This window comes from Gavia stellata, chromosome Z (assembly GCF_030936135.1).
Source record: "Gavia stellata isolate bGavSte3 chromosome Z, bGavSte3.hap2, whole genome shotgun sequence".
Taxonomy (NCBI): domain Eukaryota; kingdom Metazoa; phylum Chordata; class Aves; order Gaviiformes; family Gaviidae; genus Gavia; species Gavia stellata.
Window position 1 is genome coordinate 69,681,302 of NC_082637.1, and position 144,179 is coordinate 69,825,480.

At 38.4% G+C, this 144,179-nt stretch overlaps 1 protein-coding gene across 1 annotated transcript; it reads right to left on the minus strand.

The window, feature by feature from the left end:
• Window positions 1–5,078: 5,078 nt before the first annotated feature.
• Window positions 5,079–117,238, minus strand: PRR16 (proline rich 16). The gene is made up of 2 exons (XM_059834268.1): window positions 117,077–117,238; window positions 5,079–5,840 (listed from the first exon to the last, which is right to left on the minus strand). The coding sequence occupies exons 1-2, from the start codon at window positions 117,236–117,238 to the stop codon at window positions 5,079–5,081; spliced, it is 924 nt and encodes a 307-aa protein (XP_059690251.1).
• Window positions 117,239–144,179: the final 26,941 nt, after the last annotated feature.

Here is a 144,179-nt window from a genome sequence, read left to right on the forward strand (position 1 = left end):
TTCTGGAGTAAATGGAAGCATCTTTCAAATACAGGTGAATTTTGCTGTTTCCAGCATGAACAGAATGGCCTGGCTGTATTATTTCTGATTCTGCCTGTACTATACCCACTTCTCCCACTGTGCTAGACTCATTTCACAAGCATATATATTAAATAAATAAAAGAACATAAGCCTCTGTTTCTTACAGATACAGAAAGGCTCATACTGGCTTGTAACCCGAAATAGAAGAAGGAAAGCAAGCAAAATAAAAATCACTTTAGCTGTTCATTTTTTGATACTGATTCATCTGGACTGGTTTAACCACACAGTATGAGGAAGCTGGTCCACACAGATACAGCTTAAACCTAGAAGTTGTCTCCAGTCAATTTCCTTTATACATTTATTCAGTACAGAGAGATGTACTGCTGTCCAATGTGAAAGAAGTGCATTTTTATCTGTAACTATTACTACATGGTAGCATAAGTGCCCTTCTTCACATGTGTCTTGTTATACACTGTTGAGAAATAACTGCTATAGTTTTCCCATAAGAGTAAATACATGATATTGTGAGAATCAGTGAGGTTTTTCTTTCGCTTTGTATTATCTTCAATGAATCAAAATTTTCTAGTATCAAATGTTTGCAAATCTAACATCTACCAAAGTAGATGTCACTGTGGAAAGTTTTTCACAAAAAAAGGAAGAAACTGGAACATACAGACATTCAGCTTTTTATGGAGTACCGGAATGACTCTGCATCCAATCCTTTTGCAGTGGGTGTGAGGAAAGTACACTGGTTTTGTTTAAAAAGTCAGCTTCCACTGGCGTTGGCCATCGTTCACCTTAGTGACTGCTGAATATAATGTTTTGTCTCCCATGGCTCTGAAGCCCAAAATTAATATTATAAAGTTGAACCATATAATCATATTGAAATTGTGAAACTGAAGGAAAACAGTAATCCATTAAAATTACAGTATGTTAGTTACTCTCTGATGACAGAAGATAATGTAATTTGTAGCTCCAGTACACAAGTATCACTGTATTTGCAAAAAATTAAAAACAAAATATTCTGTAGGCATCAGAGATTTATACAAAAAGATATTATCACGATGTTCTGTTTTTCACTTGCTAATTTATCCAGGAAGGAGACTGATAATGCATTAATAACTTTTACTTAGCAGAATCAACATTGAATTGGAAAGGAAATAAACACTTCTATGAAAAATTCTGTCCGTGACTGGCTTTTTTCTTGCTCTTTTATGCCTAAAGTGATTCAAGGTTAAGTTTAAAGTAATGATAATAACCCTACTTAAAGAAAAACAAACTCTGAGACTGATGTAGTCATCGTCATGCAAGCACTGCTGAAGAATACATTCAAACGTATTTATTCAAATTTCCTTTTTTTTTCATAACTTACCTTTTATTTTTCCCTTCTTACATAATTTTTTTTTTTTTCTGTCATTGCTTGCAAGATTGCAAAAGAAGTCAGTCAAAAGATCAGGCAAACCACATAAAGGGACAGATCTGAGATTGGAAAACTCTTAGAAAAATATGATTTCTTATTACGAAAATAATTTACAACCAACAGTGAAGCAGACTATGCTTAGTTCCTTAAAGAGTCTTAGTATATACATCAAATATTTCAGGACGAAAGAAAGCAAACCTTCTCTTGAGGAGAAGATACAGCAATTTCTGGAGCTCTGCTATTTATCTTCCCCAAGCAAGGCACCAGAATGGTTCTGGTCTTACTCATTGTTCGAAGCACTGCTGTTGGCTGGCTATAGGGTGCAATTTATGTTCTACTTCTTGTACTGGATCATACCTGACGTTTTTTCTCATCTATCTATAAAAAACATTTTCACACCACAAAAGGTATATAGTTCTGCAATAACAAAAAGGTTCTAGTTCCTCTTGGTCATACCTGCATGAGACAGTCTCACCTTATTTTTATAACCTGACAGGAGAATTATTATCTCAACAATAAGAAAACTCTGCCTCAAAACTTCCAAAGATTCAGCATCACAAAAGACTGAGAACCTAAATACAGCCATGGTCCCACCTGCTTACACCACTGAAATAATGCAGCCCAGCTGATGGATACAGTGCACAGTGCAATTTCTTAATAAAACCCTCCAATCACCTAGTAAATGGGGATTTTGCCATACATGAACAAATGTGAAAAATCAGAGAACAGCAGCAGTCTTGCATAGGTTGACAAGAACAGGGGCCACTCTCCTGCAGCAGGATACCTGGTCAAGTCCATTCATCCCAGCAGCCTCAGTCTCAGCTAACATGAGAGCTCTTTGACCAACATGAGGTAGCCAGATGTCAAATCATTTAAGATCAGTAATGACAGTTAACTTGAACATGCTCCCCAGAGCTATTCCAAGACGGACTACTACAGATACCCTGTCAAAATTAAGACTGAGGGAGAGACTTGCTCTCTTGGGCTTTTCATCACAAAACAGGCCAGTGAGATAAAATCCCTGCTAGTTTTTCGCATTTAAAAATCATCATTGTGTAACTGCTACTAAAGAAAGCTGAGGCTGAACTGCAGTTTGTATGCACTGTGCTGCAGTGTGCTGAGCCGTAACACCAGCACTGCCACTGCTGCTTCAGTTATGAACTGCACGGTCTGTGGTAATAGATTCAGAAACACTAGGCTGCAGCATGTAACTATTGCATATATATATGTGGTATATATCACACATTGCCCTACAAAATACAATGTGGTTATTCAAGAGGTGACAAGTATTGTTCAGATTAAGAATTCTAAACATTGTGCTTACCACGGTTTATCATAGCTATTTCTTCTACTGCATGCCTTTGCACATACCTCACTTAAAAGAGCTTTATGCAGCTCTGAACCTGATGCTTTCACTATTATTACTAGTTTGAACAGTGGATAAGTATTTTGCTTCTACATACACACACCCACTCTGAAAAAGCATGGATCACAGCGTGTTTACAAACCAGGAATGAGAAATGCTGCCTCTGTAAAAATATGTGCCCAATATTCATGCCTACTTTAAGAGTAAATCAGACGAGTGATGTAGCAACCATAGCATAGTTTTATCTCCACATGTAAAATTACTGTTCATGGTATCACTGAAAAGAAACCCATAATTAGAACATGGAAACAGACATCTGAGGAGGTCCAGAGGGCATACACAACTCCTTCTGGTAATTAAAGAATTCACACTGTACTCTGCTTCAAAACCGATAATCAAGTTATCTGAAGGAAGTTACAAGAGCTATAGTCTACTTCACTTACTTCACGTAACATTTTAAATAAAACATTGATTTAATAACAAAATAGGAGGATGAAGATTCGGATTTTTTTCTTGTTTTTATGAACAATGGACAATGTGATGAAAGGCGTAAGAACTCCAGAAGACAAGAGAGAAAGAACGGTGACTTTTACTAGGTGATAAAAAGATCCACAATCTCTTTGAAGATTCTTACCTTATGTCCTTAAAAAGGGTTGTTATTGGATTTTACTCTCCTAGTATTCCCTACTTACAAAGCATCTATACGCTAGCTTTTATTAATCAATGCCTTTATTACAAATTAAGCCATTTTCATTGCTTATTTCCATGATGCTTTAGACCCTAAATGTGTATTTGCACAAAATACAAACTTTGTTTACTGAAAAGGTTTTCAAAGGGTAGTTATCCGTTAGAATTTCTGTTATGACTATTATTATTATTTTGGTTTAAATACTATAAATGTACTACAATTTGTGTACGGGAAACTACTTGAAGATTGGTTTTCAGTTTAATACTTATTACTGCATGTAAATGGAAATTTTATATCAAAAATCTGTTTTGTCTGTTTGGCCATAAAGTTATGTTTTACATTTCAGCTGAGAAAAGCATATTACTTTTATATAGCATCTGCTGTTGGGCCATTTGAGATTAATTTGACACAACTTTTGTAAATAACTGATTTATTATCAGATTTTCTTCACTGATTGGATGTTTTTTAACTCTAGGTCCCAACAATTCTCTTTGTGAGAATAAAAGAATGTTCTTTAATAAAATAATTGAAAACACTGAGGACTTATTTTCAACTGGTAAGAATATTAATTGGGTTCACCGTCAAAATGTGATAACATGTAAAATATCATGCTTTGCATGTTATGCTTCGTAATTGCACAGAGCTTTTCAACTTCAAAGCTCTTTACATGACTTAAGTGGATGTCCATAAAGGCCTAAGGCAAAATTTTCTTTGCCTTCAAAAAGAGATTTGCACCAGACAAAAGTTTTGTGAAAAACACAGGACTGCACTTTGCTGTTTTAATCAACCGCCATCGCATGTGAGATAAAATATTACCACCGTTTTGTAGATAGAGCAGTGGAAATAGGGGCAAACTGAACGGGGACTATCCCTGCTCACCTGAAAACTCCGTACTTCACCTTGGCTGTGGCACATTGAGGAAGTGAGAAACAAAATGCGAGATAATTCAGTTTTCCAAAGCCATGTCAACATACCTTTCAGTTATTTCTTTACTTGCCCACCAAATATCAAGCTGCCTGAAAGTCTGATGATTACCTCCTATTGCACCGCTCCACACACAATGCCTTCGCTCAAGCAGTCAGGCAGAGAAAAATGCATTTGCTAGAATTCAGTCAAAAGCTGTTACCTGGTACTCCACTTTGCTTCGTCAAATGACATTTTAAAAGGTACTTGCTAGAAACAGGAAGTTTCCCAAAACCCAGGAGCAATCGTTAATTCCCTCATGTCAGATAGACTGAAATCTATCACAAAATGCCACTCAGTGTTCAAAGTTCAGTTCAGACTGAACTTTCTTTACATTGTCTTAAACCACGCTACATATAGGAAACTGCAATAGATGTTTACAACCTATGAGCTAAAACATGAGTATTTTTTCAGCATCCTTTGCCATAATGACGTTTTTAGCTAAGTACAGGTAAGATCAACAAGCATTCCTCTTTGTACTTACCATGTGATTGATATGCCACTTCACTGGACTCAGGGAGTAATACATTGGGTCTTTTTATTGCTCAAGTGGAAAGTGCTCATTACCTATTTATGTTTATATATAGGAAAAAACAAAAAGTTGTTTCAAGTGGCATACATCACACTGTTGTAGTAGTTGATTTCCTCAGGATGGTCTTCTGGGGTTTTGGTGCAGTTTGTGGAGGCACAGTCGCAGGTCTTGGAGGAGGAAAGCTATTACTGGGACTTATCCCCAACCCTCCATTTTCCAGAGGAAATGGAGGCAGTGGAGGTGGTGGAGGCGGCAGAGGAGGGCACTGGTGTGGCAGCTTTCCCACAACACGGGCAGCAGGCTCACTGTGCAAGTGCACCTCCCTATTTTTAATGTTATACCGAACATCACAGTCAGGGCAATAGCCGTGGTACTGCACTTTTTCACTAAATCGTACCCGTTCCCTTGCTCCCGACTGAGGACACTGCTCTCTCTCAGGTCTGTGCATCAGAGGCTGCATTGCAACTTTCTCCAAATTATTGTTCGGTATACAGCATATATCTCCGTTTGGGATGCGGCTGGGCCCAACTGGCAAGCCCCCATTTCGCAGCAGGGTACCGTTAGTCTTGACAGGGTTGGCCAAAGGAGGCAGCCGTGGAGGCTCGTCGCACCTGACGGGCGTCAGTCGTGGTGGAGGTGGAGGTGGATTTGGCTTCCGCAGCACAGTGAGGATAGCGGAGGGGTGCGCAGGTGGCTTGATGAGCGGTGCGCTGGCCCGCACCTTGACTTTCTCCAAGCTGGAAGCTGTTGTGCTGCTGGAGCTGCTGTTGAGCGTGTCTGTTTTGGAACTATCTGTCATCTCATCCTCCAGCTGCAGGTCAGACGTCAGCGTGTCAATCTGGTCAACCACCTGCACAACAGCCAGAGTGGAAATGGTGAGAAAAGCTTGCCCCAGTGAAGGCACAGAAAAACAAAAGCACTCTCCACTATCATGTTTGTCCTTCCCAGAACTGAAACATCCAATTTTTTTTGACCATTATTTCTTTTTTCTTGCCAATGTAATATAGTAGTAATAATAATAATAAAATTATTATTATTATTATTATTATTATTATTATTATTATTATTATTATTATTATTATTATTATTATTATTATTATTATTATTTGCTAGTTTGCTAGCTCATCACCTGAATACAAAAGAAATATAACTTGAAACACTCTGGAATGAAATTCCGTTTCTTTCCCTCTAGGGTTTACTTGGCAATATCATTGTAAGTGAACTCTAATCCTTCAATACTATGCTTTGCCTTACAGTGCAGGAGGAGACTGAATTATTTAATTTTAGCTTCTACATGACAGCTTCTGAATCGAAATCTGCAGAGTATCTTTTAGCTCTGACCTTTCACACAGTCTAGATTTAAATATGCATCTCTGTATAGGTGCTATCACACACCTACAACCATGAGTTTGGTACAGCCTTTCCTGACAATTTTTTAACATAAATAAGGTACTGAGAAGCAACTGCCTTCTTGTATTAGACTGCATTATCTCCCTTTAGGAATATTTTCCTTAAAAACTGAGATCCTCTGAAGCAATCCTGAAATAGCATTTGCTGCAAAAGAGAGGAAAAGTAGATTGGTTTCCAAAGTTAAAAGCATTTATTAACTCATGCACTTTCATTCCAAGATTTCCTCTACCTCCCATATTTCTGTTTGTAGTTTCTACAATTTAAGATCTCTTCTAGTCTTCCAGCCTCCTTTTTCTACTCAGTTTTTTATAGGACATGCAACTGATGGTGCCTTTACTAGTTAGCAGAAATTTGTCATATAACAACTAAAAGTCCTTCCTGAAAACTGCATTTGACTCAGTACCTAGTTGAACAACTGTAGTTATAATCTACAGGTAACTACAACACACACCACAGGAAGTAAGCACACATTTAAAAACTGATCTTTATCCTTTACATCCTCACAGGATATATATAAAGTAATCAGTAGCTGAAATGTTATTAGCTAACTTTGGTGGATGAATAAAAATCTTGTGCCATTGCTTGGGGTCCTTATGGGAGATCTGTAATGTTCTGGAGGGAGAGCTGGAGGGGGCACCTGAGTATATCTGAAATGAAACTAGATGCCTTCAGTTGTGCCATTGAATCAATCCTTCTTACCCCTTTGAGACTTTCACTTCTACTTGCTGCTTTCAATAATTTGATCCTAATATGATTGATTTCAAAGTAAACTTATTTTTGAGGCGTATAAGCCATATGTTAGCTGAAAAAAAAAGTGAAAGTGGTTTCTGAAAGCAGTGACTCTTTATTTGGTCAAACCAGTAACTCACTTATGTGCCCAGTGGTAAATAGTGAATAATGAAAGCAAAAACACCATAGAATGAAAGAGCACTTCAGCGTCCACTGTGCTTACTAAGCTAAGAGTTGTGTAATATAAAACTGATAAAAATTCATATGCAACAATTCAGTTCAGTGCATTCCTTCTCCTAAAACCAGCAAACATACAGAGAACTATGATTCAGAAAGAGAGCTTTCAAACATTATTTGAAAAAAACTTATAATACTTTTTCTCTCCAAGACCAGAACAACTACTCATTTATTTACTATTCAAAGCCCAATACCATGTTGCGTTTCAGTTTCTATTTTAGCATTTTGATTTTTCTCCAACAAAGAATAAAGAAAAATTATCCCTTAAAAGACAGACATTAACTCCCCCAAATAATCAGGATTTAAAATATTAGCCTAGAAGTTGAAAGGTACAGCTGAACTCTGGTAACTGTCAGATCCCAAACATCTCCTCTAGGGTACAGCATATGACTACTCTTGGAAATTTCAGAATAAAGGCATAAAAACCACACCTGTACTAAGACAATGCAAAATTCATAGCAAGAAACACAGTTTAGAGGAGAAAGAACTCACATTATCACCTTACTTTACGTATGCAAACCAAGGCAGAGAGAACTTCTCAAAATGAAACAGTGAATCTAAAGGAACAAGGAAAAGACAGTCATGTTCTGGGCACTAAGCCTGAAATTCAAGCACCCCTCTGCAAGCTTAGTATGTATTGTGTAAATATTAGGGTCTGCCTACATATGGCTAAATATATTATTGAATCCTCTCATGGAATCCAATATGTAATCTTTTAATAAACTATAACAGCTACTGAATGGACTGATGCAACATAAACCAAAGAAACTCCTTGGCAAGCAAAGAAACAAAAAAAGAGCCAATAAACAGCTGCCGGCAAGAGAGAAAGGAAAGATATCCATAAGGATGCTCAACACAGAAGCAATGGATAGTTTGTACATGTGACATCGCATTGGCCTATATTACAGTATTAGATAATACTAAGTGATAATATTTGGTTGCTTCACATTGCTTAATAAGAGCTATATTAAAATGCCAAGAACAAAAATGGGTTTCTTTTGCAATTGGCTTATTCCAACAAAACCTAATTTTTCTTTTCCTCTATTTTCTACCATGATAGTCCCCTCAAAGGGTACTTACAATCATACAGGACCTTAGAAACCAATATCACACATGTGAGGAAAAGGACAGCCACAGAATGCTGATGTGGTTATTGCACAATTAGCTATGAATAAATCTCATGGAGATTATCCAAATAATATATTAAAACTTCCTTACCTTAATAAAATTAACTCACAATTTCCAATATCAAATTCACAATAAAGAAGACAATAAAACAACAAAAATGCATTTTCATGTTATTTTAAGACACACACAAAATTTTAATAATTTCTTTGTATTTTTTTCTGCAGAACCAGTTACAAATGATGGCTTCTTTGCTTTAGGCCTTGTGTGCAACAAAGATCATCCCTGTTCCACATTGTACAAAATAAATGTACACCATGCAATGTAATTCTAGAGAAACAAAACCTAGTGTTTATTATTTTGAGACGGATACATTAAAGGTGATATTACACTGGTGTTGTGAGGGTATAGCTGTAATTATGCAGCACACATGTGTCATAAAATGGCAGACCCTGTTAATGAGAAAATTTGCATCCATTCAATCTGTCCAACAGTGCAAAAATTTTCTCAAGAGTAAAAGGAAAGTCTGTTATGAAATGTCCTTGAATTTAAATGACTACGGAGTTTATCTGTTGCCCTCTGCGCAAACGTGTAGTTCACATTGGAATTTTTTTGTCACCTACCCATTTGTAAAACATAAAACCAGCACAAAATGTCTCTGACATAACAACAGTTTATCTGTCCAGATTCATTCCCACCACAAGTTGTGATTCCGTTTACTGTTGTTTTCTTCTGCTTTTTTTGTCCCAGAAGGAAAAATTCAAGTAAGATGAAAAAGTAACAGAGAACTGATGACTCACACAGTGAAACTGATGTAGTTAAAAAAAAAAAAAAAGAAAAAAAGTGTGTTGAAAAAAACAGCCTCCATTTCACAATGCACTTCCTATAAAGGTAAGAGAGAGAACATTTAGAAACAAAAAAGCTGCTCTAGTTGTGCAGAATCTGTCCATTTTTCAGTTTTGGAACAAAACAGGACTTGATTCACATGTACAAGCATGGGGGAGACATCCTTTTATAGCCTGATGAGCTCCTTAGCCATTAACTGGATTTGAGCTCTGCAGAGATGCCCATTTCTCCCCTGCCAGTGATATCCTGAGGCTTCAAGCACTGTAGGATCTGGTGTGACACTCCTGAATGAACCAGGACATCAGCTGATTCCTATCTCCTTTATAGGTTGTTACCAGACAACAATATTAGGTCCCCAACAGGGATGGAGTCAGATTTCTCTAGATGACCCCAAGAAATTAATCAAAGTCTGTTAACACATGTATAGACACAAAATATTTTATCCTGAAATCCAAATCGTTCAACAAGTCAAATCTCTGCTTATAGCAACACTTTATCCTTACAAATATGTGTGGACCTTTAGGAGGGGGTTTTTTTGTTGTTGTTTTTTTTTATTTTGACAACAACTGGGTATTTTTACCACACAATGAGCAGAAAAACCTATTGTTTGGATAGAGTAGATTTAATATAGATATTATGTTTATCCTTTACCTCCAGTTTAATGATTGAAAATTATTTTGTATTTTCTTGTCCTTTTAATTTTTTATGTAGACACTCAAGCCTTTCTTTCCAGTAATGCTTAAACGAGACAGAAGATCAACAACAGTGTCTGTAAAACATGTACATAAGAATTTATAATCACCATTTATAATCAGCAATCAACTAACATGAATTAAATCTCATCTCTACCTAAACTCAAAAGAGCTGGGGCAATTTTAAAAACCAACACCAGCTAACACCAATTTACCAAATACAAAAAAAATTAAATCAACAAAACTAGAATTAGAGTTATGAGTCATAATTCTTTCGCTTTTTCTTGTTATTTTAAATTTTTATGTAGACACTCAAGATTTTTGATAGATTTGGGGAAAAAAAAATAATTATGAACATTCCAATTAGGAAACAGTCAAGCGCTCAAATGCACCAGTGATCCTAAATTATTTAACACAGAGGGGCCAACTAACTCACCTTCTAAGCTGCCTCCTTGTTGAGTACCTAACTACAAGAACAGCTTCAAGGAAAAAAATCAGTGTTGTATGACTGTAGGAAGACCACAGATGTTTGCTCAAGCAAATGCGTACTACTGTTGTTGAGTTCTTGCTTGTCAATGCACTAACTTTTAATACTTTTAAATAAATTTTTTAAACTTTTCTTTTTTGAAGTCTCTGTTTCAAAAGGTATCTAAAATAATAACTTCAGTATTAAAAGAGTATTGCAATATATAATTGAAAAGATGGTAGGATGTAATCAGGGGTACTTTCCTCATACCAGCAAAATCCAAATCTTTGGAGAATGCCATAGGTGCTTGAGGTGTTTTACAGACAAGCAAAATCACACATATCTCTGTTTCAAAAGCTTTCAGGTTTGGATTAGACACAGAAAACTAAAGAATGAGAATAAAATGAAGTCAAAAGGAAAATTATAGATCTGGTTAAATCTGAAATTTGTGCTTAATTTTGTTAGACAATTTTAATGTTAATTTTCTGCTAAATAAATGCTATGAATAGTATCCACCAAAGAAGTACAAATGAAAACAACAACAAAAAAATTATTAGAAGCTCATCAAAGAGGACATGTGGAAGTGAAAACTCCACACTCCAGAAAGGACACAAATGAGATAAAGTACCTGTGCAAGAGCTGACAAACAGCCATCAGAAAGAAGAAAACCAAACATGAAGTAATCAAGGTTTGCTTCATGTTGACAACTTGCCAGATAGTAGTTACTAAGAGCAGGCAATGAGGCAAGATCACTAGATTTTAAGATGGGAGTGCAAAATAAAACAGTGACTGCACTCTGGATATACCTGAGCAATACAGCACAGAAGTTGAAGAAGCCAAAATTAATCAGTGGATGAATATTGTAAACATGATTCCTGAGAGCAAAAGAATAGCGTAAAGAAAGCTAGAAAAGAAAAGGCAGCCATCTAAGAGCACATCTCACAAGAAGCTAACAAAACATTTGAGCTAATGGCGAAAGTTCTAGCAGCATTTGTGAGGAAGACTGCACACAGAAGTTTATACACATAACTTTTAAATTTATACAATATGTAAGATCTATAGTAACATTACATGAGTTTTTATTCCCACTTCACTAAGACTAAACATGAATACGATTTTTGTGACATTTGTAAGATAGAACCATAAGTAAACTGAGACTAAAGATTACTATTTGGAGACAACTTCCCACCCTGTTGCCTCTGGAGAGCACAGCATATTAAACTGTGAGAGATAATGTAAAGCTCCTTGCTGTAGACAGAGGTAAGATAGAGTTATGTACTACTGAAAAAAAACCTTGCCAATGTGCATTTAGACTCATAAAAATTCTGTGCTGCAGCCACCAGTGCATGGAGAATGAATTGGTACTGTCAAAGTAAGGAGGTCAAAAGGACATAAATATTACCCACCCCCAATAAAAAAGAAAAAAATTTTGAAAAATAAAGGAAGACATTGAAGTTGCAAACCATTTGCAATGCAAAGATACCCTACAATTAACCCCATCCCTCAATGTTATCAAATTTTTATATTAAATTTCTTAAAAATATAGAGCTAGCATAAAGCATTGCTTTTCCACTGAGGTCAAACTGCAGTCCCTGATTAAACTGAGAATCTTGTCCAAGAAAACATCTTGTGATTATCAAAATCAGCCTATGCTGGCCTAGTATTTCAATTGTTTGAGTTGCACTTAAAAGTTTTGTTTGTTTTTTACGTTCTCTGCTAAGGCACTTTTGTGGGTGAATATCCTAACTTGATTAGACCAATACTCAAAACTCTGTATTTCTTACTGGATACCAGGACCTCATTATAAGAATCGAACTTGGCAATAATAAGACTAAAACATGACACAGAAAGTAACAGTTTATTTTACTTCTTAATTGTATCCCTAAACTTTTCTGCAAAGAGTATCTACAATTAGTCAGAAACACTTTTTCAGTGCTTCTCTTTTGTGATTATGTGATGCACATCCACAAATGCATATGTAACCTATTGAGAGTTTTATTACCTCCTTATAATAAATGTTTCACCGGGCTTGATTTTCCTCCTGTTTAAAGGCAGCAGGAAACAAGACAATAAGGTACTGATGTTCAGTGAATATATAAACCACTAACTGCACTCAATCCACCACAATTGTACTTTTTTTCCAGTTCTTGAATAAAGCAGCAAATTGCTTTTCAGAAAGAAAAGTAATATACTCTTAAAGATTCATAAACTTTTAAGTTCACAGAACTTCAAAATTACAATTTCTCCTAAGATGTCCAGCCATTTTCACTGTTTCATATGTTCCTCGAAGCTTCACACGGGTTTATGAGTAAGATTTCTTTTTTAAAATTACTTGCTTCTGTACAGACTTTTTAAAAATTACTTGCTTCTGTACAGTACCTCTCAAAAAAGCTGCATAAGCAAAATGGAAATGGTACTTAGCTGAGATATTACTTCTGAGATGGAATAGTTATAACCCATATATTACTGTTTAGTACTACACCACAGCAGTGTGCAGCTATGAGATTTGATTTAACAGTTTGCTGGAAGTTTTCTAGAAAATGGACAGTTACAGACAGATACTGATCTTGATTTTAAATAAACAGAAATCAAGTCAGGTAATAAGACTAGCAAAAGTTTTTGCTTTCTTACTTTGAACTAAAAATATTACTGGGGAAAGGAATAAAGATAATAATTACAAATAAGTGCAATCAACAAGTCTTAATTTCATTATTTTTGAAGCAATTCCAAAAACTTGCAAAGTTTAACATGGATAAATTTTGCACTGTATGTGCAAAAATTAGCTACATGACAAGCTAGAAGAAGAAACATGTAATTAACAATAAAACAGCAATTGGCTCTATCACAGTGAAGCTACTCTTGCTTTTAAGTAAGGAACGGGCAAACATGCTATGTCAGTAGCTCTAATATTTTATGATTGCATCTCTAATCCTACAAGAAATTGTTTGCTTGCTGTAATTACTACAGGAAGCTTTAAGACAAGCTGTCAAACTGTTTACCTTCCCATCATCTTAGCTCATTATTTCCTGTGGAGTTACTAGTCCTTTGTTGACAAAAATGAATGTTCAATATAACTAAGGACACAATTAAGCTTTTTCCCCACCAAGTCTTTCCCGTAAATCCTGAACCACCACAGAGCTATCAACAAACAAAAGGGAGGTCCCTATTAACCGTGAGAGAGCCAGTATTTCACTCTAGAGTTTAAGTTGCATAACATCAGAGTAAGACCCTGTTCTCAGGTGCTTATATTCCAGCTTCAGTCATCCACAGCCGTATCTTTTGCATTTGCCGCAGCTAACTTCTCTACACTGCCCCCTGACACATCCCCAGTGAATACAGCTTCCAGGTCAAGGACAAATGGAACCAAATTTAGACTAGAACCCTGTTTATAAAGTTGTTTAAGCCAAAAAATGGCAATAGAAACCAAAAGAAGAGCTGTACTAGGAGAGACAACTGGTCTGCTTAGTACAATATTGTGAAAAATTACAAAAAGCAGGTGCCCAGGCAAGAACACAGTAATAGGAAAGTCATACAGAAATGTTTCTGTAGAATCTTATCCTAGTCTCAAACAATTTCTAACTCCAGGACTTCTTAACAGATTTTGCATTAAGTGGATCTTGACATTTATCTACCATGAACATGCCTATTTCTGCTTGAACCCATGTAAGTTTTTAGCATCTACAATATCCTGCAGTTTCCCACCTTTATTATGCAGATGTGCCACCTGCTCCTCTTTCTGCTTGAGAAAAAGCACAGAAGCTTTTATAGACAAAGTGCTTCAGGGACTTGCATAATACTTAAGCTGTAGCGGTTTTGCAAAACCACAGTTATGCAAGCCCTCTCAGTGTTGGAATTTGTTTTTTGTTTTTTTAAATCAAATGCATGATAATTGTCTGTAGAACAAAGAGTAATAACTTACACAAGGAAACAAAGACTCAACTAGCTGGCTACACCAGCAATCCTGCACAAACAGTAAGTTATAATAAAAGCTTTACAGTGTATCCAGCAGCATCTTTGTATCTGAAACTATATTAACAAATAATCATGTCTGTTTATGCTAAAATTTTCTAGCATAGCACTAGGGATCAATCTGGTATTTGCGCTAATTTACACTTCCAGGCAGATTAAAATTTCAGCTTTCAGCAAATGACTCTTACAGTAGCATCTCAGACAACTCAGTCAGCCACCCTGCAGCATCAGCAAAGGGCAAGGTTAGCGTGATACCTGTCAGTGTTAGCATACCTGAAAGATCAACAACCATCCTAGCAAACTTAACACACATCCCAACTCAACAAATAACATAAAAAACCCCACATGCAGTTGTTGTTGCCTCCAGAAGGTTTTTGCTAAAGAACACGCTAGTAACTTCAGCAAACTAGTATCACCTTTTCGTGTACATTATACAGTTAGTGATTCAACCTTACCCTCTGTATGCGGGTGAGGCGCTTAGGGACATGGTTTAGTGGTGAACTTAGCAGGGTTAGGTTTATGGTTGGACTTGATGATCTTAAAGGTCTTTTCCAACCTAAACAATTCTATGATTCTACGAATTCAGAAATACATAGTTTTCAATGACAGGCTTTACTAAACCGTACTCTGACATTTGGAAGTAGACTGAACACGAAGTTAGGCTGGATGTAAACGTATAAATGGAAATTTAAGAATATGCTGGACTCTTGGGAATCTAACAAGGCCATGAAAGCTCAGTATCATCATCCTGACTTAGCAATTCAGGGAAAGAAAACTGGGAAGCCCATATCCAAAATCTTAAAAGAAAAAGGCTTCTTTTCCATGAAGGAATAAAAAAAGAAATAGAAAAGGCAGTAAGCTGCTCTCTGTGTTCCCCGTTAAGAATTTAACATAGCCATGGTAATTCCTCTGTGTACCCTTTTGGATGAGGTTTGCTAGGGAAGCTGCTTGGAAGATCAGAGAGAGAGAGAGAGAGAGAGAGAGAGAAAGGCAGGTATGTGGCAGGTATTCATAGCATGAAGAATAGTACAATTATAGTTCCTGTCACACACAAAAGAACTCTGATAAAATTATGATCAACAAATGGAAACCCTGAGAAAATTAAGTAAAAAATAAACAATCAAACAAAAAATCCCTTTCTGGAAAAGCAAGTTCAAAGAATATTTGTAACAAAAAAATAGCTGTTCTAAAATATTAACTGAAATAAGTCAGCATTCCTTATGAATGGTAACAGAATTTCACACTTCCAGTGAAATACATTCTTTCACATTTGGCAACATAGGAAAGTAATTAATTTCACAAAAGTAAAGGGGATTAAATCTATTTTTATGTCACATCTAGAGACACAGAGAGATGACACTTGTCTTAACTCTGGTAAGGGAGTGCAGTAATTGCACACGTAGCTCACTACCCTGACTGAAAGACAAACTGCAACTAAGACTCAACACTAAAAAAGAAATCTCACCCTTGAGTTATCAGCCATGCCTTTCCTTTGCTCCCCTCTCTTGCCCATAATGATGCGGTCACCAATAGTGTGTAAGCATAGTGAATCAATTCACATATTTGAAATAACATGTAGGACGCCTATCTCTATGGGCAGCAGTGTTAACTGAGAGTTGCTCAAGAACAGATTCCAAGAGCAGCAAGTGAATCTGGCACAGTTTGTTCTGAACATTGACAAAAGACTCACAACTAGAAAAAAGGGCTTTTAAGTACTGGAGAAATGAATGAGGACTACATAATAAAATATAAAAATTTCATATGACTCAAAAAGAAAACTGCAACTTAATGGAATATCAGCAATTTTCCCTTTACTGTTATACTGATGTCAGGTTTTTTTGTTTGTTTTTTTTTTTGTACTCTTCAAGGTTAGTTTTGACAATGTACATATAGCCTGTGTGATTATTTAAGCTCATGAAAGTAATGGAACAATTCTCATTTTCTTTTCAGGGACATGGAAATCTACTTTTTATCGAATTTCTGATATAAGACTATTATAAGGCGAGCGTACAACTACCTTATTATTTGGTTTTCATACAGTTTCTCCTAAATTTATGGAATTATAAATTACATTTTTGGAAACACAAAGATTGCAGACCTCTTTTTATGCTATTAGATAAGAAAAGAAAAAACACTGAAAAGGATGAAGCTGGACATGGTGAATATGCACTTGATCAACTATTTCTGTATACATAATTTTTTAATTCATTGGCACAAATCAGGAAATGTAAAAGAAAATTGCTAATCGGCATTCAGTTCTTAAATGCATACGTAAATACAAGTAAAAAGGCTTCCCTGTAAAAAACTTAAGAGAATTAATGTGGAACCCTTGTGTACGTGTTTCAGTAATACTCTCTGAGAGTGGAATTCTTTTGTTTAATATAAAAAGGGCAGAGAATACCAGAGCTGTAAGACTTCGGTGTGTCGTCTGAATCAATTGTATCTTTCTAAATCAACATTTTAGAAGCTGCAGCTTACTACTGCTTTTCTCTCTCAAAACAGGTAACAAAATTGAAAATGACTGCATGCTGACTAATGTCTCATTATTTCTAGTGTATTCTAAATAAAAGTGTTGTAAAACAGATGAAAATGGAGTACCATAAAATGTTGGAGATTTTAGTCCCTACATAATAACCATTGCTATAAACATCGGTTCATAATGACTACAAATATGGTGATTTGCCTAATCATACATCAGATCAATTTAAATGAATGCTAAATATTTGTCTAAGCTCTTAACTATTAATGTGAACAGCAGGTAGAAGTTCCATAAAGTATACGCATCCCCAAACTATTAACGTTCACCATGGAGATTGAAAGTTCCCCTGTAGGATTAGAAAAAAATGTTCCACTAATCACAGAAATAGTTTCCTAGGTACACGCTTGAGATACATTAATAACATCTATTGTGAAAAAAACCCAAACCTTATAACATTATAGCTCTGAAATAGAATTTAAAATATTTAGCACACCCAAAAGAATTTTCTGAGAAGTTGGTAAACAACTCTATTGCAATTCTTTTGTGTTAACTCCAGTCTTAAGCACTAGTTATACTGCTCTGATTTTAAATAAACCACCTGACTAGGCAGCATATTAATCAGCATGCGTCCTTTTCCTCTGACAGTATACAGTGACTCCAGAAATAAATGTTTAACATCCTTTTGTTCTAAAAACAAAAAGAGGTTCCCCAAGAACAGCCAATATATCTTTTGGGAGACCACATGTTGGGCTGGTGGATTTTTTGATTGAAAGGATTTTATTAGTGAAATACTACACTGAGTCTAGAGGTCCTCCATATTTTAATGTTTCAGCACCGTTTCTGTTACAGCTCCAACACCACATTTAAGCCCAAATGAAATCTGCAATGAATTTACATTAATCTGGAAATACTAACTCTGAGTCTGTTGGACACTTACTAGAATACGGTTTCAACAGAGCTCAACAGAACTGGAGGATTTAGCTTTGTAGACACATTTCAAACCAGTCCTTTTTGCCTTCAAAACATGACCCAAAATTGCACAATCCATTAAGTTTCATTCTAATTAAAAGTTTGAACAAATCCAAAGTTCAAGCAAATTTTAGATGAAGTGACAGCAACGTCTGCTTTTTATGGTGAAAAAATACTAAAGCAGTAGTATTTTATTTCAGATATAACTGCAGTACTGTTTCTGTTGATATGGTTTCATCGAAAGAAAGCTTCTGTTTATGTAATAGGTTGAACTATCTGCCTGGATAAAAATAAAGTTATCAATAATGATGCTCATTATTAAAAAGTTGTGTAACTCCTTCAGCTGAGAGGTCTTAAAATGGGTAAACTGCCTTCTCCTCCTTGCTCTCCTGGTGAGCTGCTGGCCACATCTGGAAGTAACTTGCTGTAGACATTGTTCCAAGAATGAGAGAAAAAGATGTTGTAATATTGACCCTACTGAAGGCTTCCTGGCACCCAGTTAGACTTTTTCCATCTGGATGTACTGGGCAGAATACATAACAGGAGATAGCCCATGGTGAGCTTACACTACTAATAAATAATAGTCATGAAACAGCCAAACCCTCCTACTGGAGAGAGTAAATGCTATGAATCATGTAGGTTTGAAATGAATACTTGGTTGCCTTTTAATTATTAGTGGCTCCAAGTTACATGACTTCTGCTCACACTGCATCAAAACATTTTTAAGGAATTTAATTAAAAGTCACAGAATATTCTATCTTAATATTTATGGATAACATTTTTTTCAGATTCCTTTAAATAAAACGCTACATGTGCACAAGGGGAATATAAAAATAAGGAGTTTTATCTCATCTTTTGTTCTATATACATTACACATTTCAAAATGCTGTAAAAGTTTATTGAGTCTCAGCTCTCCATGACTTTGACCAGAACCAAATTTTTGATTCAATATCCTAATTATCTGAAGAAAGCTAATAACAATATAATCTAGTCAAAACTTTTGTTCCCTTAGGCAGATACATCCCTTCAAGTCATTAGTACAATTTATACGTATTTTAAACAGTGAATAAGAGCAAATTGTAGCTAAGGATTTTTTTTAATAAATTATATAATTAAATTATTTAGCAATAATTACAGCATTCACATTGACATAGTATGAACATTGCCAAGACAGCTATTTAAAAAAATTCAAAGTAAATAATGTAATCTAATGTTACACGTTTACGAAGATGTTCACTTACTTTATAGTTAAAGCTGAATTTAATCCAAATCACTTATTTGAGAGCTTGAAAAAAGCCTTCTATCTGCCTTCCAGTCAAAAAAACCTAACAAATATCATAAATCAAGGATGCATGGGGAGCAAGGGTGAAGGAGCAGAGTCTACAGCTCATATTTGCAATGCGATACACACTCTATTTGCTAAGCCTTAAAAATGCTTATCTAACATCTTTAAGGTGTCTTTAACATTTAGGAAGTCTTCCATTTCAAATCTAGTATTTCTATTATTAATTGCCCTAACAGAAAAAAAAAATCAGGAAATCTGTAGCTTGGATACTTCCAGCACTTTTGGAGGAGGTAATTGTTTCAGAGTGTGCCAAAACACAATACTGTGGATGTTTTTTCAAGCAATGACTAATACATTTTTGTCCTTATAAGATCATTAGCTCATGTTTTTGGCAGTATTACCTGCTGTTCCGATTCTATTTCTAGTTAAATATCAGGTAGGTTATAACATAAGAAAACAGAAAGTTTTTCTTTGTTTTTGCACAATCTGCAAAGAAGCTGGACCTGTTATGCCTGTAATGTACTTAAACTTCCAGCACTACTGAACTGTTGAAAGAGAATTTGGCCATCTCACATGGTATGTGGTGGTGTACCCAGTACCACGACATCGTATTTTTACTGCTTGTGGTCCAGTCCCTCTCCAGTGTATTCAGTTCAGATGCCTCTGCACAGGTTTTCCTTGGGTGTAGTTACTTTTGCTATTTTTAATGCAAGAGAGGTGCACGGAAGTATTAATTGAAGGCTGAAGGTGAAATTCAAGAGGTCTGTTTACCTCAGTAAATGAATAGTTGCATTACAGCAGGAAACTGCAGCAGTAGACTACATTGATGCAAAGAGTAGAAAACCATTTCCAAACAGATTTGCAAAACACAGTGGATTGCGGGTTAAGGAGCAAACCCCTGCCTTGGTCACGCAGGGTAGTGAACTGCAGTCAAGATTCAGCACAGCTACTCCAAATTTCCAGCCAAAGATAAAGTCAAGATTATTCACTCCTTGAAATGAATTTGTTGATACTTAGCCTTTGAAGCTTTGTTCTGGTTTTCAGCTTCCCTGCGAAGCATCTTCAGTTGAAAAATTTCTTTCAGTAGCATGTAGATAAAAAAGCTAAAGTTATGTTAAAAGTTATGTATATTAATAATTACTTCTGTAGTGACTATGATAATACACGGAAAATCTGAGCCAAATCTCATGGAGAGAAAAGAAAAAGAGCAGTTTTCTATGTTTGCTGGACCTTCCTTTCACATTGTCTTCTGGAATTTATAAGACATGAATACTTCTTCCTCTCTCTTTTTTTTTTTTAAGTATATAATAGGCAAGCAGCACAACTTCTGCTCAGGTTAATTACGCAATCCCTCAAGTACTAAATCATTTCTTTGATTGCCACCCACATTACTAATCCACTTTGAAGAGTCCTCACATCCTGTCCTTGTAATTCCCAATCCCTTTCTGATAATTGCAGTACTTGTGGCAGCAGGAATGAAATGTTTTGCACCTATTATGTTGAAGTGGTCCTCAGATGTAAAGAGTGCAATTTTTCCAGTGCTGCTGGCAGGATGCACAGAGAAGCACTAGGAAGAGAGATCAAGTGCCTGCTTCTGCTTCTATCCTGTGGCGGTCATCTTGGTTTGCTTTATTTCAAATAAAATGCAGTCCTACTATTCAACAGAACATGGCTGGCAAGAAGAAAAGATGTTATGTACAACAAACCTTTGGTATATGCATTAACATTTTACCATAAATCTCATCTGCTATTGCTGTATACAACATAATCAGATAGCACTGAACAAATAATCATTTTGTTTCCTGGGCTATGAGTGAAAAAAAAATTATATAGGTAAGCTTTATAGCTATAATTCATATTTTAATACTGAGACCTAGAATTTTAGAGCCAAGACTTGCCCTTTTAGAGAAGCAAATATAAGCTGCAAATGTAGATACTTGGGCTTCAGACTCATAAAACAGGCCTGTATACTAAGGTAAAGAGTATATATGTCTAATACAAGAAAGTGCTGCAAACTCTGTCAAAAATATCATCTGTACTTGAAAAACAAAGCAATTCTGAAATGCCTAAAGAAAAAGCAAGTTCTCCAAATTATTTTAAAGTTTTAAAGGAAAATTATTGAAAGCCCTATGGAATTGCATTTAGTTTTTTAAAAGGCATAACAGAGGTTATTAGTTTTAGTCAAAACAATTGCATATATTTAAGTTAAAAGGGTAAGATCTGATACATTAGGCAGCTTGAAAAGAGAGAACCCTCTATTCACAGCTAGGTAGGTTGTATCTTTCCAGTAGAAGTTTAAATGTTTCTTTTGGGCTAGATAAAACATACTAAAAATGAGAATTCAGGGATGAGGATAATTTAACATTAAATAATATTTAATTTATATTACTTTTTAGAGACTAAAATTTTGTACATTTAAATTACTACTAGTTAATGATTGGTGCGACATTAGTACTATGTACTAAATACTGCTATTTAATACCTGTGTCTGATTTCATCATGTATTTCTGTGCAGCATGACTGTGACACACACCAACTACCTTCTTGACAGAAAGTACTAGAGAAAAAGTCAGGAGATAAAAAAACACAACTTGAATGTACAAACAAGGATCATAGTTATTCCTACTATTTTTAACATCAACAGTTAAGACAAAAGCAGCTCTGCAAAACATCACGAACATTGCTAAGTGTTTGTTTCCCCCAACTTTTCTCACTTCTTTCATACACATTCTTATAAAAGTATTGTTGAATGTATATATGTAATATTATATGCATATTTTACACCTGCTATCAAATATTTATAATACTCCTCATTAACTTGGTGATCACTGTGTTTTGTTTGTTCTTTTCACTAGGTTAGTAACATATAAAGGCTCCATTACATTTTTAGCCTAATAATTATGATAGTGGCCTTTTTGCACATATAAAACCATTACAAAAAAAGGTGTCCACTGATGATTCCTCTTCCCGTGATTATAGCAGGCAGTTTTGTTGCTCTTGATTTTACCTCCTTAAGTATTTTTAAGGTCAAAAATTTTCCCCTCCTCCAGATCAAGAGGTGTAAAAACAACATAATGATATTGCAAAAAACCAACGCCATTAAGTCACTGAACACACCCCTATACAATCACAGGTATTGCAGCAGAAGGAATAATTCGTAACATATTTTTAACCTCTTTTCCTTATTCAAATAATACGTAATCTACAGATTATCTTAAAAGAGATCACAGGAGATAGATGGGTGCCCAATGGTTTCTGATTTCTAGCTTTGCTATTGATGTAACTGTTGTGATAACTGAGAAAAGGAGCTTCACCTTTATGTGATGCTAGTTTTCTCCTTACTCTTTATCTCTCATCCATTTAGACTGTACACTCTGGAAAAAGAGTTACGTTTCTCTTGTGCACAATCCTCCCCACAAAATGTGTGCTACTTGTTACTATTATTATTCAACACCATTTCAGAGCAGAACATTGTTAGCTAATTCTGTTGGCTAATTTTGTTGGCTAATAGGTTCTCTCTACCACAGAATAAATAAAACACTTATAGTCAAGTTTCAAGTGTAGATGTTTCAAAATTCAAATTATGTCTTTCATTAACATTTCCTTGCAATGTATGCACTAGAACATTTATTGAAAAAAACCACTCAAAATTCACTTCATCTAACTATATATTGTGGAAATTATGTTTTAGATATCACCTATTCTAAGTAGTTGTGGAAATTACGTATTTTCATGAGCAAGGTTTAAGTATGTGGCATATTAGGCTACCTAACACTAAGTGTCCCCACAGCAATTCTGAACATGTGCAATCACTAACCACTAAGCTGTGTTCCCACAGACACTGATCAGTATACTCATAGCACTACTTGGGGTCTTAGATATTGCTCCCATTCAAATGCTACTCATATCTGCCTCATCTCTCAAGAAGTGATTTAAAACACTTGTCCCAGAAACCAAATTTCAAGAAGAAAGCAATACCACTTACTTTTTTTTTAAAAGAAATCCAAAGTAAATACACACATTAAATGAAAGACAGCTGAAATACTCCCATGCGTGAATTGAGTCGAAGTTCACACAGGAAGAGAGTCTATAAAACCTGTTACAAAAGATGGGTATGGGGTGAGAAGCAGCTACGTGAAGTAACAGAAAAGCATCAGAGTGTCCTGTCTTAGTTGAGCCATGTTAACTTTGGTATTGGAAGACAAAACTTTCTTATCAAGTTTCAGAAGAATTTCAGGTTTCAGCTTTCATAGGATTATCTATCCCAAAATCACCATGCTTTGATGAAAGAGGACAGCAAAGTATCAGATTGCAGAAGTCCACATCACTACACTTTTCATATTTTCTATTGATCTCCCAGGCTACTTCTGCTTCGTTACCATCTGGCTTCGTGCTCCATGTTTCCATGCAGTACAAGCAAGTTATAAAGCAAGTTAATAAAGGGATACACAATTTGCGTCAAAATCACCCTGACTTTCAGAAGCTATCATGTCTCTATACCCACTTAATTGTCCAATTGCAAGGTTACCTAAATTGTACACTATGAATTCTCTGGCCTTGCTTGTTCCTAGATCTCAGAAGACTGTGAACACTGTCTGGTATCCGTAACTGTTAATAAACCAGGAGTAAAAAAAACATAAATATGTCTTGACATAAAATTGTTCACAAATTGTCCATCAAGTAAGCGTTTCCTTACATGTTAACCAACACAATTTCACCCATCTGAGCATGCACAGCTCTTCTCAGACATCATTCAGCTTCTGGCACTGAGTTCTAAGATGCACTGAGACCCATGAACTCATTAGTTACACAGCACACAGATGATGCAGCTCTAACTTAATTAGCTGGTTTTAAGTCATTATAAAAAATACTAGTTTTTCCTCATAAAGGACTATCAGAATTTGTAATGAGCATTTTTTCCAATGAACAAAAATAAACACCAATATGGTGTCTCAATGACTAGCAGAAACAATGATATGCTGCACAAACATGCATTCATTTCCAAGTGGATATTACATCAAATGTTATAAAAAAATACACATATGTTGCATCCATATGTACAGTCACAGCCGAAAGGTAATGAAGCAAAGCAAGCATAAAAATTGCTCAGCTTATTCATAAGCTTTCATTGTGTGGGCTGCCTTATGCACAGGTATATAAAGAATTCAAAATTTCTAGCACCTCTGACATACAAAAATTTAAACCCAGAACCAGGATAGTTTAAGGTACCATAAAAGAAAAATGCTGGAGTGCTACTTCCAAAACAAGAAAAAAATTTACTGTATGTATTAAAAATAAATACAAAAAAGAAATTGAAAACTGGGTGCCAAGAAGCATTAGCTGTGGGATTTTTCACTTAGAACTTTAAGTAGATCAGTTTCACTATGAAAACAGGAAAAAATTAAATTTACAACTTTGAGAAGGAAGTGATTGAAAAAAAAGAGATGGAGAGTGTCCTACTGATGGAGTCACTACTTCAGGGACATCTAATAACATGACACTAATGTATACACCAGTCTGTGACTAAAAAATGACAGTGCGCAGATCTAGGTAGTCATGATAGCATCAAATAAGCAATGAGTGTTAAGACAGATTTTTTAGGTTTTTTTCCTCTTTTTTTTTAATAATAAAAGTGATTGAGGTAAGCAGTAAGGATGTTTCTTCTCTAGTGAGGCAGACAATACTCAGGTCTTTCAGAAGCTTAGCAAGGACAAAGCACAGTTATGTTCAGACTATCTAATTGCCATTTATAAGGTTCCTAGAATTATTAGGATAAATGGAGTTAATAGGCAGAATAGAGTCCTGACAGCTAAAAGATTGACTCTTTTAAGCATTGCAATGGTAGTATGATTTCTGTAAAAAAGTACACCCACATTACAGATAATGAAATAAGGACTTAGTTCCCTTCTTAATTAAATCAACGTGTTTCTATTCGCTGACATCAGATTCTGATTCCAGATAAAACTAGGATCCTCACAACCAGTAAGCATAATCTGAAATGGTAGCACTGTTATCTAAAAAAGGAGAAGTAGAATAAAGGAAACATCATGATGATATAAAGGAGACAGTAACAAGGGGAATCCATGGGCCGAGATGTGGAGATATGCAACATGTTCATTCATGCTGACAGTTTTTACTGATGGAGTGGAAGAGAGAACTGCAGAGCATTAGAATCCGTATTTTTTCTCACTGGGCTGTAGTAAAGGGTGAACCCTAATTGGAAAAAAAACCCAATAATACAGCTCTTTCCATTGCTACTAACTGCAGTAGAGTTACCTTTAATCCTTCTCCCTAAGGACAGAGTTTAGATAAGAGAAGCCATGAACATATAAATAAGCTGTGGGAATTAATCTTCTGAACAATACATATTTAGAGGCAGGCTGCAATTATTTGCTGTATTCATAATAAACCAGGAGAGTTTACTGAAAGCTGTACATTAGACTTTAATTTAAAAAAACCCTCAGCTTAGCTAGACACCCAAGTGCATCTCACTCTCAGATTAATGTGCTCACTTACAAAAAGAAGCAAGCAGTAATGTCTTTATAGGACCAGCTCATGGCTGGAACAAAGCACTCTGGCTTTCAAACACACAGGTCCTTTACTAAGTAAGAAAAAAAAAAAAAAAGAAAAAGGATTTTTGGTTTTACTTCTTTCCAGCTTTCTGACCAGTTCAACTCCTTTATACATCTACTTCCTTCTCTCAATAAAATAAAAACTTTGAAAAAGAAAGAAGAAAAAAAGCAGATTGACTGATCCAAATTCTTTACAAAACCAGACACTATGCTCCAACTTTTCATTTTACGCATTCTACCAAAAGAGGAGGTGAAAATTAATTCTTGTGATCTCAGAAGTCAGGGGAGAAGTAATTTCTTTTCATTATGAAAAATGAAGACACAGCTGTCTTCAATCCATGAGCTATGAAATATTTTGATCAAAGAAGCAACATCCAATGAAAATCAAATTAAATTATATTTTCTGTTGACTCACACTGCCTTGTCAAATCTTTTGAAATCCATTATTTGCAGCTATTGCAACTGTCCATTACACTGTCCACTTCTATCACACTATTTTTAATCCTCCACCTTGTTTTCATTAAACATGTGAACAAAATTAAACAGATTTCAAGATCTCAGTATCTGACACCTTTCACACACCTATTTGCTCTTCAGATCTTTCACTGTTATCTCTTGCCAAAAAACTTTCCTGCAGTCATGGGTCCAGTACAAAATATTTAACATTTGAGCCAAAGCAAAAGTAAAACCATGTTAGTTCAAACCATAACTAACATTTACACTGGTCAACTTTTAAAGCAGCTGTAGCTAAACTGAATTAAAAAACCCTTCATTTACATGCAGTAATAAAAGAAAATTAATTCTTTTTCCATTGAACTCCAGTTCTGATCACTGGCTCAAGCTACTATGTTCATGTTCATAAAATCTGAACACTGAGATTTGCTAATTGCTACAGTTGCCAAGACGTCAGTATTCCAGATTGCACCACTGTGAGATGGATACCAAAGTAACCGCACTGATAATATTAAACTAGCCATTAAAATTTTCATATTCAATAGTACCATGCATGTGCAACATCCACGCAGCAAGTGAAAGTGTAAGAACTCAGATTTCTCAAAGCTCAGTAATCCTTAGTAGCACCCAACTCTAAGAAGAAATATGCTGACTGTCCTAACACTGCTCCATGCTTCACAGCTACACAAGTCATGACCTTCAAAGTAGTGAGTGTATCACTGAATGATAGATAATATTCGTGCTTTCTAATAGACGGTAAGAAGAATATGCAAGAATGCATCTTTGCATGAAAGAGTGTAACATATCTGTTTGTCTTGGATGTCTGATACCTAGAAACACTGAAATATGCAGAATGATTGAAGGGAGAAAACTGTCATAAAGTGATCACAGCCATCTGAAAATAATGATGATACACAAATCAGCTAGTTAACCATATATCCATATAATCTCTTTCTCACTTTTGCTAGTGGATTACCAACAAGATGGTAGAATGAAGACTTTGAAGAGCAAAACTTCTACAAGACATGTTAATCTTTAAATATAACTTAACAATCCTGAGGATTTTAGGAATTCATTACTGTTAGAAATGGAAAAAACTGTTCACCACCTGAATGTAAAGTGACTGTGACACACATTGTGCAGCCCTCACAGACCAAAACCTCCACCTTACCTTATTCACTGCTCTTGTACCAGCACTACATAGGTCTGTCATGTTGCACCACGGAGACGGTGCAACAACCATGCCAGAGCACTCTCCCTGTGCTGCCTACCCTTTGGCCAACGGTGTAACGTCAGGTATCATGTTTCAGACCAGCTGCATGCTATGAAGTTTTGCTGGCCTAAACACATTAGCTAAACCTTGAGGACCAGTCTCCCCCTCCCTGAGCTCTTCTACCAGCAAAGCCATTGATCAAGCAGCACCGTGCCAGCGAAAGGGAGCTCTTCTTGCATTGTGGTCTCTGCTGCACAGGGTGCGCGACCATGCCTGTGGAAAAGCCTCCTCCATTGCCCTGTGCTGTGACTGCACTAGAAAAGCCTCTGCTGCCATCAAGACACCAGGCATAGAGAATTTACCGTAGCTTTGGAGCAACTTCAGATATCAAAAAGTCACTCCCATGAAATGAAATGTGAGTACGCAAAATCTCCAGTCTCCAGGATTCATGCTGGATCAGCAAGAGTAACATAACGCTTGCAGACTTTTGCACCTGACCCTGGAAGCCCCAGCTCTGGCCACCATTCTGCAGTTGCCATTAGTTCTCCTGAGATAGCCGGGAGGTGGAACTGATAGCCCTTACCAACTGGTACCCTACTGAGGAACAACACTGCAGCTTCTCTTGCATCGTTGGTCTATCAGTTTGGGGATAGGGCAGTGAATAAAAAGTTACTTTGTCCCCTACAACCCCATAGCTCAAGCCCAGGATTTGTTCTGAGGGAGGATTCTGTGAACGTGATTTTTACTGACTTCTGAATCTTAACCTGAAGAAAAGAATTTGGCTGCCTTGAATGACAGAACTGTTTATTTATAAAAATATGGTCAGTACTGAAAAATAATGTCTCCAAATCTTATTTTTTTGAATGCCCTAAAAATTACATTGTATCAAAATATAGGTATATAGATTTGATGAATAGTCATCAAAGAGTTTGAACAATAACAATTTATTGTGTTTAACGTACAAAATGACTTTTCTTACTTTCCTGAAAAGAAAAGTAGATGCATTTCCGTTATCTTGGTTTACTGGGTTCAAATACAACATTGTTTCTGATTTCTCTTCATCAGATATATTTGCACTACGTAATATTTCTGATATTAATTTTTTGACTGACCCCACAAAATGTCTCTTCTTTCTTGTAATTGCTTGTAATTCTTCCCACTGCTGCATAACTTTGTTTTTCAAGTTTATACCAAGTTTAATGAGAATATGGTGTGGTGGGAGTGATACTATGTTACAGAAAGCAAGCTAGTAAATACATTTTAGGGAGATTTTCTATAGATAGAAAAGACGGCTCTAGACAGCTGGCTGGGCTATGTAAAAAGTTTTATGTAACACATTACTTGGATTATTTTTATTCACCTTCAAGGAGTGAGTAACTGCCCATGAAGAAGTCACAGAATTATGCAAGTTCACACATCAGTGAAAATATTTTTTTTGTCAACGCAAGTGTTTGACTAGGTACTTTTCTTAGAGAATGAGAGAAAAATGATCAATAGACTATTGTACTTCTACTCCTAGAAATGATGGCCTAGTACTATACTGGAAAATATTATGATCTGCGTTTATTTCTCTGCAAAGCTTGTTATGCATCAGAGAAGATTTACATAAACAAGACTAAATAGTGCCTGGAATGGCGATTACCATTTCCTTTGAGGAGGAGGTATAGCCAAACATGAGTTAACTTTTTAATACACTTCATTGGTGAAATGGCATTTCTGAGGTGACTGAAAATGAAAGTGATTGTCCAGGCAATTCACAAGGAGCATCAGGGTGCTGGCACAAGGCTCAAAGCCTGTTTCACCAAAAAGGTCCCATGGCTAAGGAAGTGTTGACTGGTTGTGCATGTCCAGGAATATGGTCGAGTCCCAGCAATTTTAACTGCTTTCAAATTCAGCAATAGTGGGACTAAGCCATTTAGAGTATTTCATCCTTACTGAATGAACTGCCTCATCTCAAAAACATCAACCTGTACCATATTTCTCCTGTGTATGACAAATGCACTTTGTCTCAAAACAGGCTTGTTTTTCAATTTATATGCCTATTATCTATATATAGTTTATTATGAACATTCACACAGACATACATATATAAACACATCAATGACTGTGTTAATTTCATGCAAGTACTCGCAAAATAATAGTCTACAGAAGTATAAAATGGATGTAATTATGCCAATTAACAAACAATGAAACATAAGGAAAAATTTAGTTGGTGGTAGTGGTGGGGAACATATGGTCCCCCCAAAATTATTTTACTTCTTTAATGAAAAATAAAACAAAACCTCTTTTGAAGATGCACACTCTTTTCAGAATATAGTACACATATAAAGTGCTTGATGAGGCAGCATATTATATCATTTGAGATCACCTAAATTGTTTTTAGAAATTAATAGCTCCTGAGAAGTCTTTAAATATTAAAGCACCAAGTGGATCTAAGAATCCCCTTACATAAGGCACCCCAGGTCTGATTCCCAGATCTCATCTCTAAGGACCCAAGCAGCTGGACGAGCCCAAGGAAAGAATCAGCAGATTTGGAGAGAACAAGGTGGTGAGGGGGATATTGAAGTTGTTGGAGCAGCAGCTACTCCTGGAAGGACACCCAGGCATTCACACGCGCTACCTCTCCCACCTGCAGAGGTTCCCCAAGCATATGCCAATGAAGACACCACCATAAACCTAAATAATAACCAGAAAAGAAAAAATCCCATTGTGCCTTTCAAATCTTAACAGAAAGGGAGGGAGTGAGGTGGGAGGAATCAGGTACTGTGAAGAGATGAGAGGAATGTGGACAGTCACAGCCCAGGAAACAGGAAAACGGTAATGGAAGTCCCGTGCTCTGGGGAAGAGCTAACAAAATTAGAAAGCTTTCTGTGTGCCTCTATGTGCATCTCATCATACAGAAAACATTAAAAACGTATCCAGTGAGGTCAGCCAAGGGGAATGTTTGTAAAAAGCACCGTGGATTGCAGGATTTAAAAAATAAGCTTGACAAAGTATTAACAAGATTTTATGCAGTAAAATTTTATGCAGGAACACCATAAATGACTCAATAAGTCTAATCTCCATAGGCTGAGGTCAGAGTTCAGTGTTGATTATTATATGACTGCTTTTATTGTAATAGCATAAATTACTGCAATTCCATGTTTAGATCAGTACACTGAATTCACAAACAGGCATTTATTAATTCATAAATACTTGTGATTATAAATGACCTATTTAATCATGAAAGTTTATGAAAAGAAATCCAGTGAGTTCATCTCTAGAAATACTAAGAATATCAGTACATACATTTTCCTATAAACACTCACCTTGCAAATCCAGAATAAAATCTCTTTGTTGCTCAGAATCAGTGGTAGATTATTGCCCACCATGAGAAAGACAACTCAGACTAATCTTTTATTTACTCCTGGTGTTCCTTATTGCCACTTGCCAGCTAGAATGACAGGCTGCAACACCAATTTGTTAGAAAATAGCTAAGGTTTACACTAAGACAGACCTCCACACAAAACTGCTTAGCGTGGTGTGGAAGGTCTTCCTGGCAGAAACTTGCTGAGGGTGGAATCTTCCTTTATAACTTGTCTTCTGTTTTTTTTCTTCCTTTTTTTTATTTTTATGTTTTACCCCTAGGAACATTCAACAGTGCCTGGAATCTTCCCAGAACAGATAAAGAAAAAGATAACTAAAACTTCAACAGTTATGTGATAAAAGGCACCACACTGCTTCTTTCTTCCGTAAGAGTTAAAAATCAGAATCAGATCCTCCACAACTTTTTGTTTTGAGATGAATAAGCTCATTATTGCAGTAGCTATTTTCCAAATAAACTCTAATCGTACATGTTACAGAGAACATTAAACTCCCTGAATGCTTCAGTATGACTGCACCAAGCTGAAATGCATACATTTACCCCTTTTCTCCTTTTCTTTCTTCTCCCTCCTCTGTCACCGAAGAGGAAATGTTAGAAATCCAGCAGGGAGGCTCCCAGCACAGGACGAGCAAATCCCCAAATCGAGTGAGCTAACCAGGTAAGAAGTTTAGCTTCAACAAGAATTTAGTTACCGGCAGCCCGAAGCCAGTGAATAAACCCAAAATGTACTGCATTTGGACTGATGTGCTCAGTTCTGGCCCCTCATCCCACAGTGGAACTAGAAAAGGTAGCTAACAGGGCAACAAAGGCAATGAAATGGCTTTTGCACAGAAAAAAAATAAAAACTCTAAATAGACTAAGATTCTTCAGCTGGGAAGAGCGACAGCTGAAGGAAGATATAATCAAATCATAAACTGCTATTCACCAACACCTTAGTATGAGTGAGTAATCTTTTTCCTATTCATCGCTACCAAGGTAAAGATTAGTCACTCACTCTCATAATGCAGAATATAAGGAGCACTAAATGAAATTATCAAGATGCAATTTCAAGACACAGCATAGCTGGAATTCTTGTCTTAGCTAAAATCAGTCATTCTTTTACATTTCTTACAATCTTCTTCAGTTCAGAAAATTCTTTAAGAAAGTTGGACTAGAACCTGAATGTTTTAAATAGATCATATGTTCTCTTCCAGTAAATGTTTTTTAGGGAAAAAAAAAGACACATACAATATTATGATTTAAGGAAACTGTTAGGTTTCCCTCTTCACTTCTAATCATGCACCATCCCTTGCCTCTTCCACCAAAAAGGAAGAACCATGAGTTACTGAATAAAGCTGGGTGTTTGGGGTAATTAAGGACATATAATTAAGGACATATAAGCCAATGCTTGATCTAAGAATAGGACAGTCACACTCCCCTATGTGAATAAATGTAAAAACATGTAACAGGAGGGATTAATGAAACATGAGAGGGAACATAGCTGCAGATAACTAAGATGAATTGCAGACGAGTATCTTTTCCAGATTGCCAATATCCTTTTGGCATTTTCCACAGAAAGAAAAAATAAACTGCATTGTCAAGAGATAAGACAATGTTAGGACACTTACTGATTTAACTATGTGTCCAGCAGACCCTATCACCAACTCTCCTTGAGTACATGCAGCCCAGAGACACATGTCCATCAGGATAAACAGAAGAACATGTTTGGCTATACATTTCAGATATTAAAATTGAAGAATCAAATATATTGCATGAAATTAAAAAGTACCACCTGATATTCTACTTTTGTTCAGACATGATGAGATACAAGCAGCTCATCATGATAAAGTTATGTACGATTTCAGTTCATCTGCAGTACTAGCACATTCAGAACAACATTTTGTTACATAAATACTCAAAAAAAAGTGTTGTTCAGATGCAAGAAGAGCACTATTTATAGTACATTTGCTTTATTTATTGTCACATTCATTCACGTAAATTAAGACACGTCTTAAGGGAATACAATTACTCTGGGTTAATAGAGAGAGGTAAACATATGCTTTTATTTTTCACACACTTTTGATTGGCTGCCTTCAGAATAAGTGACTTCCTAGCACAAAACATACTAATTTTCTTACTTTTGTTTTTCTTTAATGGAAAGGAGGAAATGGAAAGAATAACATAGTGAAAGAAGTGTTTTACTTAAAAATCAAGCAAGTTGTTAAATACTGAATACCAAAATTTAAGATATACCTACTTGTACCTGCTCCTTTCAGAAGGTATTTGCTAATTTACTTAAATCCCTATGCACTTTCCTTTGAAGTTTCTAATTTTTCATGCCTCTCAGGGAAGACTTTAAATACAAAAACGGGCTTCAGAACAACTGAACACTGGAAATCTAAAACCAACGCACTGTGCTCATTGCACTCGGACAGCTCTTTCTTAATGAAGCGAAATATTTAAAAATAAAATGTCCTGTTGAATGAAGACAAATCAGTCCAATCTGAGACCCTTTAACTCTGCATAGTATATCCTTTGCCTGAAATTCAAACAAACTTCTGACAACAACAATCCAGAGATTATTTTATGCAGTGTTGTCCTCTGCTCCAAGGCAATGCAAACACAGAACCCTCTACTGCTGAAAACTCTCATGTCTGTGGATATCATATTTAGACAAAGCCACCCCATCATACTAATCTTAAAGCATCAGCTATTTACCTGTTTCTTTCAAAGCAATACAAAATTACTTTTTCTTCTTCCATAAAGCAACTAAAACAATACCTGCAAGTGCATTAACCACCAGTGCTTTTATGAGGGTAGGCAAAAGCAGTGTGCCTGTTCCCTTGAAGATTTGATTCCAAGAAACAATGAACTGGCACTATTCCCTTAGTAATAATAGTATTTTTGATGGAGCTCATGCAAGTAAAGCAATAAGGAAGAGGCCTTAAAAATTTTAGCTTTGCTTGAAACTAGTGTCAGTGCATAACAGTTGAAATGAGGAAAAAAAAATTTACTTAGAAATATTGAAAGGCAACATTATACTATGGACGATTTTAAAAAGAAAATACAGGAGGGGATCATATACAAAATCCATTTTTGAATGTTCACCCTTGGTGATTATGTATTTCCTGTGTCTAAAAATATACACCAAAATACAGTATGTATAACCCTTGGGATTTCAGTTCACATGCAAAAGCCATACACACCAAGCTCCGGAAGTGTTACTGAAAATACGTTCTTGCATATATATTGCATAAGATAGTTGCAGAAATCCATGTGGTTTCCCATTTAACCAATAGTAACTACAAATCAGAGCCGGTTTCAGCTGTGCAAGAGAAGGTTGATAAGTCAGCAGCATCTTCTGCCATCTCAAACTTATGAACCACAGTGGATTTACTGGATTTAACACTGCACCTGCCACATTGGAACTTAAAGAACAGTTTTAGAGAAGAGTAAAATTTTATCATAACTCTTTCCTTGTTAGGATTTGTGACAGAAAGGATGTCAGTGCTCTAATTGCCTATTTTCTAATGCCTCTAAATTAAAAAAGTAAAAATAGCAAAGCTGCATAGGAATGATGAGGTGCCTAGGGAAGATCAAGGGAGCATCTATCCCAGTTTACTCCTCTGTATTTTTCATTGGGGGCATTTTTAAATGCTGAGGGTGTATAGTTTGAGGATACAAGGACTAAGGAACAATTTACAGAGATCATAACTTGGCCTGAGATCATGCGGTGAGACTTCTGAAGCACTACTAGAAAACTGCTATTTTATAAAACTTGATGAAACACAAGTTGATGACATGAAGAGATAAAGACATTGTAAACATCAAGTACATTTAATTTTCTCTCTCAGGTGTCTTCTACACTTTTGCTGAAAGGGCAATAATTTCCTAGACTTCATCTTACAGCTGGTGAGTTTCAAGCTACCCTTTCCACAGAACAGCAGTTCTATAAACACAATTTCTGTACTTCTTCTACTTCCCCTTTATGCAGCAGAGGGGAAGAAAAGTGTTTCTCCTGAAACTTTATCTATGTACGTTTGGCAAGAGGAAAAAAAGAAAATTAGTGATCTTGATTACCATTTACTTTTACCCTGAATTCACATCTGCTAAGCCAAAAGATTATTTTTACAACTGTGTATTATGCCTTTTCTTGCCTAACTTGTTCTGAATTAGTAAACATTTTGCAAACTAGCTTTTAAGAAAAAAAAATATATTCATCTCCATTCTAAATGCCATAATTGAGTAATACTGGCTTCTGGGAAACTTCTCCATGGAAGAAAGAAAGAACAGAGTGCCTTGGCCCCAATGTACAGAATTATCCCTAAAGATGATTCAGATTACCAGGCAATCAAATAAAAACCATTCAGATTTTCACTATGAACTCCCTCTGCCTCTCATATGGAAGAAGTAACCTTGAAATACTGCATTTTGATGTTTCTTTAACCGGTACTTTCCTTCACATTTGGGAAACATACAATGAGTATCACCAATACCCAAATTATGCCTGAAAGCAAATACCACAACAGCTTGATGAAAAGAAACACAGCATTTAGTATACTTGGAGGCTGATGTTTTGACCATTGTGCTCTGTAGTAGGAAAAAAGTGACATGTTCAATAATAGGAAGAGCACTGAAGAACTCAAACAAATAGAACAGGTAAGTTCAAACAGTACAATCTTTTCTTAGATAGACTGACTGAATTTATGAGCATCTTCCTCCTTACTCACATCATGTTGATTGTAAGATAACAAATGTGATGTCTGCACAGCTGAAACCTCCCAAGAAAGAGCTGGTCTTTCCCTATTGTCCTAGTTTGCCTGAAGCATTGCTTTCCTTACACCATTGTGTAAGAAGGCAAGACTTATTTATATATTTTTTTAAATCTTTTAAAAAGAATGTACTTGAACTCAGGTTTCCAAAATAATACTGATTGGAAAGTAGGCTAAAGAGCCTCTCAGGAGTGCAGTCTCTTCTCAGAGCTGTCTGTGCATTCAGAAATGTGATATCCACATAAAGGACTATCAGACTACACAGGAGTGCAAAAATTGATAGTTGGAATTTCGAGTATATTGAACACTACAACTGAACTACAAAAGCCAAGAATTCTTAGCTTACTTTGGACTCAACAATCTTTATATGCCATTGTAAAATTACCCAATTAATTTCTCATGCATGGAAATAAAATGCTCCATGAATCTCTTTACTGAAAAGGCATTTCTAATTTAAAAATTTCTACTGATGTTAGCGAGCACATATATTTACAAATGGGAGCTGATAGCAATTATCATTCTTGATATGATTTATTTTTTGGCATTATGTATTATTTGACCTCTACAGAGAGGTCAACTATTCCAGTTTCTAGAATTAAAGGCATGAACTTCTCATCAAATAACATTAAAGAACTTTAATTTCGCCTCATAGCTGCAGGCTACCCTAACAAATGGATTTAGAAGAGTAGAACCTAGTTTCAGTCAGATGCCATAGGAAAATAGGCTGTAATATAAATTCAGATTATTTACTATTTGCTGATGTTTAATTTTACATGAATGGGGAAACTCATTTTCAAGCCATAGTAGATCTCCCCTCAGCTCATAGCCACCGGGCTTCTGTAGTGCGGTGGAATAACTGACATTTCCTTCTGAGAAATGAGTCTTTAAATTTGAAAACCTCCTTGGCCTGAACAGTAGCCAACATTGTGACCAACGGTGCTTCTAGTTGCATAGAAAATGACTAAAATTAGATATAAAGAAGAAATTCTCTACTATGTTCACTATTGGAACAGGTTGCCCAGAGAAGCTGTGGATGCCCCAACCCTGGAAGTGTTCAAGGCCAGGTTGGACAGGCCTTTGAGCAACCTGGACTAGTGGAAGGTGTCCCTGCTCATGGCAGGGGGGGCTTGGAATTAGATGGTCTTTAAGGTCCCTTCCAACCCAAACCATTCTATGATTCTATGAAAATATAGCAGCTTTTTGTGAAATCTGTGAAATTGCAGTCGAAGACAAAAAAAACCCAAGAACCGATGCATCTAACCAGGTGCACAGACTGACAAATGGAGAAAGTCCCATGCAGTCAAAAATCAAGTGTAAAAGGATGGGAGAACACTTGAAATTTCAGTTGCAGGGTCTTAAACACATCCTTCACCTTTCTTCAAACTAGTATGAAATACCACTATTGGTCCCAGCCTCCTAGGAGGCAAAGACAACAGGGAAGTCTTATCTTCAGAGAACCTGTAGGAGCTGTGCACTGGTGGACCATCTGTGCCACAGAGGAAGTCAGCAGCCTGGACAGCATCAGAGGTGACAAGAAAGAGATGGAAAAGAGAATGAGAAAAGCCACTCCAAGCCCCTGTGGCTTCACAGGCCTGAGGCACCAAAGGAGGAGCAGGCAAAGTCCGAGATTATCCAGGTGGGAGTCCCATGAGAAAGGGGGCCTGGAAGGTCATGACTTCTGGCGCCAGGTGGCTAAGCGACTGGAAAACAGCTTTGCAGAAAAGGACTTGGGGATCTTGGTGGACACCAAGCTGACCATGACCACGACCAAGCAGTGTGCCCTTACAGCAAAGAAAGCCAGCAGCCTCCTGGGAGGTGATCCTTCCCCTCTACACAGCACTGGTGAGATACATCTGGAGTTTAGGCCCCAGTGCTGGGCTCCCACCACAAGACAGTGGGTCTTGTCATGGGTTTTGGTCTGTCTTGCTTAACTGTTGTTGCAAAGGATTCACACCAACATGGTAGGAGATGCAGCTTCGTTGAAGAGTAACTTGGCAAATGATGAAATTCTAAGTGTTTCAGCTGTAAGACTGGAAGATTGTTAAAAAATAATTCTGTTAAATGCTTTATTCTTCTAAATCAAGTTTTAGTACTATTATTAACAGTTAATGCTCGAGAAGCAATGCTGGTAAATGTAAGTGTTCCCATGTAAGTTTGAATTGATGGTACTGTGCTGCAATACTGCTAGAAGCAACATGTCGCATGGCATTATATGTACATCCTTCCTTTACATACATTGCAGTAGGGTGGAAGTGACCTAGACTCAGTGTGCCATTGCACACATGATGCTAACTAGCTCTGATACTTACAAGAGGGGAGCTGAGTAAAGACAGCAGGGGACAAGCCTAAGTTACATTTATACTATAGTGAGAAGAGATGGAGTTACCAGCAGAAAGGCTAGCAAAGTTAAGGCATGGGCTGGCTGAGTCTTGCTACAGAAACAAATCAGACAAATATGACATTATGGCAGTCGATTCCTCTCTAAACGATTGAGAGGAAAACACTGACAGTATTTTGTACAAATACACAATACCTGAAAGAACTTTAATCCCATAACAAAAAAGGATGAATCTCACCTAATTTTATTCAAATGTCACTTTTCTAGACATTCACTGTTGTCTGCCATTGGAGGCAGGTTCTTGAGCTGCATATAGCCTTACCCAGCACAGCTGATACATATCAATGCAGAATGCATCAAATTTGGATAGAATTTGAGTTACAGTTTTGGATAAAAATGCACTCATTGCCAGATCACCATAACAAGAACCCACCTCCACCCTTCCACTATGTATCACACCTGTAGATTCAAAAGGTGTTTCAAGCTAATCTGAAAGTCATCTTAGGAGTGCGGAAGTACTCAGCATCTGAAGTGAATCATAAATCTAATCATTCTTTAACCAACCAAAACTGACAGAATTCATCCTGATAAACTGGAAGGAGTTCTTTGTTTTTGCAGATTTACACTGCCTAGAAAGTTTTCAAGATTGGACCATACATTTCTTGGACCTAACACAATTTCTGACTTTGTTTCCTTATTTTTTAAATGATTCATCTTCATTACAAAAAACCTCTAGTTTCATTTAAGACCACTATGCAGAATCCAAGAGACAATCAACCTATAGAAGGGTCCAGAAATGCCAGAAGGGGTCTAAATTCTGTCATGGGCACAAATCTGACTCCAACATTCCTTTCCACCCGATACTGTACACAGCAACTGGAGATGAGACAGATATCTCTTTTTCTAATTTTACTTATTTGTCTTCTGTGGTCTGGCACAGAAACATAATGTAACCTCTAGGTATAATTAAGCATTAATACAAAGGCCATAAATTATCTCTCAGCCCTGTGGATTGAAAGTCCTTGTATATGTTCAGAACTAAAGAGAAAAAATCTCTGGGAATCTGGGAGTGTAAGTGTAGACTCATAATTTAATACGATTAAAACATCTTCAACTGTGAGCTTGTACTGCTAGTCCTCAAAATGATCATATTCTCTCAATATTGAAATGTAATTCTTTACTATTTTATTTCAACAGCATAGGAACTCCCACATGCCTGGAATATATCCACAAGTTTTTAACACATGACCAATATCCTTATTAGCAGATAATATAAAAATATCTTTCAGACATACTCTCTTCCTTTGAGTACAGTCTAATTTTGTCCTTATTAGGAAGCATTCAACTGGCTTTCTACGATTTTTTTTTTGAAAGACTATCTTAACAACTCTAACGGAAAATCAACAGCCATAGAAAAAAATCCATTCTGTTTCAGAGTTATTAGTCCAGTTTAATAAAAAAATTGTTACCTTTTTTTTTAAAGAGAAAAGAGAAGGAACATGGATTCTACAGGCTGAATTAAAAAGCCTCACCAAGGCTATTTCCTCATGAATAATTTAAAAGGGCCTGTCAATCACAGAACCTATAAGCAGGTTTAGTCCCTAAGTATACTACTAAAATTTTATTAGAAGTTGTCCAACTACCTTTGTTAAATATCCTTGATACGGATCAATACAAAATAAATTCTAAGTAAACTAACTTTTATTTTAAAGTTACTACTTTTTTGAGGTCGTTTACAACATTCCTTAGATGGTTTTCATTCTAATAAATGAGTTTTTAAAAATCTGTAAGTAGCCCCTGCCTTCTGGGCCTCTGCTCTAGTGTCTCACCATCTTTGCTGTAAAATTTCTTTTCCTAACAATTGGTCACAATTTCTCTTCTTGCAGTTTTTTCCTGTTGTCCCTGATCCTTTTGTTATGCACATCTGAGAAGAGTCTGGCTCCACTTTCTTCAAAACCTCCCATTAAGTAGTAGAAGACACCAGGCACGTGCTGCCCGCCCTTAGCCTGCTCCTCTGCAGGACAAAGAAGCAAGTTCCCCTAGTCCTTCCTCACACCCCGTGCAATCAGCTGGAAAGCCTTCTGGGGTCTGTCCAGACTGTCAGTCTCTTTCTCATATTGGGGCACCCAAAACCAGACAAAGGAAGCCCAGATGTGCTCTGACACACACTGTAGCACTACTAAGCACTTCTAGCTTCAACACTACTGTTTGATGCTGTTGAAAAATCAGCTTCTCTTCAGACAGCTGGCTATGATTGGAACCCAGCATTAAGTTTAAAAAAACAATTACAACTGATATATGTATTACCAGGAGTAATTTGATAGAGTGAGAGAGGAGACTGGGAATGACGCCAGCAGTTGATTTTGAGAAAAATAAATCATGCATATAAAGGAGTGAGAAATACAAAGACTCTTCCTCAAGCACGCCTGCCAAACCGAATTTATCAAAGTAACATTTGTCAAGGAAAAAGAGAAGAACAACAGTAAACACCAAGTGCAGGTGAACCAATGTGATTTACAGAGGCAGTCAGCTTTAGCCTCCCTCAAGTGCAAGAGATGTGATTGCGAGAGCAGAATTCCTGCGGTTTCAAATTGCTTTTGGGAGCAGAGACCTCAGAGAACGCTGCTGACTGAACAGAAGACCTTTAGACATATTATGAAGCCAAGAAGCATTTCAAATGCTCAGCAGCTTTCATGGTTCTACTAGATATTGTTTGTAACGTGTGTTGCCAGCATTTGGGATATATGATTGAAATGCTGCATAACTAAGCAACAATCATTTAATTGTCACCTGCTGAGTACCTTAGAGCACATCACAGTATCGTAACAACAGGTGGAGTTTATGTGATGTTTTAATACATACTGCAGCTTGCAAAGACATACGGTGAGGTTCACCTATACAACAAATAATCTCAAGAGCAAAGAATGAACTTTCTCTGCATAGACAGATTACTGTTTTGAGTTGTTTTAAGGGCAGCAGAGTCACAAAAGGATTTCACAGAGAGAAATTGCTGGACACATCCGTACACTGGTACACTGTTCATGATTTTTTAATAATATTATTTGGTTATGTTTCATTTTTCAAAAGTGTTTCTTGGGTTTTGTTTGTTTTTATAATAGTATGATTTTCTGGGTTCAGTACGTTCTGGAGATTTTCAGAAACTATACTATTAACAATTCACATCAATAAAGTATTGAGTATTTAAAAAAATATCTTGCTGAGACACTGGTTCATGTTCTCTAATTTAGAGTAAAATTTCTTTGTCTGAGAAGTTGATACTTATTATTGGAATTTCAAAGTACAGTTTTGTACTGTCATAGACAAAGCACAGCAATACCTCTCTGTTCTTCTTTTTGCACTTAAAAAAAGTTCTTGAGGACAGAAACAAATCTTTTATTTTAAGAAACCACAGACTGCTAGATGCAGTAATCTTTAATTTTTAAACATTTAGTGTTGATCAGTTACAATCTTAAACAATTAGCACTGTTGACATACAAAACCAGAAAAAGTCAGTGGAAAAGTATTTTCCTTATATTTCAAATTAAGATTGCATGTGTATCACTGACAGCTCCTCCATTTATGAGCTTTGTGATTTTTCAAAAAAATAAAAGGGATACTTCTGCTTCTCATTTCACTGCCTGTATGTCTTTCACTTTAATACACTTAATATTTACAGTTAAAAAAAAGTATTAGTGTTCATGGTTCAAATAATACATAGCTTTGAATAGATCAGCTTCAATATACCCCCTGAGAGTTAGTCTGAGTTTCTTTTTGCTGATTGTCAGACACATTTTATAAAGTCTCTAGCCATTTATATTCCCAGAAAAAAAGATAGTTTGAAACAGAGCATATGGTTTTCAGTCAGATTCTAGTAATAAAGTTTCACAGGATGCCCATACACAGCACAAAATTGGGTAATTTCAGTAAGATGCAGAATGTAGCAGGTCAGCAACAAAAATATAAGTGTTCAAAATAAGAATTTTTACATATAAAACTCAAGGAAATACTGCAATATAAAATGACTCTGAATGGGGTAGGATACAAAATTCTGAGTTTTCAACTGAGATATACTTCTTCCTTTATACTTTCCCCTAGAAATACGCTCTATCCTTTCTTTCTTTAGCCAGAGCCTCTCACAAAAGGTCAGGTTCTCCCATGCCAATGTGATTCTCTGATTCAGTATCTTCTGTCCTGAAAAGTATATGCTTCAATTTCATTTGATATAAGCCAAAATGTGAAATGCAGCCTTCCAAAACTCTTCAGCTTTTCATGGCAACTAGAATATTATCCCATTTTAACCTTTGATAGTCTCCCTTGGTAGATGCTGATTTTGGGGCAGAAAGTTTATGACTGTCTTAGCATCTTCATGTTTTGGCACCTCTGATTTATCACTTTCTATCATTCCCAATTTACTGATATTGAGACACTCAAGAAAAAAGACTTATGTCATAAACATATAAAACCTGCAGGATAGACTCTTAAAATTTATTTCAGCGATATTGAGGGATCTGGTATTTCAACTAAATTCTCTTAAACCTTAACCAAGCAATCCCTAATTTGGAGAACTCTCACAGTTAACCCTACCACTCAGAACAGTCTGTACACAACAGTACTTAAGTTTAAATTACATTTAAAGATGTTTAGGAAAACAGTTACACATATTCTCAGATCTCACAGCATTTAAGTAGCTAATTTTTATTTAATATTTGGTTTCCAAAGCTTTATAACCAAATTCTGTCACATTTATCTTAAACTTTGCATAATTAACAATGACAGAAAAATGGTAAGAGAATACACAGGAATTCCTGAGGAAAGGTAAGAGTTACCAGTCTTTAACTTCAGAGGCACTATTTGGTTTTATAACAAGACTAGCAAGGCTTTTTATTACCTGAACTTAGACAAGGAACCATTAAATGCTATTCCTGTCCGCTTTCCTTGAAATAAATTGCATATTTATAGCCAGCATCTCAGAAAACTAAAAATTATTTATCTAATCATGCAGAAAATGTTAGCTTCAGTATTATTCTGCTTTTTTTAAACAGTCTTCAGCATTGTCCCCATATTAATATTTTAAGAAAGTATTTATAAATAGAATAAACCCTTTTAAAATAAGTTTGTTGTGTTCTGATTCTGTTTCCTGTTTTTATTGAAGAAAACCATGAGTGAAAACAGCAAACCCCTTAACACTGGTGCCTTAAAAGCACTGAGAAGTCAGAACAAAGGAGTTCAGTACAGATTTCCCCTTCACTAAATCCATGATGACTATTTCCAGTTACCTTTCTGCCCTTAATATGTTTGGAAATGTTAGGATTATTTACTTCATCACCTTCCCAGGGATCAAGGTGATGCAGACTGGCCTGTAGTTCCCCATAGGATAAGAGAAAACGGCCTCAAATTGCACCAGGGCAGATTTAGATTGGATATCAGGAAAAATTTCTTCACCGGAAGGGTTATCAAGCACTGGAACGGGCTGCCCAGGGAAGTGATTGAGTCACCATCCCTGGCGGTATTTAACAGATGTGTAGATGAGGCGCTTAGGGACATGGTTTAGTGGTGGACTTGCCAGTGTTAGGTTTATGGTTGGAGTTGATCTTAAAGGTCTTTTCCAACCTAAATGATTCTATGAACCTATGATTCTATGTATTTGGACAAAAGACGACAATTGTCTTGCTGTATAATTGTCTAACTTGTCTGGGGAGATGAAGAGTCAATTCACAGGACATCAACCAACCTAAAGAATACAGACACATCAAAACCCAGGGTTCTGGGTTAGACTTTTTCAGATACGAGAGGTGTGAGTTTTATTTTTAAGCGGTACCAACTGTCTTGTGTAAGTACGTCTGCCCCATTTACACTTGGGATAAAACATGACGCCTTTAGAGCAGTCTGGTTATCTGATTCTCATCTGTAGGTAAAGAAGAAACACGTGTCTTGCTCTTCCTTCATCCCCTAGCCCATGGTGATAAACTTTTTCCCATAATATCTGTTAATTGATCCACTGTTACACTGTAAATACAGTTTTAATATACCATTGAATGCAAAGTTGTCCTATAATAAAAGAGCTCCTCACAGTTCAGACACGACCAATTTTACTGAAAGCATGGCTGTATCCATTTGACAAAGAAAAGTCTGGTCTTCTCAATTAAAAAAAATGAGAGAATCAATCATAGGGTTAGAGATACAGTAGGAGGAAAACAATTCAGAACTTCTGTATGTTGCAGATGGTGAAATAAGATTCAAGTTTCAAGTAGAAACCCTGGTTATGAAGGATAGATAGAAAAAAAACCAAACCAAACATCCTGATAGTTTGTAATCAGCATCAAGAAAACAAATTAAATTTATTGCTTAAGAAAGTTACAATTTCAAGCATACGCATGCATATAAAAAATGGGAAACAGTATTCTATGAAGCACTGCTTTTGTTCGTGTGATACCATCATCTACTCTGAAGTTCAGGGACCCTTACAACAAAGGTGTTTTTGCTATTTTATACCAAATGAACTTATCATAATAAGCATACAAGATTTCCCAGCTACTCAACAGGAATTTCCTGCTCATTCTTATGCCACCTCTAATCTTTTTTTTCCAAGGCCTGTGGTTCTCCTTCCCCACAGAGTCATAACAGCATCTATATATTTCAGTCTATAAAGAGAAACTAAACTTAAAATTACACAAAACACACTTAAGATTGCTTCCACTAGAGACCTAGTAATTTAATTTTGTTTTAACACACTTGTGAAGACTGCAGCTGAAAATAAGTTGCAAAAAAACCCCACAAGTAAGATTATGATGCTGAAAGTCACCATGAATGGAGACATACACATAAACCCATCATCAATACTTTTAATCCCTCTCAGGTATTAAAAAGATAGGGCACCTTAGGATTAGAAAATGTAGGGCTAATATGAGTATGACACTTGAGGGTTTGCTTATGACTGCAAGGCTTTCTGTGTGCCATCTGCACACAGTACAAAAAGACTCCTGTTGCAGGACATAACTCCTCTCAAAATCCTAGAAATACTGATCACATATTAAACTTTTCAACACGGCAGGAAACACTTCTGCTCTCGATCCATTTTCTCTAAAGAGGAGTGCCCATAATGATCCCACTCGGACTCATTTGCTGTTTCAGAAAAACTAAAGAGTAAAAACAAAGAAATTCCACGAAGTTCTAAGGTTAAGTTTCAATTTGTAAGAATGGAAACAGTGTGACAACATAGTATGTAAATGCAACCTTCACCTACATTTTTGTAGCATTAAGACTCCCAACTTTCTTACACCTAAGGTCCAGCAGACATGGACCAGTCACCAGATCTATGATTTCGTCTGCACAACTACCAGCTCTTTCTGAATCTTGTCCTAAAGCTAGCTTGAAAGCTAGTGACCCACTCCCCATGCTCTGGGGTCCTGCCTTCAAGCATTTCTAGTTTCTCTGTTCTTTACTCTGCTTTTGTCTTGGTGCCCTGCTTTTGAGCCAATACTAATAAGTTCTTTAGATCTACTTCTTTTTATATCAAGTATTTGGGGAGGGTGCTTCCTGTTTAGTAAAAACATAACTTTGGTGATGCATATCTCCTCTGTCTATCGCTTTTGAAGCTGGGTTGCAAGCCGGAAAACGGCAGAGAGAGTTTTTGAGCCCTTCTCTCATTACCCTACCTCCATCAAGTTTTTCAACTGCTCACAGTTGGCTTTCATACTAATTTAAAAGATCTCCTGACTGCTAAGAATTCTTTAATACTGTTATACAGCAAATTAGTCATCATATGAAATATGCATTGCATATGCTTTGTATTGTCACTCTGTAGCCTTGTGACTACAGTATCACCATTGCTAGTAATAGATTTCATACTGACTCTGAAAGGCCTCAGGACTTGTCAGGCTTTGTCTGAGTATGTCTTGGCTTGCGTAGAGATTTGTTTTAGCTGGTTTAGCTGTAAAAGCCTAGATGCCTACTGTTAGTTTTGTTTTACCTTTAATTATCTTTCCATAATCACATGGTATAACCGTAATTTTTATATAGCTAGTAGTAGTAAGAAGCAGTTAGACTGCATAGAATTAAACACTTATGACCCTGCCGTAATGATGTCACGTGAAAAAAAAAAAAAAACCCACGCTGTGACAACAGCAGCCTTAAAGGCGGGGACACAGGATGAAGATGCAGTGCAGAGGAGTATGGGCACTATATGTTAAGAGGGGGCAGAGGATGACAATGGAGATACTATGGCTATAAGCAACTCCTTAGCCATCAGGTAAAGGCACTGAAAACCTGGGAACTGGGAAAAGCATTTTTCTTAGGGACAGAAAAAAGAACAACTACCCAACATATAGAAAACCCCCCACATACATCAAATGCCGATGTAAAGTGAAGTTACAGACAAATGAAAATGAGCCTGCTGTAAAGTGTGGTGGAAGCCCCCCTCAGACTCTGGATGGAGGAAGAAGATGCCAAGAGCACTATGCTTCCCTCTGCAAAGAGAAGGAAAAAAACCCTGTGCTATCAAGACCATACCCCTCCTGGCACATGACAAGCATGCTGACTGCTTGCTTATACCATCACCACCCACCCAAAACTGAAGCCAACCACCTTAGGGACCACCCAACCTGTGGTGATAGAAGTTGAGCATAATACCAAGGAAAGGGACAGACAGGAGGAAAGGTGTCTATAAGAATTTTAATAGTACTGTTAAGGACATATGTCAATTGTGGTGGCCTGCTACAGACCTCAAAGTTCATTTCTCCTACTACACTGCACACTCAGTTTTGTTGATTTTGAATGGGTTAACTGCAAAGACAACTGTTTTTGAAGAGTTTCTGTGAAGTCATTCCCTTGATATCTGGTTCCAAAATCTTTAAACTGGGTAATAACTTTACACTGTTTCTGAAAGATGTAAATTTGTTAGATTTTAAATACAACTGGCAGCTGGACTGGTAAGTTACCACATAAAATTTAACCACAATTCAGGTTCTCAGATGCAAAGGCTAGAGCGGACACACTACTGCTCTTCGTCAATCTTGCTAAAACTCTCCCCAAATTGTTGCATTGTGTGGGCAACAAAAGAGGGCCTGACTGAAAATTAATTTTGAGGCTGTCAATCACAATACTAAATGCTAGCTTGTCAACGCCAAGTTTAAGGCTGTATTTTGTAAAAGGTTTTCACTAATCATCTGACAGCTGCACAACAAAGGAAAGGCCCTTCGCTAGCTAAGAATTGCCCTGCAGTTACAACCTAAACATAAATGTGATCCTTCAGAAAGGAAAAGATTATGCAAAAAAGCATGGTCTGGCATACTGGCACTGGGATATTTGCCTATTAGAAATACATCTAAAAGATGGCAGAGTAAATCCTTGCTGGAAAAAGTAGCAAGACGTACCCTTTTATTACTGTATAAGACATAGTAAGAATCATTAACAATCAAGGGACTCACCCAGAATGGCTACTACCCAGCCAAAGTCTATACAGCCATACAAAATAAGTACTCCAATGAACAACCAGCAATTCAGTCCCATCAATACACTAGGTAATGGAAATAATAATACCAACAGATTATCTGAGGACACATACCGCACCAACTGATGGGTCCAAAGCTGTTGGGAAACACAGAAAAGCAGTAACAGTTGAAGTAGGGTCTCCCTACGTCACCACACAAATCTGGCAGTGATTGCGCCTTTTGAACACTGGTTTCCATCTGTGCATTGCAAATGTCTCTTGACATTTCGTCAAGAGTTTGCAGATAGTACCTACCTACGTACAAAGCAAGCAAACTTACCTTCAGTATACTACTACAGGCAGTCTAAGCCAGCTTTCTCTTTAATAAGCAAAGAATAGTCCTAGTGAAAAGGGTGGGAGTATCCTCTGGAGAGTCAAAATAGGTCATTTTCTTCCCTGTGTACATCTTGGGCTATAATTCAGAGAAGTCTTTGGGCAGGCTCCTGCAGCTAGGAATAATGTCTGTGAACATGAGCCAGTACGACCGCTGCCAGCCTTGAAATCAGGCATATGAAACTGGGCAGGGGCTAAAAGATGGTGCAATAAGTATTATTCTTCATCAGCACAGCTGCAAGAGACCAGGCATGCGCAGGAAAGCATGAGGCACATGCAGGCACATGAGGCACAAAGAGACATAGAGGTGAGGCTTGTCACCAAGAGCAGAACAACCTGTCCATACGGAATTCCAGAATTTATGGGGACACAAAAACTGTTACAAAATATGCTCCACCTCCCCAGCACCAGGGAGAACTGAAGCTAAACATTTTTATCACTATTGATTAAGGAGCTGGTCAAAACTGCACTTAAGTGTAAGGAAAATGAAAAATCCCATCATCTCTCCTTCAGGGCATTCTTCCCTGCAGTTCCTGCTGCAACTGCAGCTCACATGGATGTACTCAATGCAGCTTTACTTTAAGCTTTACTTTAAGTTACTAACAACATCTCCATGGTAACATGCAGCTCAGCCTTTACAAACCATCTCCATGGTTAATGAAACTATTACATAAAACTTGGGTGTGTTTTGCACCTGCACTGCTCTCTGAGCTGGTATGGCAATGCTGCTTGCGGAACCCAAACTAAAGCTAGTGCAAGCCAAGAAGCATTTTAGACATTTACTAGAATAAAACCAGGAGAATTTAGATGATGGCACATTTTAAACCATAAGGAAACAACTTGTCAGCATATTTTTGCCCTTTTTTTGGGGAGGAGGGAGGGGAGTGATTCCATGCAGCTCTGCTGTCCTGTGAAACTGCTGAGGCTGCAGATACAAGCTGTGGGAGTGAATGAAGTCTTGCCCCACTGTGTGTTTTCCCACTGCTTGCAGACTCTATCAGGGATCAATCCAAGATAGGTGTATGCCTTCAAGTTATTCAAACTGGCATTTTCAACTAAAACTTCTTTCCGCTGTATCATAAATGCAGTAACCAGATGCTGCAGATGTGGTAGCCTTACATGCTACCAGGTCATCCAGTTCCCTGCTGCACCTCCTGCCCCTTGGGCATCTGCAAGCTCTCCTAACCTTCCTCTTACGCTCTGAGACATCACACAACAGAAACCACTGCCTGGCCCCCAGCTTCATCTGGAGAATAAGGTCACAGAAAAAGCAAGAAGCTATAATGCTTCACTGTCCTGGAAGCTTTGCCACACTCAGAGGACAAAAGATGTATTTTTCCAGATACAGACACGCTGTAACTGTAGTTCCTCTCTCATTGTGTCATTTGCTTAATACACATTCTTCTCACATGAGCCAACACATCAGTCTCCTGTATCAGCTGGAAAAAGTGTGAGTGCTGTGCCTTGGATAAGCATCTAAATGCAATACTAATAAATAACAATGTTTTATGATATTTCACATAGACAAAGACCCTCTTGTAAAAAAAAAAAAAAAGCTATTTTATTTGTATGTAACAAGCAGCTTAATCATAATTTCCAAAATCACTTTAGAACATAGTATTTTCCAAATAAGAATTGTAAGAGAGATACTGGAAATATCACTTGAAAAAGACTGGTTTGGCTCCCCTCAGAAGAGTGTGCGTGCTGCAGATGCACAAAAATCTCCACTTTAAAGATGGTACACATACCTGAATGACTAGAGGGTCACAGAAAACATATATAGTTTCTAAGGAGAAGCTACTTGTGGAATTTTTTTTTTTATGCTGAAGAGCTACATTTCTTGCCTTCTTGTCTAGCAAAGGCAGTACAATTTGCTTCAAACCGTCATGAGATTAATTCAGTCTTCCGCAATTTCTTAAGGAAATTTACTTTAAGCATTATTACCACTCATGTCTTCTCTGAATTATGGCTACTTTTTTTTTAAAGTAATACGACAGAACCTACACTGAAAGAACTGACATTTGAAAGCAATCAGTACAGTCACAGCTTGTCAGTTAGCTGGTCATTAGAAAATCATTAATCTGAAATTATTTTAGCTTTCACATTTCACCTGTACATGGAAAACTATGATTTTGGAGGGAAAAAGCCCAAAATATTAGTTATTTAATACATGACAAGTTGACTGCACTGTAGGTAAGTACAACTTAAGAATCTGATTAATCTCTTTAAAGAAAGTTTGGAGAATATAAAAAAGAGGATGAAAACAATGTTTAAAATTGAACTGTCTGCCTAGCTAAACCTAGTCATCTTTTTTTTTTGGTAGGAAGGCAGGCATGCTTATTGTTTTATACAATAAACAGTACTCATTAATTAATCTGCAAGATTTGTTGTCAATAATAGTGCTTGGTTTCAGAGCTGAATGAAATTTGGAGTTTCCCCTTTTTCTGAAAGCAAAATTGCCAAAAAGTTTTCAGTCCATCTCAGAAAAGCTACAGTTTCTTCTAGTTTCTTGGAAACCAATTTATGTATTTTTGTAAGACTATCAAGCTATTTTAGTTCAATGGTTCAAACACGAGACAGACTAGAGGCATGAAGCTGAAAAACTGGAGCCAGACCTCTTAACTACTTGGCTGAGAGCCTAGAAACTCTTCAGGTTAACTGTAGGCTTTTTTGTCTGATCCTAACAGTCCACAGGCTAAGAATGCAAACTGCTACAACAGAGGGTATCAGGCAGCTCTTACTCGGGTACCATCACTGACATCAAGTTGCTAAACGTGCTGGTGCCAGCTTCCACTTCGTGTTAAAATAACTTCTGATGCATTACATACCAATTTGGACACAAGGATATACTGGTTGTACAGAAAAAACTATTTTCCATCTGGAAAACCTACGGTCTACATCTATGGTTATATTTTCAACTCAAGGATGAAACAGTTGCATATAAACTGAGTATTTTAACAATCAACTGGATCCTAACTCTAAAAGATCAATTGGTCATGAACCTTCAGATTTGTGCATCTGAATATACATGGAATCATGCAGTTGCATACATGACTTCTCTACAGGCGTAAGGACTCTAAGGAGTTTCATGCCTGGCCTGTAATTTCTTACTCTGCTTTGGTTTTTGGGTTTCTTTTCATCCTTGACACAAAACATCAGTAATTTCACCTTCAAAAAATTCTCAGCATGAATTGAACTGACAAAATACAGAATATAAAAGCTGGCTTGGTAAGTAGTAGTTACTGTCAAAAATGGTGGACAACCATACATAGTGCACAATTTATTTCTGCTGAGAGAAGTCTGACCCCGGTGTCTTGCCTCTCATGAATTATAACTTAATCTTTTGTGACTAGAAATAAATAATATAGCAACATATAGCTGTCTACTGCACTTTGCTGTATTTTCTTTTGTTCCTCGTCTGTAAGGCTGCCACTTCAAACATGCTGTTAGTAGCCAACAAGTGGCAGTAAACAGGAAGCTGAGGAACATGGAAGAATGAAGAACTGTATTTCCTAGCAGGATTATGTGAATCCTGGATCACGGTAGGTAAGAGTGTTCAATCTGCTGAGTTGGTTGAAACTTACAGTATGGTCAGGGCAGTGTTTTATAGCATGCTGGAAACTTGCTACCTGGGTAATTCAGGTAGCATGACTGTAACAGTATATTAGCATGTCTGGAAATTGATAAAGAAGGATAGAGCACGTTCAAGAAGGAAAGCAGGAAGCAAGAAGGAAAAGCAACCATGCATCACCTCACACTACCCAAATCTCTGGACAGAAGAGAAGAAAAAGAGCACCGTCCAGCAGTGACTTGCAGTCAGCCCAGCAAGTGGGGAGATGTCACAGAAAAGGCTTTTCTTGAGCCACAGACAGAACCATCTGGACTGTGGGATTTGGTTTTAATCATTTAATGATATCTTTTAAAAAAGAATATGGCAGTGCGTCCAGCATATTCCTGGAAATTTCAGAGTGAAAATAAAAGCTAGAATTGCTTTGCTAGATGTAACTCTGAATAAAAGGGAGGAGCTGGTCAAAACATAAATGGCAGCTCACACAACGGGGAACATGTTATTCTTAGGAAAAGAAATAACCCCATCTGAGAAACCTGACTGAACTTTGAAACTACATCTGTTTAGAGCAGGAGGCTATGACCGCCACAGGCCTTTCAGACCTTAAATTAAGGTCTGAAACTAAGTTTCGTTGGGGGTTTTCTCAGGTTTTTTTGTTTGTTTGTTTGTTTGGGGGTTTGGGGTTTTTTGGGGGGGAGGGTGGGGAGTTAAGCATAATCATCTTCAGTGAACGAACTTCTATAAACTCAAAGAATTGATAAGCAAGATACCATGGGAAGAACAGATTAAGAAAAAAATATTCTTGATTTCTTAAACAATGTAAAAGGTACAAGAACAATCTATCCCAATGCCAGGAAACAAATTATAAAGGGAAATCAAATGGACTAGAACATGATTCCTGTATTCAGCTGAAACTCAAAAAAAACCCTGTTAAAATGTAAACAACAGATCAAATTATTATAGATAAATATGAAAGCTATAGCAATAGAGCTGTATGCATAAAATCACACCGGCCAAAGATGTAAAAAAAAAAAAAAAAATTAAAAAATCCACAACTGCCATGTAGGATACAGTAAATAGAATGCAAAAATAATTCCTGGAGAACACTAACATATAGAAGACCAAGGAAATAGTTTATCTACTAGTCAATAGCAAAAAGAAATCTGAAACGTCACCCTGAGAAGGCTAACATGCTTCATTCTTAATACATGTAATTAAACAAACAAAAAACCCCAAGGAGTAAGAATCCAATTTAGACCAGCTGGAGAGTCTGGAGTCTACTTAGCTAAACTACAGGTTTTCAAGTTACCTGGGCCTGATGAAAATCATTCTATAACATTTAAGGAATTGCCTGCACTAATGACATGGTCCTTTAATACTGTTTTGAAAACTTGTGATCCAAGACGTACAAAAAGAATACCTATCTTTAAAAATGTACAGAACAACAATCCAAGGAATTAATGAAAACCCTTCAGTTCCTAAAAAACTACTAGAAAAAACAGTCAAACCAACTACTTGTAAACACAGACAAAACAACAGGGAGATGAGTAATAGCAATGCTGGCTTGTGAAGAACAAATCATGTCAAAACAAATGTAATTTGCTTCTGTGACAGGGTACCAGGTATAATGGATGGGAAAGACACAAGGATGCAGTAACTCTTGGCTTTTTCCTCATGTGTCATCCTCCTAAGCTAGTTAGGAAAACACAGTTTGCAACAGATACAGCTAAGTTTTATTACTTCCCCCCCCCCCATGTGCCTATTTGGGACTAGACTAATAAAGGAACTAAAAACTAAACTTTTCATTAACTAAGGAGGAGGGATACTAGGATATCTCAGATAATGTCTATTGCATGACACTGTGCAAATACACCCAGTGGTACAGAATTTGTGCATGATCTTTTCCTAAATAATGCATCAAGGTCACGAATACCAACTTAATGCTGATCCTGCAAGCCCCCGAGTTATGCCTATGCTCTTCTCCCCATTTTTCTAGGAGGTCTTCAATGCAGGCCTCCCGTTTCAGAGGCTGGAGCCCAAAGTAAGAGGTGTAAGACATGAAGGTTTCTCCACGTCAGAAATACAACCACAATCCTAGTGCCTTACAAAATCCTTCCCATTGACCCCTGCTGCCCCACAAGCTGAAGTCAAGGATAAGCGTGAATACCAGACAGACCTGGGAGAATGATCCTTGCCCCCTGCCACTGCTCCCAAAGCATGCTGCCAAACTGAAGCTTGCCTGCAGGTATTTGCAGACTCCAGACCATCTTGTACAGGGATCCCACTACACCACCTGCAAAACTCACCGGAACACAGTACCAAAATAGCACAACCAATGGGTCATTGTCAAACTGGAAAAATTGACCAGGTATGTGGCTTAGGTCTGCTGCCATTCAACATTTTTACTAACAACTTAGAAAAAGAAAGGGTTTCCTTTTTAAATCTGCAGACACTGGCAACTTGGTTATTTTGTAGGAGAGGATTAGAATTCAAATCACAAGCTTGAGACATGATCTGAGATAGGATGCGAGCCAACTATGAGCTGCTTCTAGATAATAATATTATCAGCTGGACAAATACAAGATGGGGAAGAACTAGCTAAATCTGAAGAAAGGATCTTGGATCCACAGCAAATCATGTATTAGTCATCAGAGAAGTTTTTTACAAAACAACCAACCAACCCACAATCAGAAAGACTCAAACCTCTCCAGAATCTCCAACATAGCAGAAAGAAGTTACAACAAAAAGTGTCTCCACTAACAATGCAAAAGAATTCAAAGCTACAGCAACTCAATGGATTCAACTTTTTTTAAAATTCTTTCCCAGTTTCTAATGCTAGCCAGGTTACAAATGCCTATGAAAAGCCATGTCACCAGTTCCTGAAGTAATGAAGCTCCACCTTCATAGGGTACCTGCCACAAGCACCCACCCCCCCAAAAAAAAATTGCCTGCAGCAATTATAATAAATTGAAGTGGACAGGAAATTTAGTAAGAAGATAAATATTTGTATTTCATGGAAGATGTCACCGGAGCAAACCCAGGACTGAATGTAGTGGTGAGCTACTAGAAAATTTATGCAGGAATATGGTGCCTCTTTATCTACGAAAAGTAAGTATTTTTTTCTAAATTTCTTTTTCCACAGTAAGATACAGAAGATGCATCTGGCAATCTCCAGATATTTACAGAAACATTAACCTCAGTTACCTCATAGCCTAACCAACTTTTAGATGCAATAAGCTTTCATCAATGCTTAAATATATTACAGCATTAAATAATACAAGAAATTTTGACATACAGCCGTGCTGTATCAGAGAAAGATTTTTCTCTGCTGTATATTCACTATTTTTGATACATAATAAGTTATACTAACTAAAATATTTCCCTAGGATACTGTGATATTCTGTCTTTTGCTGAGATTACCCTACCCTGGCAGACAGATTAAAGAGTTAAGACAATTTCTGTATTAATCCTCAGAAATTCTTGTTTCCTGAAATCACCTCAGACACTTAAATCCTGTTGCAAATTTCAACCAAGAGAAACATTAACATTTTATCTTATGTGACCTGGTTAAGTGCAGATTTACATTGTCTATATGTAGAGGGCTTTAGAAGATTCGCTGAAAAAAAATAATTTCAAAACAATCCAGGAGACTCTTGGTAAATTCAGAGACCGTAAGAGATGGAGCACCAGATGTGAAGCAGGACAGATCGGTAGAAAGAGCTTACTTAGAGGGTCACAGGATGTACAGGTTCACAGCAGGACAGCTGAAAGGGTCCGCAATGAAAAGACGGAAGTGTGCTGCACAGACTGAAACAGTGAAAAAAAACCTATTTTTCATTTGGCTGACTTTGTTTTAATTTGAAACAGAAGAGGACAGGAGCCTCCCTTCTAGCATGGGAGTGCCATGAGCTGCTGTGTAGCTGGCATACACCCACAGTGTCAAAAAACACTGCCTCAGTCATATTATATTCAGCTCAGACAAGGGTTTAGCAGGCATAGAGAAGATTTTTTGCCACCAAGTAGCGTCAGAGCTATCAAACTTAAAAACTAAAACCATGCTTACTTAAACAACTTTAAAAAGTCATATGTGATTATTTTTTCTAACTCCCATGCAATCAATAACTACATGCTGTCTCAAATGATTGTGTTTAATGTGGAGCACTATTCTTCATTTGTGTCTTTTCTTGATTTGTGACCTTTTTTGAATTAACAAGATGGGAAAAACACATGGAAACTTAATAAAAAGAGACTTGATCCTTTCACAGACTGCAGTCAGCTCCCATCATTCAGCTATATAAATCTGCTAAAGAAAGCATTTTTTATCAGTGAAAAATAAAACAAGCACAGGTTGGGAGGGGTCAAAATGAAGCATCTACTGAGATACATCCTTCTGGTGTGGCTGTCTGCATACTACATACTATGTTAAAAGATTTAAAAACACCTACAGCTAACAGTAGTCTAACATAGCAACAAGGAAGGAAAAAACTGCTATTCCATCTTAGAAAAAAAATACGGCACTTCTGCCACCGCAGTAAAAATTCAAAAGTGGGATGAGTGTCAGGATACGACCTAATTCAGAAGAACATCTCTTGCATTTCATTGCCTCTGAAAGGTGCATGACTGACAGATCCAGAAACAATATTGTATTTCTGCCCAATAAAAGTTTGACACAGACAGAAGATGTGCCCTAGAAATTTCACTGCCAATGTACTTCAGTCCTTACCTATGGAGGAGAGGCCAATTCAGTCTTTAATCTGCAATTCTTTGTTATCTTCATTACAATTGCCAGAAGGGGAACAAATTTGTACAAAAAAGGACCACATTCTCAGATATGGCCACCTGTCCACAACAAATCAGACAAAAATCATTAGGGCTGTTTCACTAAAGAACCAGATAACAATTTCCAATCAGTATTAATCTAGATGTCATCCAAACTACCAATCCTTTACACTTAATGATCAGTCACTAAACCCAGTAAAATTATCTCTACCTCATCAGCTTCTTTATGCCTTTCTGTGGCATGCTTTTCTTTTTTCTTTTCTACAACTCTCTTTCCTACCAGTCTTGCATACTCCTAGTGAAGTACACTGAAAAATAGAAAAAGAGATCAGAACATTCAAGAACAGTTTTCCGAAGTTGCTGCAAAATGTCCCTGCAAAGAAAACTGGAGTGAGCACGTGCTCTATACATCAAAGTAGTAGAGAAAAAGTGATCATCTTAAAATGCAGCAGAGGACTCCATTAAGAAAACCTTTGTAACGGCAAGGACAATGGAACACCAGATCAAATCAACTGGGAATTTTGTGTAATCTACATCATTTGCGATATTCATAGAAAGCATGATTTTGATCAGCCTTAGAGCATAGAAAGGGAAAAGGGTCATCTATCAAGTTCCTTTTTGATTTCAGGATTAGAAAGCTCAATTATTTAATCACTTGGGCAGAATGGATCTGAGAAAATCAGTTTACAGTAGCAAAAAGTTATTTTTTTAAAAAAACAACACAAAAAGCCTACAATTTTGCATCTTACTATTTGTGCTAATCATTTTAACATTTTGTGGGTGTTTGTGTGTACTGCAAATGTTGTAACAAGTGTATCTCAAACTTGAGCATATCTACTTTTGGTAAATACAGCTTGACATTGATCAATATGCAGTCTTGCAACATCTTAAAGGTACTAAGAATAAGGACTAAGAAAAAGAAGCACAGTAATAGATACTTATCTTTAACAATACAAAAAGAAATGCTTTGCTGTTTCAATGATCCTTAAATATCAACAGACATGCAACTCACTGGAGCCTTGTAGATTACTATCACGTATCACCACTTGAGCCAAAATTCTAAAGCTTTCTGCAGTTTTATTCTTTCAGGCACTAATGCATAAGAAATGCAATAGTCTAGGTAGATGGATAGGTAGATAGCTGTAATCTTGTCTACTCCTAGCACTAGCGTAGTGCAGATTAGTCTCAACCATTTGTTCTGTAATCCTGCAGATTAAAATGGGACACATCTCCTGATCTACTGGTGTTCCACCTACTCTCCCCCCCAAAATTTCCAATAAACCTACCCTGATGCCCCAGTACCATTTGGGGTTTTTGCACTGAACACTGCTTAGCACCCGACAGCAAGCTGCTTCTCCACCAAACAGCACAATCTGGCCTCTAGCTCAATGACCAAGGGACACTGGTGATTTAAACAACGTCTCATCAGAGGCCGGTCAGCTATCTGCGCTAAGAAATTTTACATCAAGTATGAACGTAAGCAGTCAGTATTGAAAATATCTGCAATAACTGTGAGGTAACACCACATGGAGGCTAAAGCCTGCTGTGGTTTCCCTTGGCTGCAGCCTTTCCATTTTTTCCTCCTTTCACTGTGTTCCAAAATAAAACCTCCCACCAGCAGAAAGCAATTATCATTGTTATTTTTAGATACCACCTCCCATACACTTCCTGACATTTTCTATAACAAAGTGATGCCTCTGCTGTTTATGAAAGGAAGCACTCGCACTAGGAAGGAGTTGGACATCCGACCAGTACAGAAGCAAGATTAAAACACACGCAGAATCAAAAGCATTTTCTCCTGACCGGGTCAGCTGCCCTATCCTGTCAGTTGATTGTTGCAATCACTAGTTCAACGTACCTAAATCTCCTGAATAGTTACACAAGGAGCTTAACTATTCAGGTCTGCAGTTTCTTCTGTGTTGCAGCAGCTTCCTATCTAAACTGTGTAGCAGTGCAGAGCACAGAGATCCTGAGGCTCCTTGCACACATACAAGCCGTACTTCTTCACACGACATGACAAAAGCTGAGATCAAGGCTCACACTTCAGCAACAATCAGATGAACACAAATAAATTGTTTCCAGACCTCATACAGCATCCATGGTGCACTTGGGTCTCTACATCTGTGACATCTTTAGTGGCTATATCCTTACTCATTGAAGTTGCATCTATACCACATCTGCGAAGATGAATGCTTGCATCATAGGCAGAACATATTGAGACACAATAAAATGTAAAAAAACCTTTAAAATTACAGTCAAAAATCACAAACAGTGGAATGTCTTTAGATGGGCATACCACCAAATAGAAAAGAGATCAGTGAATTTTCTAAAGAAAAATTGAGACGTTTATGGCCAGTATCAAATTCATCGTAAAAATAACTGAGCCGCCTTTTCAAACCATAGTCTGTGAAGGCATTTTTTCCTTTCCATCATCAGTCAAATGACAGATAATACCAACAGTCTTTGAAGAGAACCACGTTAATCAAAATGTTAATCAAAAGCACCAGAGAACAATAAAAGTGAATCATGATATCATGCATACAGAGAGAAATAAAGATTAGTGCATATAAATCTCCCCCCTGCTCTTATGTCAAACTGAGAATCTCAAATTATTTCATTTTGAAGGTAGAAATCAAATATTAAGCATCTTCCATCTTCCATCTTCCATTTTCTACCTAGGAAAACAGAAGCCTAAATTCTAAATGTTTCCCCTGTAAGCTTTCCTGTAATAGCATTTGACTTGTCTTGACTATCGGTGTTCATTTGAGCAAAATATGAAGCATTTTTAATTCATCATCTTTAAACCTTATTCAATACAGACCACTAGGATGCCCATAGATGTTTAAGGGCTTACTGATCAGGGACAATTTGCTCAATCAGCTTGAAGGGAGGCAGTGACAGACAGCAGTTTTCCCTCCTGTGCTAAAAATAAAGAGCCAAACCTCTCGTCTCCCAACTTGAGAAAGCAGCTTTTCTCTTCAGCTTTCTTCCCTTTTCAGCCAAGCCTCCTTCAACTGTTTCAATCTCCTTTAGCCAGTTTAGCAGGAAGAGTAAATATGTCTGCTGGTATAGATAACTAACCTGGGCATCTATACAATTCCAGCTAAAGCCACACCTCAGACACATGCCTTCACTATATGCATTTTTTCCTAGATATTTGACTTTTAGAACTAGGAAGGGCTTTAACAAAGCACCAGCAAATGCCTTGACACTGACATTCTCCTTTCCCTTTAATATTTATTCTTCATAATTTATATTCTTAAGTACTCTGCACCCAAACACACAGACTGGAACCTGTCAAGAAGGGATACAAAAAACCCACAGTTTTTAAAAATGGCTGTGAAATGTGGGTAAGATCACTTATTCCACAGGTGGTGCCTGTTATCACACTCCAGCAGTTGATGAAGATTAGACATTTCCTCCCTTCGTTAGCATTATGAAAGTTGCTAGCTTGGTTTCTAGGATTGGGGGGCCGGGTGGAGGGGGGGCCGGGGGCGGGTAGGAAAAGGATTAAATATGGTTTTTGTATTAAATTTAGACTTCCCAGCAAATGCAAAAAGAAATACCCATTTCAGTGATCTTGCATTATAAAGAAAATTAAGGTTTCCAAGAGAAAGGGAGTGTCTCAGAGAAAACATGTAAGAGAACAAGAGAGACCTTTGTGAATAGTGTTAAACAAATGATGGAAATGCTTTAGTTTCACTTGTCGTGACGTTAACATTCCATATACGAAGCAGATGGCCTGAATTTCCAGCACAGACTTAATTCACCTATAGATATTGGTCATTTGCTGGCAAAAGTGACATCTCTAAGGATAAAATCAAAACTAAATAGGATACACTAGCAAAAATGTAAAAAACAGCCCAAGAAAACATATTTCTAATTTGCTGATCCAATTTATGATTTACATTAGTATCATCTCCTCCATGTCATTATTTCTGACTGCCCTTTGTTGATGTCCTGTTTTGGCATCTGTTCACAGAAGAAATATATTTTGCCTCAGTTCTTCTCAAACCAATCCCTGCTGCCTGTGACCACCTGATCAAGCTGCAGTTCAGCTGATTCTCTGCTCAAGATGCAGGATCGGCTTGGGTTTGGCCAACAACTCACATACCGGTTTTATCCATATTTCACTCCCATATGGGAAAGAGACCCTGAATGAGTGAGGGCTCCCATAATTTTTTAAGATCTTTTCAACACTGTTATATAGAACACCTTGTTCTGCTATATAGAAAGGGCAGTTCCCAATTTTAATAGAAAACTGCATTGTATACCTACAGGAGGAATAAGTACTTACTCACATTGTTAGATTTCTCCCACATACGCTTTTCCAATTTAATACTGAAGTTTTCACACAATACCAAATCCTTACTCATTTTCTAGTTAGGTTGTTTAGAAAAATCTGATCACCATCTTACAAATGTCTTGTAGTTTACTGTAATTTCAACAGGAATTTTTCATAGAAATGATCTGAAATAGATCTGAAATGATCTGAAACAGACCAAATTACCGTATCTTTTCAATTAAGATTAGAATTATATCTATCCCTGAGTCTCTAACTAGCTGAAGAATCAGACAAGACATTCTGTTTGCTAGCCTCCATTCAACATTCATAATTCATTAACAAAATACAATGCACTAATTTCTTTTTGAAAAACACTTAAACTTCTACATAGATATATCTATACCTGTAGAAGAATAACATGAAGAAATTAGCTCAGTTATTAGCAATGAATGCCTTGTTACTGCAGCTGAATTCCTACCAGTTGTCTCCCAAACTAATCACAGTTCTTAAAATATAGCAAGCAAATGGCTTGGCTGTGATATCGGTGTATCATTTTTAAAATTTCAAATTATTTTCAACCAGAAAATATGTAAAGTTAATCTTTTATTCCACAATATTTCTTATAAAAAAACCTTTGATTTGCAGGCTCTTAGGAACAGGAGTAATAGACTAGTAGAATCAAATAGATTGGTTGGTTTACTTTAATGCCCTCTGTTCTTGTACTAAAAAACAGAATTGCCTTGAGAAAGCAGCAATTAAAATATCTATATTAAATTCATGGAAATCAGGTAAAGATGCAAAGATACAATATGGTGACATTTCTTTAAATGTTCATTGCATTTGTTCACTGACAAGAGCAAAATACTCATTCATTTATTCTAACAAAAAACTTTCTCCACTCTCACTTAGTTCTTTCCTTAAAACAGTAGTTCATGCTTTAACCATTTAAAAATAACAATTTTACACATTTTATGAGGAATTCACAGACTCACAGAATCATTAAGGTTAGAAAAGACCTGTAAGATCATCAAGTCCAACCACCAACCCAACACCACCATGCCCACTAAACCATGAACTGAAGTGCCACATCTACACATTTTTTGAACACCTCCAGTAACGGTGACTCCACCACCTCCCTGGGCAGCCTATTCCAATGTTTGACTTGTTGCAATTCAAGTTTGCAAAACCAAATCAAGGTGGTTTGTTTGTTTGCTTTAGAACATCTACATCACAGAATCACTAAGGTTGGAAAAGACCTGTAAGATCATCAAGTCGTCACTAGTCCTAAATGCTATCAACAAAGTTAGCTATCTCTCAAAGAAAATTCCCCTTTCTTCAGTAAATCAGAGTGATAGCTTCATTCCGCTGGTGTATTTGTCCTCAATAAATACAAAGTAAGTTTCACCACCTCTGTTCCCTTTAGGTGCCTCTCAACAGGATTTTTTCCCTTCAAATGATAATGATCTTACATAGCACTTACACTGACTTTCAGTCAGCCCTCCCTGAAGCTGGAAAGATGTGTCTGTCCTTTGTCCACATCTGCTAGAGCTGATTAACTGATTGTCAGTATCAGCAATTTCGCAGAGCGAAACAACTGCCCGAGACCCTACCCCATCATAGCAAACTCCCAACAAACTCTCTATAGAACAAAGCCTGTTACAATGTTAGCTCTCACGTGCTGACAGTCCATTTTCCAGCTTCTTGTCCACCAGCTGAGAGAATGGAAAAAAACAGCCTGCCCCACTGCTGAAAACAGAGCAGGACTGCCTGGTACCCCCATGGTCTCTGCTGTGCGAGATCTCCAAGTGAGTCACCAGGACACATACAGTTATCATATAACATGGGTTCTTTAAGTCTTGCAATCTATTTAATTTATGATGCAGAAACATGTACTTTCTAATTTTAGAAAAAAAAAAATGCTTATTTTAGACTGATCTTGCTTGAGATAAGTTTCAATTTGACCAAAAGGAGTCAGATCCTAACTTCAGTGGCAACCCTACTTAGTGAGTTTCATCCTCTTCCCAAGTTTCATTAGGATGGAAACTTACTTATGGGCCTTCAAGCCAGTTCTGCAGACTCAAGTGCAAGAAAATAATTTGAAACCTGCCTCCCACAAACTATGTTTCCTCCTTGCCAGCAGTGCTTTGTGTCCATAAGGCCATGGCCTGTTGTTACACAAGAAAGAACAGGTCATCTTTCCCATTGCCTCTGCAGCACAAATAATACTAAGAGAAGCCTAACAGGAGAAGGGTATTCATCACTACTGAGATTCACATCTGCAGACTAAGATAAGGTTCTACGACTACCTAGGTTGCACACTGAGGATGTCGAGCTTTTGGAAGAAGTGCAGTACCTCTATGCCTTGCTGCAGCTATGAATTTCAGAGCCCATATCCTGGGAATAATTCTGGTTTTGTTTTGGAGATGTTTTATATCCTACATACATCAAGATTCTTGAAATCAGGAAATGAATGAGTTTGTGTTCAGTGTTCATGCATTTCATTTCCGCTAACTTCCTTTTAATTATGCCCATCACCTATCTGCGGGCAACGACCAATCTGAAAGTGCAATCTATATGGGTATAAAGAGCAACCAGCTGACACAGTATTACATTACATGCTCCACATCTTCTGCCAGTGATATTTGCCAGTCAAGAAACCCTTAAATCATCAACTTTCTTGTTTCTGAGAAGTGTGACATCTGTTAGAGCATCTGTTCATACTAGGGCTCTATCAGCTAAGCATGTGGAAGCTGAAAAGGTTCTCAAAGCAATTTATGTTGCTTTACATTTTCTCCTGGGCAATGGGTCAGTTTTCCTATCCAAAACCAAATTCTCTATGGCGAAATGAAGTTCTTGATCAGGGAAGAAGGGGTTGAGTTAAATTACTTTAGACTTTTAGATCTGCTTTCCCAGTCCCTTGTATATTATGTGGACACAGTAACTTTTTTACAATTCCACTAGACTCTGAGTTGAAGAGGATTTGAATTCCTGGCCTCTAAGGATGTATTTCTCAGCTCTTGCACTCAAATACCTGGTGCTGTTATTCATTTCTGGGAGCCCCATAGAGGGGAAAATTCAATGAGCCTGTCTGCCATTCAGAGCAGAATTTGCAGCATTCAGAGGAGTTTGTCTATTTCATGGGAAGGAGACAGTTAAGAGCAGAACATGTGAAATCTAGCTAAATCCTGTCTTTGCAACAGAGCTGTCTTACCTAGGTCATCAAAAACCCACGAACAGCAGCCTAATGACTTCACTGAGCTTCAGATCAGTCACCTGACCTTTGTTCCTCCAACACCAAAATACAGGTATGTATTTCATACTACAGAAGTTGCTGGGGAAATAGGTAAACTGTTAAGTACTTTCTTTCCGGTAGAGTGGTGAGAGAAGTAGCAATTTAAGTTACTAATTTATTATTGTGTTCAGCAATACAAATCATCTTAACACCACTCAGGGATTTTCATGAGAAAAATTTGGAAGTTTAACAATATTCTGTCAGTTCAGATACTCATAAAGGAATTGGAAGATGCTGATTCTTTTTCCTTCCCCGACACATATGCTCAAGGGCCAGAGCAGGCTGTCCCATGCATGTAGGTGTCCTTTCCACAGGTAACAGCTCCAGGAGCAGCATGCACCCTGTTCCCACTCCACCGGGGAACTAAAACACAGCCAACATGCTCACCATGACCTCAAAACCCAGAAGTATTCCTGAATCACACTGTTTAAGCATACATGTACATGCTGATCCAGATGCTGATCTAGATGATGATCCACAGCAAAACTCATGCTCAACCAGCTAGAGACAACAACGTCTACACCACACCTGAAGACTCACGGATGTTTTTTTCAGACACTGAAGCTATTGAGATGCCCAGGTACTACAACGTCACGTAAAACCCCAGAATCAGCAGATACCCATAAAACATGTAAACCACAGTTTTGCCTTTCATGGCTTCAGATGGTGGTATATAAAACACTGAAATGCCTACCTCCAACTCATCATTTATATCAAACAGCTTCCTACTTTCCCATAACCACTGAATATATATTACAGAGGTTTAGTCAAAACCTCCCACCACATCTTCTCTAAATCTTTGTATCTACTATACCAAAGTATTTCTCAGGCTTTGCTGTCTGCGACAGATGCTCTTCAGATTTCAGTCATGAAGTTTCTTGTATTATAAGGATCACAAAACTTTGCTCAAAGTACCTGATAAAGATAAGCCCATAAACAGAGATCAATCTGATTTTTTCCAAGTGTTTTTTTTTCCTTTAAACTGTCCAAGGAGCTCAAGTCTTAAGATTGACATGGTCCCAACATTGCCCTAAAAAACACATGTATGCTAATGCAAGCCTGAAATTTTCAAATATCTCAGCAACTATGCCCTACTGTATCACTTAGTGCAATCAGTATTTTAAATATGTTTTGAATTTTGTATCTGCAGAAGATGATGTGCACAAATGGCAGCACTTAGGTTTTTTTTCCAACCAGCACCAATAATCAGTTACATAGATGTTGATGCATTATCTAACTTCACAGTGCAATCTGCTAATTACAGGAGTAAATGCTATGGTTTACATTTAAACTATGTGCCTTCAACACCTAGCTTCTCCAAAGTTATAGGGATTACAAATACTAAAAAAAATTAAACTTTCACACAGCCCTTCCCTCATTTTGTTGTACTTAGGTACTGCAAGTTGGAGATAATCGTAATAGGTGTTTGCTAATTATTTTTCTTATTCTGTTAATCAATATAAAAGCTTTTATTTCTTGTAAAATAAAATACATTTCTTAATACATCATACACATTTATAGAATCATTTTAAAATACCTAACACATTATTTATCTGGGGATTTTTTCAGTTACTTACAAGGGCTTTACTTACAGACAATATTTTTTCAATGGTCCTGTAAAACTTCTTCCCCCATGAAGACTAAACACATACTTAGCAGAAACTGCCAAAATAAAATCTATCTCCAGACCACTAACATGATGGTTCAGCTACTAAGTTTCTTCATACCAATGTGCACAAAATCTTAGGGATCCTTAAAACACAGATTACTGGCATAATGGACTACACCAGCTTGTGGCAATTCCTACTAATGTTGCTTTAATCAGGATTACCAACACAGGAAAGCATCAGAGCTTCAAAATACCCATTAAGTTCTATTTTGTAAATGAAACATTTTCATAAATGGTAATACTGCAATGTGATATGAACACATTTTACGCATCACTGTCCCCCTCCAAACTGAGTATAGATGATCCATATGAACAACTATTTCTACAAATATGTATATTAAATAATTTTAAGATACAATATGCTTCTTTGTTTTTACTTAAAGCAGTTACAAACATCAAAATTACCTGAAAATTACTCAAGAGCAGCCTTCTCCAGTTTACAGAAAATAATTTAGATACCTTTTACTGCATAAAAAAAAGGCAATACTTCACTTTAAACTTCATAATTAATTCAAAAAAATATGGAAATACTGAAACAGAATTGAATATCAAAATGGACCATGGAAATACTGAAACTAGTTTATAAATGTGTAACTCAGCTGTGCATTGCCTTTGAACAAATGACAAGCAGATCAGACACACCAATCTGCATTTAACTATTGTTACATTTTCTACAGTACCTGGGAATACTAAGACAAGATGAGATAGGTGACTGCATTACATACAGAATTATATTAAAATACACATTTGTGTGTCTTCAATGTGAATTAAAGTAAAATACAGAATAGTGCACAACTTTGATCTTAGCATCACTAAAAGAAACAACAAAAGGTAGTTTGGAATGGTGGTTCTGGCAGCCTAAATTTAGAAATATCCTCTGCATGCTAAATTGTTCAAAATTTTAATTTTACCTTTGGAAACTAAATCAAAACTAGTGAATCTGTCATAGTTGTAAAGCCTGTATACAAGAGAAAAAAAATTGAAACATTACATTTGCCAATACTCTAATACTACATTTCAATTTTTTACTTTTAAGTCTTGCATTTAATCTACCCTTCGAATCCAACTCCACCAAGGGTTCTCTTATCTGTTTAATTAATGACTCTACAAAACTTTGAATGTAGAACAATTTAATGTAAGTAATGAGCGTTATCATCCCCCTAACACTAAAGAAAAGTTAGTCAGCTTCCATCAGAATAAACATCCCAACAATTTAAATATATTACTGTCTAATATTCAGATGGAAGATCTTAATATTCAGAAGAAACACCACAACAAACAAAAAGACTTAAAGATTCAGATGAACAACAAAAACAGCACAGGCTATCAGAGAATCACAGAACCATTAAGGTTGGAAAAGACCTGTAAGATCATCAAGTCCAACCATCAACCCAACACCACCATGCCCATTAAACCATGTCCCACAATGCCATGTCCACACGTTCCCTGAACACCACCAGGGATGGTGACTCCACCACCTTCCTGGGCAGCCTGTTCCGGCGTTTCACCACTCTCTCAGTAAAGAAATTTTTCCTAATATCCAGCCTAAACCTCCCCTGGCACAACTTGAGGCCATTTCCTCTTGTCCTGTCACTCATCACCTGGGAGAAGAGACCAACACCCACCTCTCTGCAACCCCCTTTCAGGTAACTGTAGAGAGCGATGAGGTCTCCCCTCAGCCTCCTCTTCTCCAGGCTGAACAACCCCAGTTCCCTCAGCCGCTCCTCATCAGACTTGTGCTCCAGACCCCTCACCAGCTTCGTCGCCCTTCTCTGGACACGCTCCAGCACCTCCATGTCCTTCTTGTAGTGACAGGTGACAGGCCCAAAACCAAACACAGTATTCCAGGTGCAGCGTCACCAGCGCTGAGTACAGGGGCACGATCACCTCCCTGCTCCTGCTGGCCACACTATTTCTGATACAGGCCAGGATGCCGTTGGCCTTCTTGGCCACCTGGGCACACTGCTGGCTCATCTTCAGCCGGCTGTCAATCAACACCCCCAGGTCCTTTTCTGCGGGGCAGCTTTCCAGCCACTCTTCCCCAAGCCTGTAGCGTTGCCTGGGGTTGTTGTGGCCAAAGTGCAGGACCTGTCACTTAGTCTTGTTGAACCTCATACAATTGGCCTCGGTCCATCGATCCAGCCTGTCCAGATCCCTCTGCAGAGCCTTCCGACCCTCAAGCAGATCAACACTCCTGCCCAACTTGGTGGCGTCTGCAAACTTACTGAGGGAACACTCGATCCCCTCATCCAGATCATTGATAAAGGTATTAAACAAGACCAGTCCCAAAACTGAGCCCTGGGGGACTCCGCTTGTGACCGGCCGCCAACTGGATTTAACTCCATTCACCACGACACTCTGGGCTCGGCCGCCCAGCCAGTTTTTTAGTCAGCGAAGAGTGCACTTGTCTAAGGCACGATTCACCAGCTTCTCCAGGAGAATACTGTGGGAGACAGTGTCGAAGGCTTTACTAAAGTCCAGGTAGACAACATCCACAGCCTTTCCCTCACCCACTAGGCGGGTCACCTCGTCATAGGAGGAGATCAGGTTGGTCAAGCAGGACCTGCCTTTCATGAACCCGTGCTGGCTGGGCCTGATCCCTTGGTTGTCCTGCACATGCCCTGGGAGCACCCTCAGGATGAACCTCTGAATAATCTTCCCTGGCACCGAGGTCAGGCTGACAGGCCTGTAGTTCCCCGGATCCTCCTTCCGACCCTTCCTGTAGATGGGCGTCACGTTGGCAAGCCTCCAGTCATCTGGGACCTCCCCTGTTAACCAGGACTGTTGATAAATGATGGAGAGTGGCTTGGCAAGCTCCTCTGCCAGCCTCCTCAGTACCCTTGGGTGGATGCCATCAGGCCCCATAGACTTGTGAGTGTCCAGGTGGCACAGCAGGTTGTTAACTGCTTCCTCCTGGATCATGGCGAGTTTATTTTGCTCTCCATCCTTGTCTTCCAGCTCAGGGAACTGAATACCCTGAGGATACCTGGTGTGGCTGTTAAAGACTGAGGCAAAGAAGGCATTAAGTACCTCAGCCTTTTCCTCATCCTTCGTAACAATGCTCCCCGCCGCATCCAGTAAAGGATGGAGATTCTCCTTGTCTCTCTTTTTGTTGTTAATGTATTTATAGAAGCATTTTTTGTTATCCCTTACGACCGTGGCCAGATTGAGCTCTAGCTGGGCTTTTACCTTTCTAATTCCCTCTCTGCATGACCTAACCAGATCCTTGTACTCTTCTTCAGTTGCCTGCCCCTTCTTCCAAAGATGATAAAACTCTCCTTTTTTTCCTGAGTCCCAGCAAAACCTCCTTTTTCAGCCAGGCTGGTTGTCTTCCCCGCCGACTCTTCTTACAGCACATGGGGACTGCCTGCTCCTGTGCCTTTAAGATTTCCTTCTTGAAGAAGGTCCAGCCTTCCTGGGCCCCTTTGCCCTTCAGGACCGTCTCCCAAGGGACCCTCTCAACCAGTGTCCTGAACAGGCCAAAGTCGACCCTCTGGGAGTCCATCGTAGTGGTTTTGCTGACCCCCCCCTCCTTACTTCACCAAGAATTGAGAACTCTATCATTTCATGGTCGCTAAGCCCAAGACGGCCTCCGACCACTACTTCTCCCACCAGTCCTTCTCTGTTCGTAAACAGCAGGTCAAGTGGGGCATCTCCCCGGTAGGCTCACTTACCAGCTGTCTTAGCATTTTTATTACTAGCTTTTGAAGCACAGAAGTAATAACTTCTTAACTGGCTCTTTCGGGTTTCATAGTTTACTGAAATATTTTATTCAGTGACTCTTGGCACTAGACAAGAGTGTTAAAAAAACAGGTAGGTTTGGCCCATCAGCAGGTCTGGCTCCCTATCAGATCACCGCTACAGCAACGCCGCATGTTTCTTCTACTTTTTTTTTGTCACTAAGCTCTCTGACACTGGTACTGTAACTTTTCTGACTTATCAGCTGTAAATCAGAGCACACAAAGCAGAAATCACATTTTTCTGCTTTAAAAACAAGCAAACAAACAAAAACCCCAGTTACAGAAAGCAGAGGAGGCTGAATAATCACAAAAAGGAAAAATTGAAGAGAAGTTGCACAAATGACTGCTTTCCACACTATTTATCTGACGTTTTCTAAAATAAGAACTAAAGCTGAGATATTTATATCAGGCCAAAAATGCCCCCAACCCATAACAATCACAGATTTCTCAGGTTTGGAAGGTTTTTGGTTCTTTTTTTTGGTTGGTTACAAATTCTGTAAGCAGCCAAATTCAATAACAACTTCATTCATATTTTCACAGCATCAGGGAAATGCCATTTTCTTTTATATAAAGGCATATAAATACTCGCATGATAGAAAAGGTGATATGCAGTTCTCAACATCTGAGATTCAACAAAAGGCATCCCTTTGACTACTAGTGAACTACTACCCTTTCACTACTAGTGAATGATAGTTTACTCTAGATGAGAGGCTAGCTCCTGATAGAGAAGCACTGGTTTGTCAGGAGTCATAACAGGTACACAAAAAGGTTAGCTCAGATGCTGTGGATACTGCCCAGGTAATCGGCTGGAAAGTTGCAAGACTGTCAAATCTGAGTTCTTTTTCTTTTGATACTTTCAATAATTCAAGCTGTGGGGAAGCTTTCTAGTGACACTGTCCCAAAACTCCAATAGACTTCGGAGACTTTTATGGAAACAATGATCTTGAATAAGGGTGTTGTATTTAGGATACGTGATTTTCACTATGATAATTTTTCTTATCAGCTAGAGGTAATGCTGTGCTGGTAAATAATGTACAACATCTATTGCTTAAACCCAGTGCTTTGCGAAGTTGAAATATAAATCTTCCACCTCCAGGAAAGACTATTCTTCAGCAATGGCTTGGATATGAAGCTTGAACCAGTGGATAGTGAAGGCCAGCTACATCTTGGGATGTAGGAACAGAAGGATGGCCAGTAATTCAAAGGATGGGATTTTCCCACTTCTACTCAGCACTCATTAGACCACATTTAGATACTGTGTCCAGTTCGGGGCCTCCCACCATGAGGAAAACATCAATAAAACACCACAAGCTCAGTAGAGGGCCACCAACATGGTCGTGGCTAGAGCACTCACCCTGTGAGGAGAGGCTGGAGGACCAGGGCGGTCCAGCCTTAAGAAGAGGTAGCTCCAGGGGCACCTAACAGCAGTCCCCAGTGCCTACAAGTGGCCATTAGGGACCCAAGCTCTTCTCAGTGAGGCATGGCAGGAGAGCGAGGGACATGAAAGGCTAGGAGTGGCTGTAAAGAAACCTTTCCCTGGGAAGACAGGTGAGCAGTGGCACCTGCTACGCGGAGGCTATGCATGCTCCCTCCCTCCCTGAGCAGCCTGGTCAGACCCCATGGCTGATCCTTGCTGCAAGGGCAGCACCTTGCACCCAGAACCTCCTGAGCTCCTTCCCCATAGATTATCCCAGGACCCTGCAAAAGGCAGCCAGACAGGTCTGCAGGTGAGAAGCAGAGGCACTTGGGCACAGCGAGAGGCTGCAGAGCAGGGAGAGGCACCACCCAGAGCAGCTTCAGGGACTTCACAGGTTTTAAAAACATGCACGAGCCCAGAAGTGGATTCCCTGACAAGTCTAGCAAATGGCCAACATGAAACGCTTAGCTCAGCATTGGCATAATGGTTAAAACCTACATTTGTGCTTTGACTGTTGGTAAAATATACAAAAAAGATTTAATGTTTATAACACGACCGTTCTACAGAGCATTGCGCTTGCCACACTTGATCGTACTATTTTACCTGATACTCTGCTCTCAGACACATTTTGAAGAACTTCAGACAAAAAGATGAGGAAAATCCTGTCTTTAGAACACCTCAACTTTTCAGAGCACCCCACAGTCTTCAGTTATGACATCAATCATAGGAACTGATAAACCTAATTGTTTTAAACTTCAGCAACTAGTCGCACGGGTTAATACTGAAAATAAAATACCCATCTGTAAACCACTTCTCAGTGATCCACTGCAGCAGAAGCTGTTACAGACCAGGAGCAGAGATAAATAATTCTATTGTATAATTTCACTTCTTTATACAATGGAAGAAAAAGGAGCCATTCATTTTCATAAGTACTTACAATTTGAATGCTTTACCCAAATCCTGATTACTTTTTTTCATTTATTTGTAATCTTCACTTTCATATGCGGTAAATCTCACCATGCACTAGCCATTCTAATCTATCTTAACTAATCCTATTAAGTCAGTTATTTTTTCCCTTTGAAAAGGAGCCTAAAATTGGACACGGTGTTCCAAATGAATGATTTCTAACATATCACTTTCACATTTTTTCGTTTCAAACCTCCTCTTAACACATCTAAGAGTCCTCCTTGCATCGTCAACTCCTGCTGCTAGATGTAGTTAATGCTCAGATCAAGCTGTGATGTTTTCACTGCAGGAAACAGTGACCCTGTAAGTATTGCAATTATATCATCAGTATCATCACAGAGAATGATGCATGCATAGAAGTGGATGTCAATGCAGAAAGAAATGCCCTTGCTGAATACATTTAATGCATTAAGTCCACATAATAATAGCCTGGTTTTGGTAACAGAAATACTGTTTTTTGTTATTGTTGCCGGACTATACTTTTCATTTACAATATAGGCCACATAGACAACCACGAGGAACTGGGACATGACAGGCTAGGACTGGCTGTAAGAAAACCTTTCCCCAGGAGGACAGGAAAGTGGTGGCACAGGCTGCCCAGGGGCTGTGCAACCTTGGGGGTTCTCTGGATCCAACAGGAGGAAACCCCTAGCAGCTTGGTCTGACCCTATGACTGACCCTGCTACGAGGAGCTCCTTGCACCAGGCACCTCCCAAGCTTCTTCCCCAATAGAGTTGTCCTGTATTTGTGACTCCTATTTCAGTGCTAGCAAGAAGGAAAAACTTCCTTGACATCTTTTCATGCCTTCAGCAGTAGAAGGAACAACTACACCAATGACTCCCTTACAAATAATGAATTTCTGCTGTATACCGTGACATCCAAGTTGTTTTTATTTTACCCATTTAATAAAAATTTACCACTGTGACACTGAAGTACCATTCCAGTTTACAAAATAGTGTGCCACCTCTAAAAGCATGACCCCATCATTTTAAGTTTAAAGAAAAAAAATAAAATTCAGATGCATTTTATGATTACATGAAGAAATTTGTCTAGGCTGAAGATTTCTCCTGTGATACTCAACTGAGGTTTATAACTAATTAGAGATTCCACTGCCTCAAGAATCTCTGCACCGCATTCCATTTTGCAATACAATGTGCTAATGTCAAGGAAGACCCAACTGTATGCTGTTGCTCTCTTCAAATCAGGTCTACTTACATACACTTCAGATTACATGTAGTATGTCACAACATGCTTCAAAAATAAAACAAAAAAAAGTCTTACAATACTATTGACTTGGTCTTGAGGTAATTTATAAAAAGCCTTTGCAGAGGTGTGGAAAAGGAAAAACATACAAATCTAGAGGGGATTCTACAGAAAAGACTGATCTATTTTCATCAAGTATTGCACCAAAAATATCTTCAGAAAGGCTGTTGGCTAGATACAACTCATCAAGTATTAAAAAGAACAGAATACAGTAGTTAGAGAGGAAACATACAAGTAATTTGAATTATGATTACCCCTGGCTTGATGTTAATTATTTATCATAGAAACATCAGCATAACATTTTGCTTTTTTTATAGAATCATAGAATCATTTAGTTTGGAAAAGACCTTTAAGATCATCAAGTCCAATCATCAGCTTAACACTACCAAGTCCACCAGTACAACATGGCCTTAAGCGCCTCATCCACACATAACTTCTAAAAACCTCCAGGGCTGGTGACTCTACCACTTCCCTGGGCAGCCTGTCCCAGTGCTTGGTAAGCCTTACATTGAAGAAGTTTTTCCTGATACCCAATCTAAACCTCCCCTGGTGCAACTTGGGGCCATTTCCTCTATCACTTGTCACTTGGGAGAAAAGACCAACACCCACCTCACCACAACCCCCTTTCAGGTAACTGTAGAGAGCGATGAGGTCTCCCCTCAGCCTCCTCTTCTCCAGGCTGAACAACCCCAGTTCCCTCAGCCGCTCCTCATCAGACTTGTGCTCCAGACCCCTCACCAGCTTCGTCGCCCTTCTCTGGACACGCTCCAGCACCTCAGTGTCCTTCTTGTAGTGAGGGGCCCCAAACTGAACACAGGATTCGAGGTGCGGCCTCACCAGAGCCGAGTACAGGGGCACGATCACCTCCCTACTCCTGCTGCCCACACTGTTTCTGATACAGGCCAGGATGCCGTTGGCCTTCTTGGCCACCTGGGCACACTGCTGGCTCATCTTCAGCCGGCTGTCGACCAACACCCCCAGGTCCTTTTCTGCGGGGCAGCTTTCCAGCCACTCTTCCCCAAGCCTGTAGCGTTGCATGGGGTTGTTGTGGCCACAGTGCAGGACCTGTCACTTAGTCTTGTTGAACCTCATACAATTGGCCTCGGCCCATCAATCCAGCCTGTCCAGATCCCTCTGCAGAGCCTTCCGACCCTCAAGCAGATCAACACTCCCTCCCAACTTGGTGAAAACTTACTGAGGGAGCACTCAATCCCTTCATCCAGATCATCGATAAAGATATTAAACAAAACTGGCCCCAAAACTGAGCCCTGGGGGACACCACTGGGACCAGCCACCAAGTGGATTTAACTCCATTCACCACAACTCTCTGGGCTCGGCCATCCAGCCAGTTTTTTACCCAGCAAAGAGTGCACCTCTCTAAGGCACGATTCACCAGCTTCTCCAGGAGAATACTGCGGGAGACAGTGTCGAAGGCTTTACTAAAGTCCAGGTAGACAACATCCACAGCCTTTCCCTCACCCACTAGGCGGGTCACCTCGTCATAGGAGGAGATCAGGTTGGTCAAGCAGGACCTGCCCTTCATGAACCCATGCTGGCTGGGCCTGATCCCTTGGTTGTCCTGTGCATGCTGCCTGACAGCTGTCAAGATGATCTGCTCCATAACAAGACATGTAAACATTAGCTTTCGAAGTGTATGCCTTTCTGCCTGTATTTACAGCAAACCTTCCACTCACTATTGTCAAATATAAATAGAACTTATATTACGCTTTGTGGAGCAGAAAAATAAGGGGAGTTGCAGTGGTGTGCTGTTAATTCTCAAAACATTTCAGTTTTGAATACCTTCTTTTATATCCAGTTTAAGCACAGACAGTTGACAGCAACCTTCTGCCTTTCACCTAAACCAAAATAAGTATTTTAAAAATTCCATCCTTCTTGTTAACTTTTGTTTTGGGTTTTTTTTAAGCAAGTGCAAAGCAACTGACAGAGCAAGCACTTTATTCACTCTTCTGAGACATTTGCAAGAACGCACATGACAGAAATTCCCTGACTGATCCAAATCTGAGAAGCCAAAGGTTTATAATCATGCAATGCATTCTACTACAGTTATGCATTAGTATCATTTTTCTTTTATAATTATTTCATGTTAGTATTTTGAACCTCACACCCTGTGCATACAGCCCATAAGATGCATAAATATAGTCTCCTTTTCTTCGTGGGTTTTAGGTGCTTAGCTAGTGCACAGTCAACTTACTTAATTTTATGCATCAATAGAATTAGTAATAAATTATTTGCACAAGTTTCTGACAAAACCAAGAAAACTAACAAGCTGTGGAAATACAATTACTTCAGGCAGAACTTAGTGCCTTATGCATATGTGTGCACATATATGAAATGATACAAAGATTTTACCGGAATAAATTTTATTCAGATTATTTTATACAAATAAAAAAATTATCAATGACTAACACAGGCCAAGCATTTATCTAATTGTTTAGTTCGTATAACATCTCTGAGACAAAGTCTTGTAAATCTGTACTAATGGATTTGTAAGTCAATACCATGTCTATGTATCTGGGGTAGTTATACTAACTATATTTTCCATACACATTACATGCGCAATTCTATGCACTGGGGCTTGGTTTATGGTTACTTTTAGGTAATAAATGCAATCCATACTTTGTTGTATTTAGAGTAAATATGGAAAAATAATTAATGATAGAATTCAGGAACTCTAAATCTGGTAAATGAGGAATGTCTGCTCTGCAAGCTACAGCTGTAAGTCTATCTGCTGTGCTAGGTTGTGTGACTGCTGTGCTACTGTGTGTGCCACCACTGCTGTCCCTGATACAAACAGATATATCTGCAAGTGGACAAGAACTTCCTTCTGCTGAAAATCCACCTTTTAATAAACCTATTGAACACAAGCCATTAAAGTAAGAGAATCACTTCAAGATGTGAAAAGAGATCTGATTCACTTCCTGAATAAATTGGGGGGGGATTTATTTTAATATTCATCTACATTGATACTTGTCTTGGCAAAGGTATCATGTAGAGCAAAGGTGAAATTGAGTAGTATCTATTGTAAGAATTATTTTAGTAAATCATAATCGAAACAAAACCCTGGGTAAAGCAGGTCATCTAAATCCTTACTATATTTTTCAGGCTAGCCTGACATGACCCACTTTCTGTCCCTAAATCAATCTCATGCTCAGGCTGTGGCATGGGTAATCCACTCAGATATCTGCCTCAGCATACCAAAAGGTATAAAGGGAACCATCTGGGGAAAGACAAGTTGTCAAATACAGATTTAAACTAAGATAAGTGATGTAAGGGTTAAAGGAAATCAGATTATAAACAAGAAGGTCAGTAGCAAAACCAGTATCTGCTGAAGACAAAGAATAAGTGAGGAAGTTGCAAAATACTATACCTGCTCATTTTTAAATTCTTTGTCTTCTACCACTACTAAGTGGAATAATGCTCACAATGTGGATCTTTATGAAACAGCAAACTAACTCTCAGGAAGATGACTCAACAGGAAGGAAATACATTGTGGAAGACTTGTCTAAAAAGATGGTACAGGTAGGTGTGAAATCACCAACACAGCATGTTTTTATTTCATTTTCTTTTGCCACAAAGAGAGAGCCTGGAGCAAGCATCATACAGCCATGCCTGAATTAGGGTGCACTCCCACCAGATGCATTGTTTTCTCAACACCTACCCAACTCAGTGGGTTGAGTGCTTTCAGTCTCAGTACTATGCTTTAGTGGAGTACAGAGAATGCAAGATACAGTTATCTTGTACCAAATACTGCAACATTTTGCTTAAATAAGCAGTGTCAAGGAGATCCATCCCACAGATCTGCTACATCTTGTTTGGAAAATTCCCGGAAGGCTCAGAAGCAAGCCAACAAGACACGCTAAGTGGTGCAGCATCACGTAACTATACCTGCTTCGGCCTGGACTTGGTTTGACCTTGTTCCTGTGGCACCTGCATCACAGTTAACATGTCCTAAGAGACTCAGCTTTTCCAAGTCTCTAGTGCCACATGAGCCAACCTGAAATAAAGGAGAAGTAAAAATAAAATACAGGTATCAGTAAAAATTTTCCATGTAGTTTTGACATGGAGCAAACTCATTGCAGAAAAGCCTGGTTCAGGCAGGAAGCTCTGCTCTCTCTCTGTAATTTCTTTCTTCTATTGCTGGGTTTGAATATCCTTATGGGTTAAGGCTGTGGAAGCTGTATCAAGAATCTAGCAATTTGCACATATTGGAATGTGCATCAAGTTTTCCAGTCACTTCCTCACTTCTCTTCCCTTTTATTTTAACATAACAAGATATATAAATCCAACAGAGAACAGGACTCCAAGGTCCAAGGTATTCAACCCCAGCTTAAACTTAAACAGAAAAGCCCACATAAAAAGGATTTTAAAATAAATTTCGTATCAACAAAATGACACTCATCATGGAGCAATTTTATTTTGTCAGCTTTGAACATGTTATATGTAATCTAAGTTTAGATTTGCAACAGAATGGGTCTTTTCACTTCAAGAGGCATTGGCATCTTGGAAAGCAAATTAAGTTATGCCTGTTTGCCAAGCTTCCCACTGTCTTGTCTTATAAAAAAAAAAAAAATGGATTTGAATACTTCGCTAAAAAGGCTTGCTACTTCATCTTTTCACACAAATACTCCAACAAAACGTTTTTGTTTACAGATTTTTCTAAAGAATGTAACATGCCAAACAAGGCATAAAAAGTAAGAAATAGTAATAAAATTAATTCACAAATATATCTGCTGAGTAAGAGGGGTGGTAAGTACTGGAATCTATCTGCAAAGTTGGATTTGTATTATGGGTGTCAAACAAATCCTGAACAGAAAGAATTTAAAACATTTTGCAAATGACATTTTGGTTTGCCCATTTATATTACCAAACAACTAAACTGAAACCACACTATCTTTCCAGAACAAGGATTTATTTATTTGTTTGTTTATTTATTTATTTATTTACAGGTCTCACCTCCTATTAAAAAGAAAAAAAATAAAGACGCAATTACTACGTCTATATCCGTTTTAGAGCTAGGAGAGAGAAACACTGGCTGAAGCAGCAAAGCAGAGCATGAGGTAAGCAAGCTTCAACAGGAAATGCTACTTATGGTAACCTCCTAATAAGGATATGCAGATTACGAAAAAACCCAAAGTCCTGTAGTTTACTAAAAAATATCTTTTAATAACCTGCAGTTTGAATACTAACCTCGTCCCTCCTGACTTCCCATCTTGAAATAGAGAAAAATTGAAGGAGAATTATTGCATTGCTTACAATGGCTGGTGCAGAATGAATGACGCTGTTACCACAGACAAGTCCCAGGGTTTCCCACAAAAAACTTTCCATGAAAGACTTTGGGAGATTCTCTAGATCGTGCAGTGCCATAAAACAGCAAAACAGTTTCCTCTCTTCTCCCAGGGCATTTTACTTCCCCACCTCCCCCCTTAAAAATTTACTATAACCTTTTCCATCTATACTTGCACTAACTTTTCACTGTGTAACACAGGTGTAGGTTTGCTATACATCAAGCTAGCTTTTTGTTGCTGGATCCAGCCAAAATCTGAAAATGGCTGGAAATGATCCATATTAGCATTTTTGTATGACAAGAGAAAAAGGGATCCGTCACCAAAAATCTCATTAGTTCTGCTAAACAACAAGACAACTGCTTTACTTGTTAGAGTGCACAGACCACTCTTGCATATACCCAGACAATGATGTACTAGCGTACAGCAGATCCACTCCATGAACAAGTTGTGGAAGGAAGATGTATCAACCTCTCAAACAGCCTCTTCTGTATTAGAATTCACATGAATTGTCATGGCTTTAAACTTGCATTAATAGATATGCTGACAGCTTACTAGTCTGCAGAAGAGTTTCAAACCCGTCTCAAATTTCACAGAATCACAGAATCACTAAGGCTGGAAAATACCTGTAAGATCATCAAGTCCAACCATCAGCTAACACCACCATGGCCATTAAACCACGTCCCACAATGCGTCATCCACACATTCCTTGACAGATGGAAGGTTCCCAAACCTTAAAAAAAAAACCTCACAACAAAACCAGTCTCCAGACATTCAGGCATTAAAATACATTTTCTTTCTCAATACCTTTGGTCAAATAGGCCAAGACACTAGCCCTAAACTGCTTAACAACATAAGAACAATTTCTTCTCTGAATGACTGTTAACATTTCTATCTCAGAAACTACCACCATCGTATATAATAAAAAAGGAAAGCAAATCACACTTAGCTAGCTTTGAGAAATACTGAGCATCTGGAAGATGCCTCCCTTTTACTTAATAGGAAACTGAAGGTATTCAGTATCCCTGACATAATGTCAAGGGAAGGAAATGAAGAAATAAAAACAATGTCCAGAAAATAAATCCTTTTTAATTATTGCTGCTATCCTTTTCCTCTCCAACCTTCTAAATCAACCACTGAACATTTGAAAAACTCTGCAAAGAGATTAAATAGCAAGGCAAACATGGATAATACAGACAGATGTCCTTCAGTTTGTATCTGCTAACCTGTCTCTAGTCGTATTTCTGAAAGAGAAATATATGTGTAAGCACATTTTCTTTCACCACCATCCTGCTCACACATACTGTAACAAATGAATTAAAGAATCAGTGATATCATCTGGAATCTTTGTCATTTTCATTCTACTTCATTTGCTAAAAGAACAAAAAGAAGACCCCAAAACAGCAGTCCATGAACGACAATGCAACACACTATTCCTTGGTTTGTAACTCTTCATTAGAACTGAGCAGGAAGTGGTTGCCGGGACTTCCAAGCAAACCAGGAGCTCTATGAAAAGCAGCAGTTTTGGGTAAACTCTCTCCAAGTAAACTCTCTCCCTGGCTGGCCCAGGGAACAAACTGAAGGCTAAGCAGAACCTACTTATGTGGATGTTTTGTAATGTTTGGAGTATTTCTGCCAAAACCACTTATACTGTGAAGATGCAAAACTGTAATTCTTACTGTTGTGTTGAGAAAAGTGCAGGCACAAGGTAAGAGGCAGGCCAGGCAGGTAAGAGGCAGAGGACAGCCTCAGGAACACCAGCCTGACCCAACATCATCTTCTCCAATAGTGGATAGGCAGTTCCCTATGGATAGGACAACTTAATTCCTAGAAAAAATGCAATACTGTTTTTATGAACATCAGGTCATGCTGTTCATGAGTTAAGCTTAGACAACACACATGGGAGGCAAAAGGAATACATCGTACAGCTGCCTACCTCAGCAAGTCCCACAGGGACTGAAAAGGAGAGCAGGAAGATATAGCCAGGACTCATGCAATGCTCTCTGGAAGACAGCAGCTTTGTCTTTGGGGATTACACAAAGTATTCCAAATTAATTCCTTTTTCTCCTTCTCTCAAATAACACTCTGTTTCTTTAGGCCTAATTACTCACCTCGCGTATTACGAGTTTGGAAATCTTGCTCCTGGAGTGCTAAGGACATATGCATAAGGATCTCTGCCTCAGGATAAATGCATTTAACTATTGCAGTAATTTAGCTTTTTTTTTGAGTAATGGAGAAGTAAAGCATTTTTCAGACTTCCATTTTTTAATGTATTTAAATGAAATTTAGCATAGAAAAAGGGAACTCTGTCATCACCAATAGGTTCTCATAATCTTGTTACAGCTGACAGGCTCAACCATCTCAATATACTAGAGGTGGATTCACCAATCCCATAAAGAAAAAATTAACGTTACTCAGCACTGTCAGTCATGTTTTTAAAAAAAAAAAAAATGTTGCATTCAAGAAATTGGTTAAGCACTCCCAAGAGATCTTGAATTTCCCAAATTACCCAATTGATATGTAGACATTAAAGAAAACAAGGACGGAAATAGGGAACTGATAAGCCTAAGATGGTAGTTTAAATGAGTAAGATAAGTAGCTTCTGTGAGTATTTATCTACATTGTCTGAAAATAAATTATATACTTGCAGATGGTGCCCAAACTGAACTTTCAAACACTACTTACTACAATATTAAAATCATCAAACCACTCCAGCAAGCTGAAAAGTATTTCCTGAAAAAATGTTTCTTCTCCATTTGCAAGGAAGATAGGAGGAAGGGTAACTGAGGAAATAAGACATGTCAGCCATGTGATAACATGTATTAACTCTAGACAAGGAAAGTGAGGCTTACCTCTGCAAAAACACTTGGACCAGTAAAACCCTTAAAGTTGTTTTCAAAGCTGTGTTTGCATTTTAGTCATGTTCTTCCATTTCCCCTTTCTTTTTGTATCCCCACCTCAAGCTAAATGAAACCTTTGGGGGAAGAAAAAGCCATTTTCCACACATATATTCTGCACAAAGCCAAAATACAATCTGAAAAAGAACAATCACATTTCAAAATACTTGAAAAATAAATATTTCTAGGTGACACATTTTTATAGGCTTATGTTTTTTAATAGGGTTCTTAAAGGTATTTTTCTTCAGGAGTCACTGGCTTGACATGTTGCTGATGCTTATTTCACAGAACCAAATTAAGCTGGCTACAACTATGCTGAGAAGTCTTACAGAGCTCAGAAATGAACATGTTCATAAGGGTGAAGAGTAACTGCCTGAACTTTCTGAGCTGCTAACTACCACACAAGCAGCAACACAGCCAAAATAAAACATATCTTCCAGCTGCAAAAAGCCCAAAATTCTACTATAATACTGGAAATACAAACAAATCAGTGGGATCTTTTTAGCATGCTGTGATACATCCACACTGGGAGACTCTTCTCCAGGCTGCTAATAAGCAATGAAAAAGTCACCCGTGTGACATCGATATGCAATTTGTTTCATCTTCGCAATTCAAAAGTTATTGATAATAACACCCTATATCTAAATTTAAGTATGTCATCTACAGAAGATTGGCTAAACATTAGCCCAAATGCATCCTGTTTTATTTATACAGTTCAATAAGATTTCTAGAGCTGACATTCAGCACTTGTAGTATGTAAGTCAAAGGACCCATCTGTAATATGTCTGAGATTTATCCTTAATAACTCTAAATCTATTTAAAGCATCAAGGCAATTATTAGCCAACAATACACTAGAACTCCTTGAAAAATGGTAGGCAGCTGGCAGCTTTCACTAGCAAAAGATATGCTTACGGAACAAGAATCGCATCCACTGAAAGAGGTGACTCTTAATTTTTCCCAATGAGTCACATGCCCTTTGGGATATTAAGTCACTTTGAATTATTTGAAAAAGGATTATAAAATAATATTAAGCTAATTTCTTTTAATTCCCCTAACTAGTAAATAACACATTGAAATTAGAGCACGGAAAGGAAACTGAATTGAAAAATATTTCTAATATAGGCTCTTTTATTAAGCTTTTGTCTTAAGTTTCCTGCTGTTCTTCCTCTGTAATTGAATGGCAACTAAGAAATAGTATACTATTATACACTTTACTGTTAAATATGTAATTAGAAAATGCTGGTGAGTGATAAGTAATAAAAATAATTTTTCTTTTTAAATTCATGCTAGTAAAGTCCAACCACATGAATTTTTAAAAATACAAAAAACCACAAAATTTCATTTCAAATCACAGAATCACAGAATCACTACGGTTGGAAAAGACCTGTAAGATCATCAAGTCCAACCTAAAAAAACAAAAACCACCACACAACAACAACAAGCCACAACACACCAAAAACCAACCCACCCAACACCACACAGCACCATGCCCATCAAGCTACATCCCATAATGCCACATCCACACGCTCCTTGAATACCTCCAGGGAGGGTGACTCTACCACCTCCCTGGGCAGCCTATTCCAATGTTTCACTACTCTCTCAGTAAAGAACTTTTTCCTAATATCCAGCCTGAACCTCCCCTGGCGCAACTTGAGGCCATCTCCTCTTGTCCTGTCACTCATCACTTGGGAGAAGAGACCAACACCCACCTCTCTGCAACCCCCTTTCAGGCAGTTGTAGAGAGCGATGAGGTCTCCCCTCAGCCTCCTCTTCTCCAGGCTAAACAACCCCAGCTCCCTCAGCCGCTCCTCATCAGACTTGTGCTCCAGACCCCTCACCAGCTTCGTCGCCCTTCTCTGGACACGCTCCAGCACCTCCATGTCCTTCTTGGAGTGAGGGGCCCAAAACTGAACACAGGATTCGAGGTGCAGCCTTACCAGAGCCGAGTACAGGGGCATGATCACCTCCCTGCTCCTGCTGGCCACACTGTTTCTGATACAGGCCAGGATGCCGTTGGCCTTCTTGGCCACCTGGGCACACTGCTGGCTCATCTTCAGCCGGCTGTCGATCAACACCCCCAGGTCCTTTTCTGCAGGGCAGCTTTCCAGCCACTCGTCCCCAAGCCTGTAGCGTTGCATGGGGTTGTTGTGGCCAAAGTGTAGAATCCGGCACTTGGCCTTATTGAACTTCATCCGGTTGGCCTCAGCCCATCCATCCAGCCTGTCCAGATCCCTCTGCAGAGCCTTCCGACCCTCAAGCAGATCAACACTCCCTCCCAACTTGGTGTCGTCTGCAAACTTGCTGAGGGAGCACTCTATCCCCTCATCCAGATCATCAATAAAGACATTAAACAAGACCGGTCCCAAAACTGAGCCCTGGGGGACTCCGCTTGTGACCGGCCGCCAGCTGGATTTCACCCCATTCACTACAACTCTCTGGGCTCGGCCATCCAGCCAGTTTTTTACCCAGCGAAGAGTGTACCTGTCTAAACCACGGGCCGCCAGCTTCTCTAGGAGAATACTGTGGGAGACACTGTCGAAGGCTTTACTGAAGTCCAGGTAGACAACAACAACAGCCTTTCCCTCACCCACTAGGCGGGTCACCTGGTCATAGAAGGAGATCAGGTTGGTCAAGCAGGACCTGCCTTTCATGAACCCGTGCTGGCTGGGCCTGATCCCTTGGTTATCCTGCACGTGTCCCGTAAGCGCCCTCAAGACGAGCCTCTCCATAATCTTCCCCGGCACCGAGGTCAGGCTGACAGGCCTGTAGTTCCCCGGATCCTCCTTCCGACCCTTCCTGTAGATGGGCGTCACGTTGGCAAGCCTCCAGTCATCCGGGACCTCCCCCGTTGACCCGGACTGTTGATAAATGATGGAGAGTGGCTTGGCAAGCTCCTCCGCCAGCTCCCTCAGCACCCTTGGGTGGATGCCATCAGGCCCCATAGACTTATGAGTGTCCAGGTGGCATAGCAGGTCGTTAACTGCTTCCTCCTGGATCATGGGGAGCCTATTTTGCTCTCCATCCTTGTCTTCCAGCTCAGGGAGCTGAATACCCTGAGGATACCTGGTGTGGCTGTTAAAGACTGAGGCAAAGAAGGCATTAAGTACCTCAGCCTTTTCCTCATCCTTCGTGACAATGTTCCCCGCCGCATCCAGTAGAGGATGGAGATCCTCCTTGGCTCTCAATATTCACTTCTCTCAGGATCTGATGACAACAAATGTTAATGCAAACACAGAATGACAGAAATGGTTGAGGATTCAAGGGACCTCTACATGTCATCTGGACCAAAACCCCTGCTCATTTGTCTCCTGTGCCCATGGCCTCTTGGAAGGAAGAGAAATTTTATATATTCACACTGTATGATCCACAAAATAAGATCATATGCTAGACATATAATAGTGTTGGTTAATGAATTCATGCTACATCTCTTTAGGTCTCCTTTCCAGCAGTTTGTTGTATTCATGCTGGTAGACTTGGAAACTCATTGCGTCTCTCCTCATACTCTCTTTTCCATCCTGTACTGAAAGTACCTTGCTGAAATAATATAGCACTCACTTTGAAGTCAGCTGTTAGTGGTACCTTGTACTAGAATCCTACCGTAGTTCCCACTTTTGATTGTGATGTTAAAAGCAGAAAGCCAGCAAAAATGATATTGAATACTAAGGTCTACGGCACAGGCTATGTTTTGAAACATGAAAACAGATGATATAGGTTGTGACTGCATTAAAGTTTCTCTCCTTCAACACTCTGAGGCCTTGAAATAACTTCAAAAGTGTTCCAAATTTGTTTCCAGTATAATTAGCATTCAGATAAACTCACTGTTACCAAGTTAGATACAGAATTCAACTCATTACAGACACCAGTCAGCAATCCTTTTATCACTGTCTTCTCATCTTGCCATACAAGAGCTTAGCAGTACTACCTCAGTAAACTCATTATGCTCCTCAGTGTATTTACATGCTTAAATATGTATAAAATTATCAAATACTTCTGTTGTACTACAGACAACATATTCTGATTTGTGCTTTATTTTTCATTTCCACAAAGTTTATTAGTTGGAGAAGAACAGCCATAAGAACAGAAACTTACAAAATTAATTAGAAAAGAAAATAAGAATTGAATGCTTGAAAGGCTAGGCTACTGCAGATGAATGCTTCCAACCTTCAAATTACGTTAAGTGAACACTAAGGCTACAACAGCATTTCAAATCTACAACCTTCACAGTTATTTTGCTAATTTTTAGCCTTCCTCCCCTATTAAGAGATTAATGCCCCTCCCAAAAAGAGCCAAAGCAATATCCTCTATTTTTTTCCCCTTTGCCTGATCACTAGAAAACAACCTCCAAATCCAGAATCTTATTTAGAAGTTTACTACCTGTCAAGTCTCTATCAGCCAGGCTTTTTTCTTTAAGTGGAAAGGGAATAAGAGGAAAAGAGAGAAGCCATTCTTAAAACTATGCATTTTTCTTGCTCTGCCCTTAACACTGGTTTTCTCGGCATTAGCTTCCAGGAACTCACTTTTGTTTTCTCAGCTTTTTTCTGATGACAAGTCATGTTGTGGTAAGTCGTATCAGGCTGCATCAGTCATGCAGCAAATACACTAAAATGCTGAAAAAGCACTTTTCCACTCAAAGGCATACTTACAGCAGTAAAGAATTTAAAAGAAGTTTCATAGGAAAAAGCCATGCCTGCATGGTCTAGAAACGGCCTAGAAACAGCATTAACGGCCAATTTAATCCCTTCGTTAATTCTGGTTATTCACTCGAGCTAAGCACAATTCATTTCTGCTGCTTGTCCAAGAAGGACATTGCAGTCTGGGGTTTTTTTGTTTTGTTTTTTTAAAGTCTTCAGACAAAGAGGAAGAGATGCCTCAAAACTGATCTACAAAGGGCAAAAACAATAGATTTGAGCAACAGATCTGTGCATACACAGAAGTGAACCCAGAAGACATACAGTTCTGTACATCGCATATTTTAAAATATCTTTCCCGCTAGCTGACTAAAAGTAACACCCCACTGCAGACACAAAGTAAAGCTTTCAGAGCCTCAAAAAAAAAAAAAAATCAAGAGTGCAATTAACATACAAGATCCTTTTAAACCTGGAGAACTATGATCAAATAGTAACAGCCCTCATATAGGCAAGACAGCAATGATGTTAGAAGAGTTTTATAAAATTAGAATCAGTAAAACACAGTCTTCCTGACATAGATACTGCATACAACCTGATACACACCTGGAAAGGAAGAAAGCAAGAGAATTAAGGGGGCTTGCACCTCCAGAAACCTCAGATGATGCAACAGTCATTCCCATGTGTGGTGGGTTGACCCTGGCTGGATGCCAGGTGCCCACCAAAGCCGCTCTATCACTCCCCTCCTCAGCTGGGCAGGGGAGAGAAAATACAACAAAAGGCTCATGGGTCAAGATAAGGACAGGGACATCACTCACCAATTACTGTCACAGGCAAAACAGACTCGACTTGGGGCAATTAGTTTAATTTATTACCAATCAAATCACAGCAGGATAATAAGAAATAAAACCAAATCTAAACCACCCCTGCCTTCTTCCCCAGCTCAACTTTACTCCCGATTTTCTCTACCTCCTACCCTCCAGTGGCACAGGGGGACGGAGAATGGGGGTTGTGGTCAGTTCATCACACGTTGTTTCTGCCACTCCTTCCTCCTCAGGGGGAGGTCTCCTCACGTTCTTCCCCTGCTCCAGCGTGGGTCCGTCCCATGGGAGACAGTTCTTCACAAACTTCTCTAACGTGGGTCCTTCCCACAGGCTACAGTTCTTCACGAACTGCTCCAGTGTGGTGACCCCGTTGGGGACCAAGTTCTGCCAGCAAACCTGCTCCACTGTGGGCTCCTCTCTGCATAGGTTCACAGATCCTGCCAGGACCCTGCTCCAGCACAGGCTTCCCATGGGGTCACAGCCTCCTTTGGACACCCACCTGCTCCGGCGTGGGGTCCTCCATGGGCTGCAGGTGGATATCTGCTCCACTGTGGACCTCCATGAGCTGCAGGGGGACAGCCTGCCTCACCATGGTCTTCATCACAGGCTGCAGGGGAATATCTGCTCCAGCGCCTGGAGCACCTCCTACCCCTCCTTCTTCACTGACCTTGGTGTCTGCAGAGTTGTTTCTCTCACATTCTCACTCCTCTCTCCAGCTGCAGTTGCTATTGCACAGTTTTTTTGTCCTCTGTTGTCACAGAGGTGCTACCACCATCACTGATGGGCTCAGCCTTGGCCAGCGGCAGGTCCGTCTTGATGCCAGCTGGCATTGGCTCTATCAGACACAGGGGAAGCTTCACAGAAACCACCCCTGTAGCCCCCTGGCTAACAAAACCTTGCCATGCACACCCAATACACTATGATCACAGCTGCATGTTCTCCTCTTGCCCCATCTGATCAGGTCCACTCTGACAACCTCGTGTAAATGGCACTGCTTTGGAACTCAAAATGATCCTGAAGGAAGCTGTTCAGTTCCTCTTCCTCCGGGAAAACTCTTCACAGCCTGTTGGAATTGTTTATTGGCAAGGCAGGGGGGCTTTCGAGATCAGTGGTCATAAAATCTGGAGTGTGGCACTATGCTAGAAGAGAAACTGATAAGGTCAGTGCAAAAATGTGCTAGTTGCCCTGACATATGGGATATCTTTACTTCTGAGTAAGGAGCTGAAAAAAACCCACCAAACAGAGAAATCAGGGCCCCAAATTCACAAAAATAGCTTAAAAATAGATTTTTCCAACAATGCATTTGAATATATTTACTCCCAGCTCTTTACACCCTTTAGGTCTTTGCAGCAAATGCACTACTGCAACGACAACAGGTAGAAATCTTTAAATCCTTGGTATTCACCCACCGTGAAAGGAGTGCCAGGAATGCCAGCATTTGACACTGGCTTTGGGGTTTGGAGATTTTAAGAAAACCAGACAAACAGGAATAACAAAACATGGTATTGCAGTGGGAGCTTGTAAGCTGCAGGACTCTGATAGTGCAGCAATGCTGAAAGGGAGCTGACATATTTGGGGATGGCGTTGCTTTGCAAAAACAGAGTAGGGCTGGCTTTGAGAGAAGAGAAACTACTTATGAGAAGTGTCTGTAGTTTATAGCCTTGTGGTGGCTAAATAGTGAGGAAAAGGAAAGGCAAAGTGATGTCATCTGTCCACTAGGATTTCTGGTTTCATCAGAGAAGGCTGTAATTAATTGGGAGCAGGTGAGCTATCAATACCACTTCTAGCATCCAGTTCTTGCTGTGTTACAATCACTCGTTCTCAGAGACAGGTTCTGCTGCCACTGACAAATACAGGCTTCCATTCCTCAAGACAGAGTGATTACTGATGGAGAAAGGGCAGCTGTACAAGAAAGTAGTTATTCCGTGATCTGTGACATCCATGTATTGTGCCAGGCACTCTTACTCATAAACACTGCTGAACAGTTTTCATAATCATTACAGGCCAAAAAATATTGTTATGCTCTGATGGAAGAAGTCTTACAAAAAACATCAGCAACTGCTGAGGGAGAGGGTAGTCACCAGCAACTGTACAGATTATTGCCACATCCTTCTCCCAGGCCTTGAGAAAGATAAACTTGTCTCATCTAGAACTATCCAGAATGTTGTTGCAAAGATGATTAACCTAAAAAGTCTCAAGCATTACCTGTTTTGTTTTCCCTTCCGCATCCTCCACTGTATACTCTCACTGAGCATTGCAGCAGGAACGGCAATAGCAGAGTATCCATGATTAACCCATAGCGTTAGATTTTCAATTGAGAATTTAGGAGCTTTCTCCAGTGACATCCCACAGAGGCAGGGTGGATATTTCTGCAGAAAACCATTATCTTCCTTCTGCCTCTTCCTACAAAATATGTGAAAAGCCATAGCTGAACTAATCATATTGATTAACACTGTTTTCCCGTGCTTCCAGTTAACACTCACACATTGATTTTTGTCTTATCCTTACACCACAAACCACTGGGTATATTCTTCTACAGTATCTGGTACAATATGGTCCCAATAAATAACCGAATAATCATTTTGAAGTGGAAGCAACCTGTGGATTTCTTTCCCTTTATCACCCAATTACTGACTGAGTCTATTCTGCTTTCCAGCCTGAGGTATTTTCTTTTAAGCAGCAGTGTAAATACTTGCACAAAACGTAGGAAACCTGGTGGCAGACTATGGTTGTCCCTGAATCAGAATTAGACAGCTGTGTACAGACTCTCTCAGCTGCTGTTTTCCTTTTTGCTTTTTCCTCCTGAGCTAAAATATTTCACATATAGAACTTAAAAAGGCCAAGTCCATTTCACTTTATTCTCCTCATCCCACCCAGTCCCTGCAATACTTCAGATCTGCACTTCCCCTAAGGACATGCTGTAGCATCCACCTGCTCACAAGATAAAGACATTCAATTAACAGAAAACAGCATATGTGTTCAACATAAAAGACTTTGTGTATATTTGTCAAGTGAAGGAACTCAAGGAGTCACACATAAAGGTTTATAATTGTCTATTTCTGAAATTTCTTCATTGCACTTTTTTGACTTTGCCTTAGCTGTAGGTTCTCCCTACCTCTGCTGCCCCAGATACTTGTCCCTTACAATGCTAATGTTACGGGTCTTTAAAAATCAGTCAATTATCAATCAAACTCACTTTGGGTCACAAACATAATTTAAAAATAACCTTCTTGGAAACAAGTGTGACATGACTGATTTAATATTGCTTCTCTTTCCTTTATTGTAAGCTGTCAGCTCTTTCTTATAAACACTTTTGATATGATATTGTTCAGGATCTTCACTTTTAACAGCTTATTAATATCAGACCTGTTAAAATAGTAGTTTTGTACTAATAACCACAATCTTCCATCTCTGGGGATTGGATTACATTTCAGGAAAGTCAGAGTGAGCTTCACGCCCTAATGAAGTCTCTTAGCTCCCAGGGTAAATGCCATCACAATGCATTGTCAATTCAGCGCTCTTACTGAGTGTCAGAACCACAACTTGCTCCTGCAAGGAAACTTGAAATGCCCTTCTGAAGGATTCATCCAAACCTTTCCCTTACCTATGTCAATCTAAAACCAAATGCCCTCTTGGACTTGAAACTGGCATAACACTTAAGACATCTAACGCACTGTAAATTTAAAAAAAAAAGTTAAAGTGTTATTATCATTTTAATCAACAAACCATTTATCATTATATCAAATTTCAAGAAAGAAACTATTCATGGAAAAATGATCAAGTGTGGTATAACACTAATACAGTCAGGGGGCAGGGGAAAAAGCTTGAATCACACCAAAAAGGAACCTGCCAGGTATGAGCCTAGCAGGCTGATCTCACATCAAACTTGCGCTATTCAGCTACTCACCTAGCAGGCTTTCCACTAGAAACCAGAAACAAAGGAAAGATCCTATGGCCTCCATATTGCTTTGAATTAGGTCCAAAATACACTACAACAATGCAAACAAATAAGCATTTCATTGATAAGACATGATTCCATGGGGGGTTTTTTGGCAAAAAGGGAATCCTTAGACACAAAAAAAAATACAGCTTTACCTATTCCAAAGTCATCAGTGGAACTTAAAGTCTAGAATAGAGTTACATGTTTCCTGAGCTATGACAAGGACTTTGCACCACATCTTGTGTTCAGCACCTGGGTTTCCTATAAAAAAAGGTCACTGATTAATCAAAGGTGCAATCCACTTCTGTTGTACATTCCATTTACTTTCTGGAACAAGACTTCTGTGTTGGGTGCAGGTGCCCAGGTGCTGGCAGGTGGGCTGCAGGGTGGCCTCTGTGAGGAGGGGCCAGGGCTGCCCTGTGCCAGACACAGCCATTCCAGCCAGCTTCACCAGACCCACCCCAGGGCACAGCTAAGCCCAGCAGCCAAGATGGTGACATCTCTAAGAGAACGTATTTTAAAAAGTGTAAAAAACACTGTGCAACACCAGCTGGGAGAGAGGAGTGTGAGAGAAACAGCCCTGCAGACCCCAAGGTCAGTGAAGAAGGATGGGGAGGAGGTGCTCCAGGTGCCGGAGCAGAGATTCCCCTGCAGCCTGTGATGAAGACCATGGTGAGGCAGGCTGTCCTCCTGCAGCCCATGGAGGTCCATGGTGCAGTAGATATCCACCTGCAGCCTGTGGAGGACCCCATGCCAGAGCAGGTGGATGTGACCTGCAGGAAGCTGCAGCCCGTGAACAGACTACACCAGAGCAGACTCCTGGCAGGAGCTGCAGCCTGTGGAGAGGAGCCCATGCAGGTGAAGATTTTCTGGCAGGACCTGTGACCCATGGGGGATCCATGCTGAAGCAGTCTGTTTCTGAAGTGAGGACCCAAGCTGGACCCGTTCTTCAAGAACTGCAGCTCATGGGAGGGACCCCACGCTGGAGCAGGGAAAGAACGTGAAGAGAAAGAAGCAGCAGAGTTGAAACATTAGGAATTGATGCAAACCCCATTCCCCATCCCCCTGCACCACTCAGAGGGAGGAGGTAGAACAGTCAGGAGTGAAGTTGAGCTTGGGAAGAAGGGAGAGGTGAGGGGAAGGTATTTTAAGTTTTGCCTTTGTTTCTCACCATCCTACTCCATTTTTAATTGGAAATAAATTGAATTAATTTCCCCAAGTCAAGTCTGGTTTGCCTGTGACGGTAATTGCTGAGTGACGTCCCTGTCCTCATCTCAACCCACAAGCTTTTTCATCTTATTTTCTCCCCATCCTGGTGAGGAGGGGGAGTGAGAGAGCAGCTCAGTGGGGGTCTGTCAGCCACCCAAGGTCAACCCACCAAAGCTTGCTTTCTTTTGCTGCCAAGTATGTTTGCTGTCATCATAACAATTGTATCTGAAAGAAACCCCACAGAAAAACATTTTAATAGCATTCTTAGCATTTTAAGGTTTATAGAATAAATTATTGTGTTTTCAAAGGGAAAATATTTTATAAAGCATAGACTCAAGTAATTTTAGTATTTCTTTAAAACTGAACTGGCATTGAAAAAAATCAGAAACCTCTAAAGCCATTGCAATTGTCCTATCTTAGGCAAGAGCCAAAAAAGAGTAAGAATACAAACTAAATCATCCAGGCAGTTAAATGGTCACTAGAGACAAACTTATTCAACACCTAATGAGATAAAATTAGGAAGATTAAATCTAGTTAAGGGTCTTTTAAAGAACAGTCCACAAGTAAATACCTCTTTACAAAACTGCTGGCTATCATCAAAACCAAAGACAGACGCACAGATTTTGAACGATCAAAAATGACTTGTGACTGCAAAACAATTTTACATTTTTATTTTCTCCCCAAACTACTTGAAATTATAATTAAAAAAAATACAAAGCAGATTTACACCTAATAAATCTATACTACTAAAAGGAGAATGTAGTCTCTCTCTGTTAGCAGAAACCCAGCCAATTCTAGCACCACCATTAGACTTCCATTAAACTCAGCACTACCTGCTTAGCCTTTCCTGTGCTGGTGGGGTCTAGTCAGCTTTTACAGACTTAGATTTAGGAAACTGTATCAATTACTGAAACATACCCACTGTCCTTACTCTGATTTTACCTATAACTTAAAATTCCACATGTGACAAACTGCAGCATTTTACCACTATAAGAAATCATTCCTGCCAAGAACCATAAGCTGTTTCATATCTTCATTTGAATTAAGAATGAACTGCCTTTGAACCCAGCTTCAAATAAATGACAGACTCATTTCTGAAACAGTGATGGCTATGGTACAGAATTAAGACCCTTCTGCACATCCAGTGTTTCTTCCTGTAGAAGAGAATCCTACTTTCCAAACACCCATCACAAAATGCTTTGTGTACTAATGGCAAATCAACATCTAAAGTCTTAAATAAGGACATGTATATAGCAAATTTCCTGGTCTATTCCTGCTCCCCACACACACTGCAGAACTGGCAGAACAGTGGCATCAGCAGATCTGATACCCTGTAGGAGGATGACTCTAACACATAATGAGGTCCATGAATTGAGAGCCTAGAACTGAGGGGAGTGCCTTGGACTACATCCAGCTGCGGACAATGATCACACAGTAAGGATTTTGCTCTGATGAATGAATTTCTACATGTATCAGCATTCTGTAATATTACGTTAATGAATTACAAGTTACGAGAAAAGGCAGCTGCTGAGGACAAACCTGTTATTGCTCCCTGAGCTAGCCATTTAGCCCAACAGCCAGATGTTAATGGGAGTTCTGGATTAAGTTGTTATAAGATGTAGAGTGACTTATAAGGAGTGCCGCTCCTTGCCGTCAATGTTACTCGGATCTCTTGCATCTATCTGTTTTTATAGCTGTTGGTTGCTTCCTGGTCCATGCTTCACATCTATCCAGTCTTGGAAAAGGGCACTTTTTAGATTTAATTATCTTCCCAACAGCCTTGCACAGGTTATTCACATCATGTGTTTGAACCACCTGTAGAAGTTTCTACCACCAGGAGATGAGGGAACCAGTCAACTTAGTTACACCCAACGCTCAGGGTAGCTTCACACAGATGATGTTTCTGCCATCCTCCATCTATTCCAACTGTGAAGAGTGTTCTCCTTCCCCTGGAAGCCTCTTCTCCCAGTGCTGCTTCTGCCCCTTATCCATTCATTCCTCTGTGCCGCTATAAATGACTAACTTACAAAAAAAAAAAAAAAAAAATACTTCAACACAAGCTGAATAAAATATCATTCTGGAAAAGAATTCAGCAAGCGCAACAAACCTTGTAACTTGCAGTTTTATTTATTTAAGTTTCAGGAGAACAAGAAGATTTATTTCATGATTAAAACCATAAGGAGCTGCAGTTTTAAACCCCCTGAAATGCATGAATGAATGTCATAACAAGTATTGTAAGCAAGGTTTGTGATACTGACTATTCCATCACCAAGTCTCAAGGACAGTGGAAAGAGATAGCGTGGAAGGGAAAGGTGATTTTGGGAAGGGGAGGAGTCATTATTTTTTTTTTTAAATGACAAGCAGAAAGAAAGGCAGAAAGAAGCAGTGGGAAGCAATTAATGCAAATCAACTGAATGGCTCTAGAGAAGAGAATGAGCATACAATCCATTATAAACACATTATCCTTATACACATAGAAACACTAAAAAGATCTTTTTAATGGGGCTCTAAGCAAACATTGCTTCAACCAGGTTTAGCAATTGATAATGTTTAAATTATTTTTTAAATTATAACACAGGTTTTTTACTCTGTAATCATCACTTCATATCATGATGTAATTTATAACTTCAGGTGTATAGCTTGAAATTATTACATGTAACACAACATTAAGAACAAAATCCTTAATAATAATACTTCATATATAAACATTTGCTCCCCCCCCCCTTTTTTTTTTGCTAGTGGTTAGATAATTATTGCAGTAAACACTTCAAGAAAAAAACTACAAAAAAGTGTTGTCCAAATTCTGGTAATCTTTCAAACAGGACCAGGCTTGCCAGAGGGGAATTTAGAGCCAAATGCAGGACAAGAGTGAATGTAGGACCCACACACACCTGAGTGATCTCTGCATCAATCCCCATAGAGGGGATGGTTTGGGGCACGCTGTCCCTACCTGCCCATAGCCCACCAAAATACTCTCGGTTTTACATACCAGAATTTGACCAACACAAACCCTCATTCCCTTTTAAGTCTGTAGGTCTTGCCCTTCAAGGAATCTCCTGCAGTTGAAGACCTGATATTTTACCCTGTAGCCAATGGGAAATACTGAAACCACAGTGGGGTTTGCAGCCAAAAACATGAGTGTTCAGCCTAACTCATTACCACAGAGAAGACATGGCATATTGGTTTCTGAAGTATTATCAAAGATGAGTGTTACATTAAAATCCCAATGAACTGTAACAAACCCTTGACAGAAGGGTGATGTAAGACAATGCCAATACCATTTCAGTCCAACTGCAATAACAGACTCATCTTTTAACATGATTTAAAGTTCATCATCTTACATGGATCTTGTCTTTCTGAGACCGTTCGTACAGTAATTTCTTCTTTTTATTTTGAGCACAACATGAATACATAATAAGTGAATGAGCCACAGAAACAGTAAATCCTGGAAACCTTTAGAAACAGACACTGGCAAATTTCGTGCATTAAATCCTAGCACTCCTGTATATTTATTCAGCATGGTCATGAGGCTTCATTTCAAAAGTTCTGAGTACAGTGGACAGTCCCTACAGATGTGTCTTATGTAACGCACTGTGTAGAAACACAATGCATTTTAACAAGACAAAGCAATGTGTTAATGTGTTATTTGTATAAACTTTCTGTTCAGTGAGGGAGTAGGTTCTAAATAGTTATCATTTGAAAAGCAGAGAGGGATGGTATAAAGCTACAGTGTACAATCTTGCACATGCTGTAATGCTACCATCTATCTGGAAGACAGATTTGATGGGTGCTGTAAGAGCAAACTTTCAAGCTCCTGGAAGGAAAAAAATTGCAATAATTATCCATAAAAGCTTAGTGGAAAATGTTCTTCCATTGGTTCTATTAAAAAGTAATTAGCACCTGTGCAACTGCCAAAAACTGGCAATTAACATTGCTACATAGGAGAACACCGGCACTTAATCTGTTCAATGTTCTCAAGGAACCCTCTAATGCACTAATGCTATCTGTCTATCCATCTATCTTAGGTACTTACATGGCCCCTATTACCATGATATATAGGCTTTTTACAATCTTCAGTGCAGTTACTTTTACAACACCCTGGTGAGGTCAGGGAAATACAGTCAAACCAAGTGCACAGATGTGGAGCTGAGTTTAGGCTGTGATGTTACACAGCATTTCATTTTCAAAACCCTTTGTCAGGAGGTATTTCCGGGTGCACTATACTTGTAATAAAACCTACAACTAGGTCAACCAAGGAAAAATAATTAACTTCAGCGCTTCATTTCAAATAGAAAATCAATTTCAGATGTTAAAATGGTTTTCAAAAAGAATTTACTGCAGCCCAAGTTTAAAGACTGAACAAGGGCTTGTTTTGGATGTTTGCTGCAACACCAATCCCCAATTCCCACTGAATTTAAAACTAATTCTCATTCAGCTATTGAAACTGCAAAGATGGTCTTTCTAGCATCTGAACAGATGCACGTTGAATGGAAGGACAGCAACAGTTGAGCAAGAAAGTTGACAAACAGGCCATGAACACGCCAGACCTTCGACGCTGCTGCAATGATCATCTAGAGAGGTGACTAGAAGATCTGAAAGAAACCATGTTAAAAAAAAACAGGTAAGACAGAGACTGTACTTGTGCATGGGTATGCGTAAAGAACAGAGAGCCGTACACTCAAATCAAAATGGTGCTAAAGTCTGCTTTGCTTAAAAACCCTAACCTAAAAACACACAAGCTATATAAAAATCTACAAAAGACCAATATCAACTTTTTTCAGTTTCAACTGCTGACTTAGGCCTAATTTTAGCTACACGTAACCTAGCAATTTGGCACCTCTAAATATAACAAAACCATCAAAAAAATTCCCTTTTCCTGTCTCTCCAAGTTGTTATGAGCCTTTCAACATATGTGAAACGAAATGCATCAGCGACTTCAGGTTTATGCTGCAACGCAATTCAGGAATGAAAACCATTTTGGAGCAGTAGCTAAACAGTGTCTTCCCTAATAGTGTATTATGCCAGAAGCTGTATTGCCTTTATAATAAGAAATAAAATGCTGACAATATCCAGTGAAAGAAATAAGGGCACACCAGAGATAGAAAGAGTGAGTATTGTAAAAGATTCATATCTTCATTTTCACTGTCCTTTTACTACATAAAAAGTACACTACAAGAAAGTTAAATGTGCTGTGGAACCAAAGTAGGGTGTATTACATAGTCCACCTATGTGAAGAATTTCCTTTTTGCAATATGCTTAGTTTTTTATGGATTTCAATTTACAATTTTAAAAAGAATCTACCCTAGTTCCTTGGTGGCTTTGCTTAATTAAAATTCCAGCGAAAAAATGTAACCAATCTGTTTTCACCGTACGTATTATAATGAAGAGCAAGCAAATTCCACTTTCCTTTTTTCTTTTCTTTTTTTTTTTTTAAAGAAAAAAAACAACTTTCTTCTGGAAGTGACAAAGATAATCCATAATTAGGGAATAAAAGATTCTCTTTGAGTGTCATAGTATCTTTAAAGGTGATTATTGATCAAGCTAACATGGTAAAAGACTGCAAATTTCTTCAAAGGCATGACTAATTTTTTAATGAAAATAATTTACATTATCTTTGAGCAATGAGATAGAACAGGACTGAAATTTAAACCAGGAGATTTATATAAATTTAGACTGTAGGCGAGAAAATAACATCTCATATCAGTAGTACAAAACGTTGATTTAACAACACTATGCAATTCAGATAATTTAAAATTAATGTTTACAGTTACTTTAATCAATCATAAGTAAAAATATTTCCATAGACTGATTAGACTCTGCAGATCCTGAAATACCTTTTCAACAGCTAGCTGCTTATACCTGATGCCTTTGTGATCACTGAGCATTACATGAGCACTAGAAGATCCTTCTGCAAAAGGTTCTGCAAAAGACATTCTGAGAACACAGAATAATGACAATACAAGGCTGAAATCTCTTCCCAAAAACACAGTCAACTTTTCAGTGGTATTTTCTCCTTTAATGGATACAGATTTCGATAGCACTTCAGCTGAAAACAGTAAATAGACACACTATTACACTTCTTCATAATTCAGTTAGTTAATTTCAGCTAGCTATTGATTCATTTTGCATAAACCATCTCAGAACTTATCATTTTTATTGGCTTCATTTCAGTCAGATATTTGGTTTTAGATGTTGGTTTCAATATGTATGATTCAATTTTCCTAGACCACTTAAATTAATGCAAACTTTGCACCCCTTTAGTGTCCCTTCTACCAAAGTCTAAAGCTTAAAAATTAGGGTAAAAATTAGGGTCGCTGAGTCAAAATTGCCCCTATGATTTTAGTTGGAGGCCCTAACACATACACTTTATGGTCGAGACTTGGATTGCACAGTACTTTCAACATAAGTCCCACCTGACTGAACGGAAAAGGTCAAGCTGGCCTGAGACTAGACTAATTTCATTTGGTAGAAGAGCCCTGGACTACTGTGTTGGAAGGTACACAAGCAACAGAGACTTTTAAAAAAAAAAAGGGGGGTGGCACGGGGGAGAGAGATAATCCAGTAGCTGAGTCAAGAAACAAGTTTCAAAAATACCCCGATTCTACCCCTGCCTCTGCCACACAGCTTGGTAATACTGTAGGAAATCACTGCCATCAAAATTGTACCTACCTTGCAGTTGTGTAGTCCTTATTTTCTGACCGGAAAAACTCATACCTGATTTGCCAAAGATAAACCTATTACAACTGAAGTCAGTGGAGCTATAAAGTGCTTAATACACTGAAAAAAAGAGGTTTCTACTGTTTCGCATTTGGTACCGTCCAGCTTTGTATCTGTGAACTGGAGATAATACCCCCTCACCTCATAGATGTCTTATGAAAATAAATTCATTAAACGTTTATGAGACTTTCCAGGACTATAATGACGCTTATCACAGAAAAGCCGAATAGGAAATTAATTCTCCATTCAAAAAAGCTCTGAACATCATGCGATGTATAAGGCATGGGCTACCACACCAAATAAATATAACGACATAGTATCACCCAGCTAATTACATAGCAAGCATGAACCATAATAAAATACACTAAGTAAGGCATAGTCTAACATAAAACAGTTATAAGAATGCAACTGAAAACTGCATAAAACCAGTAAAGAAGCTATTTTAAGAATATACACCCTAAGTTTATGTTGCATCTCCTAGTTTAAAAGCAAACCAAAATAAGGGAAAAGGTCAACTCCATCATTTGGCACCATACTGATAGTTGAGTCATGTAGATCATTATAAGATCCCTAGTACACAAAGAAACAAGACAATTGACAACCATGACATGAAGGACCTGAGAAAGCAATGAACCTTTTACTAGAGGGTTTCACACATTTAGAGACGAAGGTGAGAGAGGGAGAAAGTCTGAGATCCTGGGAGCCTTTTCACTCAGCACTCTAAAGAAAAGGGACCTCAGTACACGGTTTCTGCTCAGAACTCTCAAACCTTATGTCTTCTTCCCAGAGCCCTCAAACATGCATATCTCTGGTCACACCCTTATCATCATGTAAGTTTTTCATTTACGGACATTTTCCCATGCCCCTCTGCCAACCTTTCCTTATGCAAAGGTAAATTGTACATGCAGTTTATGTGCTTTGCAGGCTCCTCACCCCAGTTTACCCTCAACCTTCTCCTTTCATTTCAGGTATGTATCTCTCCAGCAAACCAGCTCAGCAGAGTGGCATGGTTTACTCAGGGGAGGAGGAAAAAAAAAAAAATAGATCCTCCCCACTTAGAAGTTAGAGTCCTGAACTCAGACTTGTTACAGTAGCTCAGAGGGGGCATTTACATCCCCTGGTCATGCCATACAAGCTCCGATGATAAAAAAACTATAGCAAAGGCTAGACTCCTTTGCTACGGTAGACAATGGAAGGGGGGGGAAAAAACCCCAAAACTTTCAAGCATGATCAAAATGAAGTTTTCCCATGCTTATTGCCCTGAAGTAGATCAACTACTTAGACTGAAATAAAGTTTTTCAAAAAAATAATACCATCATGATGCAGAACTCAGCATTGAAAATTTCTGTCTGAACTATTTGACCTTAAGAAAAAAGTTACAAACAACTGAAGATGGTATTTTATAATGGGAAGCACCTGGCAATGTAGTGATATGTTACTCTATCTGTTACATTACATTTGTCTGCAAAGCAAAACAAAGCAAAATTAAATGAACAAACCAAAGTGAACTCTTCAGAATGGCATTTTATGCCCTTGAAAACCTACCCAGACATTTTGGACAGTGCTTCTTTGACATTAATATACAGCATGCTATAGCAAATTAGTCCTTCAGACATTATTTTACTTGAGTGGTAGAGTAGGTGTGTAACAACATGCAAAGGCAAATGCTTAATGTCACTCCCTCATAAAACAACACCACTTAAATTGCTGTCTTCAGCTGCTATTACTCTTGCTTTTAATCGTGTATCTTGATATAACATTTCCCAAAGCCTGAAAAACCTTACCAGAATTCTACTGACTGGAGAGAGGGGAGAGGGAAAAAATCTACTAGAGATGGCACTCCAGTTCCAACAAGGTGTTATTCTTTGGCCGTAGTTTCACAACAGATAAAACCTAACCCTCAAGGAAGACAGGAAACATTGAGAAAGTTCACTCCTCTGCTGAGAGAACTGCCACAAGACAAACCAGCCAGGACACCTAATGGTAGGTAATTAGAAGCATCACTTTGTATTAGAACAAGGACAGAATTTAAGTGATGTAAATAGCCTTAGTTTCCTTTAAAACATAGTAACAGAGGAAAAGAGGAAAAGATATTTTGAAATATGCATTTGGAAAATAATCATGGTCTGAGAAAACAGGCAAATAAAAAGTAGAACCACAACATATGCTCTCTTAATCAAGCACAACACAAAAACACGATGATGTTCTAACATCCAAAGAACAAAATATTAACAACAAAAATCCCAAAATAAATAGAAACATGCACAAGTCTGTAAGTAAGAATAGGAGACTACCACTGTGGAAAAGTCACAGTGGACATAATCCTTTGTGAAATTAAGAGCTGCAATTTAAGGTGACTAAGAGGAAGCTTTATAGGAGGTGGGGAAAAAAAAAAATTAAGAATAGCAAGGATAAAGAATAGCAAGGATAAATTTCAGTGAAAATCCCTCCTGAAGTTGAATTCCTGACATTTCAGATTTCCTTGTCAGACCGCACAGATATTACTCAGACTCTGAAGACCAACATCAGTTTCCTTCACTTTGTGTCTTGCCTTTTTCAGCTTACCTTTTTGCAGTCTCAACTTCTGTAATTTAAATTATTGTGATAACACTACAATTTAATAACACTACAGTGGTGTAACCATTGTGTCATAAAAACGTTTGGTGACTAATAGTCTTTGAACCTATCAGACCAACTAAACCCTCAGAATCTACTTCATTGTCCAGTAAACTACTTATTTGCCGGCATTTCAACTTCCCATCTCCTCCTAACTCCAGTATGTCCAGTAACACATGCAACTGTTGCTACCATTAATGGTAATACACAAGTATTCCTGCGGGTGAAACCAGACACATCCTTCTCAATTAGTCACTGCTTCAGTAAAAGATAATACCATTTCAGACCTTTCAGGCACTGTAGAAAGAGCAATTATAGAAATAACCCTGCATATAATTACAGTAGATAAACATACTTAGTTTAAAATATAAAAAAAAAAAAACAAAACCACAGAAATAGGTCTTGAAATTAAAAAAAAAACCAACACATAGATGTTGACAGAATACAAGGGACTGATTAACAAGCTTAACTGAGAAACTTATGAATCTGGATACAGAGAGGACTGCACTTTATTCAAGTAAAAGTACAAAACCAATCAGAAGTATCATAGCCCTTCACTTCCAGAACTAATTTGGTGAGAAACTACCTCAAAGAGCACACAGAAATAAACAGTCCACCAAGATTTCATGTAAATAAAGACTGTACAGTAAAGAAGAATATATTGTTAAAGAGATAATTAACAACCTGAATTAGACTTTGCAAGTGGTATTAAGAAGTGACAGATTCTTCAGATTTGCTGAAGAAAAGTAAGGAATATGGTTGCCAGTAAACTTTACAGACAGGTGGCCCTCAAATTTTAATTTCTATTAGCTTTCAAGAGTGCTGGTTGAACTACTTGGCTTTTATTCCTACATTGAATATCAGTTATGCCTATCCAGCAGCAAGATGGACAATGGAAATTAAACTCCAAGCATCAGAGACAGAAATGGAAGCCCAGAAACTCAGTGCACCGAGGTGAGCACCGTGGGACTAGCTCAGCTGTGCTGCTCTAGAAATGCTGACACAGTTATCTCTAGGATCAGTAGCAAGACTTTTTAATCTTGACGGTAAAATGAGATATAAGGTGACGGATAAAAAGCATTATATTACATTTATATTTAAATGGAAGGATGGCAGCTACAGCCTGATAAACCTAAAATGAAACCCCTTAACTTTGGAAATGCCTGTGAGAAAGAAATAAAGACAGTAAACAAAATTGGCTAAACTATGATAATCAAACTACATAAAAATGGCCATACAGGATGAGATCAAACCCCTACTTAGCCTATCATCTTGTCTCCAACAGTGATCAAAAACAGACAGTGAAGAGCACAATGAGTAGTGTCCTTAAGCCCTCTCCCAGGCTACAACCACCTGAGGCCCAGGGTCTTCCTGAGACATGTGCTTCATTCTGTACATTTAGTCATTTTCTAGGTTTTTCTATGCATTTAGAGAGCACCCTCTCATTAATTCTGTCCACTGTCATATTCAACACATGAAAACTCATATTCTCCACAATGTTTACTGGCAAGATGTTCCACAACTTAAGTACATACTGTTTGAAAAGCCACCTCCAGGTGGATTGCTGATACTTTATGGTTACCTGGTTTTCTAGATATGCAAAAAGAAGTTGATTTGGATCAGGAGGAAAAAGCAGTGTAACTCCTTAACCAGACTTTGGCTGATGTCATACAATATTTTTATCAATTGCACTGTCACAAATGTTGTAAATGCTCTGAGGAAATCTGCTGATCCAGCAGAGTTAGGAGACGATACACTGGGGATGAAGTAAATCTCACAGACGCTTAGAAGTGGAGTAAAATTCCCAGTGTGCAATATGCAAGATCATAACCATGAGGACAAACTAAATAGCTTTGTGCTACAGACTGGAAGTTCACTAATTCATAGACCTGTGTGGAAAAGACCCTCTGTGCACAAGGTCATCACGGCATGGCTGTCAGCTGCCAATCTGACACCAAAATGGAAATGCAACTTCAGGATGTAGCAAGAGATAGTTCCAGTAAAGACAAGCAACACTGTGCAAAGCTCTGGTTAGACCTCACCTACAGTATTGTACACATTTCTATGAAGATTAACTCAATCAAAATAGAGACAGAAAAGCTCTCTGTTTTGTCAAATGGAGAGAGAGTCTATCACATTAATAACAGAAGTAAGACTTTCTTTACTAATGTACCAACATAGAAGTACGGGTAGAGGAAGAAATATTTAAGAGCTACCTGAGCTGAGTGGCAACACTAGCAAAAAACCCTGGGTGTTAAAAAAAAAAATAATTAAAAAATAGAAAATTTTAGAAGATTACAAGTTGTTACATCAGTTGTTCTAAGACAATATTCTAATGGAAACAGGAGGAAGAAAAGAACAACAAAAGAAATGGATATATTTAAAATGGAGCTAGATAAACTCAAAAAAAAATGTGATCTGCCTCCAACAGAAGGGTCCTGGATTCAGAGACGTCGTTTGCTCTTACCACTTGTCTATACTTAAATAAAACATAGACCACCACACAGAAATGTCATGACATTTCAGATAATATCATAAGCTGAGTTTATGGCTGGAACGTCTTCTACTCCAATTTCATCTTCCTTTTCTAACTGGAGAAATTGTCAGACAAAGCTTTTTTTTCCAACATCTGTCTTCCTTTGCCATCAGCATCCCTCCTTTTTCTTCCTTTCTTTCTTCCTGTGTTTTCTCCAAGTTCTTCATTTTATGTCAATAGTTCCAGCACCTGTGACATCCTGAGGTTTTACAGAGAACTAAAAAAATTTCACAAATTATTCATATTCCTACTTTTTATAATTACGATTTTCTTCACACCTGTAGTGAAAATTACCAATCTTGTTACACAAGGCAAGGATGAGCAGCAGAGGTCCAAAAGCCATCTGCAAATCAAGATGATAAAACTGTGTCAACATTAATCCCGAATGTATTTGGAGAATAACAACACAGAACATTTCTAAAAAAGAAACTGTAAAATTCTTGCTGAATTTAATGCATCACATTTGCCTTCTCATTTAGGAAAGTAGACTATTCACTTCCAACATTTTTTTCCTGGTAACATACACACTGCAACGATACAGAGGACCACACTATCTCATCCTGCAAATACTTCTACTTAGCCTGCAAGCCTCTACAGAGCTTTTACAGTTTTGTCGTTCCTCAGATGTGGTTCAAAAAACACTAAAGTAATTTGTTCCCCTTTGATGTCCTTAAAGAAAATAATTCCTTCAGAGAAACTTCTTTCTATAAAGCCAGAAACAATACGTGCTTCCTAAAAAAAAGAGGAGGGTGCCTTGTGTATTATCTGTGATCACTTCCACTAGAGGACATACATGCATGCACAGAGAAAATTATGTAAAGTACCTGTCTATGTCACAGGAGACAAGTTCTGCAAGTAGTCTAGCCACAACAACACAGGGCTCTGTGTATGTTTATTTATCATACATATACTTTACACCTCAAATAAATGCCATACAAAAATCAGAAGCAGAAGGACATAAAAGATAAGGGTACTTCTAAGGGGAAAAGACTTTGCGATAAACCTCCTCCTAATTTGTACTACTACCAAAATTTAAACAAAATTTTATTGTCACTTTATTTGTTTGCCTGCTGGGTTTTTTTTGCTAGATTAAACAGTTTACATTCACAAAAACATTGTACTATGCTTCCTATGTTTGTATTACGTGGCAGTCTGCAGTAGGAAGCACCTGAAGACTCCAAGAACATCTCCTTCATTGGAAGAAAACCTTGAAACCACATACGCTTGCTACTGTTCTATGTTAGAAGAAAGCAAGGTGCTGACATCTTGCCCTCCAGCCATACAAGCTCCCCAAGTCCAACACAAAGTTCTTCAATGAAGTGTTGCAAGGCTATAGTTAGTGTACAAAAAACAGGGAAACAATTTAATCTGTTCAAATTAGACATTTAATTATCATAAAATCCACTTGATCAAGATTTAGTTGCAGTATATTAGCATTTATGTAACAGACAACTTTGTTTCATTATGTACAAGAAACCATGCATAGAAGGAAGACAAATCATATCTGTAATTCACAGTGATAACAATGATGCCTTATTCTTGATTAATAAATTAAGCTGAGAAATAGTAGATGAACACGGGAGAAGTACTCTGCCTGTACAAAACAAGCAGTTACTAAAACAAGAATTTGATTTTTAGGAAATTAGGACTCAATAAGGTTCCAAATTCCCTCTGAACCTTGCCACTCTTTCAAAAGATAGCTACAAAAGAAACAAAAATCATTTGAAAACTGTCACATAATACAAGGACATTAATGCTATATCATGAGATGTCACTGTCAGAAGTGGTGAAAGCTAACCAGAAGCATTCTTCACATTTAGCAAATGATCTGCATGATCTACAGATATATAGATCCTTCCCTCTTTTCATAATAGATTATTATCAGCTACACCTGACTCCATAATACAAAGCATCAAGTCAAGGTTGTTTACATTTTTCCCAAAGAAAGAATTCAACCAGAGCGTTACTTATTAGCTTTTTCTTTTAGTATTTTATTTTATGCTCTTGGTTGACTAATATCTGTTAAACATTCAATCTTGGAAATAATTTATATTCTAAGCCAGATGTAAGTTTGCAGCAGACTGCCAAATCACGGACAAAATAACTGACTAGATACATTTAATATTCTGTTGAAAGTACTATAAAAGTGGTCCCTATTTCTAAGGTGGTACACACTGAATAAACTTTGACTTTGATAGAACTAATTTTTTTTTTTAATTCATAAGAAACTTGAAGTAGAGATTCACAATGCTAGCCAAGTGTTCATCTCCTAGAAATAGCATACAGCAGTCATTCATTATGATACAGTCAGGTTTTCTACTAGGATGTTACCTGTAATACTTAAAATCTTGCAACAAACACTCAGAAAAGATTCACTAGTGAATGGAAGATTTTAAAAGTCCTTTTAAGGACTTTTAAGGTTTTAGAAGACATTTTTAGAGATTTTTAAAAGACATTTCCATCTGTTACCTAACATTAAATGTAAAATTCCTACGTATGTCTAGCTTTAATCAATCTTAGACTGTAATTCTTTGGTATGCAATGAACTTAAGCCTTAAATAAAAGAATTGGAACCTCAGCATTGCAATTCATACACATTACTGTCTATACAAGCACTGGGGTTCTAATTTCTCCTGAAATGAAGAACACGAATCATGTGAATCAGACATCAGCTTCACACACACACACACACATATGTATCAAATCTGCAGAATGACTGGCACCACTTAAGGAAAACAGGTCAGTTAATACAAGATGGCACAGCTCTATCGAAGTCAAATTGAGTTTATTCAGTGTACACCACCTTACAAATAGGGGGAAAAATGATATTCAAGCCACTGTTTAAATTGCATTACATTGTCCTTAGTTTCACTATACCCTTCAAACCTTTCTCAAAGACAAACCTGAATATTTTTAATGTATCATTTTTTGTCTCCTTCTTGCTGTTTTAATTTGAAGAAATAGACTATGTAAAGTCTGTACTAAAGAAAAAGTTCTTACTCCTGTGCAGTGGATTTTTTTTCTAGTTCAGCATCCTCAGCACCTGAAGTACTATGACTTTTTGTTGTGCAACTCATTCATCCATCCCTACTTTAAAGACTACTATGTGTAGCAATATTGGATTGGGGTTTGAGGGTTTTTTTGTACAGCTATATTGACTTACATATCTTTGTAGTACACTATTATTTCCCATGATACTCATCAAGTTAATTTAAAGTCTCAGCTTAGTCAAATACCTTGATTGCTACACAGTATCACATCAGAAAAGGCTGTGCTGGCTAAGATTTAAGACAGCTAACGAAAATAATTAACTAAAGTGTTTGCACATGATTTAAAGTGCTTACAATCCAACCATTCAAATTCTACAAAATTTTTTTAATAGATGGAATCAAATAACCACCACGTGAAAAACAAGCACATGCAAGTAAGTTGTCAACAGGTAACAACAAAAACTAACAATTACAAGCTACTCATTCTCTTGCCTCAACATAAATCTCCCAATTTGGTCAAACACTAGCGTTCTGTAAGCTTTCAAGGTTCACTGTACCTTCTGTACTTATTCAGCAGAGGTACGTATGCTTGTGTGGTTTCCTAGTCTTAATAAATTATGCAAACTACCAGCCACTGTGTCCATACACAGGACATTTCTTTATCCAAATGCCACAGCTCTACTGAACCTTAAAACCCTCCCATAAAATTACCTATAAGCAATGAAAGTCAAATAAGCCAGACCGTACCACTCCAGTTATCACAGATAAAATTCAGCACTAGCAGAGACTACCTGCTGTTGTAAACTTATCCCATTCAAATGGCCTCTGCAATCATCAGTAAAAACATCTAGAGAATAAAGTACACTCTAGTTGGTAACTGAAAATCATTTATTTAAAAGAGCAGCACTGTAGTATTTTGAGAAAAGATGGAGTGAATTTTATATATTATGGATGCTTAACTGGAAAGCTGGAAAACAATGTTAACTTCACCTACCATGGACTTTAAATGAAAAGCTTTTGCTTGTAATAACAACCCAGATAACTTTGGAATCCAAACACCACAGCTTTCAGTTGCTATACCAGATTGGAAGTTGCGCTAGAAAAAAATACTAAAAATGCTTCTAGATCCTACGCAGAGGAATCTCCTATTAGCATGCAAAAGATGCATGAGGAGAACAATTGTGTTACTAAGATGAATGCCAGAGTCACCTGAAATTCTTAAGACCAATCTCAAAACTTTGATCTTGACTTTCTTGAGTCAACATTCAAGAATGGAGAAACAAGCACTCTCACGTTTAACCAACCAGATGTCATTTTGATAGCCACTAACAGTGAGGTAGATAAAAGTTGCAGAAGCACCAGAAACTGTTATAAGGGAAAAGAGGAAAAGGGCTAGGAAAAGAAAACAAAAAGCCTCGTAGAAATGGAGGGATTAGTATGATGCAACAGAAGATGAGAAATCGAAGTGAAAATTGGCATCTGCAGAGGTTGGAGGAGAGGGGCAAAATTAATCCGAATGGTTCACAAAGTTAATTTGAGTAATTACATCGGGTTTGCCTGGACAATTTCATTTGGAGGTGGGAAAAAGGATACATCATAGTTTCATGGAGACATGTTACGGAGGAGTGGCATTGCTGTAAAAGCAGAAGGAGCTGCAGCCCTCCCTTCCTGTCATCACTGCCTAACGTCACATACATGTTCCAGTGGCAGCACTCACTTACGAACACCAGCTCCAAACCCTTGGTTTATGCATCCATTATATTCATATAGGGAGTTACACTGCAAATCTGTTATTTATTCTTCTGTCTGAATGTAGGAAAAATCCAGATTCAGATCACAGACAGTGAGAAGTCCACCATCATTTATTACTGCAAATTTAATGAAAAAGCAGAGAATATGTTTTTCAGCTAGTTTAAAACTTTCAGATAAAGAAATATTTACTGATGGAAGCTAGTGTTTGTAACATAGCATATGTACTGAATATATACCGGATTATTTGATGCCACATCTGGAGTATTGTGCACAGTTCTAGGCTCCCCAGTGCAAGACAGATATGAACATAGTGGAGCAAAAGGTTAGGAAGATGACTAAGGGGTTGGAGCACCTTTTATATGAGAAGCAGCTGAGAGAAGTGGGATTGTTTAGCCTGGAGAAGAGAAGGCTCAGGGGAATCTTATACCAATGTGTATAAATACTTGATTGGAACGAGTATGAAGATGAAGTCAGACTCTTCTCAGTGGTGTTAAGTGACAGGACAACAGGCACAAATTGAAATACAGGAAATTCTACCTAAACAAAGACAAAATATTTTTACTGTAAGGGTGATTCAACACTGCAATAGGTAGTCCAAAAAGTTTGCGGCATCACCATCCTTGAAGATATTCAAGAACAAGCAACCTGCTCTAGTTGACTTTTGAATGGGTTGGACAATTTCCAGGCGTCCCTTTCGACCTCAACCAGTCTGTGATTCTATATTTAAAAATAAATATGTTTGTTCCAAATATTTGTCCAGTAACTACTGAACTTTCAGTAGTTAATTTAGCTGGACAATTACTCTCTCATTAGCATGTGCCCTTACATGAATTCAGAGAACTAACATTGAAAAAGTTTTTGTCCAGTTTTAACAAAAAGGCAAGAAAAAGCAAAAGGCGTATCACAAAAAAAGAAATCTCAATGACAAAGCATGCAAAGAAAGAATTATACTTGGTTTTTGTTATGCCGCAATAAAGACATACTGACCTTGATTTTTCACATTAATTTTATACAGAAAGCACACAGTTACATGGGTGTGAACCAATAAATTACAACAGACAAGCAAGCCCAAACTGTTCATTTGTTAATGTTTTTAGTTTGTTTGCTCATTTTTAAAATCTGCATCTTTCAGGCCACATAAGCTGCCTGTTTTAATACAGTGCCATTTCCGGTAAAGTATAAAATGTTATTAGACAGCAAAATTTTGAATACTTCAAGCACTTATCTCACTTTCTGCAGTTGAATGGAAAGCCCAACTCTAGTTTTTGGTTCCCGATCAAAGACCTGGAGCCCCAAGCAGATGGTCTCACTTTAAACAAATAATAAACTTCTCACACTATTTTCAGCAGTATTAAATTATCTTCTTCTCTTACTTACAACACAAATGATTACTGTGCAAGAAAGGATGTCTTACTCTGCTTCTACCTTGAAGCTGCTCTCTGAAAGAACTGTAAACACACCACAACAAAGAGAAAAACATAGTACCATCATGGGTGAAAGACTAAAATAGTTACTGCAGATTTATCAAAAAAGATTTAGGGAGAAAAAACTGAAAGGTGTTTTAAAATTGCCAGATTTTTCAGATTACTGAGAAATAATCTACAATGAAATCTGGAAATGATTCAACATCAGTGCTCTCAGTCTTCATAATGCAATGTGGCACATACTGCATGAAACAACAGATGAGTTTGTTAATGTTAAAAGACATATGAGCATACTGTAATTTTTTGCAAAAGCAACAACTGACGGTACTACTTCTGTTTGAAGGCAATTGTTCCTCACTACTCGCATCAGCTGTAGTACAGTAATTTTAAACCAAACCAGAAAGCCAGCGGCCCAGCCACCAAGCCCTCCCACCCCAGTCATTCAACGCACACACATGACCTGACACGGGGAAGCTCTAAGTGAGAGATCTGCTGGAGGATTTTCTCAGCCCTTCCACAGTGAAAGCAGCCTCTGCTTTTCTTCTTCCCCTGAGTACAATAAGAAAGGGCATTTTGAAGCACTGGAGGTAGCTGCAGCAAGAATGACCAGAGTCAATGATGTACAGAGCTGGACATGATTTGTGAGAGAAGGGGGCATTATATAGGTTGCAGCACTTACCATACATTCATGGTTAACATATTAAAGACTCAGTAGAACAGGTAATATGCACCCTACATTGAAATGTGCATGAAATGCTACCTCAAGACCTTTACCTCAAGAAAACAACGTACATTAGCTGCTATTTACTGTGTCTGTCTAAAAAAAAAAAAAATATCAAACAACAAACTAAAACCAAGCAACACCAAAACAAAACAAAAAGCCCGACTACTAGCAGAATAAAACAAAGCCCTAGCTATGTATAGGTAACTAAGCTAGTGTTAACCTGCATGGCTGAATGTCACCCATAGGTTATGTGGCAAGGACAGCAGTCCATATGCAAAATAGACCCCTTCACTCTGTCTGCCTCACACCAATAACCTCTACTGAAGAAAAAAAATGGGGACACCTGAGCAGACTATACATGAGCTACCTGTGAGGTCACTGATCATTCAGTTCACCTGCCTTGTAAAGAACAGGCATAGCATACAGTGAAGACTATGAGCCACCAATATTTTGCAGCTCTAAAAGAAATGAAAACTAGAAGCTGATAGTGATGCTGTTCATAAAGGTACTGTGAAATAGGCACTACGGAAAAGTACCCTTTAAACTCAGGGACAACATTTACACCTCTCCACACCTCCCCCAAGAGGAGTATTAGTTGTGTACAAATCAACTGTGAGTAGTAATTTGGCTACAAGTTTTTAACTAGAAGTGGCAAGGCTAGTCCAGAACTTTGTCCAATGTGAGTAACGGGAACAGAAGCATTGTTTCACTTCCAGAGGAAACTGGCAAAAATCTGCAAAACGTCAATGATGGTGCTCAAGCGAGTCATTGTTTTTGTATGATGCATTCACACATACACGTGGCAGCAACTGACTCCTCTGAATCCTGAAGTTTTAATAAAAACAAAGCAGCCCAAAACTAATTTCTGTCACCTTTAAACTTACTTTTGTTCCTGCTGAAGTCAAGGGTAAAATCTGACTGCAACAGAGTGAAGTTTGTGCCTCGCTACTTTTGTTTTCTGTTTCATGGTCAATAGTGCACAGACTGTGTAAAGTTCAAACTTCAGCACAAAGACACATATTTTCACTGTGGTACTGTTTTTATTTGAAAACGGAATTTAGATATGCTCTATTTAGCTCATAGTTGCACAATACACATTACTATCAGGAGTTTAGTATTGCATAAAAGGAATGAAGTAGCTGAAATGAGTGTTTATACAAACAAAATAGCTAGCATAAATTGACAGTGTGCTTCCCTCTGTCAGGCACCTTGATATTAACAGGCAATGCTCTATATGTATAGTAGTTCTTCTTTTCATTGTGTTACACAACACAATTACTAACTCTTGGTAGCTTTGGTTATGAATCAGGTGTGGAGCAACCTTATCTTGTCATATATCAGCATTTAACATGTTCCTGACAACCTTAAATCATGAAGTTTTTTTAAGGTGCACCTTACCTTTTAGCTCTACTAGCTTTATTGACACTACTGGCATAAGAATTTTATCTTAATACATTTGCACTTTTTTGTTGTCTATAACTGTATAAATGCTTTATAGACCACAGGAAATAGAAGGAAAAGAAAACTGTGATTCGGTTACCTGCAATGACTATTTATGGTCCTGTTTGGACCCCTGGGCAGATCACAATAAAGTCACTGTGCAGTGCTTCTCTTACATAATGAATCATACTCTGCACTTACAATAAGCATCCAAGTACAGTTCATTATTGCATTTGTCACTAACGACTGCAGTAAGAAATCAGAAAAAAGTGTGCTGTTGGAGAGATTAGCAAGTTTTGGAATGGGCAATGCTGTTAGTCATACCAGACCTTGGTCCTGGTGCTTGAGCTGGACCACAACCCCAGCTACAGCAATAAAAATCACAAGAAAGCTTCAGTTGCTCCCACATCTCACTGACCAGATCCGCATATGCAGAAAGTGTATCCACCGAAGCAAGACTCTGAGAGGAACACTGTTAAGAGGGCCAGCATCCAGAATCCATACGTAAGAAAGGCATCTGCATTTACTAGATTTCTAACCGTAAGAACAAGTATGCTCAAAAACCTCTTCCTTCAGCTGCCACTACCTAGCAAAAGGAGCTGCAGGTCTTTGACATCTGGAAAGAGCTCAAAAAGGAAAAGAGGCAGGGATCAGCAGGAGAAGGAAGGAAGGGATTAAAATGTTTTGCTATTGTTCTACCCGCTCTCAGGTTTCTATATAGTATATTCTATACCTATGCTGTAATACCTCCCCCCCTCACCTTCATGCAGCAGTATGAACCCAAAACATTTTTTGTATTGCTGCCTGCACATCAGAGATACTGATACACGATTGATTGTTGCTGCTCTAATCCTCTTGGTGGATACAAACTGCAGCTTCCTAGTTTCTGGATTAACAGGCAAGAACCTGAGTGCCTTCCTGCCATCTGGATCGCTAGCAGAACACAAAACCAAAAACGGAATGGAAAACATTGGTGTTGAAATTGTAATATGCTCCTGCAGGCCTGATCCAAAAAAAAAAGACCATGGAACACATGATCATCCTCCACTTTAAAGAATAATGACTGGCCTCGTTATGGAATCAGGTCATCTACCCTATAACAAACTTTGTCTTGGTGTTTTGGGGGGGTGGGGGGTGGGGGGTTGGGATATGCTAGTTTCACCATCCCTTAGAAAACTTTGTTAAGTCATGCCCAAATTTTATAGAGCACATCTTGATGGTAAATAAACACTCAGTTAGATGAGGGAGGATTATTCACTTGTTCTGTCAGCAAGACATTTCTGGAGGATTTAAACCAGAGGAGGTAGACTCGGAAAGACTGGAAATTTCCTGATGCACGTGCAAGGGCCATGAGGCCTTCTGTTTCTCCTGCACCTCCATTTTGGATTATTCTAAACATTGGCAATGACAATAGCTACACAGCTGCTTCCTTTCGATAAAAAATTGAAGCATATTTAGCCAATTAAAAGCTATGCAAATGTTTCACACATAACTTCCAGGAATTTGTTCTGCATGATGAATTTTTATTACTACAAGAGGTATTTATCAAATTATTTAGTTAAGTATTTCCTTAATGTAAACAAGTGCAAAGCTACAGAAATGTGCAATATTATCATAAAATGTAGAAGCAGGGAAGTCTTAAAAAATTATAATATCAGTATTAAGATGCTAGGCTGTCCACAGGTGTGCATGCACACCCCCTACAAACCCTTCTGAAGTCATCAGAGAATTAGGGCAACATCATGCATTTTACATTCAAGATAGTTTAATTACCACACATCTCGTGGTTTCCAGTAGTGTTCATCACCTCATTATTTAGGTACCAGACAGACAAATATCATCTGCAAAGCAAGACTTAATAATAACCATGTTTCTAGACAGACTCCAGAGAAAAAGGTTTTTATCCAATCCTCTAGAGGATAATCAAAGTTTAAGGCTTCACCCACTTAATTTTGAAATAGTCTGGACTAAAGGAACAGTCAGTGTTACTCAATCCTCTGGCAGCCCTTTGATTTTTCTTTGGAATATTCATCAAATAACAGCCACTCAATCCATTTTACATCCATTAATTTCTTCCAGCACAAAACACATCCCACTGCTGGTACACACCCACCCTGTGTTTCTTTTTAGCAAGGAGACAAACAGGGCCAAGTCTGTCCTTAGTTAACTGCACCCTAGAGAGGACTAGCCATACATGAGCTCAGACTCTGGACTTAGCACCACTCCATCCTAACATGTCTCCTAGTCACCCCCCTCTCCATCCTTAGTCTTTTGTGGTTACCATAGCCTAAGCAAACCAAACCAATAAATAAGGGGAAAAAAAAAAGAGACAGATGTTCCACTTCTGAGACACAGTAACTCGTAGCATGTATATGTTTTAATCCACATGATTTGGTCATGCGTTTTTACAGAAAATTTATAAGTTTCATGGTTTATGCATCTGGACTTAACACCCCATCCTCTCCTCACTCCTCCCTTCCCCCCTTTTAAACACAAAAAATATCAAAGTGTCAATTAGAAAAAGCTTTGGAACAAAGGGCAAATGAAAATACATTAATGTAAGTAAATTATAACAACCTAAATGTAACAAGATATACAAGTCTTGTACAGCCATAATCCTTACTGTTACGGAACAGTTCACTTTGAAGCAATGAAATTATCTTTCAATTTGACAGTACATTGTATATAAAATCTTACAAAAAACGACTGAAAGATGCTACAAGACAACATCCAGTCTCTCCCAATAACTAAAGTGCTGCATTAAGTATAATCTAAAAAATAATTAAATAATTTATATTTAAGGGTAACAAATAGGTAGACACAAATAGAAAAATAAAGTGTTCTACAAATGCCATGTTTTCAATATCACAACTAAGTATTACTGTAACTGCCCAAAAAAAGCCCTCATGCCCTACCACTATAGCAGAACTGAAGTCTTTTTTAACACAACGGTAATAAAAAGAATGAAAGGCTGTTTTCAGAATACTATACTCCTAATTAAAAAAAAAAAAGTAACAACAGAAAAGGTTGTAGCACAACAGTCAAACTGCTGCAAACACCCAGTGAAAAAAAAGGGTAGCCAAAACATTTCCAGAAGAACACAATTTATAGTGAAAATGGAAAGTGTGAACTTACATCCGCTAGTTTATCACTTTGCCTGGTCCTACAGTAAGGAACCACAAATGAAGCACAGGTATCCTTCTGTGTGCGATACATCAAAACTGACTATAGACCAACTTCCTATATGCTTTAATGAAAGCTCTGTCAATGCTTTCTAACACTTACAAATAACCTATGAAGGTGACTGATTATTAGATTATAATATCATCAACTAACTCATTTTCACATAAAAAAGTATACATTGCAGATGTGTCAAGATCTTGTACAGATTTAGTTCATACTACAAAAGGCAAACAACTGGAGGTACTTTGATGGCAAACTTCTGTGGACTTTTCAAAATTAATATCATGCAAAGTGTATTTAACACATAATAATATCGCAAGCAAGCAGTTAATTGCACGTGCAACCCTTGTTTGTCAGAGTATCGCAGCTATCATCTTTGTAAGATATATTTAGAGAAAAGCATCACTCAAAAAGTCATGTGTGGTTACAAACAAGATTTAACTATCCTTTTTATAAAAACTTTTATTTTCTTAAAATAGATGCTCTTGCCCATCCTTCCACCCTTCAACAGGTACATAGTACCTAACAGAGTTACACCACCATTTCTCTACAACTTCCCTTTTACTTTTCACTCCATTTGCAAAAAGGAGTTCCACACAAGCCATTTCCTCGTCAAGCAGAGGCAAATCCAGTTCTCTTTCACAGATGCAGTCAACCAGAACAGACAAGTTTGCTTAGATAAAACATGCCACAGTAAATGATGACATATGACCTCCACCTACAGCGATCTTGTTTGCTCACTAGAGGAAAGCTAGGACTGATTATGTGCAGAGAATGATTTACATTCATGGGATGGATCACAGTACATCCTCTCCAGGTCCTGAAAACGTGCTTCTGCAGCAATAGAAGCCAGTCTGCTCTATCGGTCTTCAAAACATTGGAAGAACTGCCCTACAATGTTTATTTCCGCTTCAAAATACCTCAAAAATTACAAAGCACAGACAGCAGCATGTTAAGGAAGAGAGAAATTACAGATATCTTTTCAAAAAAGAAAGAAAAATCTGGAATTGTGGTCGAGAAAGAAGTCTAACAGCTGTGATTAGTGAGCCGTGTGTTTATACATCTTTCAACATTATACAAAGCACTGGATGAATTTCAGACTGCCTCAGATGGCAAAAGTCTGTTGAACGAAACTTGTTGACAATGTTGTTAAAATAGAAAACTAATATTTGATAGCAAAAAAACACAGCCTGTTATAAATGTCAAACACAGGATTATAAGGCAATGCACAGAGATTCTGGACCTGAATTTCGGTGCATAATCCAACCATCTGTCCACCAGTTGTGTAGCAAAATCAAGATAATGTGGAAATCTCCACAGGGCCAGCCAAATTGTCTTCCTTCAGCTACAGCATTTCCCTGCTTATGAACATGCCCGCCGGTAATCGCATTCCGCCTGCAGATTAACCTAGGGGAGATGACACTCGCCACCGGCAAAAGGAAGATTGCAAAGGCAATCTTGCCAGATAGACAAGATAAACAGGGCGCTCAGCTCCCGGTGAAGCTGCCTGCAGAGGCAGACTTCGCCGCGCCGGTACTGCCGAGCCGGGCAGGGACCCTTCGCGCAGAGCGGCGGGTGCGGAGGGGCGCGGGACCCCCCACCCATCAGCGGCCGGGAGACCGGAGCCGGGCTGCTGCCTGGGTGTGAACAGGGGGCTGCACCGTGCAGCCGAAAAGTTAAACCCGGTGGAGCGGGAGTGGAGCCGCTCCTGACGCCTCACCTATCGTCGGGATGCCGGCCCGGCGCAGCCCGGCATCGGGCAGAGCTGCGGGTCTCGCAGCTTCCCCAAACACGCTCCTCGCCCAGCGGGGACCCCGCAGGAGAGGCACCCCCGGCCTCCCAGGAAATAAAGCTCCGAGGGGTGCGGCGAGGTGGGAAGTCCCCGGGAAGAGCCGCCTCGCAGCCGGGGGGAGCACAACCGGCCCCGCGGGCGCACTGCACCCGGGACACGGAGCTCCAGCCGCGCCCCCCCGTCCCGTTCTGGATCGCCGGGCGCCGCAGCGAGGCACAGACGCCCGCCCTAGAGCACGGCCGGGGGCTGCCCCGTGCCCAGCCCGGACACCAGTTGCTCGACCTGAGGTGCAGAAGTGGTGAAAGGAGCCTGGGGGCGGCATCGGAGCCCCGGGGGGAGCATGGCCCCAGGGCCACGGGTCCTCCCCCGCCACGGGGCAGACCAGGGGTGCGCCCGCGCAGCCCTCTGCTTCTCACCTCCTTAAGTTCCTTGGCCACGTCTTTCAGGTCCCCCAGGACTAATTCCAAATCCTCCACGATGATCTTGATCTGCTCCTTCACCCTGGCTTTGGAGGCTGCCGGCGGCCCCTCGGACGGCGACGAGGAGGAGGATGCGGTCCCCTTGGACTGGGCGGACATCCTTCGGGGCAGCCCGGCGCGGCCAGGAGGGCAGGCAGGTCAGGCGAGCGCGCCGGCCGCCGGCCGCCCGGCCCCGTCCCTCCGGCTCCCGGAGCTGCCGCAGCCGCTGCCGCCGCCGCCTGCCCGCCCGCGCATCCCGCGCCGGGGGCGCCGAGCCGCGCCGCGCTCCGCCGGGCGGCCGCGCTGTGCAGCTGCCATCGGCTCCCGGGAGCGGCGCGGGGGCCCGGCTGCAGCCCGCCGTGCGCCGCGCCTGCGCCTCGCCCCGCCCGCACCGCCGCCCGCCCCCGGCCCCGGCCTCGGCTCCGGCCTCGGAAGGAGCGCCCGCGGCATCGCCCCCCGCCCGCGCTCCCCGGGGGGCGGGGGAGGCATGGCGACTCCTCCGGAAGAGGAGCTCTGCCCGAGACGTCCCTGCCCGGCAGCCCGCGGGGGCGAGCGCACGGCGCTGTGTCACCCCGGAGCCCCCGCCCGTGGTCCCCGGGCAAGGGGGCTGTGGGGCTCGCTGCACCATCTCTGCCGGAGAAAAATATTACCCGCCAAAACAGCCCCCCCAAAAGGAAGCATTTTTAGTGTCTGGCTCATTGCAAAATTCCTGTCGAAGGAGACAGCAACAGTGCCTGTTTCTGGTGAGGAAAGTCGTAATTGAGAGGTGGCGTTCGCACACCTCTGCACTGTAAAGTAACCATTCTGGCTTCTCTGGGGTGCACCATGCTCCTTTTGGACTTCGCTGCTCTACAGAGGCCATAGGAAGGATGGTGGTTTGTAAAAGCCACCGAATTGGTAAAAGGCACTTACATGTCTCTGCCCACCCCTGTACACTGCCCTGCAAACACACAGTGATTGGTAGACCCTATTCTAGTCGGGAAGTAAAGGTTGTGCATCTCATCAGATAGAAATAAAAATGCACATGAGCCAGAATAGCTTTTACGAATATGCTACCTGGCTCTTTCTCTGAAGCAGAAGCCAGTGCTGCTTTTGAACACACACTTTCCCTAGCGTTACTCAGAAATCTATCTGTGGGGTAAAAGGAAGAGTCTAGTTATCACTCACCTCTGGTGTTTTTTCATCTTACTGCAAAAAGGTGGCACATTCAGGTAAAAGGAACTGTTTTAAGTATTTCTACCTCCCACTAGCTATGAACAGCAAGGAGAAGGCATGCAGCCAAGCCCTGCTTTGAGGATCGGCCTGCATGGTTGCAACTGACTTCAATGCTCTGAACGCTTCTGAGAGTTTTGGCAGCCTGAGATATTTTAACCCAGCTAAAGCAGGAGGGGAAAAGCAGAAACCTTGCCCAGAGCGTTGTGTCTGCACATGATAAAAATCTCACTTGGTGAGGAACAGTTTGTGTCTGGGAAGGGTGGGGGACTGAGATACGAATAGACAGGGGCTGACAGCACCTCTTACTGTCTTGGGTTAGGTGTAATTATCATTCCACTTTTTAGCTCTATAAAACCTGCGGTGTTTGGCTGAAATAATTTGTTAGTGAGTATGTATTGTAATCCCCCCCCCCCCAAGTGTCTCACAGACCTTTTAAACAATTTCAAGGAGGCCATGTTCAAGAAGAGCCCGTGTCTTTCCTCTTGACTTTCCTCAAGTCTCATGGCAGATTTTTTTCAACTCGCCAAAGCAAAAGCTCTTCCAACACTGACTTTTAAAAGTGTTCCTGCTGGTTATTTTTGCTTAACTATTTCTGTATGAGCAACAACATCATATGATTTTTGAAACTAGCTAAGTAATACAGTCTGAATTTCCAAACTGCAGTCACCACTAAATTAGGAAGAAAGCAACCCACAAGTTGTTGAATAAGTTTTATTTAATAAGTTCGAATATTTCTCAAAGGCATTGTATGAACAAGAAAAAAAAAGAAAACAGTTACGAAAAACTATCAGTGAAATCCTTGCACAAGCCAGCACATATCCAGTTTATAATTATAATTAGAGGAAAAAAAAGTCTATTTTCTGACAGAAGTTAAGGATACTGTATAACAGTATACTGTACATACTTACACACAACATGGCTTAAATAGGTAAAGGACAATTTCCACTACATAGCTGTAAAAATCACCAAAAGTGTCACAAAATTACTACCAGATTTGCTGCAGACCCTCTAAATTTTGTCTAGCCTAATTGAACATACACGATTAGACATATTTTTCCTACACAATTGCTTACTTTTTTATTGTCTCTGGATAAAGCCTTGGCACCTCTCACTGCTAAGTATCTTTACTTTAAGAAGGAAGAACTGGTTCCTGTTCTATCTCATCAGTTAGCTTTAAGTCATGACAAGACTTTACCCATAATCCTGTGGTTATCCAATTTTCTTAATCCTGTGACCACATTTGGAGACTTCTCAGACTTTTGAAGATATACATTCTGTCCACTTCACCAGTCCCTCCAGTTTTGTAGTGACATTCTTCTAAGAGCTGTGCAGGATTATATAGTGGCTGATAATTTTGTATTCATCCAAGTATCTACTGCTTATCCCTGAAAAAAACTGACAACTCGTCTAAGTCCTGAGTAAAGTTCATTGTCCTGTTGGTCTTGAAAACAGTTTTATGCCTTTAAAAAATGTGCTATACCTTGCTAAACCATGTCTCAGTTAACTCATAGGTAGTGTCCCATAGCAAAGTTATTTACTAATTGTTCTACTTCTTTTGCTTCTGTCTCCACAAGTAAATGTTATTTATCAGTGTGTTATGGGTTTATTCTTTTGGAAGTCTTTCTGTCTGTACCTTCACCAAACCTGAAACGGCTAATCAGGGAAAAGAGGAATAACTCCTTACTGGAAGTCTGACCTCTGTAGGCTGTTAAGAAGATGTAGAGGATGGGTAAGAAGTCTCCCCAGAAATCTTGGGGGAGAAAGTTATTTTGGAAGTAAAAGCTTAAGACCTTCAAAGTGCAGTTCACTGGTCTTCCATTAACACTTTTTAATCTGGAAAAAATAAAAACACATATTAAATGAATACTTAGTGAAGTAAGGTGGCACTCAACCATACCATTGCCAGCTGTGATCTCATTAAAGCTTACAAGTTGAATAAGGCTTGGCCTGATCAGTAATTGGAAAGGACATCTCTCAGGAAAATCTCTCAAGACGCTGCAAAATTTTGTTTTGGTGATTCAGTAGATGGCACTTTTCCTTTTGGAAAAAAATATGCTATATCTCAGCCCAGTGTTACAAATAGAATGAACTGAAAACACACACACACAGCACAGTGATTTTATCATGCTGTTTTATTTATGCTATTTATTTTATGTGTGGACTCACAAAGAGGGTTGCAAACTATCCAGGAAATCATAAGTAATCATAAAATATACATGAATCACAGAAATAATTTTTCATGAGAATCAGCCAGACCAGTCATACCAGAAATACAAAAATGTAATCACTTTTAAATTAAGTCACTTCTCTGTTATTAAAAAACCCCAAAATAATGCCAAAAAAGCCCCCAATGCTTACCTACTTGGGAGGGGCTGATACAGTACCATAAAAGTCTGATACTTTTTCTTGTATGAGAATAGAAAACAAATGAGCACTTTACAAATTATATATGTAGAGCTACACCCCACTTTTCCCAAGTCATTAATATTTCAGATAGATTAACTAAAAATTAATTTGCTGTTGCCTGTTGAAGGCATTTTGTTTGGGATTTGTGCTATTTATCAAAGGTAAAAGCTGAACAAAGTCTTCTAGGTCAAACAAATTATTTTTAATCTGAATGTTCTGATTTATTTTAAACATTTTCAAAATTTCCAAACAAAATTAAAGAATTTACAAAGCAAAATGACACCTAGCTGAACTAACTAACTTTGGGAATGATAAAATAAAACCTTAATTTATTTTCTATCCCTCTTTTGAATTTGGCCCTAAAGGAAATATTCCACATATAAGATAGGGAAGCACTGAAACAGTAAACCTGTCTTTTTCATCCCAAGGGGAATTGTGGAAGAAAGCTTAATTAAATTGCTGCAGGCTTGTACATTGGACACGTGCTAATTAAAATATTCATCGAAATATTCAAATTTAATCATAAGTTAAATTAAAACAATGGGTTAAGCTATAGTACAATGCCACTAACTTACATTCCAGGTGCTTGTTAAACACAGGTTTTCTTCTTTTATCTTTTCTATCCTAAAAGAATAGTGGGCTAATCTGTTTCCAAAATATTTTTATTTCAGTTAAATATTCACCATATTTAACTGAATATGGTGTACTTTTCTCAATTTTTCAACAATTCTTTAACAGTTATGCTGAGGAAGTCACACTGGCTGTTTACGCTCCAAACACGAGAGTTGTAGTTCATTTGGAGAGAGACTGAAAGACTCTTTAGCTAAAGGAAAAAATCAAAAGCACTTCCTGAAGTGTGGTATAATTAAATGTCATTATGTTATTTCACGTCTTTAAAAACAAGTTATTCTCTTAAAAAGAAACTCAGGTTCTCACAAAATAAACTACATACTTCTGAATTAAGTTGGCTCATTTCCAAATAGTAACTGGTAAACGTAATGGAGGTCAGGATTAAGGCAAAGTCAACCTTTGCACCAAGTTCTTGCCTAAAACTTTTTCTTCTTGATATTGATTTAAAATCAGGCATACCATATGTATAGTATGAAACTAGTCATATCATGCTTTCAGTCAGGTGCACAATCCACACACATTTCTCTTAAGTATTTACATATCAGTAAAGATGGTACAGGGCTGATTATTTGTAGATCAGAACTCTAAGCATGGAGCTAAGATTTTGAGAACCTGAACAGACAGCTTAGAATATGTTATTCTCCTTTAGAAGTAAAAGTAGAACAAACTTTTATGGAATTCAAATCTATTTTCATTGCATGCTGTTTGTAATAGTTATAATCAGAGTGGCAATAAAAGTTACTTTTCTTATCTGGCAAATCCTTTGTAGAGTGATGTTGTGGAAAGAAATTACTTAGTGATTTTTGGCCTAACTTAAAAAATATATGCAAGCATTTCTCTATTAAATGTGAATAAAATGTCTCCTATGCATAACTCATGTTCAATCCATCAATCTGCTCGGGATGGAGTGTTGTATGAGTTAACAGAGTTCAAAGAAAAATCTGTATAATGTCTCTGTATTGGAATGCCAACTCCCAAGATTTGTTACCACTTCACAGGGAGACAAGAAATACTACCTAGCTGTAAGATAAACTTGCTGAAACTAAGTCCTCTTTGAACCACTTGTATTCTATCAGGCTTCCTTGATGAGCTGTAAAACAACCATAGCAAATGAACCATCCTCTGTCTGGGATATTCCCCAGGCATTAAACTGCAGTGAGCTTTTTCCTGTCAAATTTTAACTAGTGATATTTCTACAAAAATGTCGAAAGCTCTGAAAAGTACACAAGAGAAATAATTTAAATTATTTATTTTCTGCAAACTAGTCCCTAGATAAAGAAACGGAGCATCTTACTAAAAAATATGAGTATCAGTATCTGTGACTTGTTTTAATTCAACAAAGATTCAGTTTTCAATGTAAAATTCAGCAGAGTACAGCCTATGGGTTTAGTAAGACAGGATAATAAAACCAAATTCAGTCAGATTACAAGTACCTAGAGGTGATGTGATACTATGAACTTTATCCACGTTATTTGAACTTTGTCCATTCATATCATACAATGGCTTCTAACATTGTGTAAATAATTCTCTGTGCAATGTTTTGACTCAAAAATGACCCACTGGATAGGCAAGCAAAAAAAAATCTATTAATTTAATGTGGGAGAATAAAAAAAATGAGTTATATGCATACACATCCTTGAAAGATGCAGATATGTATTTGCTTTCACAGTAAACACCCAGTTCAATGTCCAGTATTTTGGTGGAGAGAATTAACAAAAATGGCTGTCTTAATGCAAATCAATTGAATATTATATACGACAAAAAATAAACAGGAAATGTGTCAGGAAAGGAAAAACAATTATACCATGCTTATTGTATGTCTCTCATAAATATCCATCAAAATGTTCTTAAGGTATAGGAATAATGGGAGATAATATATATTTTTTTCTCTGTTGAATACATTCTACATAATTGCTTGGAAAGAGTACAAGTTTCTTTTTTTCTCTTCAAAATTGAAAAGCAAACAGGTGGTAAGACTGAAAGGAGAATGGTGGCTGAGTATGTTTCTGAGGTAATCCTAAAGCAATGGTTTATATTAGTCATTTCTTATGTTTTTCAAACTCTGTTACTAGAAGTTATACTTAATCTAATTTTACCAAGATTACTTTTTCATTTACTGGTTAACTGTCAGCTAAAAAAATTGGTGCCTTTTTTTTCCCTAAGGAACTATTGGTTGGTGTCAGATGCAAACTATTTCCTGTGGAGGAATATTCCTTTACTGCTGGCATTTACTTTAGTAGTATGTTATTGCAAACATCTGGAGCACGCAAGAAAAACACTGCCTGGAGTCTGTCCTAAAGCACCTCGATCAGAATAGTCTGAGCAAGAGAAATGCCAGGTTAAATGAGTAACCCAAACATGGAAAAGGACTAGAGTACAGTAGCAAGAATACAAAGGTAAAAACTGCAATTCTTTAACTTGCAATTCTACAGTGGACTTATATAGCCTCTATCTCAAAGCCCACTCCAGCTACTGCAATTAAAAAAACTATTTTTCCTGTGTCATACACTGTAAAGCTAAGGTAAACATTCATACATTCAAGGCTTTCGTTTTAGACTGATGAATTATCTATCGACAGAAAATGAATCTCTGACACTTCCTCCCCTACTCCCCAGATTCAAATTATGTTAAAAGCCATGGTACAAACTAAGAGAGAGAAGCCAGAAAGATAAATGGGAAGGATCCATTACTCACTGATGAACATACAACTGGATTGTGTGAGTGCCAAGTAGTCCCTTGAGGTACTGACTGTTCTCCAAGTGATGGCATGAGAACATGCTGGTTCTGTCCATACCTTGCTGAACTGGGCCCACAGCATTACAGACCCAAGCACCCAGGGGCAGCAGTCAGAATCTTCCAAACTATGGAAAAATATTCTCATATTCCACTCCAAAATTCAGATAATTATAATCGAAAATATATGATCTTTACATTATTCAGTGTTTACTAATTATATAATGTTAATGTAATCTGTTATTAATTTGGACATTAATGTTTTTCCACTATGCTTTTTTTATTTTTAACAATATTTTCTGTGAAACAATCTCCTTGCAAATTCCCACAATGAATTTACCTGGAATGAGTCACATCATTTCTAGTAGTCTCTCAGGACCTATGACCTGTCGTTAAAATGTCAGTTGCACAGTGACGCATACCAATATGTACATTTTATTTAATGCTTCTTTGAGAAGTGATGCTAGGTATTTTCAAGGAAGTAATATTTTCAGTGGACATCTGAATGTCTCATCCACCAGTCATTCAAACAAAGCGACTGTTCTTGCTTACCTCAGCTTTGAATTTGTTCCGGAGAATGCAATTCTCATCAGCTGTGCTGGGAAAAACTCGTAACTCCCCTTCTCCCTAGGTAAGAACTACTATTAACAGAAATCTTCAGAATCAAGTGTGTGCTGTTTGCTTCCTTGGTAATTACCATTTTTAGCTACTGATTCAGAAAAAGGAGCTCTAGAGCCTGTGCAGTCTGGTCTGTAATCCCAACTGAAAGGTACAAAACCAACCCAGTGATAGAGCTTTAACTTTTTCATGACCTTGAATATATGTTTTCTTTCAAACCAGTAGAATAGTTTCTAATCTTTTAGCAAGCATCAGGAAAAATTGGTAGCACTCAGTTGACAGCAAAAGGCTGTTCTACCTTGCTCTTTTTTATGATTTTTTTTTTTTTTTAAACAGGGTGTAATGTTGCAAAAGCTTAGGAAGAGAATCCAGATCAGACTGAATTTTTCCAGTCAAATACAGGCTGGTTGTTTGACAAACCAAGCCATTAAAAACTTGATTAGTAGGTAACATGTAGAGAGAAAACGAGGCCAGTTCTACTTCAGAACCCCCCCCCAATTAAACTTACAACTAACATGCTTCACTTACTTATGTTACCTGAAGGCCTGACCCACAGTCTACAAACCTCCTTTAAAAAGTGAGACAGTTTGGTCTAAACATCTGTAAAATTGTTCTGTAACACCTCTTCAGTATGTCCAATCTTATCTTTGTAGCAGAAAGATATAACTTCTGTCTAAGAAAGTCAGATCACAAGAAGACTCTGTACCTTAGCTTGCCTGGGATGTGCTCTGTTTCTCTGCTACTGTCATTCGGTTCTGCAGTAATTCAATACCAGACACAGGTTACTGGGCTAAAAGGACCTTATGTCTTACCCAGTACAGATATACTCTTCTGTTCCTGAGGTCTCAACCCATACAGTAACTCTAAAATTATATTGCTGAATACTTATATATAGACAAAAACTATACCTAAATTGCTTTTGGTACAGGTGTCAAGTATTGTATTTAGTATATTGCCATATAAATTTCCTGTGTTGATATTTTTTTTAATCATTGAAAAATGCTAAATTTAATTAGCGTTGGATATTCTTGTGTTACAAGATCTTACACAGAATAACTCTACTCTGAAAAGAACTTTAAAGAGCATTAGCACAGTGAATGACAAGAAATTCCCACATATGATTTACAGTCTCAAAGATGGGGAAAACACTATTTTTTGTCTCTTGCTTTAAAATACACATTATTTTGTATAGGAACAGCAAACCTAGACTGCTCTGGTATCCAGAGATTAGTAAAGTAAGAACAATCTGAATTTTACTTGGCTAATGCTATTGCTCAGGCACTTAATATATGAAGACACCTTATTTGTGTTATTAGCACCATTTTGAAGTTTCTTACACCAACTTAGATTTCATCTGGAGATAAAATGGTAAAGATCACAAGGCTTAATATAAACATGTTCATTTGTGTCTCTCTGATAATTCCCATTCTTTTTTCTGCACTTGAAAAATAATGCATCAGTAGTGTGCCTGACAAAGCAAATAAGCTCCGTTTAGTATAATTTACTTTTGTAAATTTGTGACTTCTACAACCTTGTCACTATTTGAATTAGATAACAAACAAACAAGCGACAAAAGAAGAGCTACAAAGGAGTCTAGAAACTTCTTAAAACAATTTTGCAAATTGTTTGGAGTGAAGTGTTGATTAAAGTTTCCATAAATATTTTACAGCACTGACCTTCTACTTTGGAAGTTGCTTAAACTAGAGGCACTGAAAACAAATAGAATCGTAAAACTGTGTAATCTGATAAAATGGATGATCAAGCCAACAGTTTAGCCAGTTTACAGCTAGTTTAGCCTGCCTTAGCCTACTACTGAGACCATCTCTTCTTTCTCTGTGAAGTTCAAGGGAGTTGTTTTCTTGCTTTGAGAGACACTGGAATCTATAATCCCATTCCTCAATTTCCATGTGATTATGCCTTGTCGTAAATTCAGACGTAAATCCAAGTTTTACAGAAATTGCTGGACTGATTACTTGCATTTGTGATTGTGGAATCTAAACATTTAGTGGTTTCTTAATAATTTGTTATTGCACAAAGCAAGTACAAAGGAGAGATTCCTTTAAAAAGACTGGGTTTATATGCTCAATCCTGCTTTTATAGGAGCCAAAGGGTGACCTGAGGTCTCAAGGTCCATCAGTTGAAGCACCCTTTCTCCAGATTTATAGAAGCAGTCTACTTAGATACTGCTGTGTTCTCACAGAACACCCCCAAGTCAGGACAGAAGTCCTTTTACTGTTGTGCATGTTGTGTAAAGGAGTCAATTCATTTATGTAATTTCAATCAGTAGAGTGAGAAACAGAAACTTGTAACTTTTGCCTTGTTGAAGATTTTTAGCATTCACTTCCATTTTCTGCAACAGGAAAGATGTAATTATTGTGGATGTTTATTGAAGAAGAGGGGAAAAATGCATCCCCATTTCCAGGATCCTCTCCAATGATCATTTATTCTAAAGTGTTGAAATTTTTATCAAACCTTGGCTTTTATATGATGCCTTTTGAAGTTGGTAGACTTTCTGATTCCTTAAGGTCTGTCGTTGCGGTGCAGCAGTTTATTGTAACTAAAATGTTTTTTGCATGTCACAGATTCTAAGTCTTTGCACTCACCAGGCTAAGGAGTAAAAGATGAGTATAAGCTGTACAATAATCAGAGGTAAATACAAAAAATCATCTCTTTGGTTTGGTATTGCCTTTGACAGGACTTCATACATATACAGATACAGAGACAGGATTTCATACATATACAGATACAGAGGCAAGAATCTCAAATCATGGTACAAAAAGGGTCTGTGCAGAATTAAGTGCCATGGCTCTCTTATGTATGATGTGGAGTAAGGTGACTCAGCTTTGCTTTTCTGCAGCACTGCCCAATCAGGCATTAGAAGCTTGGTAACTCAATTTCTGTTTACTTTTTATCTTACAAAGGATACACATGATAAGCCATAAGATTCAGAGTTTTAAGTTCTTATATTTACTGTTGCTTTTACTTAGTACTTTTTAAAGTATTTACTATCATAACTGTGTTTTAACCATTGGACTACTCCCTGTGGGAGTTAGACACCAGAGGAGGGATTAGAGCCCAGGCTTTGTACTCCTATCAAGAAATTCTGATTTATAGGATCAAACTCACACAACCTCTGAATGTCTATTTAACTGATGTTTACAAACTGGAAACTGATATTTCTAAAGTTTCAAGAGGGGTCAAAAACCACCCAGTCCTCCAATCTATTGAAAACTGCCCTCTGGAATTGTGAATAGGCCTTGTAACACAAAGACCATGTACTGAATCCACTGAGATGGACAAGGAGGATCAACTCAAGCACCCAGTGAGGCCTAAGGCTGTCTTAAGCCACCAAAGAAGGGACGTAGTCCTCTGTTGCTACACGTATGGTGGCCTGAGAGGGTGTACTGTACTTGGAAGGCAGGGCTTGAACAGGAAGTAGGCACCTTACGATACCGATTCCACCTTCTGGAGTGAGGCTTCTGAGCATCCTTAGTTTCCTGGTTTTTGCAAGTACAGATCTTTGAGAGTCAACAGACTCACATTTGGGTGGCACCTGACAAAAGGTCTGAGTGTGGAAGTGAATATTTACATTCTTGTTAATCTTTTTTTCCTTGGCTTCAGTGGTTGAAATTTCTGAAATGTTGGAATTAAAATTCACATGCTATGCAACAGCTCAAAATTTGTTTTGCAACAAGACATCATCAGTAGGGTAAAACTAACCTGTCTCATGATGGTCTAACCCAACTCACATTCCCTATTAGTGGGTGAACAATCCAGCGCTTGGTGAATTTGTCTGTTAAAGACCTGGCTGTTTTTAAATTCATGCAAGGAGGAAGCATCTTTTAAAAATTATCTTATTCTTAAAACTTTGTAATAAGAATGGAGCTGTAGGAAACTAAACAGATAGTCTGTTTTTTTGGTCATTTGTCAAACATTTCAGATGTCATTGCCACACTCTGATAGGTTCGAAAGTTGAAAGGAATAGTCTCTAAAGTGAGCAGAAAGTCTGTCAATCCAATCAGTATTCTTAAATATTTGGTTGACAGTCTTAATACTAAGTGATAGGAGCCATATGAGGACCTAAACAAATAAGACATCACTCATTCACTTTTGGCTAAGACCAGACTCACATTCTTACGTTTCTGTTTCTCTTAGATACAAAACGGTGACTTGAGAGGTAAAAGTGTTGGTTCAGTTGTGTGGCAAGATGGGATACTTGGAACTTTCAGTATCCTGGCATGTAATTCTTTGGAAGATATCCAAAGTACTCATGTTTTATTCCAACTGGCATGTAACATATTCCTGCCACAGTCAAGACCTGAAAAGGTTTACTCAGTAAGCGTATAAAGTTTTCTTGCATCAGACACAGAGTCACTTTTTTTTTAGTTCTTACGACAGTACTACTGTCTCCCAAAATTATTTTATTTATCTGTTTTTGTTCCTTTTGACTTGATTCTCATTCAGATGGATTTTCAGTCCTTAAGGAGAATAATAAACCTTGAGATTGTGTGTCCATATTGTAATAATTTTTTGAGACTTTTTGTACATTATCTTCAGTTGAGATGAGGTAACACATCAAGAAAAAAAATTAAGACTGATCACAGGTATAAATTTTAATCTACACTATAGATTTAATTCATACAACCACAATGACTAAGCTATAATCTTTAACAGCTTTATTGAATAAAAGCATATACCTTAGATCAAAATCATTGCCAATCTATGAACTGGAAAAATATTGAATACCATACAGAGTAGTCCTTTGACAATGAGGAGCACGTCATTGCCCTACCCTTCAGGCTATAAAATCAAACTACTACCTCCTCCTTATGACCTCATGAATCTTGAATTTTTTTATGCTCAGTGTCACACCTTCCTCTTCTGATTCCTTAGGACTTTTCCTTATGAGGCAAAAGGTGTATATCCAAATTTAGTCAGGAAGATTTTATGGTCATCAACATCTTGAGTGAATTCTCTGATCACTCATAGCCAAAATGTGCAACAGCTCAGCATGTCTAGCAATGTTTTAAATCCTAATAGTCCTGCATTGCTCTTGGAAAGACAGACACAATGGCATACCTTCTTGAGTGGTTCTCCAGCAGATGGGAGCTCCTGTTGGTTATTCTCATGGAATACAGCCCTGTCCTTAGTATTTCATTTTGGTTAGCCCTAAGCTATTCTTCTGGGAGCATGGTTATGTGCTTTTTCTCTGTGAAACACAGAAGAGCCCCCCTGCAACTCACAGTGACTTCTGGTCTCTCTTCCACGGGTCATATACCTTGGAGTTGGTGTCACAATGCTCAAACTTTTGTTTCTTCACATTTTTCTCGGGAGTTAGACATACGTTAGGCAGCATGATTGGACAAGCCTATTGTGTCACAAAGGAGAAAGACAGAACGTGAGGACAAGCAATCATTACCAGAATAGTTTTCTGACCTGTGCACTGCTCACTACCTATATTAAAGGGTACTCAGATGAGAAGAGATCAGGAATGTCTTTGGAATCTGTCTTGATGGAGCAAAGTTGCCTTAAAGTCCATAGAGGTGAAACCCCGTTAAAAAATTAAAATATATTATGTAAGCTGTTGGCTGTCATGCACAGATCAAGTTTCAGGTCTGCTGTTAGATTATCAAAAGGTCTTCAGAGAACAGCTGTTGTTGCACATTTGTCTGACTTCCTAATGTTAATTAGACACTCCACTGTTGGACATACCTGGAAATTTCTGATATGATATCGATGTCTGAGGAGACTTGAATCTGCATCTTTGTGGATAATTCCTTATTCAAGGATGGCAGTGGTCCTCAAGCTTTCTTCCATTTCAAGCCACAAAATCTCTCATGGATAAATTTGTGGGCCAAACAGACAGTAAACCTTATGCCCTGAAGATACAGGCCAAGCTGCACATGAGGAATTAGTGATGCACTGCACATGCAATATATTCAACACTTCTCAGTCAACCTGATACAAGCATTTACTTCCTTTTTGTACATCCATGCACATGGCAAAGATCCTCAGTAACGGGCTGGCATAGATAGAAAAACTAGGGCTGCCCATTTTTGGTCTCCTTTCATAGATATGAGCTGCAGACAGCCTGCAAACCAGAGAAAATATTCTGCTTCTGGTAGCTTGTTCCCATTTGTCATTTTGTTTCATGTTCCATGAATCATTTCCCACATTAATTATTGTTGTGTGTTATTAATGACTATAATATTGTCAGTTAGATTGTACCTGCAGTCTGGTATGGATGTTCACATACTACCGCTCTCATACAAGCAATCATTTATAGCAAGTATTAAATAATCCTATCTCCCTTGCTCTCTTTTTGTCAGGACTGCAAAGCTTGAGCCATCCTCTTAACTTTGTTGTCCTGTTCTTATCCAAGAGATCTATTAGTCACAGTGTTATGGTACTTAATTTGGTTGATGTTTTGGGCAAGCCCAACAATGCTCAGGCAAAGCACAACAGTCACAAAGACGTGAATTGTATCACTGGGTGGAGGGTTAGACCTATAGTCTCCAGGAGAGAAAGCAGCTGGAGATGAGCTGCTGCTGCCAAAGGAGTTCTTCCAACTGCAGTTTGTGCCTGTCCACACAGGGATGGCACAACAAATTGTATGTACCATTGTGCAGGTGGACCCTGCATACCACTGATCTTTGAAACTTGTGGAAATCATACTGTGTTTTCAGTCTTTTCTGTTAAAACTGTTTGAACACCTAGGATAATTATATTTGTTATCTAGAGAGAAAATCCAGGACTGAGAATCACACATGCGTGATGCTTGAGAGGTGGGCCTGTGCAAGCCTCATGAAGTTCAAAAAGGCCAAGTGAAGGTCCTGCATGTGGGTTGGGGTAATCCCAAGCACAAATACAGGCTGGGCAGAGAATGGATTGGGAGCAGTCCTGAGAAGAAGGACTTGTGGGTGCTGGGAGACGAGAAGCTCAACATGAGCCAGCAGTGTGCGCTTGCAGCCCAGAAAGCCAACCATATCGTGGGCTGCATCAAAAGAAGCCTGACCAGCAGTTTGAGGGAGGTGATTCTCCCCCTTTACTCCATTCTTGTGAGACCCCACCTGGAGTGCTGTGTTCACCTCTGGGGCCCCCAATATAAGAAGGACATGGACTTGTTTGAGCGAGTCCAGAGGAGGGCCATGAAGATGATCAGAGGGCTGAAGCACCTCTGCTATGAATACAGGCCGAGAGAGTTGGGGTTGTTCAGCCTGGAGAAGAGAAGGCTTCAGGGACACCTTATAGCAGCCTTCCAGTACCTGAAGGGGGCCTACAAGAAAGCTGGAGAAGGACTCTTTACAAGGGTGTGTAGTGACAGGATGAGGGGAAATGGCTTTCAGCTAAAAGAGGGTAGATTTAGATGAGGTATTAGGAAGAAATTCTTCACCATGAGGGTAGTGAGACACTGGAACAGGTTGCCCAGAGAAACTGTGGATGCCCCAACCCTGGAAGTGTTCAAGGCCAGGTTGGACAGGGCTTTGAGCAACCTGGTCTAGTGGAAGGTGTCCCTGCCCATGGCAGGGGGGGCTTGGAATTAGGTGGTCTTTAAGGTCCCTTCCAACCCAAACCATTCTATGATTCTATGATTCTATGATTCTATGATTCTATTATAAAAGCACTTATTTGCAGAAAAGCCTCCACCACTCATTTCTAATCGTAGCAATATTATTCTTAACCAGCCAGGACTTGAACACAGGTCTCATCTTTTACACAGTCAATTGCCCTAGCCATTCAGTTATACACAAATGATTTAAGCAAGTATATTTAAGCCATACCCAGGATTTAAAGACACAAAACCTAAGAAAATTAAGGTAACAGGCAAATTAAAGGTTATTTTGCAAATGTGTTACATATCGTGTATGTGCATTGATTAGAGTGATGTGTATTACAGAAAGACAGCAATGAAGATTCACTTGAATTACTAGTGGTTCTCAACCTTTCTAAAGAAATTTTTATTTTCAATAAATGCAAGAACATACAGTTCTTCTTAAGATGATGTATTTATCTTTTTATACATATCCTTGTTGTCTGCCCTCTGACAGATTTTTAACAGGTAAAGCTGGTGTCTGAGGTTTTTTAAATTCTTGCCAGGAAAAGGAGGTAGAATTTGGTTACTGTGGGGACGGCCAGCACAGACATGATGTTGCAGGTTAAAAAGCTGGCTTAGTTGACCTCAGTGGCCAAGGATAAAGTGGCAGTAAGTGCCAGCAGCCAGGGAGCATGCTTGCAACCCAGATGAGAGGATCTAAAGGCCTCTACTGGATCGTCATTCTGTGTTTCTGCAAAGAGCAGCTGGAAGGTTGCAGGTAAGTCCTGGGGGCCTCTGATGGAGAACTCAGGGTACTTTGGCACTTTGGGGCTTGAAGCAGGAGAGGATGCTGCATTGCTCTGATGTGAGTGTTGAGAAGGGGTGGGAAAAAGACTGTTATGCGCTCTGATAGAGTAGCTTTGGGAAAGCAACTACTGCCGTTTCTGGAGCTGCAAGTGATAGGGCTGTGGATCGCTTTAAAGTAAGAATACATCGCAAAGAAGATTGCTCCCTCTTTCCTGTCACCAATGTCCTCCATTCATTACTGATTTCAGAGAAGGAACTCTGCCTGTTCTGTTTATAGCATACAAAACTAGACCCATTTCAGCTAGGGATTTGAGAACGTAACTGCTGTAAACTCTTTTAAAACCCAGCACGAGGATCATTCACTCAATAAATTGAAAGACCTGGCTTCCAACACCTGCCCCAGAAGGACAGGTTGGGTTTAAGTATCCTCAGGCAGAGACACAGTTTTAGTGACCAAGGCTTCTCATATCCCTGGGTGAATGAAAGTGGGATAAGTATCTTGCACGTATGCCTTTCTTCCAAAAGAGTTTAGATTTTTAATTCCTATTTGAGAGAAGTGTAGCCTGGAGCAAATCACTGGATTTATGGAGAGAAGACTAAATTCCTCCCAATTTAGCAAATGAACTGTTGAGGACCAGCCTCACAAGTGCCTACCTGTCCCTAAACATTGACTAGGGAGTCTGAACACTGAACCCAAACTGGTGGTTTCTACAGCAGATTTAGGAGCATTCTGTTAATTTCTGCCATGCTGAGGTTAAATTGTTTTTGCATACCTACTCCTGAGCTTCTACTTCATACTTAAATAACCTTTTGTTTATATAAAACCTTGCTTTTTATGTCTAGAATCCAGATTTCAGACAGCTATATCACCAAACACTACTTATAGAAATGAAATATTTACTAAGCAGATTTAAACAGATTATCTCAAATTTAAACAGTTGAATTTAAAACATGTTAAAAAAATAACACTGAAAGCATTAGTAGGTCTTTACAGTAATACTTAAATAGCTGTGTCATGCCATAAATGCCAGTTGAATAAATTTTTTTATTTCTTGAATTAACAAGGCAAGGTCTTTTACAGTTGAAAGTCACAGGTTATCCATTTCCTTAGTTTGAAGTATTTTAAGCAATATTATGTAACATATTTATGTTAGTTGAATTAACTTCAACAAACTGAATATATTCCTTGTAAACACATATTACCAGCACAGATATTTCAATAAACAAGGAGTGCATCTTCTTGTTACAAAACGTGGGTTCCAACAACTCCAGCTTTCCTAAATCACACTTACAATGATTGAAGTCATCTAATTTGCACAAAAGAGCAGTGGAAAATTAATTTAAGAACACATTTGGTTTCACATATGTTTGCAATAAAACTGTTGTTTTAAATGACTTAATTAGAACAGTTTGTCATACTTACTGGAAACTAGCATAATGGCATTGTTGTGACCACAAAAGTCAGAAAGGGAGTGAAAGGACTGGGAGTGGAAGGAAGAGAGCAAGTGTTTTAAAATTCCCGAAGAGTTTAACAGTTCCAGAGAAAAAACAACCCTCAACTGCAGTCACACATCCCTGTGTGTGAATACACATACGTGTTTTCTTAAGAGGAGAATTGCAGATTTGTTTTCTGCAATGTATTTCATCCTCAGTAAACTGTAATTACTAAATCTGGTTAAACTATGCTACATATCTCACAGTGGCACCACACAGAACAAAGGGAAAACATACAGCCACTGCCTTGGCTTTTTCTCTATGGGATTTTCCACTAGGAACTTTAGTTACCAACAGTGTTCCTCAGAAGTCCTTCCAACGCATTATGGAGAGAAGGCTGTTGGAAACATAGTGGCATAACAACCACCAGTAGTGACGCTCAGCAAAAGTTTCTGGAATTCAAAAGTAATTTACTGTGACTTCTGCTGATGCCCCCAGAGCAGGTTTCTCCTTTCAGCCCTATTTGAATACAGGCGCTGACCTGCAGGCTTTCTGCACTCAGTTTCCTCACTAGCCAGCAACTCAACTAGTGAAGAATTTTAAAAGCTTACCAGACATAATTTTCTTTCCCCACAAGCTCAATAACCTTTATTCGAATGCTTTGTCTCATATGTTCCTGTTTCAGGTAACTTTCCATAGTATCGGTATTGATCTGACCACACCACAGAGCCCAGCTTCTTCAGACAGACACGTTTAGATTTACATCTTCCATTATAGCTCTCCCTACTCTTTTAAAGTAACTCTAGAATATTAATATTATTTGACTCAATTTATGAACAAGAAAAATATGTTCATATTTTCCTTGCTCTTACACAGACTGAGGGGATACCTTTCACTAGCTAATTTTTCAGCAGTCACAGCTCCCACCTTCCCAGACCATTATTACTGGCTTCTGTCAAGACTGATACCTTCAAACATGCTGTCACATCAGCGGCATCACATACAAAATTTTTGTGTTTGTTTTCTCAGTGCTTTGCATTCCTCAGAAATCTAACACTATGACCATAAAATGGAAGTTTAACCACGCTGATGAGCAGGCATCCAAATAATGGATGTACCTCAAAGCATTTTAAACATCAAGGAATAATACACAGTAACATGTATTGCTGGGCCAGTTTTAAAAAAAAAATTTAGATATTTAAAAAACAAATTGATGTCTTAAGAGATACTCATATACATTGAGAAAACTAATTAACATTGCAGGAAATGAAAGTTAGAGATGTAAATGTCTTTTAGAACTTTTAGAATCTCGGTAGGTGCTTGCATGTTAAAGATGAAGGAAAAATGGAAATTTCTTCCCATCTTAAGTTTCATTATAAAGAAATACCTTGCAACTCAAGAGAATTCGAAACCATGAATTTCTTTGTTGTTTTCTTGAACTCTTCCCTTAGTACCAGAAATCAAAAGCAGATTCTGTCCCTTTTTCCCATTCCAATTTTAGTATCTTCGAAGCAGATTCACAATCCATTTGTCTTAAGACCTCTTCAGTGTCACACCAATTAGTTAGGTAGGCAGATTGAGAGCTGGGAGAAAGAAAAGACTTGCTTATCGCTATGAATAAAATTCTCCGTGCTTCCCTGCCAGACACACTTTCCCTCCTTCCCCTGTAAATGGAAAAAAACGAAAGAGCAAAAGCTTTCTTGGGACAGGCTACAAATTGACAGAAAATTCCCATTCAAATACAAGTTGCTTCCCTTATGCTTCAACGGTGGGGAATTTAATGTTTTGGGACTTTATATAGCTTAATTTTACCCTGTAACTTTAGGTTTTGCAGGTTTTCTGTATCATAAAAATGCTTATTGTAATCCATATTTTGATGTGCTTTTTCCCTGAGTGTAAGAATGCAAAACAATATACAACAGTCAACGATCTGGAGACATGTATCATTGCCATTAGTAAAATCTACACACTTGAAATGAAACAGAAAAAGATTAAATTAGAAAAAGAACAGCCAATATCAGCATCAGTCTCCCTCCCCTCCTTGTTTATCAGAAGTTGAAGCTTTTATGGTACTGTCTGCTGTAGATACTGACAAAAGATTTTAAGGTTTTTTATGTAGTCCTCAGAATCAGCAGTGAGTTTGAATCACAGATGGAGTGAAAGAGAGAGCTCTTGTCTCTGTCTTAGTTACATATGTCTTTGCTCAAACAGAAATTACAGTTATCAAGTCTGTAGTATGGCTTTTTTCCCATCAGTACGGTCTTTAGAATTAAAACACTTCTGTGCTGAGGAGAGACTGTTGTACTGTTCCTTCCTTTCTTCTCCCCTTTAGTCAAAATTCCATTAAAAAAATCTTTCTGAAGCTAGAAGGTTACTTTGATTTTTTTAGCCTCTGGACAGAGAAGGAATTATATTAGAATTTAAGCGATGGCGAGCACTAGCAAATTTAAATCTAAAAGGAAGAGGCTCAGGAGAAAAATACTTACAATGTAAAAAAAACCCAAAACAACCAAACCCACCAACCACCAGCAATTTTCAGGATAAAGTTTGAATTCTCACACTCTCAAAAGCAGCTGTGCTTTCAAGAGAATGCCCATTTTTTGTCTTTAAGGAATCTACGTGACTCGAAATGAAGTATTTGTTGCTCCATTTCTGCTTTGGAGTAGAAAACACACAACTCCTGTTCAATTGCTGGGTATGAAAAAGGCAAACAGCAGCAGTCTGTTAGGGAAGAGATGATGTCAAATGGAAATCAGCGGTCATTTATTCTTGAGCCTGAGCAGCAGGGAATTTATAGAATAAGGAAGAAAAATAAGGTTGTTTAGATGTCAGCAGGTTGTATAATCTGTCTGCCATCGTTATTTGTCTTAACACATCTACCCATGTTGCTGCAAGTGTTCCGAGCAGTGGGGTTGGTTAAAAGGATTAACTTTTCCGAGGAAGTATTTATACTTAGCTCAATGTGCGTTTCAAGCTTGTGAATCTTTGCCAGGACACTAATGATTACTCAGCAAGTAGTCTGGTAGAATTAGTGAATAATTGCAGTAATAAGGATTATTTGTACAGTCAGAGAATAAACTGACTATTCTATCATCCCAGAATCGTATGCACATTATTTACTAGGCTGGGAAAATTTTATTCTTTCCAAGTCTGATACTTTTTGCTTGATGCTGACCTAAGAGACAGTATATTAGCATGCTGTCTTTGCACATAAGTTAGGTAAGATTCAGGAGTGCAATAAATGCCAGTTCCATGAAATAGAGAGGAAGCTTCACTGATCTGAAGGATGCTGGTCCTTTTTCCTTGTGTAATATGCTGTCTTTGAGATTCAGGATTGTTAGAAAGAGGTGGAAACATGATGTGGTACTAAGACTCCAGATGTCTGCCTAGCTGAATAATAAACTAACATCAGTAAACAGAAACTTTTCTAATTCTGACAGAGATGTTACATGGAAATATTTAAAGCTATGGATAGATTCTATCCACCTCAGAAGAATATTTTAAAGTTATTATGCAATAACATGTTGACGCAGTAATCAGACATCCTGTTCTTTTATTATTACGTGCTATTAGACTTGCTGAAATATACATTGAAATATACTAGGAAATGAATCTTAATGCAGAATAATAGTAAATTATAATGGAAAAGGTCAGTGGGAGACCCTTGTTTATAGCATTTGGAGTGGGGATTTTTGGCAAAAAAAAAAAAAATAGTAAAGTGTTGAAATTGCAGACATAGGCCATGGGACTGGATTTTTACATCTTTTTTTTCTTGTTATAGAATACTTGGATATACCATTGGCTTTTAGCCAGGAAGCTCTGCTCCTCTAAGAGAGTGGTTAGGCACCTGTTGCTGAAATGGATGATAAGCTGCAAGTCACTTCTGACTGAGCGTGGGAACAGAACAAGCTCAATTCATCATGATCATCTGTGGCAAGCTAAAAAACAACTCAGCATCTTAGTAAAATAATAGACAAGGCACCAAATTAATCTTAGGTCAAACAAATATTCTGCAGAGGAATGCAGACCTTACAGTAGACATGTGGTAGTAGACTGCTTCTTGCTTGTGTATAGTTTTTGTTAACTATTTTGTTTCCAGAGAGAACAAGAAAAAAAAATGGAGAGGGTAGATCTAGAAGAAACATATTTTGGACAGACAGCTACAGCTACCCAGAAAAAATTCTTCTGGAGACGCTGGAGAGAGATAAATCTGTTTGGAGCAGAGTGAAATTCAAACCGATTTTTCTAAGATTTTTCTATGATTGACTCCTTTCCACATACTAACAGAAAGCAGAAAAAAGCTGTAAAAGTAAACCACATTTTGTTTTCTTATATAAGAATATAAAAGCCCTGCTTTCTAGACACTTTTCAAATCAAGCAATATCTTACAGGAAATTGTACCTTTCCATGCATAATGATCCAGACTCCACTGCCACCAAGACCAGTGAAACTTTACATTTAAAAGTGATAAGAATGCTAATTAGGCTATCATCCAGTGATTTGGGTTTTTATACATATGCAAATAAGTAACCAGTCTTCTCCAAACTAAAAGGAAGTTGCTTTAAAGAAAACTTCACCTCTGATTCTTCATTTAGCTTGTGTTTTCTGCCTTCCTGAATGGGAAATTTTAGTCTTCGCAGCCCACAGAACGGAAAGTGCTATGGAAAAATGAAATATTACAGCTCTGCAATGTTTAAAAAAGATTTATCAGGATTATGAATCAGATCCAGCACCTGTTTTCATCACTGTAATGATATATTTCCGTTATATGATTGAGTTATTGCAAGCAGTACCATGTAGCATACAAATGTTTCTTTGATGGATTGGATAAAACTAACGAACAGTTACAGGGTAAAGATATTATCCCAACCAATAGACTGATGAAGGTTTTATGTAAACGGCAGTACTCTATTAGAGAAAGCATCTGGCACTGTCTTCCAGAAAACATCAGATCTCCTGTAAATGACGTTTTTCTGGTGGAAAATGCTGACTTAGTTGAAAATAATATTTTTGACAGGAACAACACTGGATCATGTTTTGGAGAAAAAATATGTTATGACTATTTGCCTAATACTATATTTAGCCACTGCCAAATGGTTGATAATGGTTGACCACCTAGGGCAGAGGAGTCCCCTGACTTGCCCTGAAATACATGATTTTAAGGATAGTCAAATCATCCATGAGAGAAAGCTGATAAAGAGATTATGAAAGGCATTGTGATAGTTTCCCTCAGGTCAGACATGCAATTTGTCTTCACATGGCAGTGAAGATATTCAAAGAAAAGCAAATACATTATATCTCAGCTGTTAGTGACAAATAGTTCCAGTTCAGCCACACAGATATGAGTCAGGACTGGGAACACACTGTGCTATGTCCTGTGGGTGAAAACATGCACTGACATTATCAAAGTTCTCGCACTCCAAGACACAAGAATGAAATCTTTCAGCACAAAGATGGATTGTTCAGGATCCCTATTTCTAAAGTATTCTGAATATATTCTGCCTTAATTCAAGTATTTCTGTGCAAATGCTGTATTTACAATAGCACAGTGGGTATTCATCCCAGACCCAACAGATCTGAACACAAGAAACCAGGGAATCAGATATAGAAAGCCAGCTGTACTTATTAGTTAGCAATAGAATTACTGTGGTTTACTTACTGTAGCATGTAATATTTGATGGAACTAATTTGTTTCATTTAACCCCTGGCAGAAGTCACAGGAATCCACATCACAGGATCAACTGCTATATCAAGCAGGCATCTAAACAGTTGTAGTCTAACAAGTTTAGCTCCATCTCTTCACAGATCATGTTTAACCTTGCAGAAGTCATTATGCTGCAAGTGTACACTTCAGGCACCTGTTTTGCACTAGCTTATAGTACAGACCACTGCACTGGACTCAGACTTGGGGCCAGAAAGCTCATTTTTCCTTTTAAACATTTCAAGTCAGATTTTGAGTAAGCCTCCAGTTCTGTGAACCCTGCACAAAAACAGAGTCAAAGATTTACAGCATCTGTACATTAGACCATGTGAGTGCTCATAACCTTCTACACTCACCACATGTTATTAATGTCCCTTCCAGGCTGCAAAGGAGAAGGGAGTGCACAATGCAGAATTCTGGTCCAGGGCACGGACCTGCACTGCTGGTCCCTGCCCAGTGAGCTTCAGCTGCATCCTGGGAGCCTGTGTTTCTAGGGCATTCACTGAACATGAAGCCCCTTTTTAATGACAGGACACAAACCCATTGCTATACTTTTCAAAATGTATGTAAACCAACCTTGTCTAAACCTTGGGATCAAGCACAGGGAAACAACAGAGAAAAAAAAGTTTTGAAGTCTTTTGAGAATTATCTCTGCCTTCTACTCCTAGTACAAAAGTCTTTTAAATCACTCTGTGAGAAGCAAAAAAGATTTTTCTGGCAGTTAAACATAATTCTTCTGCTCGCATATCAAATGATCACCACTTACAGTGATGTGTTTGAGGGATTTAAGAAGATACAGATTCCTTATAAATCAGATTACTTTATTGACTAGATTTTTTATTTGTCACAAGATCCAGATTTCTGAAAACAAAAGAATTGTACTTACTTAATAGTTACTCCAAAAAAGATCTTCTTTTAAGTAAAATATGATTAGGTCCATGAAACTATATGGAATTAATTGTCTTTTTTAAATCAGGAGATGACAGACATAGAGTGAATATCTCTTCTGGGGATAATGTAATATATCTCACAGTTTAGTAGACTTAGACAAGATATGGCTAAAAGGTTATTTGCTTGGAAAAGTCCAGGTACATTTGAAGGGATTGCAATTCTTGCATATCAAAGCTTTTGTTTGCCTTCCTGGAGGATGTTTACAGGGAAAGAAAGGAGAAATAGATGCCCTTGTAAGTTGAACAGAAGGGAATGTGCAGATATGAAGTAACAGTTTGTCTTCAGTCACAGTGAGAAAACATTGAAATTGAAAAGCTTGGTGCTCTGCATAGCATTACATGATAACCAGCTTCATCATTTCATAATCTAAAACTCAGTCAGGTACAATGACCTCCATTTGGCAGGTAAACATAATCCTGTTTGGTTTCCATAAAAATGTCTAGAATTCATTGAGTTTTTCCAAAGCACATTATAATATCTCTCAGATGCATGTGGTCTGAAAGGTGCATGTGAAAGGTACGTACATTGGTATAATTGGTCATGGGAGTTGCTAAGCAAACAAAAAAATCAGATTCCAGCTTCTGGGATTTGACAGTGAACCATTTAGGAGTAAACAATCATTTCAATCATATTAGGAGAGTGTTCAGAACACACTGGGATAGTCATGCTGGAAAAACTTGAAAACTGAAAACATGGGAAGATTAAATCTGGAAAATACAAACTGGTAAAGACCATAGTTTCTGAATACCAAGGTATTCAGAATTGGAGCAGTCTCCCTAAGAAAGCTTCATCAGCTGCTTGAGTGTATAATGTTTCTGGAGTACACTCTGTAGGCACAAAATTGAATTATGCAAATTGTTTTAACAGATTACTTAATCCAAACGGGAAAAGGAAGTCACACAGCACAAGCTGCCTGAAACTTCAGCTTTGCCAGAAGTTCTCACGCATGTCACAGCATATTTACTAAGTCCATTATTGCCAGATCACATGATGAAAAGGAGATTTTTGTTATGTTCTGCTTTAGGCAGGCTCTTTGTATACATGCAAGTATTTAACAAATAATGGCCAATAAATGGGAACCAGAAATATATACTTTCATCCCCTGATTTTGCAGAATCAGCAAAATGTCTTGCTCTGTACTGAGAATGGTTCCTACTGCTTGTCAAGTGTGAAAGGATTTGTCAGGAATTGTCTACAGTCCTCTCTGGTGCAATCTTCAGAGGCGGGCAGTGTTTCAGATTACACAAACACTGCCCAAAGAGCTAATTCAGAGGTTTGAGAAGATTTTTTTGCAATAATAAAAATTCTATTGCTTAGGTATTAATGTTGTAAAATGGTTTCCTTGGTATCCCCATTAGCCAATTCATTGACTGTACTGATCAAAAAATCCTAATTTTAAATACATCTAATTCCTTTATTCTCTCATTTGTGAACAAAATGACGTTAAGAAATCTGTATTTTCTTTGTCTCTTCCGCTGGATTTTCCATAGCTATTTTACTAGCCAATTTTTTACTTTCCTGCTTATTTTACTTTCCCTCTGCTCACTGCAAATATGCCTTATTCAAAGAAATCTTTATAGGTGGTTGAAATATCCCCTGTAATTCTATACTCACTGCTTCCTTTTGGTCTTCTGTCTTTTAACTGTTTTATGACTCCCAGCGTTTTCCCTTTCCAGATTGCTTGTGTTACTTAAAAGCCTTCTGCTTATTGTTTATACTTACTTTTTATATCCTCTAACCACATTGGCCTCTTGTTTCCTCATTTCCTGTTTAAGTTTGAAAAGAATGAATCTCTACTATAACCTCTACAAAAGTATGTCTGTATTTTCCAGTGTTCTCATGGTGACTTCACAGACATTAAAGGATTCAGCAGTTAGTGTTCTTGGCATGAAAAACATTTTTTTTTTTTTTTTCAATTTCCCTGAGTACATCTTCACTATTATAAATCTGTATTATCTTATGTGTATCTCTCATGATCATTCTGGTCACAACATCTAGTAGATGCTCTTATAATTCAAATTGAATAAATTATTTTAGATTATTTATTGGGATTGGAAGAATCCAAAACTGGTATCATTTAAGAAACTGGACAATGTATCTAAATAAACAACCCCAAATAAAATATTTATTTCCTTTGGTAATAGTGAAATTATTACAATAATAAACACTTTTCAGTTGTCCTCAACTGTAAGAATTTCAATAGATTCACTATCATCATTCCAATTTTTAAAATGTGGGGGTTTGTTTGTACTATTTTTCTTACCCTGCAATCTGTCCATGTGTATCTACAGTTAAACGTTACTTAAAGAAATGAAAAGAGGAAAATATTCAAGGGGCCTCTTCATGGTGGCAACCTGCCAAGCCCATGTGGATTATATATGCTTGCTGCAAGTCCCAGCTGTGGAGTTAGTGGTGGTCTCTGACCCTCTGGGGCAGCTAATTACCAGTGTCTTCTCACTAGCTCTGTGTATATGGAGTCAGAACACTGTCTTAGCTTCTAGCTTAGTAAAACTTTTTGACACCTGTTTTACCTGTGTCAGGTCCTGAGGCTTTAACTCTAAAATGTGGAAGATGCTATATGTTAAGGATCAAAAGAAACATGGGTTTAGTTTCCTGATGAAATTGGTAGAATTGTCACATGTTCTGTGTCTTATTATTTAAAAAGAAAACCTATGCAAGAAATCTCATTACTGTTATGTTATTCTTACCTCTCTGTTCTTTGTATGGATGTGTTTTGTGAAAGCAGTTGTTAAACTGACCTTAATTTATCAGGGGATTCAGGGGCTTTTTGGGTGCTATAGTTCACATGTTACTCATTTTTAACATTCATTTAACATAAATAATGGGTTTCATTTTGAATTAAAATTTGAGTCATCATTGTTGAGATATTTTTAAATCGCAGTAAATTATTTAGACAGAAGATATGATAATTGCAGAGCATTTTGAGTGTTTCCTACTTTGTTTCAGTGTATTTCACTTCAGTTCAGGGACCAAAGAAAGGCCACTGCCCCCAGATTTCTATGCTATTATTG

What these genes read in the sequence shown, in the direction of transcription:
- PRR16 (XM_059834268.1), bottom strand. Translation starts at nt 117,238, where the DNA reads ATGTCCGCCCAGTCCAAGGGGACCGCATCCTCCTCCTCGTCGCCGTCC. An exon ending in TGGCCAAGGAACTTAAGGAG is followed by an intron (nt 5,841 to 117,076) that starts GTGAGAAGCAGA and finishes GCTGTTGTGCAG; the next exon opens with GTGGTTGACCAGATTGACAC.